At 33.2% G+C, this 143,901-nt stretch overlaps 2 protein-coding genes and 2 long non-coding RNA genes across 5 annotated transcripts; 2 read left to right on the forward strand and 2 right to left on the reverse strand.

Moving 5' to 3' along the window:
• Nucleotides 1–4,492: 4,492 nt before the first annotated feature.
• LOC123705216 (alpha-1,3-mannosyl-glycoprotein 4-beta-N-acetylglucosaminyltransferase A-like) lies at nt 4,493–95,403 on the reverse strand. Of its 2 annotated transcripts, XM_045653912.1 has the most exons (12): nt 95,168–95,403; nt 48,752–48,886; nt 20,704–20,816; nt 20,089–20,188; nt 18,696–18,907; nt 16,243–16,355; nt 13,007–13,235; nt 8,862–9,074; nt 8,462–8,569; nt 7,491–7,687; nt 6,900–7,116; nt 4,493–5,452 (listed from the first exon to the last, which is right to left on the reverse strand). In XM_045653912.1, exons 2-12 carry the CDS (start codon nt 48,879–48,881, stop codon nt 5,414–5,416), a joined length of 1,671 nt encoding a protein of 556 aa, XP_045509868.1. In that variant the 5' UTR covers nt 48,882–48,886; nt 95,168–95,403; the 3' UTR covers nt 4,493–5,413. The 2 variants fall into 2 exon arrangements, with proteins under 2 accessions (XP_045509868.1, XP_045509869.1); XM_045653913.1 differs by lacking the exons at nt 48,752–48,886; nt 95,168–95,403 and adding an exon at nt 25,130–25,159.
• LOC123705217 lies at nt 6,193–19,072 on the forward strand. Its single transcript, XR_006753274.1, has 3 exons — nt 6,193–6,421; nt 14,573–14,575; nt 19,062–19,072. It is a non-coding gene; the product is annotated as an uncharacterized LOC123705217 (long non-coding RNA).
• On the forward strand, nt 50,071–50,420 carry LOC123705218. Its single transcript, XR_006753275.1, has 2 exons — nt 50,071–50,160; nt 50,274–50,420. It is a non-coding gene; the product is annotated as an uncharacterized LOC123705218 (long non-coding RNA).
• Nucleotides 95,404–102,191: 6,788 nt separating the features above from the next.
• LOC123705129 (golgin subfamily A member 6-like protein 6) lies at nt 102,192–104,954 on the reverse strand. Its single transcript, XM_045653765.1, has 2 exons — nt 104,840–104,954; nt 102,192–104,145 (listed from the first exon to the last, which is right to left on the reverse strand). Exons 1-2 carry the CDS (start codon nt 104,858–104,860, stop codon nt 103,249–103,251), a joined length of 918 nt encoding a protein of 305 aa, XP_045509721.1. The 5' UTR covers nt 104,861–104,954; the 3' UTR covers nt 102,192–103,248.
• Between the last annotated feature and the right edge of the window lie 38,947 nt (nt 104,955–143,901).

A 143,901-nucleotide genomic window follows, 5' to 3' on the forward strand; every position in this document is an offset into this window, starting at 1 on the left:
AGCTGATTTTATTATGGAATCGCAAGGTGGCCAATGGCCATAGGAACTCAGTAATAAGTATATTGACTCAACTTTATCGAGTTTGGGCTCGTTTCATTCGTGTTGAAAATTACACTAAAAAGTATTAATTAACAGGAAGTAAAGTACTAATTAGTATTAATAACTGCGTTAAAAACAACCGACTTAAAAACGGAAAAGTAAAAAATAAAATAGGATTTGATATTATTAATTACTTCATATTATTTAAATGTGCTATTTATTAAATAGGTTTGAAGTCGGTGCCAAACACTAAAGCACTTAGTATTAAGGGGCTGACAACACCAAATTGAAGTTATTAGAGCAGTTTTTTAAGAAAAGATATTTATTCTAGCCCATTAAACAAAATATATGTTAATATTCATCATATTTCGATGACCGTGGACGGACTCGATACATAATTGGACGAAATCGGATTGATAGAAAATAATTGCAAAGATCGGTCTTCAAATCATCATTAAACGATTCTATGTCTTTATTTTTTTGACGTACGGGTCTGCAATTTAAAACACGAAATCAACATGTTCATACCTGAAACTCTAACGAGTCATATTTCGCATATGACCCACACTTTTCCTTAAATCACATATTTTCCTATTATTTTCTTCTGCGACCTGACCCCCTGGCCAAGTAACAGTGATATTGCGCTCTCGTTTGCGCACACTGTCCAATTGTATGGGAGTAAAAGAGAGCGCAATCACTGTTAAATTTGGTCTTAACAGCCCCTTATGCCTTAGAAATCAATAAAATATTTGTTTACTCAGAAAAAGTAATATGTAGGCAATGAAACACATATTTTTTTACATTTTTTTATTACATAATTGAACATCAAGAATAGACATTTAGTTACACGGTTAAATATAGCTTACTTACTAAGAGATAGAACAGTAAAGTATCGCAAATCATATTAAAATAGGATTGCAATACGCGATATAGCTATCGTAACCTAATTACTATGGTAATTTTGAATTTTGAGATTTATGGCAAAAAATTTCCAGTAAGAATTTTGAGAATCAATTATGTTCAAAAATTGGTCTTTGTGAAGTTCTTTTTGAGTTATGATCTAATTTAACTCCTCATTTAAAGTGTCTCGTTCGTAGTGACTATAAATAATATTTGATACATAAAGTACGATATCCACATTGCGTTAACTATAAAAAATAAAAAAGGGTTTGTTCATAATCCAGTTGAAACATTATGGCATGTCTAACCTAAAACTATACAAGTATAATAAATTAAATTGCTTACAAAATAAATAATAATTTAATTAGATACTAACGATCAAATCGCATTTACGATAAATATTAAAAAACTAGGCTTGGGCTCTTCTTAGTATAATTAACAATACATAATAAAGTCTTCGAAAATTTGTTTGATTTCTATATTAATACAAAAATAACTGTTTAGGATTAACGATAATTGATAACTATCTAAAAGTTTCACCAAATTTGTTTGCAGAATTTTTTTACCAAAAGTTTGTGAAATTTGTAATGCCAAATATGCCTTTAAAAATGTTTAAAAATGGAATTTTGAAATTTTGAATAGAATGACACAAATGTGGCTTGTTATAGGATTATAAATAAGAATCTAAATGCGGACAATATTGTTACCATATAAACTAAATGCATGTATTTTTGTGCGACTATAATTAAATCTTTGGTAAACAATAAGGGTTAAGCCGCACTGGAACAAAACTGCGTGATAATTTTAATAATTTGAGATCAAAAGACGATACAAAAGAAATAGTACGATTCAAGGTATATGGCGTTCTTGCGATTGTCATTCACTTTGCTATGAAATAAGGGACTTTGGTATCTCCGTACGTGTGTTAAGGTTGATTATCGCATAGTGGTTGATGTGGAACATTAAATATGAAAAATGAACTGTATTTCGCTGAAGGTTGAGATTTCAATGCAAGAGGCTGTTCTCAGTCCTTAATGACAACGCAGCGCACATGAATCGTACTAGAATTAAAATTTATTACAACAGATTTAAATTAAACGCTTAAAAGTAAAGTACGTGTTAAGAAGAAGCGCTTTGAATCCACGTCGAAAAGATACGCTGTTATCGTATAACCATCTCTCTCGTACATGCGGAAAGTCAAAAAGGTAGAATGTGACAGGTTAGTATTTATCAACGTGGACCATAGAAAAGTATACACACAGGAAATTCCTATACTAATCCTTAATCCTAATTTATGCAAGCAATAGAAAAAAAATGCACCCCCCCATTTGTAGCTCTTAAGGCTTACAGCGTTATAATTATAAATTTAATTTGGCACAATGTTGAATTGACTATTTTAATTCCAATTTAGTAAAGAAATATACCGGGCGAATAAAATGCAAAAAAACTATCATACTGCAAATTCAAAAAACCAAAACAGCGTTGGTGAAAATTGCAATTAGCAATTCCCTTCCGTTGTCATTTTGTAAGTCCATAAACGTTATAAAAGCCTTAAAAATATATTAAAATAGCTTGTATACTCTGAAAATATCAACGCATATAATTTTGAGATGGTTTCTAAAAGAGACCATCTTTTTTACAAAGACAAAGGTGTTTTGGCCTCTTATTTTAAGTGACAAGTTGTAATGCAAAAATTCTGATGTGAAAGTTGTCTTTCCACGTTTAATACATCCCTAGATCTTAAAGGGTCAGTTTGGAAACTTCTGCAAACCAGACTATTTGAGGTAATAGCCTATCCCTATAAATAGGAATAGACCAACCCCAAAACTATTACCCCGAACCTATATAGATATTAAAATGCATAGAGAAATGCACTGAATTTTCACGAGTACACAAAAAAATGAGCAAGCGACGCGAAGCCTAACCTATGTCTATTAAAAACATCAGTCACATTTAGTTAAGTTTCCTAGCTACAGGTTAAATGATTAACTAGTGTATACCAAGTCGTCAAACGCATCCCTGTACACTTAGGTCCTTTCGCTTTTGCGAGAAATTGGCACTTGCGCAGGAGTTTTTAGCCTTTTTTAAGGATTTTTTATAGTGTTATGTTAATTTTATTTTACTTGCAATAGAGAGAAGTCCTTTAGAGAAGTTTATCTGTGAGACATACCCTTTCAAAAGAGAAGTAGAGATATTCCTCATTTAGAGATATTTATTGACTCAAGAGTAGCTTTTAGGATTTGAGGAGTCATGACTTATTGTTTTGCGGTCTATTACTGTTATTGATTCAGTATATGCGCATAGTGCTTATTTCTCTTACCAGTTCTTAGTCCTACAAATCTTTGCCCAGTCAAAAATAATAATTTAACAAATAAAATTAGTAAAAACGTTTTTTGAAATTCCAATAGTTTTACGTAAAAATATAAAAACAAATATCAAAAAAAGATTCAACACAATATAAGATTGTTTTAGATTCCAGAATTTTATGGCTACATATTAAAATAATTTAAATAAAATATAAATTAATACAATATGTATGACACTGGCTAGTCATTTAATAGTTAATTTTGAAATCGATACATCTGAAGTTATTTTGGCTTGGAATATCCAGGCCTAGAATAGTTGCAACAATAAATAGCATTAAATTTAAAGCTCTGAATAATTCATGAACTCTCGAACTTGTGAAGGCAAATCCAAAACGGTTTTGCCAGTTCTGTTACTACTAATTTTGCGTTAGATCAGAAATTTTGAGGTAAATTTTGATGTTGCCAAAAGTCGGCAAAACTGGACTATTTTTGAGAAAATTTTGAATTTTTTGTATTGTTTTTGAGTAGACGGAGGTATCGATTTCAAAAAGACAACTTATTGAGCTAAGATTATAATATGACTATATCTAAACATCGATCACAAGATTTTTTTGTGCGTGCAATTGAATTTCAACCTTAGTGGCGCGGACTTTAGTTCCATTTTTTAATAGCTTTTGACTTCTGAGGGTCACTTCTGGATTTCTCTACTTTATCAAGCACGGCTGAACCGATTTTGATTAAAGGAAGTGTTTTAATCGCGAAACACATCCAGATCTGATGTTCCTGTAACTCCTCTCACGCTGAAACGGCTGGAATGATCTTGATAAATTAGAACGCTTTTTGATTTCAGTGTACAAAAGTGTACTGATATACGGTAAACCGATATCCTGAAATCATTGAAATTTCAACCGTTTCCCACTGTGATTAAAATCCAAAATGCACTATTTTTTTTCCTAACCTAACACCTATTAACCTAGCTTTGGTAGAGAAACGGACTTCTCTTAGCCATGGGACACACATGTGTTTGTCCGATATTAGATTATTTCTCTCTATAACCCATGACCTGTAAGATGTTCACTCGATGGCGAATCAACTTAATAACATTAAATAAATAAGTTAAATATCAACTTAAACATAATTATAACTTAAACCTACGTAAACAATAGCAAAATAGTTAAATTATATACAAAGTAACTTATAAGTACTATCACAAAATGTTAAGTAAATAAAGTTTCATGAAGGTTAAAGATCTTAATTCCATCTGAAAGGATGCTATTTTTCCTTATTTTTCTATAGATTGTGCTAGTATGTTATTACAAATTTCTATAGAAACTCAAAATTGATGGACCTTCATGAAACAAATAAAAAAATAAACAATATTTCCGTGTCGTGGTTGCCGCTTCGCAGGAGTCGTTTTTATCGAAATTCTAGTAACAATATTGATTCTTTGTAAAGAGCTACATTTTTTAATAATTAAAAAAATACGTTTTCAAATAAATTTTAATACGAATTCAAACCAGCTGAAAGATAATGCACGAAATTTTTTCAAATATAATAAATGAGAAAGAAATAAAAAAAATGTAGCACAACTGAAATCTAACAATTTTCGTCAAAAACAAAGAGACAGAATCATGTCTGGCGTTTTTAATAATTTCTTAACAGTTGAACGAGGAAATAGTACCAATTTAACCATTCCTTTACCAACAGCATAACGGATTTCCGCTATTTGCGATACGTCACTCCGACTACTTTCTCGTTCAATGTTAAAATAGGACACTTTAAGGTAATTTTCAAAACCCCAAGCTAAAAATCAACATCCCAAAATTTTGAAAATTTTTGCCAAAAACACAAAAATTACCATCTTAAAATTTGCCAAAGTCTGCTGCCAAAACCGGCATCCAGAACTAAAAACCAACACCCCAAAATTTTGATAAATTTTGACAAAAAAAAAATTACACCCTTAAAATTTTCCAAAGTCTTCTGCCAAAAATCGTAACCAAAAAAAACCCCAATAGAAACCCCAAAAGTCTCCATACTTAAAAATGCCAGACCATTGTTACTAGCTTCTCAGAGATCTAACGTCCGTTCAGAATCTTGTTATTGTTGTATTTGGTGAAGGATCCAAAGGGATGTATCGGGATCCGGGAACTGCGCTCGTGGGCCTGGCGTCATTCCTCCACCATTCGGTCGAACGACTTCAGGTCGATCTGGAATGTTAGGAACTTCGATGTAAAATATGCTACATATATAAAAGGGAACCATTTATAATATAATAAGTTGTTTGGGTAGACTTTTTTTAACATAAGGTTGGGAAAAAAAAAACTTCAATATATGTAAAAATGAATCTATATTTTCCTTGGTCATGGCATCACGCGTATACAAATGGGCCGATTTGGATATAAAAAACGACTATCTAAACTTCATCATAGCACGATTGTGGGCACAACTAGTACATTAATATGTAATTAATATGATAGAATATAGTTTTATGTACAGGTATATTGGTATAGTGGAATATGTGACTAATCGTTGGTCATTGGAAAAAAATAAATTTTTTATGGGATTTATAAATTTAATTTTCTGTATTTAATCCTACAAACTAACTTTCTTCTTTTCTATTTGTTTTTACTGTTATAATATAGGAATGGCTTACTATTTTGGTTCTTAATATTTTTTAAAATTTAATTTAAATGTTTAAATGCATGCTGAAACAACTTTTATGACGATAATGTAAATTAGATTAATCAAATATTTTATTCATGCTCCTAATATAAAATTCATGCAAAAAACTAAAAATATGTAAGGAAGTGTTTTTATAATATTATAATTATAATTGTGTAACAAATAATTACAAGCACGTCCATTTTATCTTAAGGCAGCAGTGTCTCTATCGTGCAAAGAAGATTCAAATCGTATACTTTAACAAAAAAAGCTTAAAAATTAAAAAAAAAAAAATTGGTTGCCTGTAAAGTCGGTATACGGGCGAAAGTTTTACGTGACAACGACTTTTTATGTCTGTCTCTCTCGCTCTTAGGCGGGCTAACCATGCCCGAGTGGAAGGGACGCGTGCCTCTCACTCGCTCTCATTGTGAGCGCATAACGTGAGCGGAGCGTAACGCAGTTTCTTGAAGTGTCACCCGGCAAACCAATTTATAAGACGTTGTCACGTCAATAATGTATGTGTGTGGTGCAGTAAAATAATATGTCAATGTGTTTATAGAAAGTATCAATCTTTTCGCATTGCTATACATTTGCATAGCTATAATAGTAATTTGCCAAGCATTAAACACACAGTAAAAATAGTGATGGTAAAAAGAGATCACCAAACGTTCCTGGAAGGAGGTATCACTTCACATTCTAAAGTGGATAAGTAACTAAAAGAAAAACCAAATTATATCAATTTCTTATTAAACATCAAAAGATCACGGTTGAAAAACCACGGACCCAGTAAAAATAAAAAAATAGTCGAATTAAGAACCTCCTTTTTAGGAACGTCCGTCGGTATCAAAGATGGTAAGCACAAAATAATAATTTATGGTCAGGAGGAAGTAAGCAAGGACAAGGATAAGTCGATTTACATCCCTTAAATTAGCTGCTTTCTCCGACAAATATGCGCTGATGTGATAAATGTAATCATGCCCTAATAATAATTACCTCGCTGAGAATGACCCAATGAGAGCTTGATTTATCGACGCGGAGACGAATAGCTTCAATCGGTCCAATATCCCGCTTTAAAAGACCATCAGCAAGACCAAACTCATCGAACTGGTCTATTGTGATGAAATTCCTGCCATTCTCAGGCAATATTTCCACGACCGTATCCTTGAATTTGTCGTTCATGTGATGGACATTGCCACTTCGGAATGTATATCTAAAAGGTTTAGAAATTTTTAGTTGTCTGTTCGTTGGTCTGATTGAGGTTTTTTGGCCAATTATGTTTTGTTCGAATATACTAATGACCTATAAGATTTAATTCTTTCTAACTGATTTTAAACAATTACTTTTCTTGGGAGTACTATAAGAGACAAATGTTAGAGACATCATCTAAAACTATAAAATTTTTGTACATATGCTAAGAATTCTTTGATCTCTTTTACACTACATTTTCTAAGAGTCTATGATATTTTTTCTACTGTAACTTTTCCAAGCATAATCAGATAAGAGAGATCTTTAATTTTTTGCTCTAAATTTAAGTCTACCATTAATTCTTCTACTCCTACTTTTATACGTAACAAGATTATTAACCTGCCAAGATCGAAGGGTCTATCGAACCAGAATTCGGCTACGTTTCCCTTTTTCGGCGTAATGCCCCAGAAGTAAGTTTCGCCGTAGTAAGCCCTCTCCAAGGAATGATCCGCGTGAGCTTCGATGTCGGTATAGATCCGCTCGAGGGGAGGATTGTTATGCGCATAGTGATTGGGCTGATTACCGTATTTGCCATCCTAGAAGTAATCTTTGTATATGATACCCGTTTTTGTAATTTCAGGGATATGGATAAGTGAACTACATTGACTATTTAGTTTAGTGGAGCTGGATGAGTGGACTACTTGGACTATTTATTTTGGTAGCGCCTCAAATGATGTTAAGACTGTTTCAGACGGCTAAAAGAAATAGTGACCTAAATGTGAGGGGGTTTGTAAAATCTGACTTGATGTTTTTTTCCGAAGACTATTCAAAATGCTGTGTGATGCTAAATTTATATGAAACTGGTTGTAGTATTATAATGTATTTCAACTATTTTTCTTATTTAAATGGTTTTTGGTTATGGCGCAAAAATAAAATATGACAGGAAGAGGGCCTTAAAACGATTATCAAAACGAAATGACCATCGAATGTTACGAACGAGAAGATATCGTGTTACATGCAGATTATAATAGTTTAAACATCAAATTTTTTATCATTAAAGAAATGAATTCCATGTATTCCATCCTTCTCTTTTTCACGGAAGAAGTACAATATACATATATATATATTCCTTTCCTTAATGATTCTTCAAATTGTTTTAAAAGCACATTTAATAATTTGAATGACACTGAAAAACACATAAACATGCATTATTGTTTTTAAAATGAAAACACAGAATCGAAATGAAACTTAAATCTTTTGGACTTATTTAACAAAGAGTTTAAAAATATCTTTATTTAAAATGAAAGACTTTATTTATCTCAATATTTAGCTTATTGACTTTGTAACTGCGCGGTACAAAATAAGGGTACCTTCACCTTCTGGATCTTTCCCTTGAGCGACGAGTACATGCCAATGTGTTCGAAGAGGTTGCTCTTGTACTTAGGGCGGATCTGCATCTTGCTCTTGCCACAAGCAGCCTGGAATTCGGTTTTTAATGTCAATTTAGTTGCATTTTATTTTGCTAGAATCTGGATTTTAAAATAGCGACAAAAAGTACAGGTTGATTCTATCTGAACACTATTAATATTAAAATAAAACTGAGTGCTTTATATAACTGGCCCTTTAGTGAAGAAAGTTTTAGTGAGATTATACCAAATTTAATATTTTCTCAAGAAGATTATCATGACGTCTTGTGATAGAATTAATTCTTTAGTACTTCTAGAAGACGTCACGCTATCCCCCTTTTTGTCAAAACCTTGCTTTGCTTACCGAGGTCTTATCAATGGTGCAGACGCGGTCAGCCAGGTAGCTCTCAAGCAGCCAATCGATGGGCATGTTGTAGTAGAACAGCTGGACGTAGGTGATGAAGTGGATCAGGTCCGAGGACTTGAACAGCTTGCCGATGCCGCCTACATTGCAGAACTCCACGAAAAACCAGTTCGGATTGGCCAGAGAGATGGACGCCGTGTAGTGCTTTATCTCCTGGAAATTGTGTTGTGAACTGGTTGATGTATGGTTTGTATAATGTAGGGTGTATCATTGCTGGGGGTATAAGGCCTGGGGTATAAGGCCTGGGGGTATAAGACCTGGGGGTATAAGGCCTAGCTGTTATCCCCTGTCGCCGAAGGTGAACGGTGGCCTCCGTTGGGTTTTAGTGGGTAAGGCTTCCTGTGAATCCCACAGGCCACATACCCCCTCATACAGCAAAACTGTAGAGAGGGATGCGTAAAAGTATATCCCAACGTTAAAAAAGGGTGTATCATTGTTAAGGGGTAGGAAAGTGCTATATTTTGGGTTTTCTTCTGGAATATATAGGATTGAACACCTTCTGTAGTTTTGAAATATTACTCTTGTTTCGAGCCCTTAGTACCTACTTCAAGACATCAAGTTAAATAAAGCATAGTTATCAATAATTCGAATATCCGTACATTTCATGAAATCAATTATGTAGTCTCGCTTCTAAAACCATTTACCGTGCTAACCACCCACGTTAACGAATTACCGCAAGTCCAATTTAATTTATTCCAATTATATAAACGCCACTTCAGTTCAAAGGTCACTTCACACTTTCACGTAGATTAGCGTAAAGTGGAGGCATAATAAAATAACGCAAACACGTTAGCTAAATGAGTGACGTAAGCAGCATACGTTTATAACCCTTCCCATTTTCTAACGCGTAACCATAAATGACCTTTATTCCTTAGAAAAAAGGATACAATTGCAAAGGATTATGCATGACTTGTTACTTCTTGGTATCGGTAAGAACTGTCTTGAGAGTCCTTACAAAATATTTGATTCCGTTATTAAATCTTATATCTGTTTCCTATATCTTGTCTCTTATACAGCTATTAGTAAAGCCATATTTACTGGTAAAGGTCCGTCGGATATAAAACTATTTTCATTTTATTTATTTTTAATGAAATGTTGATACTCAGAATTTTTACAATTTCGCGAATTGAAAATATGCGTGAGTAAAGCAAAGAAAAAAAAACCATCAGCGGTGGTTGATTGCAATATTTTTTTGTTTGTGTTTAATTATTTTGGGATATTCATAGCAATTAACAGTTCCATCGATTGATAATGCATTTCTCGTTTCGTTTTTATTTGCGTATCTCTTCCTATGTGATACATTTTGGAAATATTGATAATTTTACGAATGTCTGAATTGAAATGGTGCCGTATTATGACCTCTTATTCCCAGTCAGTTAACGCCGCGAATTAACTGACTGGTAAATACATATTATAATACCATAATTATCTATGGCTGGTTATTGCGATCATAATATGAATTTGCCAGTCAATCGCAGTTCAATTCAAGGCGTAATCTGTCTGGAAATAAGAGGTCATAATACGGCCCCTGGTCGGGTTTGTAAAATGACTGTATGTAGTTATAGTTATCCCTCAGTTAATGTTCCAGACAGTTTGTGGATATGCGGTGATATACAAACTGACATTTTTGTTAGAATCACGTTCTTGTAAAGTTAGTAAATAATCACGAGTGCATTGTTCAATGTTATTGTATTTAGATTTTCCTATATTGTTATTTCCGTTATTAGGTTTGTTATCAAATTAATGTGATTTTATTTTAGAAGCCGTCTAATGCTCTTTCATTTGCTTTACCCTTTAATATTGCAATGACATGATTTTAAAAGATCAACTATGGAGTTTTTTGACGGTTCTTCTCCATAGATACTGCTTTCCGAATCGGTGGTAAATGTTAAAATTATGTTATGACGATTCTAAAGTGCTTCTAGAAGAAGTCTAACAGCTTTCTATAAAAAGCCAAGATTGTTAAATCTGCACATTATTAATTATTAAGAGCTGATTTTCAAATCTCGGTTAAATCTTATCCGTCCAATAAAGTATTATTATACACAATAATATATAGATGTCACCAAAAAACTGTCAAAAGGAAGGCAAGTAACACAATTTTAAAATGATCGTTTAGTACGATATTCGATGAATAAGTTTTAACCAAGGATTGAAAAATCGGCCCTAAGAGTTTTAAACCTAACCTACCTCAACATTTAGAAATTCTTCATATTTGGAAAATGAATACATTTCAACTCATATACACTGTAATCACTTTGATGGTACATATTACCAAAACTATAGTTAACAGCGCTGAAAGCTGCGTAAATATTAAATGTGTGGCGTTTAATATGAAATTCGTAATGGGTTTTAAAAAGCTTTTCATCATAATATCAATTTGTTCAGCTGATATTACTGGTCCATGTCATATGAGGCTATTCGATGCTGGCTATCAGTAATCAAATTAAGCCCACCGCTGATGGTCCGTTATATAGGTATTTCGATATTGATTTATTTGGAAAATGTTTATATATTTTTTGATAATTATAAAGCTGAAGAGTTTGTTTGTTTGAACGCGCTGATATCGGGAACTACTGGTCCGATTTGAAAAATTCTTTCGGTGTTAGATAGCCCATTTATCGAGGAAGGTTATATCATCACGCTACGACCCACAGGAATGGAGCCACGGGGGTGAAACCGCGCGGAGCAGCTAGTTTTTAATAAAGTTAAATGAACCCTTCTCCTTTCGTATTTAATTTTTCTCTGTAGGTACGTCTGGTTTTCTGGAAAAAATCGCTACATAGCGATAAGACTGCCGATTGTTTAAATGATGAATATTCTTTAGTTAAGTTTTATTCTAAAATTGTAAGAGTAATCCATACTAATTACTAATATTAATATTATAAATGCGAAAGTAACTCTGTCTGTCTGTCTGTTACTCAATCACGCCTAAACTACTGAACCAATTTTCATGAAATTTGTCATGGAGATATTTTGATACCCGAGAAAGAACATAGGCTACTTATATTCCGGGAAAATGACGCAATCCCGGAAATCCCACGGGAACGGGAACTATGCGTTTCTTTGACTGCACGGGCGAAGCCGCGGGCGAAAACCTAGTAAAGTATAAATAAGTAATAAATTTTCTCGTAATACTAGTTCATTGAGTGGGTTATGCGTGGGTTTTAATGAAATTCAGAATATTCGGCGCCAAAATCCGGCCGAATGGCATCCATTACAAAAATCCTAATGGGTTCGTGTTACTCTCGCGCTTTTTACGTACTTTCCGTCCGATATCGAATATTCTATTAATGCCCGGCGCGAAATTTAATTAAAACCTCCATAATGGATTTAATTTTGCATTTTATTTCCTTTTCGATCTATCAGAACGGGGTAGTAAGATTAAAATGGATTTTATTTTTGGAAAGAGGATTTTTTCAAATATGACAAAAGATGCATATACATATACTGTAAAGGGAAAAGTTTTTCAGGCAGGATAAAAAACTGTCAAGCGAGAATTTTAAATGCATTTTTCTTTGACATGTTAATTGTGTAATTATGTATATTCAATGTACGTTACTATTACTTAACATTTAAAAGATAACATTCATCTATGATTGTTATAAAATTATTTAAGGAAACACGTCTCTAAGCCTTTTACATGCATGATATACAATATACAGTATAAAACGACATTTAATTCAATGAAATATGAATTATATAATATACAAAACGAGAATAAACTGAAATGTCAGGTACACTTTATCACGTAACTTACATACTGAGTTCAATATGAAACATTTCGGTGGGAACGAATAGGTTTGGATTATCCATATTTTATTGAACTGGACATATATGAAAGATTTGCTTTTAGTGAATGTGTGGAACTATTGACCGGTAAGTCACAAAAATGCTCTGTCTAAACAAACGGAAAGACAGGTTTTGAAAATCTACGAAGTTCAGGACCTTGCCTGCTTTAGATGAGATTGTAATGTAAAATAGAGATGAGAGTATAATCCGTAAATTAATAATTATAAGATTAAAGATAACTGGCATCTAAAAATAAAATGATACCTTAATTAAAAATAAAAAAAAAATCTTACCTGCAAATACTTCTTCTTAGCCATCACGTCGTCCTCAATCATCAGATAGTATGTGCCCTTGGTCTGCCCGTAAGCCATCAGATACAAGGCGTCCAGATTCTGCTTGGTGCGCCACTTGACACGCTTAGCGGAGTCCCCCAGGGTCAGAGGCACAGAGTCGAAGTTTGGGTAGTACGTCGGGGAAGGTGATAGCACCTCGATCATACCGCTCTTAACGTGACGGGAGTACCTGTATACGTTATGTTTCTTGTGAATAACAAGAAAAGAGCAGTTCGTAGATGGTAATGGCCAGCTAAGACCGTTCACGTTAGAAACTAAGAACGATACTATATCTATTTTGTCTAAAGATTGGCAGGTAAGGGAGGATGGTAACTATAGCAAGGCGTCCAGGTTCTGCTTAGTGCGCTTCTTGACACGCTTGGCCGAGTCTTCCAGGGTGAGAGGCACATAGTTGAATTTTGGGTAGTACGTCGGGGAAGGTTCCACGTTCGTACCGCTCCTAACGTGATGGGAGTACCTGGGTAATCAATGGAATAATGTGAACACTAAGGAAAGAGTAGGGTCAGTTGGTAGGTGGTAAAACAAGCTATGAGCATCCAAATCCTTGGGCAATTGGGAGATGGTAAAGGCAAGCTATGAGCAACCAAATCATTGGGCAGTTGGTAAATGGCAATGGCCAAATAAGAGTATTCGCATTTATAGTAACTAAGAACGTTCATTTAACTATTTTGTCAAAAGGTTAGGTGTGGACGGTAAAATATACATCATCATCATCATCATCATCATCAGCCCATATACGTTCCCACTGCTGGGACACGGGCCTCCTATGAGGGTACAGGCCATAATCCACCACGCTGGCCAAGTGCGGGTTGGCGGATGACACATGTCGTCGAACTTTTAAATTCTTCGACATGTCGGTTTCCTCACGATGAAAATATACATATTTTTTCAAAAGCTTTCCAAAATAAGTGGGCAATTTTAAGGATGAAACAACTCAGCTTGAGTAAAAAATTTAGAGCAATATCATACATTTCTCAGAGAAGATTTAAATTTAAACATTTACGTAGAACTGCTACAAGGAAAATAAGAAAAATATGATGCGTGTCCACAAACCAAGTTGTAGTTAATGAACATCTCGACGCGTTTTATTTCCAAAACTTGACAGAAAGACATTTTTAATTTCTACAGACTTGTGGAGAAACATTCTACTTATATGAAACATTCTACTTATATGAAATTTATTTTGTTTAATGCCTAATAATTTTAAATTCTAAGAATATAATATCTCATTTGATACAGAAAGCAATCTATCCTTTTGACCAAAATTTATCCCGGCCTTATTCAGTTTTCCGACGAAACATCGCATAATTCCCGGGCACATTTTGTTATAATCAGGACACATGCACAACAAAAATAAGTTAAAAATATCGCGCTATCTAACGAAGGCACTTGGAGCACTACATAAAAATCACGTGAATAGAAACACAAATTATGTTTAAACGCTGCAAAATTTAAATTACGTTGAAATATTTTTCATATTTCTGGTGTTAAAGGAGATAAAATTAGAATGTCTTTGTACGAGCATAACTGCATAATTGGATTATCAGTATTAAAGCCATTTATATTTAGTTTAACGATAATAAGCTTATTATGTTAGTAAATTGCTTAATTGGAGGGCTGAGCTCTGGAATTGGACATTAATAGGGACATATACAGATAATTTATCGTATAATATTGGCTTGTAATGTAACTCATTAGTTTTCAATCATACCATGTAAATACACATATAATTGGTATTAACATAGCCGATTACGTTAGCTATACTATAATAAAGGTAGTTAACATTTAAAATATAAATAACAAGTGATAACTGCGTTAAAAACAACCGACTTCAAACTTGCACTTGCAAAATTTACAAATACCTACAGACAAAAATGCTCATAAAATAAAAACTACTGGGCCTATCCGAATAAAATTTTTATGGGACCAATTCGACACCATTCCGCATCGAACAAAAAAAGAATCACGTAAATCGGTTCAGAAACCTCGGAGTAATCGGTGTACATACATAAAAAAAAAAAAAAATATACCGGCCGAATTGATAACCTCCTCCGTTTTTTTGAAGTCGGTTAAAAACGTAATATAAAATGTAAAAATTGTTTGTTTGTTACGTCACTGATCTTCTAAAGGCGTTGTATAGAAAAACTCATAACGTTTTCTAACTATTTGACTGTAAAGTCGCGAGTGGAATCCACAATTTCAATAATTAACATCAGGCTTATCATTCGTCCTCATCCTCAATTAAGATTTAATGTTTTATAAGTAACCGAATTAATTCACCGAATATTAAATTATCAAAACGTGACTTGTCTACACATTTGACTAGCAAATACTATGGATTCGTTTGATAATATTGGTAATTGAAGTTAAGTAATGATTTTATCTAAATTATACTAAATTAAAATTTTCTAATTACTAAAGTATAAGATCTATATTATAGTATTAACTAGCTCAAAAGTTAATTGATGACAAAAATTAGTGCAATGTGTATCTAGAAAGGATTACGTCTAAATAACGTTTTCTACTGTTTCCTCTACGTGAAGTTTCGTTCCGTTTTCGTATTCGTTCCTTTACGTGAGATCGGACTTTATTCAATACTAGCTCGTGGATAATGTAGCTTTCCAATGGTGAAAGAATTTTTAAAATCGGTCCAGTACTTTATGAGCCTATTATTAGTGTAGATTTTCATAGAAGAAATGTCAATACAAACGCTCATAGAGTATAGTCCATCTTATTAATATTAAAACTATCCACTTGTATGTCTATTGCTAGATTAAACAGAAAATGCAAAACAGATACACTTTGCAATTTAGATGCACTTTGGTACTCGTAGTCTTTGACAAGCTGGATTATCACAAATTACCATCTTAGATTTCAATTATCCAACTAATATAATAAACATTACATATTGAGTATCTGTTGGTATGGTTGATATTTGGAGAAGGATTATAGTCGGAATTAGCATAATATGTAGGATACTCGGTACTACCAAGCCACAGAAACTTCAGGTATTATCAGATATGGATTGGAATAATTCTGTGCTGAAATAACTCCCTTGGAAATGTGATGTTCTACTGCCGGAAAAGTTGCCTTCTAGCCACAAATAGCATACCACAAAACACTGTCACGAGAAAGGACAAACAAACACACAAATATTTACAACAAGAACTACTTACTTCGCCTCGATCTGCTTGGCGAGGTCGATGACGTACATCATGTCCGTTTCACCGATGTAGATGATGATAATCGTATCCTTTCGGTCTTCCTCCGTCAATCCCTCGACGAGGGTCTGCAAAATCCTCATTATTAGACCACGCTAAAATATTCTTAAGCTGTATATAATTAAGGTTCTTTTTTTAATGTATTTTGTACTGTTAAGTAGTCTGGAGATGTTGCAAAACCTAATTATTACTACGGTATAAATAGCCATATGATACATATAATTAAGGTTCTTTTTTTGCTTGTATCTGGTATTGTTAAGTAGTCGGGAGGTGCTACAAAACCTAATTAGTAGCACACGGTATAAAGCGTCTTAAGCTGAATATAATTAAGGTTCTTTTTTGCTTGCATTTTTGCACACCTACACTGTTAAATGATTTGGAAGAGATACCTAGCTGTAAGATTGTACACATTTTTCTTGTGCTTGTGTTTCATTGTCAATTGAAGCAATAAAGTATAAAATGAATAATTATTAAATACAGTCTAAGAAAGTATAATGTAGTGCTTGGCTTTGAAACGGATTATTTTAATACGATTATTAACCACGTCGTACTTCCCCAGAGAGTGGAGTTATAATCAAAGCATAATATTATGAGGTATTTTTCCAATAAAAATACTATTAATACATGTAGAATCTGATTCCCTGCTTACGTAACCTCGATATTTGTTATTATCGTCATAGATATGAAGTCCCGTGTCCCCTAGTGGGGTATTGGGCTTTATGCATATATCCGTTTCACTGATCGATTTTCTTTAGGGATAAGTAGGTGCTACTGTAGGTACTGACCTAAGGTACTGACAGACTAAGACATTTATATTTTCGTCTCTACCAGGAATCGAACTCAGGAAGCTTCCGTTTCCAGATTAACCACTGCACCAAGGAGGTAGATATATTGAACTAGCTTATATTTATATATATGACTATTTCCTTTGAATCACCCGATCAAAAGATGAAAGCTCAGAAATCCCGTTTGAAATTAACGTATTCAAACAGACGGGTTAGGAAGTTCTTGATACATTGCTATTTGATACTTTGGCATGTTAAGAACAAGGTATTTTGTATTTTCTTGTGTTCATTATAGATCTAGAAATTAGAAAATAAGGGTTTTTAAAAGCTACTGTCACCCCATGACCACGTTGTAAATTTTTCGATGAGTCGGGTTTAAATAATATAATGAATACTTAATCGCATTTAAAATCCGTTAAAAAGGCTTTTATTTCTGAGGTTGTTTATGTCTTGGTCTAGAAAATGTACTCACATGAAACAAAGTTTTAACTAATGAGTATATGATTATTTTCTAATCCGAAACCTCGTCATAAATAAACTAACCAACTACATGTCTTCTATATAAATTTATTCCACTCTCAAAAGGAGTATTTAAATATTCATAATCTAAATTAATTTTCCTACAGTTTGAAGAGTTTAAAAATTCCGCTTCTAACTACATTCCCATTCGATAGATCTGCAGGAACACAAAGAAATTCTATGCTACGGAAGTTAATGAGACATTTTCAATCATCCTCTCCGAGCTATTCAGAACTTCTATGCTCGAATATTATTTGATATCCTCATAATTACAGTTCCACGTAGAGAATTTCATAAATTGCACCTTGTTTTGAAGTTTCAATTTAATTTACCAAATATATTTATGTTTTTGGAAACACACCATTTCGTGTAATTTTAGAAGCTTGACTGTGTTCGAGTTTACATCATTTGTAAGGTCTAGTTTAAATTAAATTAATTTTGGAACAGACTAAGGTGTGATTATAAAAAAAATAATTAATATCATAAATTTCTTCAAAGTCCGAAATATTAAATGTGGCGAACTTCCCAAAGCCGAATATTTATATTTATTCATCTTATCTAAACTATTTTAGCTTCTTATTGGGAATTTCAATCTACTACAGAGCTGTCTTCTTCATTAACTTTTCAAAGGGCGGTTTAATTTTAATATAAAATACACATAAAAAATTAGCTCGCTTCAAAGAAAACTTAACGACTTATTTTTAGACAAAACCAAAGGTATCAAAGGAGATTACTGGTCGGAACCTAACCTTAGGGCACCTAAGAAAGGATTATACGTCTAAAGGAGGGAACGCAAAGCTAAAATAAGAAGATTATTAGTATAAAGTTTAGGTTTAAGATTACATGGTAAAGAAATAACCGACTAACTGACACCCGCTATACCCGCTACCCGTGTTAAATTGGATTTTTTTGTAGAAATTCTAATGCAATAAAGAAAATGCTTATTCTTTCAAAAGTCCCGTTAAAGTGTGTTTCAGTTTAAACAGAAATATAAGTACCTACATAAATTTAAAATTTGTTCTAAATAAGACAGTAATCCTACAGGCTACTTGACGTTTATAAGATAGCTATTGCAAAAACGAAAACCAAAACAGTAGTACAAACCTTCAGAGTGTCCATGATATAGGCCTCCATATCACGCCGCACAGTTGGTATGCCGATCACGAAGCGCGCCAACGGCCGATCTCCCGCCCGCATATGGAACGCGGGCTTCAAGCTGTTAGGGTCCTTCATCAGATGCGGCAGCAGCTGGTATACGAACGCCGTCTTCATGAGCGCCAACTCCTGCGTGTTGACACCCCTAGCCGCCAAGGAGTCTGCGGGCAAGAGAGCGAGTGAGTTCCCGAACCTTGTAGAAAGTTCGAGAATGTTCTAGAAGCGTTGTGTTAATGTGAGCGCGCGTTTGTCGCGTTCTTGAACGACCGATTGCGTTTTTAAGCTTTTTATATAGACAATGATATTATCATACAGTTTTGTTATAAGTATGTGATTTTTTAATAAACCGAAACCTTTTTATCACATTACAAACATATCAATTTTATTGTTAACATACATTTTTTACAAAAATCTTTATACAGTTTTAATTCGCTGTGCACGAAGTTTTTGATGAAACGTAGAGCGTGACTTTCGCTATTAAATCCAAAGTAGGCAATGCAGGAGTACCCACGGTATTAAATTAGTATGTATTCATATTGTAAGACCGAGAGCGATTCATACAACGAACATTATGTATCACTTTCGGTCTCACAACGCAAATACATTAGAAGTTGAAGATCTAAACTTAAGTACCACTCCGATAGAAAGTTCTTACTATTATAAGCTTCTATAGCGACTAGAAATAATGTTAGTTATTATTTTCAAATTTGCATAAAACAGGAATTGAGTAGTTCAAATTAAATTTATCATCAAGAGCTATTTGTTCCATGTTTTTATGTAAATTCGAAGATACGTAAATCTGTAATCACATACCGTTGTTTGTAAATGTTTACACAACCCCCATAATTGCTTATAAATAATGAATATAATAAAAATATACATTCGACACAACACATTCGCATCGTAGAAATCGCTGTGCTTTTTCAAGTTAATTAAAACATTTTAGTAATAAATAAATAGGTATATTTGCTGTATGTTTGTAAGCAGTCAAAGCGTTTATCTAATGTGCACAGTCCGTAAATGTGTTATGCGAAGCACTATTAGCATGTCTACTTATCTGTTAGTACGACCGTAACCTTAGCTGGTACTGTATGGAAGCTAGCTAGTACAGTTACCTAATGTAACCTAAAACTTGTATGGTATTACATGATTCGAATTTATTTCTACATGTTTAAGTTAGATTTCGTTAAACGTTAATGCATTGTCCAAACGCCGCTAAGAGTCTATAAAACCCAACAAAAAGAAAAAAAAAAGAAAAGTAATTCTATTAAAATCTAGCGTAGGTTATTGAAGCTGATGTGGTTACATGATACTTCTGGGCGGATATTGCCTTTACTCATACCGGTCAAGTTCTTTAGACGGGCAGACACTTCCGGGGCCAAAGTGGCACTTTTCGGGTCATTCAAAGCTGTTTGAGAATTATTGGACGTGACGGCCTTGTGCTGAAAACATAAAACATGTTAGAACGTCGTTGCGCCTCGTGTGTTTTAGAAAAACAGATAAAAAATTAAAATAATATAAATCATAAGACTACTTTTTACAACTGAAAGTATAAAATTATTAAAATAATCACAAAAAAGAAATATAAAAAAATAATAAAGTGTTTTCTTTTGAAACACAAGGCGAGTGAGCTTTATCGAAACTTTTTGAAATAATGTTATCAAAATATTATACTTGTATTTTCTATTACGAAACCAATTATAGTTATGGAAGATTGTAATTAAAATCGATGCCAGTTAAATATTGCCCGACCAAAATTGTAATTAATTTCTAAATTACTATTTAATAACTCATTGTTTGTTTACTGATATTCAAATAGATATCAAATTATTACAAACACGCAAATATCTAGTTCATACTAACGAAATAGCAAAACGGTAGTAGCCCCAAAACCTCAAAGACATCACAAAGCTCAAACGTCTCAGACCAAGTTCCATGAACTAAATTCTGTATTCACCTGGAGCGTCATAATATCCTCCTGTCGGGCCCTATACAAAGATTCCAAGAATTTAAGGTGCGCCTGCATTTCCGCTATTTGAGATTCCATCTGATATTCACGAGGAAGCCGGGCTGCAATCAAGTCATTCTTTAGTCTAGATGTAACTACAAGGGGATACCCTTCGTAGAACCGTAGTAGAAGATATATATAAGGGCTGTAAGGAAGTATTAAGGTACAAGTCCGAGACGGGCCGCAGACCGCAAACTGCAACAGCAAACTGCAAGCGACAACACTTGTTTCTATGAAAATCTATGAATCGCTGCGCGTCGCGTCTGCAGGCAGCAGTGTCGCCGCGCAGAATCAATTTCATAGATGTTCATAGAAACAAGTGGTGTCGCTTGCAGTTTGCTGTTGCAGTTTGCGGTCTGCGGCCCGTCTCGGACTTGTACCTTTAGTCAAAAGGAAGAAGATAGTGTTGTCACACCATAGGTTGGATATAGATATTTATTTTAAAATAATACATGGTATACAGGGTTCAATAAAATAGATTGTTACATAGAATTAACATTTTTAATCAATATAATACTAAGTTTTCTATATAAAATAGCTTATATAATATAATATTTTTCCGTAATAATAATAAGTTCAGTTACAATAAACAATAATTGTTTAAATACATATAGTTTTTATAAGAACTATGCCATTATTCACCTATTAAATAATTTTGAATTCACAGAAACACTTCAATTTATTTAATGTGATACGTCATGCAAGTTTTTATATGGTTATGCATTTTTAAATAGTGGGTTAAGTACTGGGTCACCTAGATAAAGAATATGAGGGAAGATGATATAATGAACCTCATAATAATTAGTTCTGAAAAACATTAGAAATGCTCTATAAAATGCAACGCAATGCCATCGTAGTTTAAATATCACAGAGTTTAAGATTCAAATTTATTTTTATATAAAATTTTATCTAACCCTCAATGTATAATATATATATATATATATATATATTATAAATATTGATAGATTATATTTTAATTATATAATTACACTCAAATATATCAGAGATATAACCCTGAAGGATCACAAACAGCACACTGCGCTTATTTCATTAGGCGTGCTAGAATAGTTGCAGTAGATATGGATGCTTTGAGCAGTTACATTTCAAAGCATTCTCTTGTGAAAGCATCAAGGTGCTGTTCAAAAACATGCCTCTGGCATGGAGGGTGCAATTGCATTAGCCGAATCGGAACTTTGCTCCTGACTCTACTAGCAAATTGATCTCTGGCGATTGACGTAAAAGCAATTAAAAAACGGTTTAAATCGAACCGTATTTCGGGCTATCGGATAGTTGAAATTAGTGAGCCGTTGCCGTGAAAATAGGGTAAAAGGGTAAAAAGTTTTGATGAATGAGGTGCTATGGTATGTATGATTAAATATAATGTGTTGAATTTGCAATACATGTTGTTTTGATGTTCTATGTTTTAATTAATCATGATATTTTGCTATGTACGACGAATCAATACTATAATATACCTATTATAAGGTGGTATATTAAGTAATAGTAACATAATATAGTATTTTGAAAGTGGTTCCAATATTATTGATCGATGACAAAATTTCACGAAGAACATAGCTTTGTTTAAAAAGTAAAAGGGATTTCATTTCAGTACTGTACAGGAGTATTATTTAAGATTCGTTATAACAAGTGAAAACGCAAAGCTACCCAAATATTTTCTGTTTCGTCCACATATAGTATGGTAGTGTTACTAATCAACAAAATAGAGAAAAACACACTGTCTGTTTGACAGATGTCATACTAATGAATGACACTTTGAAAACTGACATAGAAAAGTACTCAAAAACTCCGATTTTTGTAACAGTACATTCAGACCTTGATTCAGACAAGTTTGAAAACCTCATGGCATGTTTCTTTTTTGTTCCATTGTTAGCGAAATTATCAACTTTAAAGTTCTTGAATGAAATTATGCTCCTATAACTTTAAATGTCTCAAAGCCGCTTAAAGTTTAAGGTATTCTTTATAATTGTAATAAATTATTTCAGACTGTTAACATTAAATTAGTGAGGTTATTTAACGTTACTTAACAGATTCCCTCGTTAGTTAAATACTAATAAGAAGTAAATTAATTAACGTTCTTTGGGATAGAAGTTTTCTTCGTTATTATTGAAGTTACGAGTTTATTAAAGGAATTTGATAGCGCATATAAAATTAACCGACTGTTTAATTATGCTATTTTCAAAGACGTTTTTTGAATATACCAGATAGTTATTTAAATGTAAAGAAAATAATTATAATAGATCACAATATATTCACACATTAATTCTAACGATAAATTAGGTAATACGAAAAAGTACACGTATAATCAAACCCACAACAACACAGGATTTAAATGGATCCAAAGCTCGATTTTAAACGGTTTAATTTAAATTATTTCATATAAAAACCACGTTATACTTGGCGTTCAGCCATAGCCGCCTTTTCAGATAAGCAGTGGATAAGACACTGCAGTGTTGACAGTATCGGCCGCTAAAATTGATACCTTGTCTTTATTTTTTTGCATTATAGGCAATAATTTGAATTTTCGCACTTAATAAATTGTTATTAGGTAGAAAGTACATTTTTGATTTTATCTTTTGAAATTAGATTGCGACGTGTTTGTTTTAATATTAAGATAAAATAATTGGTAGATTATAATTTGTTTAGGTCGAAAGTGTGTACTTGTGGAATACTAGACTGGAAGTCATTATTTTATATTATGAGAAGTTTTAAACACGCACTATTTTTTTCACTTTCATCGGAAATATTATCGATTTTTAATCTATTTAACATTTTTAAAACCGTATAGGTACATAAAACTATACAAAACGTTTTACGTTGAATATAATAACTACCGACTACGTTGTGTAGTTAGATTTAAATATCACTTATTTGTTGTAGTTGAAACATAATCTTTATTAACATCATTAGTTCTATTACCCATAATTCAAACTTATTATGTTAGTATTATTTACTTACTTATTGTGCTATAGAAAATGGGAGACATTTAAGAAAATTATAGCTTGTTAAAGCTAACCAACTCTGACTTTAACAAAATAAAATATCAGGGCTGTGCCAATGGTATTTTAATCTAAACTTATATGATAAAGCTGAAGAGTTTGTTTGTTTGTATGTTTGTTTGTTTGAACGCGCTAATCTCGGGAACTACTGGTCCGATTTGAAAAATTCTTTCGCTGTTATATAGCCCATTTATCGAGGAAGGTTATAGGCTATGTGTCATCAAGCTACGACCAACAGGGGTGGAGCCACGGGGGTGAAACCGCGCGGAGCAGCTAGTAATATTATAAAATGTATGACAACAATGATATGATACAGTTTCGTACATTATTATTTTTACATAAATAACACACTTTCATACATATTACTCATTGGTGGTTGTGTTTTATTTAAATAATCATTGAAACATGAACGGAAAAGCAATGGCAAGTTATGAATATGCATATTATGTTTATAATTTAAAGCAACGAAATGAATAATGGCGCAAAATAATTATTGCAATATGAAAAAGCCATTCAATGCAATGTTGGTAAACCAGCGCAAAGAAAACCTTAACTACAAAATGAAAATTGATAAGCCTTATTTTTACTTCAAGCTTTTTAGTATCTTTTTAGAATATTTAATTTTACAGTGTTGACAGCCCTACGCAAGGGGCAACAGAGCCCAGAGGTTAGCAAATTCACGCAATTGAATCAATGCGATGCAATACCGTTTTGCTATGCATTTGATTGCAAACCGCCACAAAATCCATGTAACCATGCGATTAAAATAACACACAATGCACACAATTCAGTCTTTGTCAGATAGAACGCGAATTAAGGCTTCGACAAATAGAATGCGTTCTTTGCGTGCCTCAATACGCCAGTCAGACACCGCGATGTATTGTTATACACGCTATTGACTTCGACAGATATAATTCCTACTTAGCACGCGTTAAGTTTGGTTTATCAGTGACGCTTTACGAGTTTGCCGCCTCATAGTTGTCGAATTACCGTCAGCGCAAACCATCCGCGTGGTTTTGGGAACAATGAAACGATCCAAAGAGACGCAAAGCTCGTGACCCGCGACGCGTACCAAGTGTGCCAGCGAAGGCGTCACTATAAAATCACCATAAAGAGCGCGTCGCTTTCTTTGGCGATATGTCACCGTAGTACAACATTTGGCGTCGTAGGGTCATAGCGCACCATCAGGTTAGCGCTCTGAAGCGCGCTAAGAACGCGTTCTATGTGACAGAGATTAACTCACAATGCACGCCACACAATAATTCAACATGCTTTTTAAATTCTTGTAACGCATATAAGTACAGCTTACACATCGTGCATTTGTGTAGGTTTAGAGTTAAAGATTGTTCAATGCTTACCAAATCTCCTAGGTAAGGCTTGCCTGCGCACGCGAGGGCTCGCTATAAAAAAAGATGATGATGAATAAATGATTGTGATGTGACAGGTGATGACAGGATATTTTACTATGTACACTAAGGTTTATGATGAATCTTTACTCGGTGACGATACGATGAAAAAGGATAACGAAAAACATATGAACTGTTTTATTTGGATATAAAACGTGCAAGGTTTTTTGTGGGCAGTTACATATTAGAAACATTGTATTTCTGCCATCTGCATCGGTGTATTATACACAATCTTTGTTTAAAATAATAAACCGTAAATTGGTTTTTTAAATATTTTTTTGTTTAGGATATCAGATATTAATTATAAAAAACCACACCGAATTACACACAAAAAAAAATTCGGCTTTAAATTTACATTTTAATCGCATATAATAATAATCGCAATAGTGGTAAAAACGGTAAATTTATTAAATCTTATTTCCATTTTGTGTATTATATCAATATTTACAAAATGTGTGGTCACAATCGACACGCTATTATCCGTCACACACATACATACTTGTACATATGTATATAGTGACGTAGAACACGGTATCTCCAATTTGACCCTACAAACAAACTTTCCCATGCATTATATCTACTATATGAAAATACATTAGTCTTAATATTTATTCAATAATGAAAGTGCAAGGATGATGTAATGAACTATCTAACGCATGAAGGAAATGATGGATGAATTAATGAATAATCTACTATTAGATACATAGTATTTCTGTCATATAACGCCCATAGCAGCCATGTTTGATGAGGGCTAACCAACTGCACGCAATATCAAGTATACATATGTATTTACGCAAAAAATACTATTATTCGCAAAATAGAAACAAGATTCTTGTAGAAAACTAAAAAAGTTACATTTTTCTTTACATCGTTTTCCCCGATAGGGCCTTCTTAAAGAAACCTTTTTGTCAGGTATTGAAGACAACTCTTTTCAGTTGATGCTTCTCAGCTGATTTTTTTTTTAACATAAGAGATTATGTAGTTGAGCGACGAGGAAAGCGACAAGCGATTATTTAAACGGAATTGTAAAGCTAGCTTTTCATGATAATTGCAATGTACATGAGTTCTGTTTAAGAATTCCCATAAATTGCTAATTTCAAAATATAATGACGAACTGGTAACGAAATATAAAAAGTTATGATACCGAATAATGACATGACGTGTCGAACATGTTGCTAATTTTTTTGTTTACATTAATAGTTTTTCTTTCTATATAAATGGGTGATGTATCAAAGAAATTATTTGTAATACCTATGTTTAAAATCTATCAATCAAATTAATAATCTCTGTATAATAAATGTAATATTTATTGCAGTTAAAATCTTCTCTTGTTCACATCCTTAAGAAGAACTAATGCACTTAACTCACGCTAAAACTCATAGTGAAATAGTTTGAAATCGTATAAGTCAAATGCGATTCAATTTGACATGCATTCAATACAAATAGACAAAGATAAAGTTGTCAAAGACTTAACTACTAAAGTTTTCCGCTCCGCTACCGCGTGCGGCGTGCGGTGTGACCTCCCCCTAACCTCAAACACTAACTACACTCGAATACGTGACGTTGATTAAATTGTTATTCCGGACAAAACAGACTGCCATCTCATGTGACAATTTTGTTCCAGAAATTCAGCCATGCGGGTTTCAATTTTCCAGAAATCATTCATGTATTGTAGTTTTAAATTTAATTATTACAGTGGAAATCGGGGTAAGGGTGTGATTGACGTTAAAATTACAAGAGTTGATTAATTTTTCGCGTTATAGGCAGCTAGTACACCGACGCATTCGCGAGCGGCAGCGAAACAACGAAAAATCTGTCAGTAGTATGGCAGGTTTTCGCATATGATATGTCTCACTCTAGCACACAGATAGATGAAATAGTTGCGTCCTTGTCAGTATTGTTTCGCAAGAAACTGCGAAATGGCCATTAACAGCGTTAGTACACCGACGCATTCGCGAGCGGCAGCGAAACAACGAAAATTCTGTCAGTAGTATGGCAGGTTTTTGCATATGATATGTCTCACTCTAGCACATAGATAGATGAAACAGTTGCGTCCTTGTCAGTATTGTTTCGCAAGGAACTGCGAAATGGCCATTACACAGACGCATTGCGAAAAAGTTGCGAAAACATTGCTGTTTACTAACGTTCCGCAGATATTTCGCTACGCAGTAGTTTCGCAGAGATTCGCTGCCGCACGCGAATGCGTCGGAGTACTAACGGCGTTAGTTGATTTTCATCTGGTGTTAAATTTTAATGCAAATTGTATAACTATTGTGCAAATAACCGTTCGCTTAGTACGTACGTACTATCGTTATGATAGGCGTAGTAATTTGAAAATTAGACGAACAGGAAGATATACTTGTGTATATCCACAATGAATTATAAATAAATCTTCAAGAGGTCGGATGATAGGATTATAGTAAGAATTCGTTTAACATAAATTTTCAGAACGTTAAAACCCTTTTTAATATATCCATCATTTGACTTCCATCTGTTCCATTGTGTTACAATGTTAATCACAAAGGAAACCAAAGTGAGCGTAGCGAAATTGGTGTCCGTACATTAACAATCTTTTGGTCGTTGACCGTAAAAAGCGGACCGTGTAAAATAATGAAAAGGTGCACTTTCGGAAATGGCACCACAATTTTAACAAATTACTGTAAGTAGCTTTTTTTGAATGCGTATATGCAAATCTAGAGGGAATATGACTCTGGGTTACCTCCGAGTAACTAAACTCCACTGCATTTATTTATTTATACTTCACTGAACTTAACAAAGTACAAGCTTCCTAGTGGCGTTCCTTGCAAGCAACCGAAGGCCTAAGGTATAGTGTAAGTCATTTTCCGCCCCATCTTCACCCGTGTGGACAAAGGAAAGTGCGGCTTTTCCGTCAAACTTCCTAAATAGCCTGCTAACTATCGCCAGACTTGAAAATACATACAATGTTAGGGTATAACTTTTAAATATTGTTTCGTCGAGCCACTTTCAGCAGGTCACGGGTATTGTAGCAAAATTTTACCGCGAACAAATTGCTCCTAGTGAACCCAACGCAGCGTACAATTAAATTATAATTATCGTTTAAACTGCTCCGATAATATTGGTGTTGTAACAATAATTAATTTACGACGCGATTAATTCAATCAATTGGCACTTTCATCGATTCTTTTGATGTTGGTACAGTTGTTTAAAATGTGTTAGTTTGTTGTTAAAGTGACTAGGTCAAGACATCCGTGGCTGTAGAGATTCAGTTGATATTGATAATATTGCAAAAGTGAAGAAATCATTAATGTGTTTGACGCCATCTTTTTTAGTTAAGAATAAATTTATGAGATAAATTATCGTTTTCGTTTCGTTCTTTTCCTTCGTTTTTTATCAGGCGAAGCGATGGTCAAATGTTTGCCTAACTAACAAAGAAAACAAATGCATTGAAGCAAGCAAACAAACGTCAGCTTCATCCATACTAATATTATAAATGCGAAAGTAACTCTGTCTGTCTGTCTGTTACTCAATCACGCACGCCTAAACTACAGAACCAATTTTCATGAAATCTGGTAAGGAGATATTTTGATACCCGAGAAAGGACATAGGCTACTTTTTATCCCGGCAAAATGACTCAAACCCGGAAATCTGAGCGGGCGAAGCCGCGGACGGAAACCTAGTAATATATATAAAAACATCGATAACTAAGCCATAACTCGACTAACTCGATATTATAAACTATGTATGATTCACCTGCACCGCCGAGAACATGCTTGTACGTAATTGCTCTAAAACCGATTAATATCGAGTTAGTACTTACCTTGCCTCCATTTGCGAACTTATCAAATATAGATGGCAAGCTTGTTAGTTCAAACCGCTTTGATTTCTGTTGAATTGTCTATATTTGGTGTCATGAAAACTAGATTAGGAGAAGAACAACTCTAAATGTACCTATGAATAGACAATGAGAATTTAATGAATAGATAAAATTCAATAATGTGATGGGATTCGAACCTGCAACTATCACCATGACTTAATTTTAGGAATTTTTTTATTTTTTATTTCCAATGAAAATTCCAATTTATTTCCATTTCATTGCTATAAAATTTTACTTTGAATGGACACTACTAAAATATTATATGGACTTATCAAAAAGGAACACTCAACTATTTTTATAAAGCGGAGCGTAGTTTTCAGCATATTTGCCGTTAGCGGCTTATAGCTGAAAATCTATCCAGAATTTATTCGTACAGAAAGTGGGTACTAATCGTTGCATCTGCCGAGTAAGGGCATAAGCCTTATTGGAGTCTGGATTAACACTTCGTGTCTAATGGTTTGTGTTGATCGGTTTTGTATGTGTTTGGGAGATTGTATTTTTTTTGTAATGCATTTTGATAAGAGTAACGAGTATAGAATTAACAGTAATGTATGTTTTATTTCATGTAGCTTTATATGAAATTGATTGCATTTTTTTATTAATAAATAAATTTCCTTTTACAAGGGCGGAAGAATAATGAAATTCTAAAGTCAGCCAACTAATACGGTGGAAGAAGGTAGACACTAATATTACAGAGAAAAATGATTTAATACCTCCTATTTTGTAGACGATAGAACTAAAAATTTATTCAAGTACTGTAATTTATCTTTCAATAATAAAAAACGAAATTGTTCTATAGTAGCATATATGCTTTATTTATTACTAGCTGTGCCCCACGGATTCACCCGCTAAGTATACAAAGGGACAGATAAAGCGACTTTGTTTTATATACTACTAGTGGTCCGCCCCGGCTTCGCCCGTGTTACATATTTCGCAATAAAAGGTAGCCTATGTCCTTTCTCGGGTATCAAAATATCTCCATACCAAATTTCATGCAAATTGGTTCAGTAGATTAGGCGTGATTGAGTAACAGACACAGACCGAGTTACTTTCGCATTTATAATATTAGTATGGATGTAGTGAAGTATAGATACCAACCAGATACGGGTGGAGCGGCTAGTATATTCATAAACTACATGCCAATAACATCGAATCTGACAGGCATGTGTGCAGAGGCATCAGATTCCGATATTGTCTATACTCTATAGAATCAATGCATTCAATCAACAAGCACCTACATAAGGATTTGCGTAATCTATTTACGTGGATTTCAACTGTTTGAACGTTGAAACGAGAATATTTGCAACAGATTTTGGTTAGGTAAAATGCTTTGCTTCATGAATCTATACTTAGTATCATAAAGCTGAAGGGCTTGTTTGTTTGTTTGTTTGTTTGAACGCGCTAATCTCAGGAACTACTTATCTAATTTGAAAAATTCTTTCGATGTTAGACGCTAAAGACCAACATGATCGGAGCATTTATAAATACCACGCAATTTTTGCTGTTGGTTACATAGAGATAATAATATGTAGGTACTACGTATGGTTGGTTATGAATAATGTTGAGTTGATGAATTAAATTTTTTTTTATCTAATCATTATCAATAAAAGTTATAGATGAGTAAATGCTTAAAACCCATAGTTATGTGTAAGTGGGAATTGTTATGTTACTATGAGCCACGTAGAGTAAAATACAGCAATAGAAAAAGATAAACTTCCGTAAAGTTTTCATGAATCTTATTTAAATATGTGAACTACACTCTCTGGTATAATACTGAAAGAAAGAAAGAAAGAAAGAAAGAAAGAAAATAAATTTATTTCTACCGATGCACATTAGTAAAAATAAAATAAGTAAAATTAACTTATAACTAGTTACAATGGCACAAAATGGATAATATCTACTCAGTAGTTTGAGAATCTAAGGACAAGAAAAGTTATTATAATGAACATTGTATAGTATAGACATTGATGTTATCTGTATGTTATGTTGGCGACAGTCTGCCCCATAGAGAGTTTCTGTGATCTGTGGTCTGCCCGCATCAAGGTGTGCGCAATTTATGCTCTAACATATCCTTATACAGGGTTAGTTTTCAATGACCAGCAAAATTTTCAGAAATGGTTCAGAATCGAAAACTTTTTAGATCTAATGAAAAAAAAAACTTTTTTTTTTAATTAGATTTCTTTCTTCTCCGCCACTAAAAAGCGGACATTACAAAAGCACAATTCAGTTCAACAACCTAGATAGTAGATAGGTAGAAGTTAGCACACACATAAATTTGGCGATGCGCGCACGCACACAAGTGCATTGATTCTGGCGGTGTTTACGATTTAGGAAATTTTTAAGACATTTTCAAATGAATGCTATTATTTTTATTTTATTTTATTCGACAATAATGTTTCAAATGTACCTTAAATATCTAGATCTTAATTTTAAATTTTGGCTGGTCATTGAAAACTAACCCTGTATGTTAGAGCACAAATCCAAGACTACGTAGTTTGACATCAATCAAGGAATTGAAAACCCTCTATAATATAATCAACAAAGCGCTGCAGCGCTGTTTGACCTCAATAGCAATTGAAGCAGTTCCCGACGTCAGTGGTTGACACATGCTGTCACGCGCATAAAGGAACTTTACAGCGTTCACGCTCTGAAGTGACCCAGGTGATTTTTTTGCCACTGTGACGTCACAAAGCTTTGTGCGACTGATTTTTCTTGAAGCTAGTCCACGTTACCGAAACTCAATTAAATCGGGTTAACATGAAATATCGACACCCCGTCATCGACTAATTCATTTTGTGGGCGACGTAATATTCGCGTGAAAATTCGGTTCCTATGTAAACATGTTTTGGTTGTTAATGAACACCTTTACCGTGTTTTCGGGGTAACGTTGGGCATAATTATCGTCCACACTCCACACTAATTGGGACTTTGAGATTCATCGGAAAATTGTTTTTGCTTCAAATCAATTATAAACAAAATTAATACCGAAAATAGAAGGCTAAATATAAACTACGCAAAAAAGTAAGGATCCTCTTTTGTATTTCATTTATATATCTTTAAAAATGACTTATTTTAACGAATTAAACTCGAAGTCCCTGTTCATTATTAACTAATGATGTTGATTCCAATACAACATAGACCAATTCCATCTCCGGAGAATACGAAAATACTTTAAGCACATTTCCAATACTTCAGATAGATAAATTGGAACGTCCCGTCCCAAAAAGAAATAGTCTCAAGAATTCCCGTTTATTGTACTGTAACTAAATGCAACTTGCAAGTACGTAGACGGAACCCATTATGAAGGTAAACCTATACCTTGGCCTTGGGATGACGTGATCTTTTGTGTCGTTGTCTCGTCGTTGCGAAGTAGAAAATAATAGCCAATCTTTACAATTTAATGCAAAATATCGAACCAACTTCGATGTAGGTACAATATCTGTTAAAGATACTCAGAAAACGACATAACTTTCCTACACTATTCGCCCCTATACACAATAATACACACACATTTAACATGGACACATTAAACTTCCAAAGAAATTCGATCCTTTCCATGTGTAGTCTAAACAATTAATTAACGAACAGCATAAATTAACAGTGAATAAAACAAACGTTCCAGGAACCGATAGAAAGCAAAGGATTTAATTACTCGGCTTAAATTTTAGTTATCGGATACAGCCATGTCAAGTGTAATAAGTACAATGAGAAACTGGAAAAGCGGGCATTTCAACGCGCGTTTTGTTCACGCAAGGGTTTTTTCAAAGCTATTCTCACCATTCGTTTTTGTTTTTGCAATCAATACACAAAGGCAATTTTAATTAGCTCGGCTATCAGGAGCATGCAGTGATTTTATATATTTAAATTGTATTTCGTTTCAATTTAATCATGTTGCCGATGTTTCCAGGTATCCACCAAACACCCCCAAGCTATATTTAAAATAACATTTGCAATTACTGTTTAAAATGTACATATTTATTTATGTATAAAATTAATTATAATTTAATTAAAAGTACATTTTCCGTACTATATGTATAATAACGTGTCAAGCGAGCGCGTTTGAAAAACGCATTTCTAAGAATGTGTAATTAGTAATAGCAGAAAGAACTAGAACAACTAAATGAAAACGTTTCAGTAGAAAAACTATTATTATAAATGCCTTCATCCTACTATAACCTTTATGTAGGAGTAAGTTATAAGCAGAAAGAACTCTCTCAAATCTTACTCAACATTTGTTACTATACTGTCTTTCTCAACGTAAGTATACTACCAAAATCAAAACACATCAATCATACCCAAGATACATAACATGCCTCTAATACAAAGCAATTGTCAAGTCGTTCAGCTAACCGATAAATAACGCTACAAGTCGCAGAAGCAATCACCCAATCAAGTAACCTGTTACTAGAACAGGGCTATAAGGATAATCCATACTAATATTATAAATGCGAAAGTAACTCAGTCTGTCTGTCTGTTACTCAATCACGCCTTAACTACTGAACCAATTTGCATGAAATTTAGTAAAGATATATTTTGATACTCGAGAAAAGACATAGGCTACTTTTTACACCGGGAAATAGGATAGGTTTTAACCCGGAAATCCCACGGGAACGGGAACTATGCGGATTACTATGAGGGTTTTTCAGAGCGGGCGAAGCTGTCATGGGTGGATACTATTGTGAAAGTATCTATGTAAGATTCTACTGGTACGATAGGGCAGGATGAAATCTATACGAGTGATATGAAGATTCCAACTTCTTTATTGAAGTGAAACTTGTTTATCGGGGTTGGAAAAAAATTTAGTGTAACATTTTTTCGTTACGCGTGACATGTTTCCGTTACGCGCCATCTTTTTCTTGTCCCTACCACGCGTGATTCGACGTACTTCTGTAAAGTTGTATATAGTAAATTATTTTTTGAAAAATAAGGTCATAAAGAAGTTTCACTTCTTACGTGCGTACACTAGTACACGCACACATTTTTTTAATAATAGAGAAATACTGGTTATAAAGGGGTAACGTTTATAATTGTTTTTATGAATCGGGAAGTGCTGGACTACGAACTTGCCTGACTCAAGAGTCAAGATAGAAAGGCCTAGAAAAAAAAGAAAGATCGCGCTTTCCGAGAAGGTACCTTTACTTGATTGTACGGTTTTTTTTTCGCAAGTTCTGATCTGATAGTGAAAGTCTTTCACTAACAGAAAGTAACACTTTTCAGAAGTGAGATAGGCATTTTTTTTTTTACTTTGGGTCAACATGGACAAAACCAGGTTAGCGGCTAGTACCTATATGATAATGAGGCTAGATTTATGCGTCACTTATCCATCAAATTTTAGCTTCTAACTACAACCTTTTTGTCTATGCAAACTTTCACAAGTATTTTGAGTCAATTTCCACCACCGATTCCGACTCCGAGAGCAAGTAAAAGGCAAGAAAATCGATAATTACTCTTTTAAATTCAATTACAATTTAGCATAATTTAAATTCATTGGCTACCTAACTATCCCGATGATGAACTCGTTATGAAGTAAATTCTTAGTATCATTAATCATAAATGAAAATCAGTTTCCTAAAATAGATTTGAAATCACTTGAACGTATCCGGTATCTCAAATCATTGTATGAATGTGAATACGTCTAAAAATACATGATTTTTAAAGTTCAATATCCAGTCTAAAATGTGAAAAGCTTAGACAGTTCTCAAGCGAAATAACTTGAAATTTTAATCCAATATTGTACAATACAAGCTTCCGACGTTACAGGATTTATCGAATACATTTATAGCTTCCTGGAGCGAATCATAAATGTTTGAGAGGGTTTTGTGAAAGATAACTGCAACTCAAAGAGGATCCCCGAGTCTGTCCACAAGAAAGGTATATTGTTAGGAAGTTGTTTGATAATGACGGACTCATTTCCTTTGCGTATTGGATGAATAATATTTCCGTATGTAACGTAGAATGAGGAAGGATTTGAAGATAACTTGTGAAAGTATTTATGAATAAAATTGTTACTTTACTTGATTTAAAACAAAGTAACAGAGATAGTTATACTAGATAGTTGATACGAGTTATAGTCGTGCATACTCTTAAAACTGTCACAGCAAACAAAAGTTTGGTTCGCTCTAATTTTAAACAAGGACTTTGAAAACTCTCTCAACATTTAGGTATACCATTAAAAAGCCTTTATTAGCAGATAAGCGAAACTTAGTGCAAAGCAATTTAATTCAACGCCATGTCAAAGAAAAAAAGCATCAGAAAGCGTACGTAAAGTTAATAAAAGTATGTGAAATAGTTCATTCTGTTTACATTTTCCGCCTTTTACACGTACAAGTTTATCTCAAAGCGACGACATAATATGATAGTTGGAGCTGAGCGAATATTAAACTTTTTAAATTTAACTTACGGCGTGTTTCGTAAACGGTGTTAGTGACTTGAGTTTTGAGTTCCGAGTGTTGAATTAACGCAGTTTAACACGATTTGTACTGAAGTTTGCGTTTTATTCACATAGCTTTTAGAGTCGATAATAATTCTTTAAAGGTTTTAAATTTTATTTCATTTTTATTTTATTTATTTGGAGAACACACAGGTACAATTACAAACATAATAATATAGCATTATTGTAACATTCGGTTATAATCTAAATTGCACCCTCAACGTCTCACTGTGTACGTATTAAATACATAAATTAACAAAACAAATCAGAACCTACAGCAAACAGTTCAACTCCTGCTATTAATTAAATAAACAACTCCTTTAAATCCATACTAAGTAATATAAAGCTGAAGAGTTTGTTTGTTTGTTTGAACGCGCTAATCTCGAGAACTACTGGTCCGATTTGAAAAATTATTTCGGTGTTAGATAGCTTATTTATCGAGGGAGGCTATAGGCTAAATATCATCACGCTACGACCAACAGGAGAGGAGCCACGGGGGTAAAACCGCGCGGAGCAGCTCTTTATTCTTAAAACTAATTTGAGAGCATGAAAACATCAATTAGGTACAAAATAAGCTTTTTTTATTTATCAATAATATTGTATCGAAAAGCATACGTAAAGTCGATTGTCTATTCTAAAATCAGTACAAAGTAAACTGGGATATAAACAACTTTCAAGACGATCAAATTATTACAATACTACAGAATTACAGATCTTTATCATGGTAAGGACCATAACATTCGGAAAATATATACTTTATCAATCCAATTCCCATGACGTAAACAGCAATACCAATTTACTATACAGTTCTAATATCCGCTATTCGGAATACCTGAATACCTGCGAGCTTGAATCTCGATTTCCTCTAAAGTCGGTTCATGTCTAACTACGATTAAAAGTTATTGAATCAAATCCGAGATCTTATACTAACATTTCGGAAATACGATAACTTCAAGGAATCATATTATCATGTATGCATGATGAGTTAATGGGTTTATTTTATTAAATTATTATATATTCAAAGGAAACTGTTAATTTGCACGTAATTTTGTTAACTTATTTGTCGGATGATGTATTTTTAATTTAATTATCGTATATCTTATCACTAAATATTATATAACAAAGGCGCTTTCTTTATCCCTTTTAAAACTACGCAACGGATTTTGATGCGGTTTTTTTAATAGATAGAGTTATTCAAGAGGAAGGTTTTAGAATATAATTTATTTGGATTTAAACAAAGCGGGCGAAGCCGCGGGCGGTAAGCTAGTATATTCCCGAAACCCGTTTTCCTTGGTCACGGCATCACGAGTGAACGGGTGGACCGATTTCGATAATTATTTTTGTATTATATTCCTTGAAGTACCTACGAGGATGGTTCTTATGTAAAGATAACGTTAATATGTACCACGGGCGAAGCCGGGGCGGACCGCTATCTTAATAAAATCGATTAACAGCGTCTCCTAGTGAAGTGTTGAACTAACGAGTAGGTAGTTCTTATCTATAAGCACCATAAACCAAAAATGTGTATAATATTAATATGTACTGAGTATGAATTATAATTATAGTAAAAGACTACAGACTACACACTTCAATGTGTATTTTTTATACGATGTAAGTACTGTTTGATTATAACTGTAATTTAATACCATATCAGTTTGTATGTGCCATTAAATAAACGTTTTTCGTTCTTTCTTTCTTTCTTAAAAAAAATCTCTAATATTAAAATGCAGCTCTATCAAGAGCTAACTATACAAAGTATAAATAATAAATATCATTTATTAAAAACACCTACTTTTCAGTTCAGCTTTATTTACAAGATACGTACATACATAGGTTCGTAAGTAGTCCTAAATAGGTTCAAGAACTATTACCGATACTCTAAGTACGCTAATGTACCGAACGAAACCAGTAACAACAATGAATTGTTAATAAACATGAGCGGAAAGCTTTTACTACGTTATATTACTTAGTATCAAGTCCGACAAGCTCGGAATAAACCTCTTTGCAAGTTGTCTGCGGGCGAGATGGCACGTTAGTTAGTAGAGTGTTTGAACGCACTAATCTCGGGAACTACTGGTCCGATTTGAAAAATTATTTCGGTGTTAGATAGCCCATTTATCGAGGAAGGTTATAGGCTATATATCATCACGCTACGACCAACAGGAGTGGAGCCACGGGGGAGAAACCGCGCGGAGCAGCTAGTAAATGATACATTTTTAGATTTTTGGACATGTAATAGAAATTATTAACATGGCTATTATCTCTTTATTTCTTGAATGTTTAGATGTATTAGAAATAATAAATACTTATCAATAACACGATTAAAAAAACAACAATAAATATAAGTGGCACGTAGCATTAGCACACGTTTTAGGCTAAGACCATATAAGAACTTGCTTGTGTAGACAGTGGGTTACAATGCATTAGAATCTAAAGGAGTCGATTCAATACAAATATATAGGTGAAAAAGAGTTTAACAGTACATTATGGATTACTAGCTTTCCACCCGCGGCATCGCCCGCGCAGTCAAAGAAAATCCCGCATAGTTCCCGTTCCCGTGGGATTTCTCGGATAAAACCTATCCTATATCCTTTCTCGGGTATCAAAATATCTCTATACCAAAATTTCATGCAAATTGGTTCAGTAGTTAAGGCGTGTTTGAGTAACAGACAGACAGACAGAGTTACTTTCGCATTTATAATATTTAATAGTGTGGATTACACTGTAATAACTGATTACGGAAACTTCAAATAAACGAAAATTGTAATAGATATTGTAGTACACTTACGCCGTTAGTACACCGACGCATTCGAGAGCGGCAGCGAAACAACGAAAAATCTGTCAGTAGTATGGCAGGTTTTCGCATATGATATGTCTCACTCTAGCACATAGATGAAATAGTTGCGTCCTTGTCAGTATTGTTTCGCAAGGAACTGCGAAATGGCCATTATACAGACGCATTGCGAAAAAGTTGCGAAAACATTGCTGTTTACTAACGTTCCGCAGATATTTCGCTACGCAGTAGTTTCGCAGAGATTCGCTGCCGCACGCGAATACGTCGGTGTACTAATGGCGTTAACGTTGAGGTTATTGATTTTGAAATCATCGCAAAATTATTCGTGTATCGAATTAACGATATTTCGAGTTAATTATTATCTACCCGAATTTGATACTAATGAAATTTGCAGTAGCAATAGACATTGCAACTTCATTACGAAGCTATTTGTTCCTGTTATGAGATATTAATTTTGCAACCGGTCTGTAATAATGATTTATCGAATTTTCTTTGCATATCAACGTTTTGAGCTTAGCGTCTCTATATGTACAAATGAATTCATAGTTAATATTAATAAAATAAGTTAATAAACAAAACAATGTGTATATTGTAGGTTATGAGACTATGCCTCCTTTTTAACACGCTTCTATTAGATTCTTCTGTTTTCTTTTAACCCGTTAACACAGTGTTCAGGCCACCTCTGGATTATACTCCAGAGACATTTTTTTCTTTAATTATTTTTGTACAAATACTTTAAAAATACAACTCTTCTATGTTTGTATGAAAACGACTGCTTTTTGACTCAATTTTGACCCACTTGAAATGGACAGATTTAATTCAAACTTTACACTTATCAAGGATCAGTGACAATACAATAATTTATTTTAACCAAAAAATATTATTTAGTAGAAAAACCTATGAAAAAATATGTAAATTAACGGTAATGTAATGAACAATAGAATATCAAACGGACACGCAAATGGTTTAATTTATATTAAGAACTTTATTTTAAACTAGCTTCCGCCCGCGACTCCGTCCGCGCGGAAAAATTAAGATTAATTTTTTTTCTACGTATTTTTCCGGGATAAAAAGTATCCTATTTTATGCCCAGGATAATAAGGTATAATTATACCAAGTTTCATCGAAATCGAACCGTTAGTTTTCACGTGATGCCTTCACATACAGACAGACAGACAGACAGACAGACGGACAGACAGACAGACAGACAAAAAAATTTTTAATCAAATATTTGGGTTTGGTATCGATCCAGGAACACCCCCTGCTATTTATTTTTTCAATATTTTCAATGTACAGAATTGACCCTTCTACAGATTTATTATATGTATAGATAATATGTATCTTCGTCCACAATTACTCAAAAAGTGCTGAATTGATACATACACACTCGTATTATTATACTGTTATAAATGAATTCCCAACTGGCAACCCGAACCGAGTGGGTGTTTATAAAAATGAGTTGAACAGCGGATTTGACACACTTTCCGTTAGGCTCTCGGACGTAACGGTCGTTTTGTTTGTGCTTAGTTGTGTTAATAATTATTTTGAGTCGATTATTATTTTATTGTTGAAAGTAGACATATAAAGTCATTTTGTAAGGAATAAGACCTTTCTAGGTTGAATTTAAAATCGTTAAGATCAGAATTGGGATTGCCATGTGTTTTAGACCGTTTGCCATCTAAATTTAGTGCTTATTAGTTGTTGTTCAGTTCAGTTGTTCAGTGTTGAAAGAACATTATCTCAACCGTAGCGTAATAACGTCCGTTGCGTCCTGTGAGCGGGTGTCATTATGTACCTTGGGGTTATTGATTAGTCATGGTCAGGTTAGGCCGAGTCGGGGAAGCAAAGTTGTTAAGAAAATAACTAGTTGCTATGATGATAACAGGTCTTACGGGACAGTTCTCAACATGCTACGTGTTGAAGGAGGCAACAAGGGTTCCCAGTGGTTCGATGTGCTGTGCGCTGGCAATGGCACGTGCGCTGCACATCCACTGCACCGCTGCAGTTGCTGACAACGGGCTTCCGGGCTGCTTGCAACCAATCTACGGCGCCGGGATGCCTGCGCGAACGAGAATCGACGGTAGCCACTCACCGCTGCTGTCGAAGACTTTGTGTTTGTGGTGCTATTGTTTATAGACCACTTAGAGAACATACGAGGGTATGGGTCTCTCCGTTTTGAAAGCTTGTGGTGCTATTGTTTATAGACCACTTAGAGAACATACGAGGGTATGGGTCTCTCCGTTTTGAAAGCTTGTGGTGCTATTGTTTATAGACTACTAGAGAACATACGAAGGTATGGGTCTCTTCGTTTTGAAAGTTTGTGGTGCTATTGTTTATAGACCACTAGAGAACATACGAAGGTATGGGTCTCTCTGTTTTGAAAGTTTGTGGTGCTATTGTTTATAGACCACTAGAGAACATACGAAGGTATGGGTCTCTCTGTTTTAAAAGTTTGTGGTGCTATTGTTTATAGACCACTAGAGGACATACATAGGTATGGGTCTCTGTTTTGAAAGATTGTGGTGCTATTGTTTATAGACCACTAGAGAACGTACAAAAGGTATGGGTCTCTCTGTTTTAAATTTTTGTGGTGCTAATGTGTTTAGGCTACTTAGAGAACATGCAAAATGTATGGGTCTCTGTTTTTTTACAGGTTGTCGCTTATGAGAGCACTTGAAGCCACTGTCGTTACGACGGTGTATTACATTTTGAGTTTTATCTATATTCGTGTTAAGTCTGAAGGTATCTAATTCTGTAATAAGTATTTGCTTTTTAATACACCTTGTTTATGGCCGCTTGAGTGCACGCTTGCGTCCATGGCACTGGTAATGGTAAAATAGAGATGAACGTCATTTTTCGTTCCCCTGCATAAGATATACGCTTCAGGCTATAACGCGAAACTAGGTTGATCGCTAAAAATTTTCCTTTGTTTCTGAGACAGCGCTAAGACAATGATGATGATGGATGGATCTGATGCTAGTGGTGGAAGTCATGCTGCGGTCGAGGACGCCGCACTGTCAGGAACGGCCGTGTTATAAATTAATTCCCAACTGGCAACCCAAACCGAGTGGGTGTTTATAAAAATGAGTTGAACAGCGGATTTGACACACTTTCCGTTAGGCTCTCGGACGTAACGGTCGTTTTGTTTGTGCTTAGTTGTGTTAATAATTATTTTGAGTCGATTATTATTTTATTGTTGAAAGTAGACATATAAAGTCATTTTGTAAGGAATAAGACCTTTCTAGGTTGAATTTAAAATCGTTAAGAATACTTATTACAAATATTAAAACATAGGCTTCGTATATATCTCACTTCAATAAAGCTAGGTTCATAATGTTCCGTGACTTACAGCGATTCAATTATACACATTTTTACGTTCAAAGAGAGCGCGATAGCTATTAGTATTACAAAGCATTCTTTCCTATCTGTTTTCTGCACAAAATTCAATATCATTTGTCCATTTATGTCCTGAAAATAATACGAAAACAATTTGCAGTTGCCTTGTTTATATCGTGAAAAGGAATATTAAAAGAGAAGTAATTTATGTTTGTTGATTACGGCATTTTTTAAATATGAGTGCCTGATTTTCATGTTTCTTACAAATGTATGAAATAATGTCCCTTTATACTGCACTATTATAGCGTACTCATATGAATAAATATATTTCAGTTTTTAAATCAGCATTAGCATGAATATAACCGCGATTTCTTCCCAAGTTGAACAAGCGGCCCATTAGTATCACGCTTTCGTGATGTGACGTGATATTTTCAACGGACTACCTATGAGTTTACTAGTATGAGGAAAACAGCGCATTTTATAGTATTTTGTAGTGTTTAATTTTACGCGAGTATTCTACATTTAGTAAATGAAGATTTTTAACGGATTTTAAACACGATTTATTTTTTATATTGACCATCAAGATATATAACATCTTAGTCTCTCCGTGACCACACTCGCTGCAGAGTGTGCGAATCGTCGAGAAAATAATCTTCTTCTAATATATAAAAATCAATGCCACTTTTCGTTGTAATTCCATAACTCGAGAACGGCTGAACCGATTTCGATAATTCTTTTTTTATTATATTCCTTGAAGTACGAGGATGGTTCTTATGTAGAGAAAACGTTAATATGTACCACGGGCGAAGCCGGGGCGGACCGCTAGTATAATTAAAAAGTTTAAAATCCGTTAAAAAGATTTAATTTCTAGGCGCATATTATTGTTACCTTCCTATGATTTACAAACAAACAAACAATAATTAACAACAAAAAAATAATTTTATTTTCCAAAATATTATGTTATACGTATATTTAGGTATAAGTCATTGAGATCCCTTGCTCCCACACTAGGATTCCCTATGTCGTGGGAACAAGTTTCATCCAGTGGTAAGTTTATAATGATCCTATAACGAGATGGGATATTCAATATTAAAAGTTCTCTTTATACTATGCTTGAAGGATCTAAACTCTTTGTAGACTTTCATATTCTAGAGTGTTCTCTTCACGTACCTATCACGATATTATGACTGTGTCCTTGTATTTTTATTACAACCGAGGGATGTAGGGCAGGTTAAACTTCGATTATAGGATGATCCTGTTACTTACTGGAAATTAAATGAAAATTAACAACTATTCGCATCTATGTATGTGTTACAGTAAAAACCCTGAACCAGTCAATATCCTTATTGACGATTATTAAGGTTATTGACTTGGGCGTCGGGGTAAGGGGAAGATTTTTGTTTATGAATTAACGCCTATAGATTTTAGTGTTCAAAGAAGTATTACAAGCATTAAATTGCCATCTAAATGAATGTGTTGTTGTTGTTTAAATAAAATGTATAAAAGGTATAAAATGAAGCGGTAGGTTTAAAATAACCTATTTATCAGTCTCTATAATTAATTAGTCTGCGTCCATGATACCTTATTATTGCGGGACCGATAAATTTCATATTTTTAGAATTTATTTTTTAATTAACACGATGCGATGCAATTTATTACCTAATGAAGCTTTTGAACGGGAAATGAAAGGTTGAAAATTGATAACTTTTTCCAATATAGATGTTTTTTTATAAAAGTTTAATGTTTTACTCTTATCATTGCATTGAATAAATAATAATAGTAACAGGCGATCCCATAAAATAATTCAACGAGTTCCTATATCGATAACATTTAAAACTAGTAAACGTTGGGAAAATTACAAAAGAAACCAGGCTTTTTAAAATACACACGGCAAATAAGTACATGAATGTTTACGTAAATTCAACACTAGCAATTAGCTGAGCATTTAAAAAGAAAAACAAAAGGTACAATACAAGAAAGGAAACGTGATCTATCTTTGAAAACTAATGAAATCTTGAGAGAACTAAATGTTGAGATTGCTCATTTTCACCTCATTACGCTCAACTATTTTCCTTTTAAATTCGAAACTACGCAAACTGAGAATTTTATTGGCTTTAGTTCTTTAATTAAAAAGTGCTTTGTGTTAAATATCCACAAGCGCAAGGATATCTGATGAAATAGCTTATTGAAGAAGTACAGATGATGCATTTCAGTTATTTTTATACGTCTTAAACAACATAGGGAATTAAAGCTTGGCATCCTTTTGTGAATGGCGTAGATTAATTTTACATTTGATTTACCTATTCATTGTTTTTTAATAGGATTATCATGTTTCTTAGCTTGCACTTGACGCAGATTTTATTTATTGTTGTATAGAGGTAAAAGTGATATGAGCCCTTTGTACTAAAAATGGAATGTCGCCTTTCTGCACCAATTGACTAAGACTTTTTAATTAGTCTCATTAAAGAATGGAACTGGACCTTGTTCACATTACACCTATTATAGTATTCATTAGTGACTGCCTATAAATTCGGATTTGTATAACATGTACTTGTAATTCCTAACTTCATAATGCGTAAACCATAGTCAACGCTTTTTACAAAATATGTCATATTTGCGCTAAGATTTGCGCTATTTTGTCCTTCACATACGAACTGCTTTTGACGCTTTGATGTTCCAAGTGTACAATGTACATTTAGAGTTGCGGTTTAGGGCTTACAATCTATTTTGTGACATTTAACCTCACATAGTCGTGCTGCGTGAGGTCCTTTATTTAAGCCTGAAAAAGGTGCTCTCTTAGAACTTGAAGTGGTGCTTTAAGAAAACGGTACAGAGAAACAATGTGAAATGCAACATCCTTTTACCCGAAATGGGGGCGTTGAACTTTGCTAAATGTCAGGTAAATTATATTACGAAACATTACGATTTATACTTTTTTAAAATTAAATGACAAATATCAAAAAGGTTGTGAAAAGAAAACGCCTTACCTACTAAAAACAATTCTAATATGTTGGAAGTATTAAATGCATTTTCATTATTCTAACATAACTAATAATGCCTAGATTTATTTAAATTTAAAGAGCATTTTCATACCTGCTTCGTAGAAATATTAAAAGCTAGCTGAAAGCTGAGATAAATCTTTGGTTTTATAATAAATCCTTTGTGCTAGGAAATGTTGTTCTGAACCACTAATGCATTAATTTTACACCCCTGTTTATTTAAATCCGCTTATCTTCTTATACACACATTAATTATGATGTAATTAAAGGGTTTGAATCTAACTTTATTTACACAATCTATAAAAAAATAAAGAGCCAAAAGGTGTATGTGAAAAGTTATATTATGCAGAAGTTAACAATTTCAATAAGGATTTTAGAATAGTAATAGAATTAGTTTTCGTTACGGCGCTTTAATATTAACTACCATTCATCATCATCATCATCATCATCAGCCCATATACGTTCCCACTGCTGGGACACGGGCCTCCTATGAGGGTACAGGCCATAATCCACCACGCTGGCCAAGTGCGGGTTGGCGGATGACACATGTCGTCGAACTTTTTTTTTTTTTTTTTTAATTCTTCGACATGTCGGTTTCCTGGTGATGTTACAACATGCGCAGATAAATTGAAAAATCAATTTATTTCCTGCGCGCTCGCCTGGTCTCGAACCACGGACTTATCGATTCGAAGTCCGAGGTCTCACCACTGAGCCACCACTGCTCATTACCACTAACTACACTAACTAACTACCATTAGCTACTTTTATAGAGAAAGATTAAAGGTAAGTAAAGATTACTCCTAAAATAAAACAACAGTTTTTTCCAAATACCTTAACCATGACGCGATTTTTAAATAAATCAACTTATTAATAAACGTTTATTATAACGATATAAATCCTACCATATCCAAAAATATTATCTCATTCAAAACCAATTAAGGAACATAAATTTCACCGTAAATGTCTGTCAGTATAGTTAATAATAAGAATTATAAATATAGTAAAATCAAGATTTCATAAAGCAGTATTATATCCAGTGAGAATAACTGCGTTAAAAACAACCGACTTCAAACTTGCACTTGCAAAATTTACAAATACCTACAGACAAAAATGCTCATAAAATTAAAACTACTGGGCCTATCCGAATAACTTTTATGGGACCAATTCGACACCATCCCGCATCGAACAAAAACAGAATCACGTAAATCGGTTCAGAAACGTCGGAGTAATCGGTGTGCATACATAAAAAAAAAATACATACCGGCCGAAATGATAACCTCCTCCTTTTTTTGAAGTCGGTTAAAAAAGGACAGCGCTACATAGATCGTCTAGCGTCATCACTTTCCCACACTGGAAGTAATAATACTATAAGACGGCATGGTAACCGCTCTAGAGGCTATTTAGATATCAAGTGGCTGTCATATTTGACAGTTTAAATGACACGACTTAGGTACGTTGTTTCTAACAGTGAGTTAACAGTCAGCGAGTTTATTAAATATTTGCAACGAAAACTCACATACAAAAGAGGAGTTAAAGACGGTGAGGTAAAAGGAAAACATTTTGAATGTTAACAAAAGAGAAAATTATATTCGTTAATACTATGCCTACTCATGGTCTGAAATTTTCACGTTAATATTAAGTTTATAATTAATCAATTATACAGAAGAAACGTTTTTAAATGACTGAATGAAGGATGTTTAATTTAAAGGAACATTCTAGCAAAACCGCAAATAGACAGAATGATTAAAGCAGATAAAATCTTGATAACTAATACACTTAAAAATAACGCAAATAACATCCAGCACTATATGTATAATTACGACGAGATAATTTGAAGTGTGAAAATGGAAAGTGGTACCTTCTGGTCCTTATAGATATAGTGAGCCTTTTTTTAGGAGGCACCCGCCATAACAGGGTGTTCGCGCCACCTCTGGATTATAGTCCAGAGACATTTTTTTTTTCAATTTTTACATATTTAAAAATACTGGTTATAGGTATAGTGAGCCTTACGTTGCATCGGTTATTAAAAACTAGCTGCTCCGCGCAGTTTCACCCCCGTGGCTCCGCTCCTGTTGGTCGTAGCGTGATGATATATAGCCTATAGCCTTCCTCGATAAATGAGCTATCTAACACCGAAAGAATTTTTCAAATCGGACCAGTAGTTCCCGAGATTAGCGCGTTCAAACAAACAAACTCTTCAGCTTTATAATATTAGTATAGATTAAAACGTATTCGTCCTTTCAAGGAGGCTCGCTGTCCAGAAGTGGGAATATATATGGGCTAATTATCATGACTCATATGCAAAAGTAGTAAAGTAGTTCTTAACTTTGGAAGAGTCTAAATGCTCAATGAAGAGTTCCACACATGAAATTCTTGTAAAAACTTTCAGTCAGTTTTGTCTATTTTTTTTTGGTTTATGTCTTTATCCACATCCGAAATTAGCAATAATATTTCAAATAGTCCGTACTGTTTACAATTAAAACTATCATCATCATCAGCCTATAGACGTTCCTACTGCTAGGGCACGAGCTTCCTGTAAGGGTACAGGCCATAATGCACCACGCTGGCCAAGTGCGGGTTGGCGGATGTCACATGTCGTCGAACTTTTGATTCTTCGATATCAGTTCCCTCACGATGTTTAACTTCACCGTCTGAGCAGAGGTGATAACATGCTCAGTTAAATTGAAAAATCAATCTATTTTATGATTTATCGATTTAATCCTTTATCGGTTATATGTCAAGGGACATCACCAGTGAGCCACCACTGCATTAATATATAACCAAAACTATACCTACATATAGAAGATTACGAAAAAGTAAAAAAATCGCGTTTGCTTACTTCATTACAGTAGGTACCCTAAAAATCGTAAACAATCCATATTGGAGAGCTCGGATGCCAAAGGCACACAAACTTTTTACGACGTTGCTAAAAAACTGCAACCATCCAAACTAGCGTGATGGACATTTCTGAAAACACAAGGCAGGATCAATTGAGTGAATATCTAGCGAAATCCTTTAATGGCATTGAATCGATGGCTGATATTTCTCGTGGTATTCGCCGAACTCTGTTTTTCCTATTTTTATATTACTAAAAGTTTTCTTTTACATTTGTCCAAAAAATCGCAAAAATGAATACCTATGCGCGTTCTTTAAATTTAAAGGGTTCCATTGTATCTTTGAGTGGTTAAAAATTAAACACTAAAATTAATTATGGAAGCAATATTCAAACGATATTCTGACTTTCTAAATCTGTTAATAAAAGCCCAATATCATTCACTGAAATTCGCTGCAAACTGCCGACACCCTCACTTCTGTCACTATAGCCTGTCCTGTACTAGCTCTACAATACACATTGTGGTAAAATAATTATGTTCAGACACTGAGTATCGTTTGGTTTTGGATCGAATATTCGCATAGATTCTGGACCCGAAATTAATTGACGCACGTGTCAGTGTCTATACATTGCGGAATCCTGGAACATTTGTCTATACCCAATATCCAGCCTCACGTTCCAGACAACCATAGTATAATCAACTAAACTCTTGGTTAATTTTGCACGTTAAGGCTTGGTAGCAACGCCAACTTTATATTCCAGGCCTAAACAATGGCACAAAGGATAAATTGACAAAATGTTGAAAGCGAAAGTAGTTTTGACTAAAAATTTGTATAGCATTCTTTCAATTTCATATTGTTGAAATTGAAGAAAATGAGAAGTGTCTCTAATTATCTAGACCTTATTTGAAATTTTCTGTAAAATATTATAAATCTTCATCCGTAATTATAGCAGATATGCTAAACGGAGTTTATCAGGAAGCTGTGGAACTTACCTGAAGAAGCTAATCTGTATCCAAAAATATAGGGTGACATTAGCTAAATACCAAAATAAAAATGAAGTCTGTATCTCAATTATTCACTTCAGAATACTAAGAATTTTCTTGCCCGTCTAAAATTTGAAAAAAATTATAACTTCTTGACTACCAAAAATTACTTGGCTATCACCAAGTGCTCTACCACACTGGGGGCACCGTTTGACTGACCTTTCTGAGACACCCTGTATATATTTTGATACCGATTAGCTTTGAAGACATTTCAGCCGCTCTGCACCAGGATATTTGAAACCTATATGATGACCATCACTTCTACAATAGTATATACTCACAGTAGCCGGAGCTAATGATGCCGACCGTGCACAGCGACCCCGCAAAGAGCAGCAGCAGACACGCCACCGCTCGCTTGCGGAGCGAGTGCGCACAGCCGCGCATCGCCCGTCCACCTCTCCCCGTCCACATCGTAACTGGAACAAGAGATTTGGTTAATTTTTTGTGAATCATCATCATTAACCAGGAATGTTCCCAGGACTGGGTTAGTCCGACAAAGATTACCCTATACGAGGCCCGTGTCTTCTATGAGGGTATTATCTAAGGGTAGATAAAATTAATAATTTGAATAAAATCTAGGAAAAGAGAGAAAGGACAGGTATTATTGCACCGGAAGGAAGTTAGCGCGGAAAGTTTTTTTTTTATTATTATTAATATCTCAAAAAATTGCTCCTTAAATGCTCCATCAGAATCTGTAATTGCTCCACTTCTATAATTATTAGTTTATTTATAATTAATTTTTTAAAAAATCCAAATACTGAAAACTTGATTTCCCTATAGAATGAAAAATATTCACTTTTCATAAAAAATTTTTTTCCAAAAAAATTGCTCCCGATTTGCTCTATCAATTACAAAAAAAATTATTTAATTTTGATAATTTTTACAATAATTAACTGAAAAACTATGTTTGCGTAGTAAACTACTGCGCTGTGACGTCATCAATTATTGTCGTTGCGACGCATAAGGGCCATATTTACATGTATCAGCACTGCAGCGATATGTATAGACCTTAATGTTTATTTTTTCTTATTTATATTATTCACTAGATTTCCGCCCGCGGCTTCGCCCTCGTTTTCATAGGAAAACCCGCATAGTTCCCGTTCCCGTGGGATTACCGGGATAAAACCTATCCTATATGTTAATCCAAGTTACGGTCTATATGTGTGCTAAATTTCATTGTAATCGGTTCAGTAGTATTTGCGTGAATGAGTAACAAACACACACACATCCTCACAAACTTTCGCATTTATTATATTACTAGCGGTCCGCCCCGGCTTCGCCCGTGGTACATATTTCGCAATAAAAGGTAGCCTATGTTCTTTCTCAGGGTCTAAAGATTGTCTGTGCCAAATTTCATCAAAATCGGTATAGTAGTTTATGCGTGAAAACCATACATACATACATACAAACCTTTCCTCTTTATAATATTAGTATAGAAGTATAGATTAGTAGGATGGTATTACTTAAAAGGTTATTAATTATTATCATGTAATTATTTGGTTCTGATCACAGATCACAGAAACTAAAGGGTTCTGATGATAAGAATAATAAGAAATAATTATAATTTTTGTTTTATTAAGTCTTCAAGTTAGGATTGCAGGTTCGAATGATAATAATTTTTGTATACCATCGTATATATTACATATAACATAATATGGAGACATTTCATCATGTCCACAACAATATCAAGGTTAGTAATCAATTATCATCAAAGTATTAAATCGGTAATAAGTAAGTATTTTTATAATTGAATTTGAATTTCTGTTTACTATAAGAAAAATTAATAGGCACTTTTTATTTTAGGGTGTGAAGGGATTCAGTCAAGGAGTTTTAAATTATTGAAGAGTGGTAATTATTTAGAAGTAGGGTTCGCGAAAAAATTGAGCCCTACTTTTATATAATCACCTGAAAATTTTTCACTAGAGTATAAATAATAAAATATGTGCTAATTATAAAGAATTTTATTTTTGACAAAAGGTTTTACATACAAGACATAACTGCGTTAAAAACAACCGACTTCAAATTTGCACTTGCAACATTTACAAATACAGACAAAAATGCTCATAAAATAAAATATTGGGCCTATCCTAATAAAATTTTTATGGGACCAATTCGACACCATCCCGCATCGAACAAAAAAAGAATCACGTAAATGATTTATTAAATAATTCACAAAACACGAAGATTGAATTTGATATTTTTGGCTTTATAAATATAAATTTATAAATATAAAGAATATAAACATTCGATCACGAAATTATGCGGGTTCGAGTCCCGCCTCGTGATCGAATTTTTTCTATTCTTTATAAATTTATAAAACACGAAGATTTTAAAAATGTAACCAATGAACACAATCAATATTAGATTAATTGTAATGGTGTATAAAAAGTATTATGTCCTATGGAATTCTACTATGGGGCAGGGCAGCAGATATAGAAACTATATTTACCTGGTGCATTCAATAAGTACCTAGCCTCATCGCCAGAGGGTGCTATTGTTTCAAAATAGGTTTACCACAGTGTAGCTCATTCTTTTTTAATTATTTTTTTAAATTTTCATTCCAATCCCTTCATTTGTTTTAATTTGACAACCTATGGAAGCGAACGTGTCGATCGGTTTTACAAAAATGGAAAAAGAGCAATATCGTTCGGTGATTCGATTCCTATTTTTGGACGGGAAAGAGCGTATCGAAATCAAAGACCGATTTGTTGCTGTGTACGGTGACTCTTCTCCATCGATAGCCACCGTCAAGAATTGGTTCAACGAGTTTGCACGTGGCCGTACGTCGCTTTTTCATGAACCACGTCCAGCTGCACCAAAAACAGCTGCTACGGAGGAAAACATTAAAAAAATCCATGATCTCGTATTGACAGATCGCTAATTGAAAGTTCGGTAGCTAGCTGAGACTGTAGGCATTTCAGAAGGAACAGTCAATCATATTCTTCACGAGGAACTCGGCATGAGAAAGCTGTCGGCGCGATGGGTGCCGCATTTACTCACACCGGAAAACAAGCGCAACCGTGAGTCCACGTCGGAGACGTGTTTGGCGCTGTTTAAGCGGAATCCAGGGGAGTTTTTGCGTCGTTTTGTGACGGTCGATGAAACCTGGATTTACTGGTACACACCAGAGACCAAGGAGTAATCAAAACAATGGATCCAGACCGGGGAACGTGCTCTAAAGAAGGCGAAAACTGTAAAATCGGCCGGAAAAGTTATGGCCACCGTTTTCTGGGATTCACAAAGAGTTGTTTACATCGATTACCTCGAGAAGGGTAAACCAATTACAGGGCTTTACTATGCCGATTTATTGGACCGATTCGACGCCGAATTAAAGAAAAAGCGACCCCATCTGGCTAATAAAAAGGTGCTGTTTCACCACGACAACGCACCGGTTCACACGTCTGCCGTTGCCAAGGCCAAATTGGTCGAATTACGCTACGAATTGCTGCCTCATCCACCGTATTCTCCAGATTTGGCCCCTGGTGACTTCTTTCTGTTTCCTCATCTGAAAAAATCCCTCGCCGGGAATAGATATGGATCAAATGAAGAGGTTATCGCTGCCACGGAGGCCTATTTTGCAGAGTTTGAGAAAACCTATTTTTCGGACGGGTTAAAAAAGTTGGAACATCGCTGGGCTAAGTGTATCGAACTAAAAGGAGACTATGTTGAAAAATAAATTGCCACTTTTCCAAAATTTTCGTATACTTTTTGTAGGCTAAGTATTTATTGAATCGCCCTCGTATCTTACAGAAAAGAGCCATTCGCTCTATATATAATTTACGTGCTCGGGACTCGCTAAGAGATCTCTTTAAGAATACTGGTATCCTAGTACTGTACCATCACAGTATATATTTAATAATATTTTGCATGTGCACAAAAACGCCGACTTACACACAAGAGTAGGAGATAAACACTGTTATGGCACAAGGAACAGAAATAAAATTGAAATGCCATTTTACCGGTTAGCCAAAGTTAAAAATTCATTTATGGGTCTAGGTCCCTAAACTCGTACGTTTATTAGTATTATTAAAACTTCAAGTAATTATCAATTAATTTGTGTTTCAGTCGTTTGTTTCATCTTTCGGTGTCAAGTTGCTATCGTTTGCGTTAGCGGGAACTACCTATGCGGGTTTTCCTTTGAAAACGCGGGCGAAGCCGCGGGCGGAAATCTAGTGAATAATATAAATAAGAAAACATAAACATTAAGGTCTATACATATCGCTGCAGTGCTGATACATGTAAATATGGCCCTTATGCGTCGCAACGACATAATTGATGACGTCACAGCGCAGTAGTTTACTATGCAAACATAGTTTTTCAGTTAATTATTGTAAAAATTATCAAAATTAAATAATTTTTTTTGTAATTGATAGAGCAAATCGGGAGCAATTTTTTTGGAAAAATTTTTTTTATGAAAAGTGAATATTTTTCATTCTATAGGGAAATCAAGTTTTCAGTATTTGGATTTTTTAAAAAATTAATTATAAATAAACTAATAATTATAGAAGTGGAGCAATTACTGATTCTGATGGAGCATTTAAGGAGCAATTTTTTTGCAAAAAATTTTTTTATGAAAAGTGAATATTTTTCATTCTATAGTGAAATCAAGTTTTCAGTATTTGGATTTTTTTTTAATTTATTATAAATAAACTAATAATTATAGAAGTGGAGCAATTACTGATTCTGATGGAGCATTTAAGGAGCAATTTTTTTGCAAAAAAATTTTTTATGAAAAGTGAATATTTTTCATTCTATAGGGAAATCAAGTTTTCAGTATTTGGATTTTTTAAAAAATTAATTATAAATAAACTAATAATTATAGAAGTGGAGCAATTACTGATTCTGATGGAGCATTTAAGGAGCAATTTTTTTGCAAAAAAATTTTTTATGAAAAGTGAATATTTTTCATTCTATAGGGAAATCAAGTTTTCAGTATTTGGATTTTTTTTTTTAATTTATTATAAATAAACTAATAATTATAGAAGTGGAGCAATTACTGATTCTGATGGAGCATTTAAGGAGCAATTTTTTGAGATATTAATAATTAAAAAAAAAAAACTTTCCGCGCTAACTTCCTTCCGGTTATTATTGCCGTATATGAATTGAATGTAGGAAATAATAATAAAATAGTTGTCTTTTGTCAGAAAATTGAAGTTGGCTAACGGAAAATTCAGCGACTCTAAAATACCAATAAACCTGTTGTTCTATCTATGCTTTGAAATGAGATCCATTCTTCGCGTATTTCAAATTCAATTGAACAAAGCTTAATTAAACGTTGGACCACGTATGTTATCACACAATGCAAAATCTAGAGTTCCACGAACAAAACAGAAAAATCGAATTAAATTAGTTGAAAGGGAACAAGTAATGAATAAACAAATATTTTATCAATGAGACATAGGTCTATAAAGGTTTCTATTTGGTAGCTTTATAAAGGTTGAAGTATAGTATTCATTAAATTATTCCAGGTCCATTAATTGATTTACTAGCTCACACCATGCTGTTTACTATAAAACGATCAGTAATTACACGCGTTTGTGTCATAAATTTATCCAACCGAATAAAGTGAACCGACCGTACGACCAATACTAATAATGCCATAGATCAAACAAACACGGTACGCAAACGGTAATTCATTACGGTCAAAGCGAATTATCCGATTGCTATATTTTGTGACGACATAAACGCTCCGAAACTAATAAATGCTACTGCTAGTTATAACCAACGCAAATATGCCTTAGCAAATTATACAGGCCGCTAGCAAACTATTGAGTTGAAACGGACATCTCTTTGCTTTTGGGCTGAACTATGCCGGTTTCTATTTGGTAGCTTTATAAAGGTTTGATTTTCCTTTACACGCTATGTTTTACGCAGGTGCGTTAGATAATAGAAATATTCTTCACGCATAAACTATAAAGGCTGATTTAGACGTGCCTAACGCATGTTTTAACTTGCTTGTAACGTAGTCGTTCACAATATCCACAATTTTTTTTATATAAACTTATAGAAATGGTTGGTAGAATGTAGAAAGAGTAGATTGTCTCATGGTAACGTGAAAGGGAAATAAATTAATTATAAGACCTAGAAATTAAAGTTAGTAACTAGGTAGACGAAAATATAAATTTTCTTTTTTATTAACTATAACTTTGAAGATAAAAGTATGTTTAATTACCCTACACTTTCATATTTTATGATATAAAAATATCATCTAAGCAAAAAATACTTTTAAAGTGTTCAACCATGAATTTTCAAAAACAATGAATGAGTTACATACGGCGATGCCTTGCTCTAAATCGCAACATTGAAGCACTCGCGAAGTTAAAGCGCCCTAACTTTACACTCTTGCTTAATGCCTTTCCTAATTTCTTTTCATGTATTTTTTAGTATTTAATAACCAGAGCTTAAGTCACACACTTCCAACTATATGAACTACAATATCTAGTAAAGATTCACTCGTTTTATAGCGTTCTGTGGGTTCGAACAAACATAGAAGTTATAATTAAACAGAAATTAGATAATTATGTATACTGTAGATATTAGATTTCGTATAATAACAAGGTTTTGTTAAAAATAAACTGATTACGCTTACACGTGGCGAAATATACAATAGATTGGAATAATATTTTTCGATACACGGTAATTTAAAGGATTTTCTAACTGATATTTTATCATAATCGGTACTTCGGCATTATTATACGGTTACAAATAAAATTATATAGAATTATTTGTTTATTTACCAACGTGCTCTATCATTACATATCGACAACACAAACAGATTTATCGATCTATCATAGAAAAATATAAGTTAAAGAAAAAAAACATATAGTTAGTACCTACTTTAACTGTTAAATTCAATGAAATTACCCATTAATTCTATTTTTTTGATTTTCAAAAATACATACTTTTTAAAAGTTGAGTTTTAATTATTCCCGAATCTTGATTAAACAGAGACGAACTTAAATATTCCGATACCGAAATAATCAAAAATTTTATTTTATGGTATGATTGACATACATCCAAGAAACATTATTTAAACGAATCTAAAAATAAATCGAATATAACTTTTATCCCAATAATATACCCACAAAATACTGTAACTAAAAAGTACTGAGACAAATTTACCGGATGGGAAACTCAATCGCGTTTTTAATTTTTCATTATTGGAGCTTTCAGTGGCCAATACCAAAAAATGTAAAATTGAACGAGAGTGCTACGCTAATTAGCACTTCCGTTACAGGTTTTAATATCGACCTCACAAAGGCTATTGGGGAATAGATTTTTAACACTTTTTATGAATATGCCACGTATTGCTGTCAAATATAGGTTTTTTCATGTGACTTTTCGCGTATGAGTTTATTATTGATACTGATGTTCTAGACAAGAATCAAGATTCGATAATATTAACATATTAGTAATGTTTAGTTATTGTTATATTTTAAATAAGAAAATCTATTTATTCAAACAAAACGCCACAGAGAGGGCTTAACGCGTCTAAATCTCCGAATTAATAAAATTAATCCCTAAAGCTCATATTTTGTACTTGAAACATGTAGTTCTGCATAAAGGTTGCGTAATAAAACGTTACATACGTAGTAATTTTCTTAACCACTGTGTAATGTACCTACTTATTATAAATGCCTAGCTGTCCGCTCGCGTTGTCTTCATAGTAAAGGAAATTCCCATGGGAATGAGATGTAAACTTGTGTTGATGTAACGGTGCATTTACATCAAACGAGCGAATGCTCATTCTAACCTCACTATATCAAATTATTTTAGTGTAAACAGGCGTAGGGCATTTCATCGTTTTTCTTAGTGCGTTTGAATACTGAACAACACTGAATACGAGTTTGAATACGTTTACACTAAAAGATCACGAAATAATGCTCTTGCTCTATCTAGTTCATTTCATGTAAATACACCGTAAGATTGTCACTGCGGTAAAAAGTGGCCTATTAATGATAGTGTAAGCCTCCTAACAATCTATGAACACAAAAATTATTTCATAAAATCGCTCTTGCAACGTGCAAAATGACAATCAAATTCGACTTCGCAATTTCATCATAAAATACGATGTAAAAAAGCTTTCTTTAAAGATGTGATAGTTCGAAAATTGTGTATAAGATACACATAAATTTAAAAACTTAATCAAGACAAAAAAATATCAGTGTTATCTTGTAATATTGAACAAACACTTTTATGTAATACTATATTGTTATAAAATAGAATTAATAAATGTTTTTTAAGCTATTGCATAGCTTCTATCGAGAAATTCCGTAACGAAAAAACCTCACGCTCCCCACTCCGACGGGCGGAGGTGTGGCTTGAAGGCATAGCGCATGCAATAGCTTTACCGCGGCAGTCCCCGAGTGCCACACGTCGTTTTTTTTTCGATTATAATAAATTAGGTATCTACATACTAAGTTAAAAAAATATACAACAACCACCCTTATTCCATACTAATTCGACAAGGTCAAAACGAGCAATAAGTGAAAAAAAGTGATAATAAAATTATTTTCTGTATTACATCTTATGATAGGTACTTACCTACAGAATAGCTAATAATAATATGTAACAGCGAATATCCTAACAATCGTTCCTAGTTTGAAGAGAGTTAGCAAAAAACTAACATTTATTTCATAAGATAAGAATGATCAGACTCTTCGCAAAAAGTTGCAATAACCAATTAAAACATTCGAATGCAAAAATATTTTCCATTAGATCTCTAATTGTTAGTCGACTTACTATATTATTATCTGTTAATTATCTTAATGAAAAGTAAAAAACATACCCCGTATCCAAACGTACCATCCAAACTCAGCGGTACAGTCTAACAACAAATTAATTTGACAAATCATCAGTCCCATTAAACATCACATAGATATCGAACTTATTTTACTTCAGATCATAATCAATGTTCGTTCCTCTCACAGCTTATTTCCGCGGAATAAACGAATCCGCCCCTGGCTTCAACGAATATTACTACATCGACTGAACGAACAAATTTACAGAGGCGAAAGGTAACGCCCAACTATGACGTCACGTGTTTATTCCAAGCCTATCAGAAATACCAAATTTTTAAACGTTAAAAATCAAGGGGTTACCTTGTCTTAGCAGTATTACTTCCAGTGTGGGACAGGGATGGCGCTAGACGACATAATATAGCGCTGTCTTTTTTCCACACACGAACTAATACTGCTAAAATCTTGGTATGGGACTGAAGTACTTGATATTGAAATATTAAATTTTAAACGTTACTCATAGAAATGTGGTATAACATGTTGTGTTGAGAAACAAAACAGATGTTACATAAATATCTGACGTCTTTAGTAATGAAAATAAAATGGAAAAACAATAGAACATACATATGCGTTAAATAACGTTCTTTATTAAACAAATTGGATGAAAAATTCCTCATAATAATTATTTGAGCATATTACTTTTATTATTTATTAAAAGAACTATGAACTCATTAATATAGAACGGACCTAGACCTATTTTTTGCTGAATGCTAAAAATAAATGAAGCTATCTTCCTTTGAATAGGTTTTAAGTGGTAGGTACCTGAAATTTATATGAATTTTTATATATCTCTTTCAAATGCAATGAATAAATACCTTTCATTGTAGTTTATAGTAACGCTACGAAAGAAATGGATTTAAACGATACCCTAATATTAATTTAATTTATTCAAATATCAACTGTATTCTTAGCACAGTACTTACTATTAACACATTTGCCTTGCTTACAAAAGGTTATACAAGTAGTGCACTTTATCAAAATAAGATATAGTATTTTTTATTGAAAATTCGCATCGCTTCATGATAAAAACTTACATATTATTAGAATACAATGTCGCATAGATCAATTAATATTGACCATTGAAATACATGATACACTATTGGCATTGATTTATATATATTTTATTATATAAAACAAAGTCGCTTCCCGCGGGCCGCGCCTGTCTCTATGTATTTGTGCTTATATCTTTAAAACTACACAACGCATATAGATGCAATTTTTTAAATAGATAGAGTGATTCAAGATGAAGGTTTTAGTATATAATTTATTAGGTTTTATACAAAGAGGGCGAAGCCGCTAAGTGTGCTTAATTTCATTGTAATCGTTTCAGTAGTATTTGCATGAAAGAGTAACAAACACACACACACATCCTCACAAACTTTCGCATTTATAAAATTAGAAGGTTTATTAATATCCCTCTTTTTGAAATTTCAATTGCTTTAGAATATTATAAAACAATCAACGACGTTCACGTTTTTGGTAATTATTCATAAATTATACAACATTATACAAAGGGACCGATGTTTTTCTCATAAATAATATCGATTCTAGTGATTGTGGGTTACGTAATTTGACTTGTTTTAAGATAGTAGTAGTATTAGTATTTAGATAATTTAAGTTTCAGTGATATTTATATTTTTGCACGCCTCATAAGCGAAGCGTTGAGGTGGGTACTACTGTCACTTCGCGCAAAACATCTGATTTTTCAAACTTAAAATGTCTTTATGTATCATACATTGCACTTGTAAGATAATACATACACACACATATTAAGAAAAAACACTATTTTTAACATTCATGATATTTTTGATGTCATTTTTGTTATTTAAACTAGTTAAAAAACAGTTTAAAAAAGTTCTGTCTTGGACGTCCGTGTGTCTGTATGTGCGGAGGATTTTCTTGTTAACACGATAGCGACCGAAATACTTTACTAATCGAGTCTTTTTGCACGCCTCATAAGCGAAGCGTTGAGGTGGGTACTACTGTCACTTCGCGCAAAACATCTGATTTTTCAAACTTAAAATGTCTTTATGTATCATACATTGCACTTGTAAGATAATACATACACACACATATTAAGAAAAAACACTATTTTTAACGTTCATGATATTTTTGATGTCATTTTTGTTATTTAAACTAGTTAAAAAACAGTTTAAAAAAGTTCTGTCTTGGACGTCCGTGTGTCTGTATGTGCGGATCCTTTTTCTTGTTAACACGATAGCGACCGAAATACTTTACTAATCGAGTCTTTTTTTTTCTCTTACGCTTGAGTATGCTCAGGAATAGAACCCTTTCATTTTTCAGGGTCTGATTCGATGTGGTTTAATTGTTATTAAATAAACAAAAAAAATATCGACTTTTTTTTTTTTTTTATAGTGTACTCAAAATTCACCATTATAAACTCGATTCTTTATACTATAAGCCAAGGTTTAAAAAAATAAGTTAGAAAAATTTTAGACGGCCTCGCCCGACACCAGCTACCGTTGTATCTCCGCCGTATTGTCCACTCATATCTCTGCGGGCGCAAAATTGCCTTCCCAAGGCAAAATGGTTGGGGTAGCCACGGCGTTGCATGCGGTGTTCCACAGGGCTCCGTACTGGGGCCTCTTCTGTGGAACATCGGGTACAACCACGTGCTGCAAGGAGGGCTGCCGCAAGGAGTTAGCGTCATCTGCTACGCCGATGACACCCTAGTGGTGTCCACGGGTCGGGACTTCAGGGAGGCACGACTTCGAGCTACAGCAGGAGTGGCACAAGTGGTCGGTCGAATTAAAAGCCTCGGGCTAAAAGTAGCCCTCGATAAATCCGAGGCTATATGCTTCCACGGCCACCGGAGAGCTCCACCACCCGGGGAAGAGATCGTGGTGAGCGGGGTGCCCATCCGGATCGGGCCCAGACTGAAGTATCTCGGTTTGGTGCTCGATCCGCGATGGACATTCCAGGGCCACTTTTCGGCACTGGCCACCAAGCTCAACACCACGGCAGCGGCACTTTGCCGCATTATGCCAAATATTGGAGGGCCGAGCTGGGGGTGTCGCCGACTGTTCGCTGGTGTGGTAAGATCACAAGCGCTGTATGGGTGTCCGATATGGGCGGACAAGCTGTTGACACGTAACACAATCGTGCTGAGGCGGTCCCAACGAGTAGTAGCCATAAGAGTTGCTAGGGCGTATCGCACCGTCTCTTATGATGCGGTTTGTGTCATTGCCGGGACTGCTCCATGGCATCTTGAAGCCGCTGCCCTGGCACAAGTTTATTGGCGAAGAACCGAGGCAAGAGAGAGGGACGAAAACCTGCCCTCTGAAACGCTCCAAGGATGGAAACAGGAAGCTCGCGACGCGGTGTTTCGCCGATGGCGTCGAGAACTAGACTCGACTTGCGTGGGGGCCTGGACTTTGAACGCAATCAGCCCGATGCTCAAGGAATGGGTGGATAGGCGGTGGGGATCGGTCAGCTATCGGCTTGTGCAGGTTCTGTCTGGGCACGGTTGCTTCGGCAGTTACCTGCACAGGATCGGTCGTGAGCCGGCTCCCGCCTGCCATCATTGTAGCAGCCCTCAAGATACGGCTTTGCACACGCTTGCGGAATGCCCAGCATGGACAGATGAACGTAGGTCTCTCGAGAGCCTTCTAGGGACAGACACCCAGCTGACCCTGCGGGCTCTTGTAGAGGCTATGGTCACTGGCGACACTGACCGTGCATGGAAGACCGTCGTCACCTTCTGTGCAACGGTTATGAAAAGAAAGGAGGACGCAGAGAGAGCCCGAGAGAACGACCCAGCGGCGGATCCTCTGCGTCGGCGCAGACCCGGCAGGCGTAGGCGTCTTTATGACCAGCGCCAGCCATAAGACCTTAGAGAAAAAGCGCGGGGGGAGGTTTTCCGTAGGTACGCGCATACTATAGTTATGCTCGCGGCAAGGAAACCGGATCCCCTCGCGACGTAAGGTGGATAGGTCCGGAAATGGAACGACGATATTATTTAATATCGTCGCCCATTGCCACTCCCGGGCCTCGAAGGGCCGCCAAGAAGCGGCAGTCGCCACAGACGGCGGGGGTATAAGGCCTGGCTGTTAACCCCCGCCGATCAAGGCGATAGACGGCTACCGTTGGGTTTTAGTGGGTATGGCTTCGTGCGAGTCCCACATACCCCCTTGGACAGTAAAACTGGCGAGGGGGATGCGTAAAGGCATTTCCCAACGTTAAAAAAAAAAAAAAAAAAAAGGAATAGAACCCTTTCATTTTTCAGGGTCTGATTCGTTGTGGTTCAATTGTTATTAAATAAACAAAAAAAAATATCGACTGTTCTCCATAATTTTAGTATATCTATATATATTCTTTATTTTTTTTTTAATATTTATAGTGTACTCAAAATTCACCATTATAAACTCGATTCTTTATACTATAAGCCAAGGTTTAAAAAAATAAGTTGGTAGTCAGTCCCTTAAACCTGCGCAGTTTCACATCTAGGTGGGGCCACAAGAAAAATAGCTCAATTAGTACGGTACCGCTTTCTTTACTTTTCCAAGTGTTTTATTTTATTTCTTTTTTATATTTATAGTGTATAAATAATCAATTTTATTGTAAAGGATGCGATTATGAGGCGTGCACTTTTGGATTTTCCAAACTATTTTGGTTTTTATGGCATTCAAATCTAATATATAAAAATCAATGCCACTTTTCGTTGTAATTCCATAACTCGAGAACGGCTGAACCGATTTCGATAATTCTTTTTTTATTATATTCCTTGAAGTACGAGGATGGTTCTTATGCAGAGAAAACGTAAACATGTACCACGGGCGAAGCCGGGGCGGACCGCTAGTGCTTTATAAATATAAATTTATAAAGAATAGAAAAAATTCGATCACGAGGCGGGACTCGAACCCGCATCCTTCGCGCCATTCCGGGGCGGATGCCTAACCAACTCAGCCACTCGTGACCCGCCTCGTGATCGAATTTTTTCTATTCTTTATAAATTTATATTCAGTGGTATTGTTAACATGCAGCTCAAGAAATTGAAAAAAGAAAGTATTATCAAATACTGAAATATATAAATACCTTAAATTATGTTGCTCGAAAACTGGATCACAAAAAAAATGGTAAAGTCAATATAAGTTAAAACAAAAATAAAATATAAACGTTAACACTCCTAACTCTTTCGCTTGGTAAAGTTTGGGAACGTCAGTTTACCATGAAATCAGAATACAAATGGCATTGTGAAAAATCTGTAAAATAATTGTTGGGAGGGTCTACCCACCGTCTTCTGTAAGATGGTGGGAAGACCAAAAGACCCCTTTCCTCACCCCGTAATGAGATCCTCTATGGTATTTTTCAAAGAGATCAGAACACAATGCGATGTAATACTGTTGATCGGTCAATTATCGTCAGCTTATAAAAGATATGTCGTTTTTGTGTAAACAATTTATTTTGCACAATAAAACCTGCCTACATACATACTACCTACGGCTACATGCCTACGAAAATTTTCTATTGAATATAAAATGAAGCACCTATTTTAATCGTTGTAAAATAAAAAGAGATGTTTCAAATAAGTATTTCCAAAAAAGAAATGTGTGCATGTACTGGTGAAACACACGTAAGAAGAGAAACTTTTTAATGACCTTATTTTTCAAAAAATAATTTACAACGCGTAGTAGGAAGAAGAAAAAGATGGCGCGTAACGAAAAACATAATGTTACACTAAATTTTTTTCCAACCCCGATAAAGAAGTTTCACTTCAATTATTGTTTTTACTTTTGGAGTCTGTTATTATGGAAAAGTTACATCAACGCTTCTAGATGAAATCACAGTTTCAAATAGTGACAAAAACGCAATAACACAATCTTACATTAGTCACTACGAAATAAATTATTAATGTCATTATAAATTTCTAATCACACACTAGCCTACATCAACGAAATTGATTTTGAAAGTCCATTTAAAACTGCATACGATAATTAAAAATGCATGTGAATACTTCGATTTAATTACATAGAATATCTTAGTAGAATATCTACAGCTGCCTGTACGATTAGTGTTTCATAAGTTATATCAGTTTACACGCGCTTAGTAACTAAGTTTAGCAGTTGGCCTAATAGTGCTTAATGCTTGTTGATATTTTATTCGACACGTGTCGTTATTAATAATCTAAACTGTATTTGTGATTGCTTCAATGTTGTATTTAGGGTTGACTAGCTTTGCACCCGCGGCATCACCCGCGCAGTCAAAGAAAAACCCGCATAGTTCCCGTTCCCGTAGGATTTCCGGAATAAAACCTATCCTATGTCCCGTGGTAAAAAGTAGCCTATGTCCTTTCTCGTGTATCAAAATATCTCTAATTATACCAAATTTCTTGCAAATCGGTTCAGTAGTTAAGGCGTGATTGAGTAACAGGCAGACAGAGGTACATTCGCATTTATAATATTATAAGTATATAAGTATAATAAGTATAGATTACTTAAATCAACCACATATACAAAATTTCTTAAAACGTACAGAAGTTTTTATGAGTACATCCTTTCAGATAACAAAACAATACAAATACTTTTTACCGTCGTTAATTTATACACTCATAGAAAATAATATACCATATATCAAGTTAATGTAAACAGACCACAGAAGGCCTATTACAGTCCCATAAGTAATTAGCGAATCAATCGTAAATCGTTTACAAGAACGTGCCTCAGCCAAGGGATTGTTTTCATTAAAGTATTACTGTTAAAGAGTCAATTACTGCGTATTTATCGCCGTATTACCGCAGACATTGTATTATCGCAGTTGTTAATACGCAAATAATTGTGTTTATTGTATTATTAACTAGCTGTGCCTTACAGTTTTACCCGCATTGGTCCACTCCTGTTGGTCTATTATCTACACTAATATTATAGAGCTGAAGAGTTTGTTTGTTTGAACGCGCTAATCTCAAGAACTACTGGTCCGATTTGAAAAAATCTTTCGGTGTTGGATAACCCGTTTATCGAGGAAGGCAATAAACTACATATCATCACGCTAAGACAAAAGAAGCGGAGCCACGCGGGTGAAACCGCGGAGCGCAGCTAGTACCTATTACTATTAGTATAAATTTTGTAATTAGAATTAATATTCCTTACTGGTATCCATAATAGCTATAACTTAATATTAAAAATGCTAAAGTATATTTTATTTGTCTTTCTTTCAAGTCGCAATGGAGCCATTTTATGATGTTCCTGTCTGGAGTTACTTTGGCTACTGAATTATATAATTAGGCTACCGCAGCAAAACATCTTATTCCCATGGAAATTTCCATTGATTACGGGAGAATCCGTGGGCGGAAAGCTAGTAGGTAATACATATCATGTATCGGCAAATCGACGTCATCATGCGTGACAATGCTCTTAAATTATACCACAGTATTACAATATACTCACGTTAGTAAAGTTGGAGTATACAATCATGTATGAAGTATTGAACATTGTGTGGGTCAGGTACAAACATGCCACATTTGAACCCTTAGGACAGCCTGTATTTTGAACTATAGCATAAAATTAACTTAAATAATGATTTAGGTAATTAAGCTATTATTTATACAAAAAACAATTAAACTTTTATCATCTATAGGTACCAGTTTTACCCAGCTCCATATTTGAGGGAAACGCGACGCGGTGAAAATCGTGCAATGCAATTCGGAGTGACGAAATTGATATCAATATCACATATATATAGTTATATAGGTAGAAATAGATATTCAAAGATTTCTAGCTCCAATCTTGCGGGATTTCGATTTCCTAACGAAACGATGGATTCTATTTAGATAGTGAAGGTAAAGGCGCTTATTTCAGAAGATACATAATGCATCCATCTTTGTTAAACCATGTGTTACTTTATACCTTGAGATTAGCGTGTTCCAGCAAACAAAAAAACTGTTCAGTTTTATAATATTAGTGTAGAAGTAGATTGTAAATTGTTGAAATAAGCATTTGCATTAACAAACATTCAATCCTATCCTTCACAAATAGGTACCTATTCCTTGCTTTGGGTGTTCAAATTTATTTCACAAACAGGTATTTCTTACAAAACATTTCAAATGAAATTATTCTCAATAACAACTTGTAAAGAAATTAATTAGCAATAAGAAAAAAGGTTGGACCGCGAGATTGTTCAACAAACTTGTAATTATAGCTTGGAGTTGTCTGGTACTGTTTTACTTTTCCAGATACTTTAAAGGTTTCAAACTTTTGCTTTACTCGCATAAACTCATACCGCAATGATTTTCTTATAAAGGCCTATTCAAACTACAGAGGTATCCGCTATCGCCGTAGGTAGAGGAATTCCGATGGACACACGATTAAATCCCTTACACAGTATATTATAAACACTCTAATCGCGTACACGGTAGCAAACTGCCAATTGGTACGCGATTACGGATATCGCTGTAGTTTGAACAGGCCTAGAATGTAAAAGATATATGATCCCTAGGATTATATCGCTTTTAACGGCACATCGTATCGTATATAATTATATTTCTTGTTCTTATAACGGACATGTTTACTGTTTTTATGATTACTCGTAATTCTATAGTGTGAGATGGTCATAGTAACTAGGCCAATTCATATCGATTAGTGTTATTATAAGTAAGCTATCTACTTTATAAAGCGAAGGTAGGTTGGTTTACCTGACTTTAAATATAGGTATATAAAGTTAAGTTTGATAATAACAGGGCTATATAGAGTAAGTTAATCTCCCTATGAACTACAAATGAGCAAATACGAAATGAATTAACTATTTTTATATGTATTAAACCATCCAAATAATATATAACCAAATTCATGTAACTATTGTTACCTATCTGGATTAAGACTATAATTAACTGTCTATGAAGTTTAAATAAAATACTATTATACAGATTAAGAATCTACGTAACGGAAAGGTAATCTCGTCAGTAATAAAATTTTTGATATACGACAAATCTAATCTGCATATAGGCACAACATAAAGCCTGTAAAAATAGAAAAAAAGTGATTTTAGAGTGAAATCAAATATGTGATATTGATATTTGCAATGCCTTCGGGCGATTTCACCTGGCGGCACTTTTTTCATCCGATTTCAAAAAAGGAGGAGTTTCTCAATTCGACTGATATATTTTTTGGGTTGTGGACTCATAACTTTCTAGGACCAATGTTGATGATCCTTTTTTAAGCTGTTGCCTCTTATATGGTCGCATTAAAAGTCTAGTTCTAAAATTTCAAGTCTGTTTAGTTTTCTGTTTAAAAAATTATTTGTTATCAACCACATATTAAATCAATAGATTATAATCGTATAATATTATTTAATCTATCAAGATTATAAGTTAGTTACGTTCGTATTAAGAATACGCTTCTAACATATAGTTATCTATAAGTTAAATATAAACCAAGTTTTAACGAAACCAAGTTTTAAAGAATAAGTTTTAACCAATGATTGAAAAATCAGCCCTTAATCTATTAAATATTTGAGTGAGTTATAATAAGTACTTAGGATCATATAATCCATTTACGACTGACCAGTGATCGATACCGATACAATACAGTTTTATTTTCCTCCTTCTATTTATAGCATTGTACAATTTGCAATCGATTATTATGTATTTGTACTGATTTATTGAGAGCTCTTCCTAAGTAGGTCAAAAAACTAAATAATTGTTTAAAACAAATTGAATACGACATAAATTTCGATGAATTCATATTTTATTCACAATACAAATAGTGTTTATTAGATTAATTTTTTATACTCTGAAATATTTACGCGTAGGCTTTGTTTCGTTCATTTTAGACCGATAAAATTAAGCCGAAAATGGGCCATTAGCGGAAATAATTCGCGTAGTTTTGAATCCTTGAGGTCTTTCGATATGATCATCTGGATATGTCAAAGAATAACTGTAGCGATTGTCAAAACCACACGATTTAGGCCGGTTGCAGAGCTTGACCGACCATCAGTGCGTACGTCAGTCGGCTTCTCATATGTATGGAAATTCATAAAACCGTTCATAGCTAGACCGACCATACGCATGCGTAGTGTCATACGTTTATTTTTGCTAATTTTGCTAATTTTCTCGGACTATTTGAAGTTCGAACCGCCGAGCGCCGAATGTAACTACAACCGAAACTTTAATTATTTATTGATTACCTACATAATTCTAAACCATTGCAAATGAATCAAACCTAATTATTATTTATTTAAATATATTCTCGGCTTTATAGCCTTGTAGCGATTTCTTCCAGACAACTAGAATTATCTTTAATAAAAATTACATGATAACGAAGATAATTGAAAAAAAAGTTTTCCATATACTTAATGTTTACTTCAAATCTCTTGTTTTACTACAACGGTATAAAAAAGTTTTCTAAGCTACGTTGGAAGGTTAAAATTGCATATCGAAGTGTGCTCTTTTGTGGTTTCTCTGATGGAATGGATCGATAGATACGAAAACTTTTACACTCGTAGTATTGGGCCAATATTGGTTTAGTCGACGGATTCTATGTATGAAGGTGTGGGAAATTGGACGTCTGTATTGAGTTTTTTAAAGTTACAATAGAGAGAAGGTTGGTTGAAGCGAGAAGCGAACACCAAAGATAGATTATAAAAGATAAATCTCACGCACGCACACGGGAAACGTTAACCCAATTTTACTTCTTAATTCTAACCAATATTCGACTGTGAAAATATCAAAAATATTGTCACGTACGTAATAAATATGGTGAACTGTACAAACGCAAATGCCAACTATTAAAAGGTCAAACTTTACGAGAAATAAAACAAGTCCAATGAAAACAAAGATTGCCCGCAAAAACAAAAACAATGAAACGTCACCTATGCATACTGCACAGTGATGATAATAGACCTAAATGATATTCAAAATTGGGACATGCATGAGTGCAAATAGAGTTCAAATTGAATTACTCTTTTTAGTTTTACGAATCCGCGATCTTCACGCAGTATTCGAATCCACTATGAATAAATCACGCTTGCATTCGTATGGTGGTTAGTAAATATGATTCAAACCCTTTCAATGGTTTTAGTTCAACTATGTCCTTCGTGAAAAAGTAGTGAGAATTTTTGAAGTGAAACTTCTTTATCGGGGTTGGACAAAAATTTAGTGTAACATTTTTGCGTTACGCTGTAGGCGTGTCATTTTTGCGTTACGCCGTAGGCGTGACATTTTTGCGTTACGCGCCAACTTTTTCTTATCCCTAAGTTTCACTTCTTACGTGTGTACTCTAGTACACGCACACATTTTTTTTTACTGTCTTTCGTGAGAGAATTCTGAAATAAAATTAAATAATCACTCTAGAGTGATGTAAAACGTTAATATTTAGCACCGTCGTATAAAAACATCATTAGTTATATATAATAAATTATGTTGATTATTATTAAGAACATATATAAGTGGATATATTATATTATCTTTCAATAAAGTAGTGATTACTATACCTAATTACCTATAAATTAAAATAAATATAATATGAATTTTCATAAGTTCATTTATCGAACGACTCTAAACTACAATTCAATAATTTAAAATCAAATAAGATATAAGTACCTTATTTTGTACTCTATTTTTTCCACTGCAGCATATACACAAACAACATTTTATCATTTACAAGCTGATCCGACAGACGTTGTTGGTGTTGTTCTGTCTAACTGTCAAATGCATACAGTTTAAATGGCCGTTCAGGTTTATTTATTTAACTAGCGGTCCGCCCCGGCTTCGCCCGTGGTACATATTTCGCAATAAGAAGTAGCCTATGTCCTTTCTCGGGTATCAAAATATCTCCATACCAAATTTCATGCAATTTGGTTCAGTAGTTTAGGCGTGATTGAAGACAGACAGACAGACAGAGTTACTTTCGCATTTATAATATTAGTATGGATTAATTTATATTATGTTTAAAAGAATGTAATTAGTTACAAAAATATATATATACTTACGTGAGATTACAAACCATACTAACAACAGAAAAAATTGTACTTAAAGGCTGTTTTATTTTACGACTGTAATGAACAAAATAAACTCTATTTTATGAAACATTGCAATGAGTTATCAACAACGTTGCAAGACGTCAAAGCTCCGACATTACCAATTCTAACCTGTTGCTCAAAACATTGCCGCACCAATAACTATCAAAAGAAACAGTGTCTGTACAAAACTGTTAATGTATACCAAACAAAACAATATTCGCTAACCGCGTTTCCATTCTAATAGAAAACTGATAACCGTATTGAATAAGAAATGACAAATTCAACTTTAAGTATCTCTTCCACTTGATATAAGCTATTGAAGTCGGATAAAAGATTCTTTGAAAGAAAACTTTATAAAATATAAGACGCAATGCTCGAGTTCTAACAGATTCATTTAATATGTGAGGACTAATAAGAAGTTTATGTTGACTTTCTTTGTGTAACTTCAATAACATCATAGTTCAGTTTCTAAGCCGGAATTCCTTGTCATTGCTTTTATACCGACAGACCAGAAAAGCATTAGAATTCTAGAAGTACTCCCTTCTACTACATAGTATTAAACAAAGTCGCTTTCTCTGTCCCTATGTCCCTTTATATCTTTATAACTTCGCAACGGATTTTGATGCGGTTTTTTTAATAGATAGAGTGATTAAATAGGAAGGTTTTAGTTTATAATTTATTAGGTCTTAGACAATGTGGGCGGAATCATGGGTGGTAAGCTAGTATGTATAATATAACAAAGTTGCATCCCACTGTCGCGGTCTTATGCTTAGATCTTTAAAACTACCTACGTATAGGATTTTGGTGTTTTCATTTTTAATAGATTGAGTGATTCAAGAGGAAAGTATTAGTGTATAATGTTTTGTTTATAAGTTGTAGACAACGCAAAAAACAAGATTGTTCGGAAAATTAGTCCGAAAAATAATTTAACAAGTCACCTAAAGTTTTATATATGTTATGTCCTGTGATCTATAGTTATAAGTTAGTTACAAACATTGATACGAATATCTTGGCTTGTCAACTGCAGGAACTATCGTAATTAGTTTCAAGTAACCCGCAAACTTATTTCAAACTTTTGAATTAAACGTCATAAATGCTATTGGCTTTACGCTGTTGGAATATTCGAAAATTATCAACGCATCGTTTCTATGCTTCAGTTTGAAGTAGAATCCTATCTACTTCATGAAGTACATGAATGTTTTCAACGAGAAAGTTTATGGGATCACTGTACCTACAGATGCAAGTGTAATGGGATAAGTTTAGCGCCATGTTACGATATTATATTATGTGTTAATAATTCCAACGAAATAATTTCTAAATTAATAGTATTTTTCAAGTGACATAAGACATAGGTACAAAGAAAATCGATATTCCCATTCTCAATTGGATCGGATTATACGTTAACTCTTTCACGTCAAAAATGATTGAGCAAATGTGTATAAAATTTTATCAGAGATAGACTAATTAGTGTCTGCATTACTACATAGACTACTTATTACCCAGAGAATAAAGTTTCATAATTATCTACGAATATATACATAAGTTAACTACATAGTATAAAACAAAGTCGCTTTCTCTGTCCCTATGTCCGTTTGTATGTTTAAATCTTTAAAACAACGCAACGGATTTTGATGCGGTTTTTTTAATAGGAGTGATTCAAGAGGAAGGTTTTAGTATATAATTTATTAGGTTTTAGACAAAGCGGGCGAAGCCGCGGGCGGTAAGCTAGTAAGTTAATAATCCTTTACGTAGAAACCATAATACAATGATAGGATCCTCAATTTAGGTATTAGGTTTCTAAATCTAACTATATAAGTAGTGTAGAATAATAGACGTTCAGAATTGTGTTCAGAATATTCCTCTTTCCCTAACTATTAGAATAATTGAAAATAAATGCTGTTAAAATACGTTTACGTTGTTCTGATATTATACTTATTATCATGTTATTGCTTCCTTGAGTTTCCATTATTTATTATTGTATTATTGTTACCATAAGTTTATATTCATCTATTTTATTTAAATTTCAAAAGATTTGAACAACAACTGCCAAATTGTGTTAATCTTATATATAAAAATGAATCGCAAAATGTGTTGGTAAGCGCATAACTCGAGAACGGCTGAACCGATTTCGATAATTCTTTTTTTATGTGATATAATCGTGTAAATCGTAGTGCGTTCGCGTAATTGTGAAAATTGAATTGTGTGTACATTTAAATAATTAAACTAATCAACTTTCTTTTTTAATATTTGCACACCCAATAAATGGGTAGAATGTATTAGCCACATAATATTGTAATGAAAACATCTATAATTTGTAACTACATTCTTGCAAATAAATATAATTTGAATTTGAATTTGAATTTGAATTTATTTATTTCTTGAAGTACGAGGATGGATCTTATGTGGAGAAAACGTAAACAATAAACATGTACCACGGGCGAAGCCGGGGCGGACCGCTAGTTCTCGATAAAAGTTATGTGAAGCCAGTCAAGTAATTGATTGGAGAAAATTATGATTCATGAGAATTTATTATGTAGATAGGTATTAAGAGTAAAAAAATAGTTTTTGAATTCAGTCAAATATGCTCCAGTTAAATCGTAGCAAAAAGGAAAACTCTTTCTTCTTCACAATATTATCATGAGTATATAATATGTATCTCCCTAATAGATTATAAATTATAATGTCATAACTCTATGTAATGTTCATCTTTATACACTGAGGCATCGTTCAATATAACCGTTAAACTATTGAGAGTTCAGATCGAGCGCATAGTTTAGCCGAGTTTAAACAAGGTAGTTAGAGCAGTTATGGTATCTTCGAACGAGCTTGATGTTTTAAGTTTTCTTATCCATCTCATAATAATTTAAAGTAGGTAAGTATTTAAAAAAATGTTATAAAAATAGAAGCGTTTTAGGGCCCTTAGTAACGGCAAAAGGCAATGTAATGGCCTTAAAACGGCAATATGGACTGTTATCTTGAGCTATAATTGGAAATATTGAAGTTTTTTCGCACTGATATTTCTCATATGTATTATAGAACGTATGTGTGATGGGAGGACTGTTTCCAAAACACGATTGGAAAAATTTTGCTCCTTAAAAAAACTCCTGAAGTTACTTCTCAAATATCATATAAATGCTCATTACAACCGTATTTTACGATAATAATTTGTATAAAATCGCAATTACATAGATATTTATTATTTACCTTCTCGATTTCGTGACTGTTTTAGATTTAGAAAATACTAAATATTTTCATTCACTTTTTGATATAAAAAATGTGAATGGTGCTTACGATTTTTAGTTTCGAGCACGTTGATCCCATACTAAACGCGGACCCCCTCATCCCCACTTATATGTTACCCATTATTCGAGCGTTCAGTAGTATTTTAGTAATGTCTGTAACTTTTAAATATTCAAGATAATTTTTAACGTAATTCTTTATTGAGTAGTTAAGCGGTATCATTACACAATATAATTAATTTTGTATAATACTTTTCTATCGAAGTAATTGCCTATTTAGAAAAGTTAACAATTTTGTATACAAAAGTGTATTAATTCGCCTTCGCTTCGCTTCGCTTCGCTTCAGTAACAATAAATATTCTTTTTCATATAATATATGCTTGGATTATGATTTTTTATACTGTGCTCGAACGCTGATGTGAATTTAGCAAGTCAGAAATAAATTCTGTTATTCTTGATATGTAGGTACATGTCGGACATATATATTTATTTGCTTCATTTCGCTTTCGCTTCGCTTCAGTTTCAGTGAGCAACAAATCATTCCCCGATTGCCTTACTTCGTATGCAAATGCAGCAAGTCAAACAGTATCGTCAACTCATAAATATAGTAAACTAGCCTTTTTTATACGTTTTATATACGTATAGATTGATATCGCCTTCGCTTCGCTTCAGTTAAAAATTAACATATCGCTGCTTTTTATTTTAATATCTCATACAATTTTAGACAAGTATCAATATGAAATGACATTAATATTTTATACAATCCCGCTTAAAAAAATCACACAAAAAATATTAGGCACATAACGTTTATTTATTAAACGTTTTCTCTTTACGGGCAAGTAGACCAGACAACCAGAGCGAGACCGTATTTAATAGTGAAGATTCCTAGCTATTAGCAGTTATATTGGTATTAATTTTACAATTAATCAATTATGCTATTATCTAGTTTCCTTCAATTACGCTTAATATACTGAGGAATTATTATTATATCCGTTACCTCAATTAAATAAATAAATAAATAAAATAAAATTTATAAGCAACTTCAAATATAACATTACAATATTGCTCTGCCTTCTGAACTAGGTAAATACGGTCTGTAGGTATCTCAGAAGGCAGTATATAGTAATGGAAGAGTATCGATCTACTAATATGGAAGATACTTTATTAATTCTATAAAATCTTTCAATATATTCCAATTTATGAAAAAATTAAGAAAAAGATACTAAAATATTATATAATCTCAAGTAAATTATACAACTAGCCGCGAAAGTTCATCACGACCGCGACGTCAACTTTACCCAAATCCTTTTTTTTTTAAAGGACCCGTCGTGAGTGGTGAGTCGTCGTGAGTCGTGGTGTTCGCGCCCCCTCTGGATTATAGTGCTGAGACATTTTTTGCTTTCAAATCTCTTTGTCGATCAGTAATTTATATGACATAAGAAAAAGGCCTTTTCTGATTTTCAAATAATGTCGCTATAGTAGAAAATGCTGCGCAAGAGCTATAAATTAAATTCATCGAGTAACTTTTACAAAAAAAAAAAATATTTTTTCGATCGAACATATTTATTTCTCAACAAAAAAGATGAACAAATGGAATAGAAATCCGTAATCTAGGTACATAAAATTAGAACAAAGGCATTTTTTTATTGAAAAAAAATGTCGCTAAAAAAATTTACATATTTTTTTTTCGTGATTTAAAGCGGAAAATGCTGCACAAGAGCAAATAAACTTTAAGGAAATTCAGAACCAAAAATATATTATATTTTATAAATTATATTCTTTTTTTCTGATTATATCATCAACTAACTTTACAAAAAATATTTTGTCGGTCGGAAATATTTATTTCTTAACAACAAAAACAAGAAAACTGCTGAACTAACACAAATGGAATATTTTATCAATGCGTAATCATATAACATAAAGAACAAAGGCATTTTTATTTCCCAAAAACTATTGCTAGTAAAAGACAGGTACAAAGTATAGTACTAGTTTAAAAGACCAAAAAATTACAAAAAAAAAAATTAACGACCTATTAAAAAATGTGTCGCAAAATATGTCGCTTATTCCGCTCATATATCAATTTAGTTATTTAATTTGTAAAGACAAAGAAAACTTTCGTAATTTTCATGGAAAGAAAATAATTTTTTCCTTCTAACTTTGCAAAATTTCCTTTACTCGCTTCCCGAATAAAATGAAGCCTATATGTGTTATGACTTATGCCAGACTCTGAACTAATTTAATCTCTATTTAATTTTTCAGACGTAGATAGATAATTGAGTAGGTTACATATATCTTTTGAATCAAATGTCGCATTTTTCATATTAGAAAATAGGAGTTTAGTATTTTCTTACATTTAATTTTACGCAAGTATTACCAACATATTTAGAAATGAAAGACATTTATTGGACCTTAAATTATATTTACACAAATGATTCCAAATATCACAAAAACTTATCATCTGGAAGGAAAAATGTCTCCCATCATGTTTCGGACAAAAAAGTCCGAACCTTATAAAAAATTAATTTTATTTTAAAAGTACGAGTTTGTCTTTCAAACAGTTCCGTTTACTCATTGAACTTCTCTAGAACTTGCAACAATCAAGCTCGTTAAAATATGAATGCAGTTTACACATTTATCGTGAAACAGAACAGAAACTAAAATAAAAACTTTTACCCGCGCGACCACCGCCTTGGAAATTTTGTGCAGCAGCGCGGCGGTGCAGACAAACAAACGTGTGAAAATTTTCCCGAAGTTATTTTATTCTGTTGGATTTTCATACATTTTCGCTTCGAATCATTTACTTATAATTTTTTGTAAAAAAAATATAGCGGTTTTTTCTTCTATAATTTAAATTTTATTAATATAAATTGTGTACCTAAAAAGATAACGGCGTAAGAATTTACGTAAAAAAATACAGGCGCATGTAAAGTTCGCAATTAAAAATTTCAATTGCTTTAAATTTTCATAGGAACTGAACTATATATTTTTTATTTATGTAGGTACAAAATATCGCGAAACAATTAAATAGGAACGTATTAATTTATTCAAACACATGTTAGTAGTTACGAGAAAAAAAGAAATCCTCATTCGCCGACGGAAAATTAAAAATTCAATTTTTTACTGCCGACGCGACGCATTCAACAAGTTGCTGTTTAAATTTTATCGCGATTGCTGTTTAAATTAACGCCGCATTATATTAGTATTATAAAGGCAAATAGATTTAATTTATTTTATTTATTCCCCAGTTGCACCCTTAACTTACCTAAGGCCGTAGGCCCACACAACACCAGTTAGAGCCCGCGCCGCAAAGTAGCGACGGTGCACTTAACTGCAATCGCGAAGGTCCGACTTTCGGAGCCGTCCCCAGAAGACTACACCTAGGCTAGTGCTTTTAAAACTAAAAACGGTTCACATAAGCGCATGCGTATTTAGTGCAACGATGATAAATAACCAAAAGCATCCCTATGCACTCGCCGATACGGTCCTAGCGTTGCTCCAGAAGTGGCTCTATGCACCGACCAATGGCATTAAACCTCCGCTATATAGTAATATTAACATCATATATAGTTGAATAAGGACCTCCCTTTCCTGGAAATAGTTAATACGACGCAATATTTGATTAATATACGTCCATCAGAGCAGAATGTGAAATGAAATCGCTGAATTATTTTCTTATAGTTTACAGTATCGATACGTTTGTTGTTTGTTTGTTGGGTTGACATTTTATTGCATGTGCGAACCAATATCGTTGTTATTACTGGCTGCAGTCACCCCTATGGCCGGGAGGCGCGAGTGACCGAAGGCAGTATAATTTGGGGACGCCAAAATTGGCCCGTAATGAAGTTACGACTCGTAATTTTTGCATATACGCAAACCTCTAAGTCTTTTCTCAGCTTTGAAATATCGTTGTGGATAGTTAATAAGAAAAGTAAAATATTAAAAAATATACATTTTATAATATTTTTTTTAATCTAAAAAATACCTCTAAAAATCTACCTAATTACATTAATACCCATTACTTACAAGATTAGTGTTTCTAGAGAACGCATTAAAATGCTTCATTCAAAAATTCACCATATATATATCACCAATTTGAAATGTTATCTATTTATGGATAAAGCCATAAGACATTCTTGATTAAAAGTTGCATTAAAAGCACTCAAAAGCGTAGCGAAGTCGATTGATGTGAACTATAACACCTACAGTATACTATAGTACCCACTAATTTAAATTATGATATTATTTTATAATAGGAGTTTGACTTTATCAAAGTAGACAACTGTAATTATCTATATCTGTAGTAATTTAATAGATAACTAGTAAGATAATGTAAGGCCTGAGGCCTTAAAATCATAAATTCATAGAAGGTAATATTTATTTCATTTTCTTTGAATTTGGTTGTTGATTATCACTACAATATGTAAAAAATAAGGTACAATTATTCAAGCTATTTAATTCCGAGTTTCTAAAAGATCTCTTACATACTTTAAACATTAACTAGCAAACTGGGCGAACTCCGTTTCGCCACCAGAGACACCTTTTCTTTGCTATAAACCTCACGGAGCCCGAGACCTTTCCATTTTCCAACGAATGCAAAACCTTGGAAATCGGTTCGTGCATTCTTGAGTTATAGCGTCAGGAAGGAAAACCCGACTTATTTTTATATAGTAGATTAAACTAGCTGCTTCGCCCGCTTTGTCTAAAACCTAATAAGTTATACTAAAATCTTCCTCTATCTATTAAAAAAACCGCATCAAAATCCGTTGCGTAGTTTTAAAGATTTAAGCATACAAAGACACATAGGGACAGAGACAGCGACTTTGTTTTATACTATGTAGTGAGGTTTGATCTCCATCAAGACGGACAGTACGAGAAGCTACAGGTACATAGAAATAAGACTTTTCATCCGTATTCCGTTTAAAGCACGATTTATGAAGAGAATAATAAAAAAATCAAACAAGTATTATTCAATAAGTTACGCATCACTGATTTTAATAACTACTACAGAAATATAAGTACTCCTATGACGATATTAGATATCTAATAATAGATCACAGTTCACTGCACTCAATATCGTTTTTAAAAAGCCTAGAAGCACAGATTGTATACCTAATAATAAAAGTAAATTATATCAGGAATATATTGGAATATGTCGTATATCATTTTTATATTGAATACGTTCTTGTTCTATCAATATCTTTATGTATCTATCATAAATATATATAAAAAGTCGTGTTCCTTATAACACTTATAAGTCTTATAACTGAAGATTCGTTGAACGGATTTGAATGATATTTGGTTCGTTGGTTTCGTCTCCACTAGAATTAGGATAATGAATGATAAAATAAAGAACAAAAAAAGTTACGACAAGGCCGAACAGCTAGTAAACCTATAAAAAATGGTGTTAGTTATGTCCTGGCGATATCGTAGATTTGCTCACTTCATGATATGCTCGATAATTTCATGAAACAGTCGCGGAATTACTGATCCGATTACGAAAAAAATGTTGCACAGAAAGCTACACTCAGGACATAGGTTTTTGTTGTTATATCAATCAACATAGATTTATATGTCCTAAGCAAGACTATAATCTATCTTTATATCAAGTTCCTTTCATGCTGATTCGATTTATGCGTGAATCTATACTATACTAATATTATAAAGCTGAAGAGTTTGTTTGTTTGAACGCGCTAATCTCGGGAACTACTGGTCAGATTTGAAAAATTCATTCATCACGCTACGACCAACAGGAGAGGAACCACGGGGGTGAAACCGCGCGTAGCAGCTAGTAAGTTATAAAGTTACATCCATACATACTTACAAACTATCGCGTTTATAATTTAGTAGAATTGATAAAAGAAAAATATAATTTATATAGATATTATATGTAATTCAATAGGAAGGGAGATCTTCGTGACGTTGCTTAAAATGCGTTTATTTATCCTCCTTTATACAATAAAAACTTCTCTACCAAGTTAGGTCAAAATAAACTGTTTACTATTCTTATGTAAAGGCAGTAAATCCATGTAAATTGTTATTTTATCAATGATAATATTTGTGTTATATCCTGTAGACACAGTGCAAATAAAGTTACCCCTTCTGTTGATATAGCTTTATGATATCGACTCAAATATACAGGGTGTCCCACTATTAGTATACTAAGCGCGAGGGGACTTGTAGTTTTGCATAGGTACACCGTACACTGATCACGACAGCAAAATTACGTCAAAAATTTTTGCTACATTTTTCCTGAAAATCACCTATAGAGTTATGTGGGTGTACACATAGAGTTTTAAGAATTCATCTTTTTGAAAAAAGTATGCGTCTGGAATTTTATAAGTATTTTTTACATACTCTGCGTATGCAAGACTATAAACTACTTTGAGCTTAGTATATATACCAACAGTGAGACACCTGTTGCTAAACTATACTGATTTCAAAATTACTTTTGTCAGTTTTACTATTACTATAATCATCATCATCATCAAAACTGCTTATTTATGTTTACACGTCCACTAACAGTAAACAGACTAAAACTGTTCTAAAACCGACCTAAGTGCTAATTACTCCATGCACGGGATTACCTTATTGAAGTAATACGCTAAGTACTCCACAGATCCGATTGCCAAGCTCATTGTTCTATACTAGCAATGTTATTTGTGCATTACCATAACCCTCAAGGCGTTATAAAGCGTCTTTGACAATTCCACGTCCGTAATTTCGATACAGATTGTTCTGGAATGATATCGAACGTTCCAGAGCAATGGTATGTGTAAAAAGATGTAGAGGTTATCAACATTCGATCTTCAAAAACGGCATATTTACGCACATACGATAAGACGTTAAAGTAAGATGGTTTAATTCAAATATCGAAGCGAAAAAGAGACAATTGATGTAGAATCTGGCTAATTAGCCACTGTGCCACTCGCAAAACGCTAATAAACTATATACACCTTCTAACTTATAATATAATTCTACTAGAATATATTGCATAGCAACCAACGTTGTTTGGAAACTCTCATACTGTTTTTTGTAATTTGTCCGAGCTATTGAGAGGCATGAATACAAAACATGGCGGGCGATATGCGTGAAATGTCATTTTGACAGCACAGAGTATAAAATTCAAAGGTATGTAAATCAAGTCGGATGCATAGCCGTGTCGAAAGGTAATTGTGTTTTTCAATCACCCCCTGTATAGATCCGACATGGCGTACGTGCCCTTTTGAAACTATAGGATCCCTAAAACAATTTATCATATTCAGTATTTGTTGATACGATATTGCTTGTTTTTTTATGATAGATTGGGGTACCTGTTGGCACCACAGCAAATTAATAGCAACACTGGTGGTATTGCATTTGGTTTTGCGGTCTTCTTAGGACGTCTACGCTCTTTTCATAAATTTCCAATTCCAGAATTGTTACATAATTAACCATGGGTTCACTGTTAGTGCTAAAGCTTCCATACGTGTTAAATAAAATAGAGTTAGAGAATAATTGTGTAAGATTGAAGACAGCAATACGGTACCTATATTAATTTCGAAATAAATATTGTAAAGTATTGATTGATGGATGGATGTTTGCTACTTTTTCACACAAAAGCAGCTGCTCCGTCCGGATAAAATTTGGTACAGAGATAAATAATAATCTGGATTCTTCTTGGACTTTGATTGAATTAGTAAGTTGTTAATTTTTAGGTCTACCAAATGAGTTAAAATGTTGGATAAAATAGCAGAACATAATATCCCAATATAAGCATTTGGATAAATATTATAACAAAATTGAACATTTTAACATTTTAACAATTATCTGTTAAAGCGTATAGGCTACTACAGTGCTATCACGCGAACAAAACCGCGGTCTATAATATCTACTAAGACCATAAATTGAATACCGCAGAAATTGCTTATATCTCTCATATAGAAAATATGTGGAGCGTAGTTAATTTGAGGGTAGTTCTTTTATATCATCTTGAGTGAAAATACTTCAAATTCATTTCATTGAGGAGCAGGGTTGGCATACGGGTTGTCCTTTGAAGGAATATTTTATATAAAGCTTTCATAAATTGTACAATTTTTAAGATTTTTCACTTCTAATTTTATTTTTACGTTCGTAACTAATATACCTATATATATATGTAAAATATATAAATCTCGTGTCACAATGTTTGTCCTCAATGAACTCCTAGACCACTTAACCGACTATAGTTAATAAAATTCGCACACCATGTGCAGTTCGATCCAACTTGAGAGATAGGATAGTTTAAATCTCAAATCGTTTTAGAGAAAGCAGGCGAAGCCGCGGGCGGTAAGCTAGTAAGTCTATAGATAGCTAAATGTAATCGGATAATAGCTGTCGATCCTCGTATGGATCGCAACCCTTCCATTACATGTAGGTTACTGTGACAATATATTTTGACGATTCAATATCTTCTCTTAAAGAAGTCACATTAATTTAATAGCAATTTTTGAGTTAAACTTTACTCCCAAAAAAACGAAGACTTAACTGTCAGTCTAATAAATAATTATAACCTTACTAGATTTCCGCCCGCGGCTTCGCCCGCGTTTGCAAAGAAAAACCCGCATAGTTCCCGTTCCCGTGGGATTTCCGGGATAAAAACTATCCTATGTGTTAATCCAAGTTATCCTCTATATGTGTGCTAAATTTCATTGTAATCGGTTCAGTAGTTTTTACGTGAAAGAGTAACAAACATCCATACATCCATACAAACTTTCGCCTTTATAATATATATTAGAATATTAGAATAGATATGGATTCAACCCTACCATTACATATGTAGGTTAGCGTGATGAATTTTGACGATTCAATATCTTTTTAAAGAAGTCGGATTGATGAAACGTCTGTTTGAGTTAGAGTTTAAAGGGCAGCAGGGTCCCATTAACCATAACGTCTTTACTCCTAATAAAGGGAAGACATTATTTGATGACTCTATTTATAGCTAAATGCAATCGTATAATAGCCGTCGATCCTCGTATGGATTGCAACCCTTCCATTACATGTAGGTTACTGTGACGCCACCCCACTGTTGGTGACGTAAGTACTTTTAACTTTATTATCATTTTCACTTATTCTGCGATAGTGACAACGTTTTGCTGTGTTTGCTTTGTTTTGAAGGTTTGTCTTGATTAATTTTACTTGTGTTTCTGTATGTTTGAAATGTATGTATCTATAGGAACTTATCCAAGGATTAGAGGTGTTATTGCAAACATATAAGTTGATTTGGTATAAAGGTAAATGTAATGTTATTTTAATGAATCTTAATCTCTAAATTATAACTTATTTTTATAATAGCTTAAATTTGACGGTTAAACATAAGTTTGAGATCAATTGAATATGTACTTAATATTAACTATAGATTAAGTATTCAATTAGCTTAGAGGCGGAATCAATAATAGGCCATTTTAATATTTAAATTAAAAAAATTTCAAATCGGACAAGTAGTTCCTGAGATTAGCGCGTTCAAACAAACAAACAAACTCTTCAGCTTTATAATATTCGTATACTGTATAGATAAATAACTTTTCAACCGCGGCTTCGCTTGTATCCTCTGTAGGAATATCTCTCATATAACAAAAACTACTTCGTATAAGTTTTTCCCTACACTCATCTATATTTGAAAGAATCGTTACGGCTAAGCATCTAGAAACTGCAAGGTTATCCACATTCAAACATTCTTTTAATTACATGAGTTAAACTTGACAAAGAATGATTAATAATGATAATGAACTACTCTTTAGGTTCAGGTCGAACTACTGACCATACATAATTACGTATTCTGGACGTAATATGGATGACATCCTTCCGTCGTACTTTACTAAATAATATCCGTTACTTTTGACGGAATGTGGGAACGGTTGATATGCAATCAGGTTATAAGTGTAATTGTATGTAATAAGTGGAATAATCGCGAAAAGCTAGGAATTTAATATCGACTCATTAGAAATTTATTTAAAACTCTTGTTTTAATTATATTTAGAGTAGAATTTTATATCCGGGATGTCCAGAGAGAAGTAATAACACTATAGTTTACTTGCTTATAATAATTGTAATTTATGTACTAACATAAATTACAATTAATAATTACTAAATTATAGAATTTTTTTTGCTTTAAATTATTGTAAATTATACTAGGAATACTACAAATGTTTGGCTATAAAGCGTGTAGCATGCAAAATTTTATAGTTCAGGAATCAGGATACATCGCCCATTTTTGCAAGTGACTACTATCAAGCTGATTTTCCGTTTGTAGCTTTATTTTGATGAGACACCGAATAATTTCGTGTACGAAACTCTCGATTGTGGTAGCTAACAGAGATAACAAGGATAAAAATTTTTGATTTGATAGTTCTCAAATATTTATTACGCAATTTGTAGGACAATATGTCTGTTGAATTATATAAACATTAACTAAGTGAAAACAAAAAAATCAGCTTGTTAGTAATCATTTATGATGACCTCGTTATCGATACACTTTGGAAAGGGGGACTCCTTGAACTAACCATAGATTTTGTAGGACAAATATTTTTTCGAATAATTTAGGTAATTATCTTGAGATTGAACCAAAAAAAAAAATTCAGTTAGTAATAAATATTTGAGAACCATCAAATCAAAAATTTTTATCCTTGTTATCTCTGTTAGCTACCACAATCGAGAGTTTCGTACACGAAATTATTGGGCGTCTCATCAAAATAAAGCTACAAACGGAAAATCAGCTTGATAGTAGTCACTTGCAAAAATGGGCGATGTATCCTGAACTATTATGTTCGTGCGTAGGAAATTCTCAAGAGTACTATAATTTTACTATTATTTTAAATAGGCTCTGTTAATTGAAACACATTTGTACTAGTATACCTACTACACATGATACATACCTATGTTTAAATCTAAAAATATATTTTACGTTTATAGAATTAAATTAATTAAATAAATATTTCAGGACATTTTTCACACACGGCACGATCCCATACTAAGCTTTTCGCTTGTGTTATGGCTGATAAACATACAAAAATAATTTTAAATAAATACTTAAATAGATAATTAACTCACAGACACAGATTAAACATTGATGTTCATCACACAAATATTTGGAATCAAACCCATGACCTCTGAATTGGAAGGCAGGGTCAATGCCAACAAAGCCAACCAGTCTCTCATATATTAGTAATAATTATTTATTATTTTTACATAAGATATTTATTAATGCTATCGCCATAGGTTATCTTTCAGTATACTGTTTTAACAATGATAATGATATACGTGAGTCTTAACGTATAAACTAGAATTGGTTAAACAAAATTTTAAGGCCTTCTTTTAAGTTAAGTCCTTCCGAATAGAAATCAAAATTGCCTTGGAAACTTGGTATAATACATGGGACATTCAACAACAATAAGATTCATAATATTTAATAATTTAATCACAAGGTATGTTTATTGTATTGCAAACCACTTTTCTCAAGATGTTAGTTCTTTACATTTTTATTCTTTCAATTTTCCAAATATTATGTCAGCTCACGCCTCACACCAGTAACGTAGTACCGAAATCTTGGAACGATGCCATTTCTCCTCACTCGATATCTCATCCCTCTATTTCAATAACCTTGATGCATATTGTTTCTAAATAAAATGACGTTGAGCTTATTTTAAAAATACTATATATGATTTTAGCTTATCCATAAAAAAAATTATAGTGGCCATTTTTTGTACTAAAAATAGACAACTCTACAAATTAGATCTTTTAGTTATGCAACTATTTTAAACAGTGCCTTTCCAAATATATTACCATTACATCTTGTACTATCCTAGCCGCGTATTGTGTTACCTAACCCGATCAAATTTACACCAATTCTATATCTTTATCTGCACTTAATCTGGACGCATTATAAAGTTTGGTTTACAATTTGGTAGTAAATAACGGCCAGCCAACTGCAAACATGAACCGGTCCTCGGTCAATTACAGTTCAGGTGACTAGTGTGAGACGTTACACGCCAGTTGAGGTTCCCACCAGCTCTGCAGCAGCGGAACGTTGCGTTGGCTCAAATGCGGTCAAGTGCAGCACTTACACACGTACACTTTGCGACTTGGTAGTGTGAGACAAAAATAAAGTTGGAACCTGAGGCTCGTGGTACTGTAAGACAAGATATCAAGTAGCTAAGTACCTGGATAGTAGCGTATATGCTAATCCAGGCTTAAATGTATGTAATTTCATACAGTGAGAAAAAGTATGATCTAGAGGTTGGAACCCGTAGCGTCACTCGCGTGTTGCTCGGGTAAGTAGTAGGTACCTATTTGTGTTAGGTACATACTATAATCTATATCTGTATTTTCATAGAGATCCAATTAGATATTATCGCGTGAAAAAGTCAAAAGATGTTATTGCCTAAACATTCTTATTTTTCAAAACTAAATTTTAAGCGAGAAGAAAATATCGTGCCCTCGCATAAAAGGCCTTTAATTTACCTTCTTTTTAACTTGAAATAAAAACTACTCTACCAATCAGACTGTGTATTCCAAACTTGATCAATATTGGTATTTGGTAACACAATTTCCCGCGGAAAAACATGTCTTCCTTTAAATGCATTGATACAATTCCGGTCAATTTGTCTGTTACGTTTTCACAGTGAACAGCTAAACCAATTAGGATTGTTTTTAGGGTTCCGTACCGAAACGGGAACGGGACCCTATTACTGAGACTTCGTTGTCTGTCTCCAGGCTGTATCTCATAAGCCGTGATAGTTAGAAAGCTGAAATTTTCACAAATGATGTGTATCCGTTGCCGCTATAAAAGCAAATACTAAAAATTTAAATATATACATTAAGGGGGGTCCGCCGTCCGCATAGTACGGAGCCCTTCGTGCGCGAGTCCGACTCGCAATTGGCCAGTTTTTTGTACTTTTTCGTGCGTATTAAAAGTATTGAAACACTACCGGGGTAGATGTTGACAGGATGTTATTACGATGTCTTTGTTGAACGAAAAATCCGGAAGTCCTTCCGCCGGACTCTCCCTAATGCAATAGTAATTGATATCCGAAACACATTTGTGCTTTAGGAGTGTAATCATGATTAAATGTAGTATAATAACACAATGGAAAATCACATTAATTAAAGAGAAATAGTGAACAACTTTGAGAGAAAAGTCATAAAGAACTAGGTATCCGCCCGCGGCTTTGTCGCGCAGTCAAAGAAAAACCCGCAAAGTTCCCGTTCCCGTGGGTTGCGTCATTTTCCCGGGATAAAAAGTAGCCTATGTCCTTTCTCGGGTATCAAATTATCTCCATACCAAATTTCATGAAAATTGGTTCAGTAGTTTAGGCGTGATTGAGTAACAGACAGACAGACAGAGTTACTTTCGCATTTATAATATTAGTATGGATAAATATCAATGATGTTATTAATTAATTACAATAGGTATTTTTATAATAATGTTATTTATTTCATTAACTTGTTACATGAATTATAGTTACTGATATTAAAATGAAATTTCTTAGCCTTGTATTATAATACTAGCTGTTGCCCGCGACTTCGTTCGCGATTAGGCCGTTTTTCGTCATTCGTTGTTTAAAAAAAATACGTGACACTTTATTTTAAAATTTTCTTAATTATTGTCTCTTATAAAATTTAACTACATTAAAATTGAACACTCTGATAAGAAAATCTTAAAATCTGAAGAAAACATGAATGTGGTTTAAATTCTACATTACTTAGTATCAAATAATAATCTAAATTAAATGTAGATTAACAGTTTGAGCACACCATTATAGAATATGTACCTAAGTATTAAATTACGTTAGTTTACATAGTAACTTTACTAAAAACACGATGACTATCTTTCGCGCTCGATACCACAAACTAAGCATGTTTGTGGTACGTGGCCCGCGTCACTTGACCCCCATCTGGATCCATGATGATGATTCCATCCTGAAGATGATTCTGAAGATGATTCTGAAGATGATTCAGAAGATGATTCTGAAGATGATCCAGGATGATTCCATCCTGAAGATGATTTCTTTTGCCTGGAAGAAATCACCGTCGCCTAACAAATATAATGTGTTTTCTTATAAAACCGTTACATAATTTATTTTATCTACTTAAATAATGAAAATGATATATTTATAAAATATAAAACATATTATTTAAAATGATTAAAAATAAATAAATGAAGCAACTACGATTCAAAGAAAACATCTTTTTCAGTGTGAAAATGCTCTAAGCAATCCTGGATGATGAACTGTATATCATGTACCTACTCTGATCCCAGTACGGTCGGTACGTCGATAGCCATAACGATAAATATTATAATCAGATAACCGCAAAGTCAAAATAAAAACATTACTTGTAAAGTTGTGAGTGCAAAATTTACGTTTCATTTGGCAATAACATTTTTTTCGGTACTAAAACGTAGTAGTTTGATATGTGGTTGGCTGCCCCTCCTCTCCTTCCTGAAAAATATCCTCCAAAATTTCCCGAGATACTTCCAATGATTGAACCATTGGACGTTGGACATTAACTTCAGTCAAAAATTGACGAAGCGGATGATTACTAATTTCCACTTAATCCTCGCTGCTACTGTCTTTATCATCAAATCATCAATTTTCAAGTGGTGTAGTAAAAATATCAGCAGAAATCGTCTTCCAAAGGCGATATAATTTTATAAGCATTGAATAAAAAAATCAAAAGTTAACTGTAAATCTATAAAAAAAAGCTACTTACAAATAAAATTTTATCAAAAACTTCTGTTCCCAATGCACCTCAAAATAATAAAAGAATCATTCATTTAATTTCATTTCATTTCAATAAATACCTGTAAGTAACAACTTACCTTTTGTGGGAACGCATGATGGTGAAAATTCACAAAACACGAAGAATAAATATCACTACATAGTATAAAAAAAGTCGCTTTCTGTGTCCCTATGTCCCTATGTCCCTTTATATGCTTAAATCTTTAAAACTTCGCAACAGATTTTGATGCGGTTTTTTTAATAGATAGACTGATTCAAGAGGAAAGTTTTAGTACATAATTTATTAGGTTTTAGACAAAGCGGACGAAGCCGCGGGCGGTAAGCTAGTAAATTTATAAAACACGAAGATTTTAAAAATTGTAACTAATGAACACAACAATATATTATTATACTCTTTGGAACACAATCATTAGATTAACTGTAGATAATGGTGTCTATTTTTACTTAAAATAATAAACATCTAAGTAGGTACCCTCACTTTAAAAAAAAAATGTAGTTTATTATTTACACGAAATATATCTTATAGGGAACGGAAGATATGGGTTAAAGAGTTAAATAAATAAATAACATAATTATATTTAAATTATTAATTTTTAACATTGTGTTCAGTAGTGTTAACATGTAAATTGATTTGATTTTTACGAAATCTCATAGATGGCGCTGTTACAAAATTAACATTATACAACTTACATTCTTTAAGGTATGTTTCTCTTCCCAAGTTACTTAAATGGCATAATTTTTATAGTGTCAATCTAGATATTGTCAAACAACATTTATATATGCGTCATTTGATTATTAATTTCCAATAGTTAACGTGTAAATTGATTTGATTTTTATAACATTTAATAGATGGCGCTGTTTCTAATTTGTCTTTATACTACTAAATTCATTAAACTGTTTCTCTGCCCAAATTACGTAAATGACATAGTTTTTATTTTGTAAAGCTAGATAATAGCATGGCTTACTCGAAACCAACATTTAAACATGAGTCTTTAGATTGTACGCTGTCGTAATACACGGAATACGTAAGAAAAATAAAGGTTCACAGCTCCTCCCCCGTAGATGATAGCTTGATAATATGTAGCCTATAGCCTCACCCGACCTGTTAGTAATATTCATGCAAAATTTGAAGTCAATCTATGCAGTACTTTTCGAGATTAGCTCGGACAAACATACAGACAAACAGACAAACAGACAAAAATTCTAAAAACTATGTTTTTGGCTTCTATATCGATTATAGATCACGGCCCAGGTATTCTTTTAAAAAAATATTCAATGTACAGTTTTGACTTTCCTACGATTTTATTATATGTATAGATTGATGATAATTAGTTTGTCGAGTACATGACCGCTAAATATAGAGAGCCTTGAAACATAAAGGCATTCGTAATATTGCTATTTAGCACATGTGAGTACGACAGATGCTTACAATAATATATTATATTGCCTACTTTAATAGGAATTCTTGGATATTGACCACTTTTTAAAATAATTACACATCTTTAAGATATGGACATACAACAAGGACTGAAACGGGACTGAACTGGACCTTAAATAATAATTGGATCCCTTATTTTTCTAGTAATCTAAGGCTAAGAAATCACGGAGCGATTTTATATCGCGCGCTCTCGATTTAAAAGTCCGCAGATTGTGAAGAACACAGATTTATCACTTAATGACGCGTTTTACACCCTCAGCGCGCGCGGTTGTTTGTGGGTCTCGTGGTAGGTACCGTCGGGCTACTTCTAGAATGAAGAATCGCGCCTCCGGTTGCTGCCGCGCGCTTTCGAGCGCTGGCAGGCAACCGAAGTAGCAGGGTGATAGTTTAATTTAACGTTTATAAGTTTTAGGACCTTGTAAAAATAAATCAAAACTACGTTTACATAAATATCCAATAAAAATAACTAGAACACCCTGGTCAGAGTATAAAATATTTCAAACGACATAACAGTAACGTGCGTAATACGCCTCTCTCAATAACACAGCACTCGACAAATCTGCATTTTTGCATTTTGCATTTTACTTGAGATAACGACATAATATTATGTACAGTTGTACGAGGAAAAAGCACCTTTATATAGGTATGTAAAATAAAACGAAGTACGTGTCGATATTTGCATCTATCAAAATTATACACTTATAGCTACGGAGAAATATTTAAGTTGCTAACATCGAGTAAAACCGCTTAAGACTTGGCTCAATGAACAAGTCTGATGCCGGGATTTCGGAAATTGTAGCAAATGTAAGCAGAGTTCAAAGTCCATAAGTGCACTATCCAAACGCAGAACTATACAAATATATATACATATGCACTTTATAACCACTTACATAATCTGATAGGATAGAATTTCTTACGCATCTGGAGAGACTAGGTTCAGCATCTCTACCTATATTCTCGGGAATTCTCATCACATCAGCCCCCGTACCATGATGTGTTAAAGAAGTACTATTTCCAGTGAGAAAAAATTACAGTACCTACTATATAGGTTTTCTTGCGTCATCACGATTTCTATGGTCATCACTTTCCCCCGGTGAAATAATATATCATAATGAAAATATGTAATAGTTATATCTTATAGCAGTATATTAGTATGTTAGTTTCCTGTATGTTATGGTATGTTAGTTTCCTGATTCAAAATTATATATATTTATATATATTTAATAATATTTTGCATGTTCACAAAAACGCCGACTTACACACAAGAGTAGGAGATAGACACGATTATGGCACAAGGAACAGGAATAGAATTGAAATGCCATTTTTCCGATTAGCTAAAGTTAAAAATTCATTTATGGGTCAAGGTATACGCTTATACAATAGAATTCCTCTCAATATTAAAGAGTTTAGTAGTTCTAAATTTAAAACTTATATAAAAAATGTACTAGTTCAGAGAGCGTACTACAGTATTCAGGAATATATGGACGATAAAGACCCATGGAGGGTTGTCGCGTAAAAACCACAGGACAGTTCTTTGCATATTATGATATATTATGTATAAGTTAGATATAAGTTACATATTATGTAATATTGACATGATTTTAAAAGAGCAACTATGGAGTTTCTTGCCGATTCTTCTCCATAGATACTGCTTTCCGAATCGGTGGTAAATGTTAAAAATACTTATGTAATGACGATTCGAAAGTGCTACTAAATAGTAGTCTAATTGAATAAATGAATGTTTGAGTTTGAGTTTTGAGTTTGAAATTTACCCTTCTCTAAACCATATTTGATCTATTCTATGTGTACACCTTTATTTCCTTCATCAACCCATAAACATACATAATTATACTCCAAACGAAGGTCAGCCAGCGGAAGGCCTAGTCAGCGGACAATCTAACCTAATTTACCATCATATATTTTACCACTATCGACTTCAAATCTTCAATAAGCACGAAATATCATATGCTATCTGTATTCTGTACACAAAAACGAAAACTAACGTACCTCACTAATAACAAAGCCAGAATAGACGTAGCAATTTAAGTTCGTAATTAGACCTGTTGAACTCCAGTAACAAAATACACTGTAAATCAAACAAGCTAGAAATTTTACTAACATTTTCCATTTGGCATTCCTCGTATATTTTTCTCATAACTCCAAATATTTGACACTGCGGTTGCTCTTAATTTCGATGTGCAAACAGATATTTATAGTCTGTTAATTATAGAAGTTGGTATCCACCTGCCAATGTACACACTACACAGGTTTAAAGGCAAAACAAGTTAGTCAGGTGTATACTTTTCTCCCGTTTAACACGTAAAATTATTTACTACGAGTATATAATTACGCTTTATACGTTAAAACTAGGTTTTCGCCCGCAGCTTCGCCCGCGTTTGTAATACGGTTCAGTAGTATTTTGCGTAAATGAGTAACAAACATACCCATACACATCCATCCTCAAAAACTCCAAAAATAATTGGTATTAATATGAATTTAAAATGGTTGTCGCCAAAACGAAGCGAGCGAAGCCGCGAGAGCAAAGCTACTTAATAAAACTCAGTGTTACAACTTACGTTCATGTATTCAATAAGACAGTAATAATTATTATACATATTTATGTAAAGGTACGTGACATTATTCATTATTCTTCAATTACGAATTAGCGTTGCATAATTGTACGTGTCCCCTGGTGGGGCAGAAGATGCATACATCTCTTTCACTGATCGATTTTCTTTTGGGACAAGTAGGTGATCAGCCTATCCTGCCAGACCGAGACATTTTTTTTCGGGAATCGAACCGAGGACCAGTCGTTTCTACGCTCACGCGTCAACCACTGTACCATTAAGGAGGCTAAACGGTCTGGCGGTCAATGTTCACCTTCCAAAAGATCAAAACATACTGATTATTCCCTCAATCTACCAACATGATTGTACCTTAGCTGTCAGGTGGAAAATCTATACATCTAGGTATGATTACCTACTATCACACAATACTATATAATTTGTGGATAGTATTAGGTTATTATATTATCTGTGATATAGTACCTACTCTTTCTTTTCAATGTATGCAATGGCCGTATCTAATTGGTGTATTTGATTATGACGCGACGCACACATATAATAGACTTGTAATATATTATTAGCATACATAGGCATGGTATATATGCGTATATGCGTATTGATTTGCCTTGGTACCTTTGAATAGTTTTGGATATAATCCGTATCCATTATGTAGAGATAACTCTACATAGTATAATGCATAGGTCTTAAAACTATAGAACGTATTTTTATGCGTTTTTTTAATCGAGTGCTTCAAGAGGAATTTTTATATGTAGCATCAATGCATCATGCGAATTTGACGCGGCTCGCTAGATATATATTAACATTGTACTTACTTAGTATATTACAAACGCGAAAATGTGTTTTTTCGTTTATTTGTTATTCCTTCACGTCGCAACGTAGCTATAGTCTATATTGTGGTATGATCTTTGTCTGTATATGTTTATTTATGTTTTACGAGAAATAGAGATCAATGTGAAGCTCTCTCAAAGTCTATGAACAGATGTAAAAACTTTACAATATTTATTTCTACATGATATCAAGCGAAACTTTGTTGTAGTAAGTAGCGAGTGTTATAATAATATTATAATATGCCTATGATGTTACATAATATGTACATATTTTGTAAAGTGTAACTATCTATGGAGTTTCATGCCGGTTCTTCTCCGTAGATACTGCTTTCCGAATCGGTAGTAAGTGCTAAAAATATGTAATGACTTTTCAAAAGTGTTTCTAAAAGAAGTCTAATTGAATAAATAAATGTTTGAGTTTGAGTTTGAAACCGCTGAATCAATTTCAATGAAACAAGCTATGAATCTAGCGCAAAATACGATGTCAAATATGAAGCTCTTCTTTTTAAACTGTATTCAAATTTAATATTAAGCATTATTATTTGCGAAAAAGTTACATACAAAAGCCAGATATGTAGGTAGCTAGTTTTTTAACATTACATCATAAGAGAGTAAACTAACGTACGTATCTACCGCGTTCAAGAAATATTGAACTTCGATATGAATTAGAAATTACTGAAATATTGCTGCAGAACGTATTGCAAGAGTCAATATAAATGTATGAGTTGTTATTGGATATACCTACCTTTCTTTTTATTGTGTTGTTATTTATTAATTATTAAACAAATACCTACATTAAAATGAAGGAACTTCAATGACTAATTGCTATTTTATTCATTTCTTAAGTAAAATCCTACCTAGATGAAAATCCAAATTTTGGATTTCTTATTAAAAGTTCTCAAATTAGTTAGATGCACGTTCAGTCGTACACCGTACCCTTGCTGCCTATGCCTATATTTACCTAAAACTTACTCTTAGGCTCCAATTTGTAATCCGGTAAATCGTTTAGTTTTTAAAACAAGCAGAACTCGATTTATACATAATTCTCGCAGATTTCTCGAAGGCAAATTGGTGCTTGCATTAATTTCGTAGGTACCTATATTCTATTCTATTCCGTACATACTACTTCACAAATTATAATTATTATTTACCTTGCCCTAGGCATCTACCTACTACGAGAATATTTACTACATACTAGCTGCTCAGGCCGGTTTCACCCGCGTGGCTCCGCTCCTGTTGGTCGTAGCGTAATATATAGCCTATAATAATATATAGCCTTCCTGGATAAATGAGTTATCTAACACAGAAAGAATTTTTCAAATCGGACCAGTAGTTCCCGAGATTAGCGCGTTCAAACAAACAAACTCTTCAGCTTTATAATAAAAGTATAGATTTAGGTGTCCCTGAACCTACCTAACCTTTAAATCAAAATTAGGAAAGGAAATAAATAAATTATGTAAGTAAGTATTTCAGTATTCTCTCTTTATTTCAATAACAATAAACGCGGAGTTTGAAACGCAGTAAACCAGCAATCTATACTACCTACCTAATATAAATATTATAAAGCTGAAGAGTTTGTTAGTTTGTTTGACGCGCTAATCTCGGGAACTACTGGTCCTTGGGGGAGGCCTATGTCCTGCAGTGGACGTCCTAGAAGGCTGGAACTGGTCCGATTTGAAAAATTCTTTCGGTGTTAGATAGCCCATTTATCGAGGAAGGTTATAGGCTATATATTATCACGCTACGACCAACAGGGGTGGAGCCACGGGGGTGAAACCGCGCGGAGCAGCTAGTCTATACTAATAATATAAAGCTGAAGAGATTGTTTGTTTGTTTGAACGTGCTAATCTCGGGAACTACTGGTCCGATTTGAAAAATTATTTCGGTGTTAGATAGCCCATTTATCGAGGAAGGTTATAGGCTATATATTATCACGCTACGATAATATATAGCCTATAACCTTCCTCGGGGTGGAGCCACGGGGGTTAAACCGCGCGGAGCAGCTAGTAATGGATAAAAATAGATTTATACCTACTTACAAATTCCTAAATAAATACACTAGTTCATCTTATGAGTACATAGGTAATATATTATTATTATTATATGCTTTTTCAACAGCATGTAGTTCAGTTAAATAAGTAACGTAGGTACCTAGGGTACCTACCTAGGTATTTGCTATAGACTCAAACTCAAACATTCATTCATTCAATTAGACTACTATTTAGTAGCACTTTCGAATCGTCATTATATAATTATTTCTATGGAGAAGAACCGGCAAGAAACTCAATAGTTGCTCTTTTAAAATCATGTCGATATTATTACATAATATGTAACTTATATCTAAATCATAATATATCATAATTTAATTGTTTACCTAAAGTCTTTTAAAGTGAAACTTTTATTACATCGTCTCAAACTTTTTGGTCTGTGTAGCGCATGTCGCGTGACGCAAAATACGTACGATAATTATCGTACAAATACGATAATTTTTAGTTAAATGTCTATACTTAGTGTGAAAAATTTTCACTTTTACCGTGGTTTCATAAAACCACACAACATTTTTTAAACTATGGTAAGTAATAAAATTATCCCGCGTCATTTCGCCAACTTCCGAGTTCCGCACTAGGTCAAGATAAACTGACATTGAAAATGTTTACACATGTTTGCGAGATTCGATCGAGATACGCTTACATGAATTATTATAATGAAAAACATCAATGTTGGCACCATAAACATCTTTTTTTATTATTTTAAAGTGTGACGCTTAGAGTGTGACGATTTAAAATTACAAATACAGATTTTATTTTGAAAATCGAATCCTTTTAAAGAAAAATATATTATTTATTTATTACAACAAGTTTTTATTCATGTTTACTAAAATTATGTTTTTTAAATAGAGTCTTGTCATTTCATGAATTGCAGTATACGCCGCCTTCATGCTTTTGGAATAACATTTTTGTATGAAAACACTCATATTTCTACGCCAAATTTAAACAGAATATTCTTTGATTATGTGTAAACATATATATCGGTAAATAATGATACATTTCATTCACAAACATCAATAATAATTAAATTACAACTCACCTGAATCCGTTCACAAATCACATTTCGTTAAAAACAACAACATTGCACATATATTTTCTAATTATTATTCTATTTATAACTATTATGTGCTCCTTTACGGACTGTAATTTACATCACTGAAAAGAATAATATTAAATTAATGAATTATTTTCGATCGTATTAATTGAATAAACACTCTTTTGCACATCAAAATATTAACGCTAGGTATAGCGAATAGCGATGCCGCTGGCGCTAGTCCCTGCCTCTTTGACCACAGAGTACAGACGGCAGACCAAGTGTCACGGACTATAGACAAAAATTACCTTTGCCGCAATGGATACAAGTCAATTGGTAACAAGTTCACACCTCGACCTACTTTTATTTTAAAATTTGACGTTTGAGTTTTGTACCTTTAATTTTCAGTTAGTACCTACATAAGTTAAAATTCAAAATCAAAATACTTAGTAATTCTTTGCCTAGGTGTAAATAATTGTTTGTGATAGCACTGTTGTAGCTTAGCACTGTGGTAATATTTATAGGTACCTAGGTAAATTTTTGGGGAAGAATAGAATTTAAGTAATAACTTGTGTTCCATTTAAAAATACATATAAGTTTACATTAATTTATTGAACAAGATATTATAATAATTAATGTTATGATGAGCAGTACAAGACTCGACGGATACAAATAACAAAGTATGTGAGTTTTTATATTTCTTATTGGTTTAGTTTTTTTTTTTCTATTTACAATAATATTATACATATTAGTTATTTCACCTCTAACTCAAAATTAGAATTTTTGATAAAATATAAAAAAACGATTCAAGAACATTCAGCTGTTCAAAGACAATAAATTCAGTAACAGCTGTTCTAATACATATTTCAAAGATGGAATTTGGAATTACAAGGTTCAAATTTAAAGCAAGTAAGTAGGTAGGTAATAAAAATGCATTTGTTTCTCTTTTCTTTTAAAATAGGTAAGAATTTTACTTGTTTGTTAAATTAGTCTTACGACAGAATTGTCAAAATATTACAAGAATATATCTTGAATATGTATAGAATTTATGATGTACAGAGGTCAGCGCTTATTATGCATTAAATTTCGATATGAGACATAAAAAATATCTTTGGCATTATATAGATAATATAATATTATTCACCTCTTGCTCAAAAAATAGAAACTGGATCATTCTAATCTATACTGATAATATGAAGCCAAAGAGTTTGTTTTTTTGAACGTTTCTCAGGAACTGCTGGACCATTTTCAACATTGTTTCACCAAAGAGTATGTATTTGATCTGTGAGTGTTATAGGCTTTATATGAACCAAGGGTGAAGTCAGGGTGGACTGGTGACCTGTGCTGGTAGCTAACGGAGTAGATTATAAATATTGCTAGACAAATATATGGATTGAAACTTCAGTCTTAATATGTACCATAAATGATTTGTAGAGAATAATATTAATATTTGAATAGGTGTATTTATTGCTTCAATATATTAAAAGCACATATTTTTTAACATTCCCAATGTAATAAACAACAATATTTATTGAAATAAATACTTACCTCCTACCGGTGTAAAAATATAAATTTTTAAAATAGATACAATCTTTTCCATATTCTATCATAATATAATAAGGTTTATCTTCAATAAGTATGTATTTATTTTTATAATTATTATCACAGTTTTATTATTTTATTTTAACCTGTATCGAGTACATTGTACAGCCATCACCAGCGCCATCTATTGTGCATTATACCAAAATGTTTTATAAAAGTATAAAACAGATGACGCTGTAATAAAACAATAACGGGTACATTATTAAGTTCTTGACTTTATTAATAATACAAGAAATCAATTTATTGACATCCAACTGTCAACAGATGGCGCGACTTACTTAAAGTTTTTCCGATACAACATGGTTATTTTGACTCAATTTATTTTGATTTCAATTTTGTCGGTAAAGTATTTTTGTCGTTATCCTAATACCTATATGTTTATTTTATTAAAGGAGAAAGTAAAAGTGGATCATTTTTGAATCTATACTTATTTGTATTATTTGTGCAATATCGTAACACACAATTAACGCGATAAGCCCGCCAATAGTTTAATTTAGTGTTTGTTTTATTTATTCTATTTTTAAATTCAATAAAGTACATACCTATTAAGAAATAAATAAACATATTATGACCAGCAGATACACTAATACAGCTTGACCAAAATAAGCTCAACATACTCACTAGGGAACATAAAATAAAAGACAATTCAGTACGAAACCATTTATTAAACGTTTGCTTTATGCACTTGGCATTCGTTAATTATTGTTCTTTACAAAAACGACTCAGTAACGCTTTCCTTACAACAAAAACTAGGTAGGTAGGTAAGTATAGCATTTGGGTCTCTGTAAATGTATCCGAGACAGCGATGTTGATTCGTTTGAACTAAATGTTTGTTTTAAAATTTGTTTATTTGCGTAGGTATAAGAACAAACACAAATAATGAAATTTAAAATATAGTAAGTATATCAAACATAATTCTTTTATTATAACCATTTATTTGTCTGTTATTGATATCACAAAACATTAATTATCACAACACAACGTCATCTTACCAACCTGTTTTATTAAATTTTCGCAACAAAATCGCTATGATTTCTCACTGTTACATCTAGGAGACCCACGTTCACAAAACCCACAGATAAAAAACATGATTAATAATATAAATAAATGTATCTGTCAAAATTTAAATACTAGCCCATTTAACACTACGTAATTGACACGACTTTAAAATAACACATCCATCAAGCTGTTATGTCTTCAGTAATTATTTCAAATGTTAACGTCTGATTTAAAGAATGCACCAATTTCTCTGATTCCGATATTTTAAGTGAAATAAAAGCTACTAAAATCGAGACCAAGTTGGCTAGGAAGTAGAAATAAAACAGACCACGAAAGAAGGAAGAAACTTCGTAACGAAAAAACCTCACGCTCCCCACTGCGACGGGCGGAGGGTGGCTTGAAGGCATAGCTTTACCGCGGCAGTTCCCGAGTGCCACACGTCGTTTTTTTTATTTACTTACCTGTATCAAAATAAGAATCAATTTGCTGATTTAAAAAAAAATATATTTTAACCTTATCAGCGAATAACGTAATCTACATAGCATAAAACAAAGTCGCTTTCTCTGTCCCTATGTCCCTTTGTATGTTTAAACTTTAAATCTTTAAAACTACGCAACGGATTTTGATACGTTTTTTTAATAGATAGAGTGATTCAATAGAAAGGTTTTACTAAATAATTTATTAGGTTTTAGACAAAGCGGGCGAAGCCGCGGGCGGTAAGCTAGTAGCCTTTAGCCTTTTTACCTTCCTCGATAAATGGGCTATCTAACACTGAAATAATTTTTCAAATCGGACCAGTAGTTCCCGAGAATAGCGCGTTCAAACAAACAAACAAACTCTTCAGCTTTATAATAATAGTACCTATAGATACAAGCCTCAAACAATATAGAGGTGTGTTTGGTTTTTAAAATTCGCACGTCGGACCATTGTGTTACCATCGTTTTGCACTAAACTATTCCTTTGAATTGAAACCGCGCTTTCCGGTTTACATATTATCTTCCTACAATTGACTAGTAGACAATACAATGCAGTTTCATCCTTTGCAAGTAAATATATATTAAGTATTTTTCTTATAAAGTTAACTAAGACGAAGGGATAATATTAAGTATTTATTATTCTTCGCCTTCGGCTTTGCCCGCGTAGTCAAAGAAATCTCGCATAGTTCCCGGTCCCGACGGATTTCCGGGATAAAAAGTAGCCTATGTGTTATTCTGGGTCTTTAGTTACTTATTACATTTAATTGTAATCGGTTCAGTAGTATTTGCGTGAAAGGGTAACATACATACATACATACACATACATCCGTCCTCACAAACTTTCGCATTTATATTATTAGTAGTTAGTACGTATTTCTAATTAAATTTGGCTATAGCTGAAAAGTCACCCTCCATATTATCTGCAAGTAATCACAGATTATACAAAAACTATTTGTAAACTAACATTTTATGGCCCAAAACCTTAGCCCAAAACGTAATCATATAGCGCTTGCTTAATTTTTCGTTGGGGTCAAGACAATTGTTTTTACAATGTTTACGATTATAAATTCGGATACCTATATACAGCGTTTGATATTTAAAAATATTTGTAAATATTAAATGTATTTCTTTACCCCATTTTTATAAAAGAGATAGGCTAAATAAACGACACGGATAAACCAATAATCGAGAAATACTAAACTTAGATTACCTAATTATTATTGGTCTTTATTTGTAGGATATTTTTGCACATTTCGAGTATACTAAAACTACATAAAGATCACCGGTTCATCTAATTTAACCGAATTTATATCTCAGATTGTATTTGGTTGGAATATAAAGTAGGTATTATTATTAAATCCCACCCCTTCATTAAAAAAATCGTTATAATTGTTTATGGCGTTATGAAAGCTAATAGCAAATAAAATTTAAATCTGTTTTCTTCGTATACCTAATATAAGCGCATTCGCCCCACGCCTATTTAATTGTAAGGTGATCAACATATTGCTAGAAAATTGAGATATTTTCCATTCATTATATATTTTACAAAAGCGTAAATATTTCCTACAGGTGGGATGTTTTGTATAAATAAGCTCATTTTAACGAGCGTTATAAAACGCGTAAACAACATAATCGGCTTGTTATCAAGAAAGTTCTTCAGAAAATTATATTTATTTTGCAATAATATTGTTCCCAATAAAAAGGGATTATTTTGTTTACACAATTAGTAGGACGTGGGTTGGTAATTCTATTGGAAAAATACAACGAACTTTTTCCAGAGAGCATTTGTATAAGTGGGAGTAATAAAGGAAAATTTTCTCCTTGGCTTACCTTCCCACTGACTAATATATTATTGAAATTTTACTTCATTATTTAGTTCATAATACACGAGCGCAAGAGCGCTGGATGAGTTTCTAAATCCCTATGGAAACTCAACCCCTAACATTTTAGATTGAGCTAGGCTTATACGAAACTCTATCAGTTTGAAGCTGGATAGATAAAAACAAAGGATTATTATAGTTTACGCGAAGCAGAAAGCTTAAAACTAGAAAAACATCGAATATTCTAGAACTTAAAATAATCCGCGGTGCAGAGGAAGCAATTCACGCCAAAACTTAGTTCAAGCAAGATTATTTCCACCTTGACCGGTGTTAATAATAAAAATCCGTCTATCAAATTACTGCGTTAACTATCTATTGTTCTTAGTTATCTGATTTGTACGAAATTGTGTTTGCTTTTTCATTTCGGTGATTAAATTCCTTGTAATGGAATAATGTAGAGATGAAGGATGCACTTAGTTTCGTTCATTAATTACAGTTTTAAATATGAGGAAATTATGTTTTGTAGGAATAATATAATTATGTTATTGTAGAATAAATTACTGAGCGTATTTGGTATTATATTAATAGCAAACCATTTTATAATTTGTATTTCTTTCTGTGTTTAATTTCCAACATATTGTGTACCTTTCCATTGCACCATAATAGAGGTATAATAGTATTAATAGTAGGTAGGTACTGCTCATTGTCAGACATTGCATTAACTAAGTAGTATTATAATACTTATTTTTTATGTTTAAATAAATGTAAATTAGATAAAAATACATTCGTACCGTTATCTTCCTTCAAAAATCGACCTTCAATTTATGTACCCTTACACAATCCTACGTTACGCCTCTTACTTAAAGCTTACTCCGTGGGCATAATGGATTTAACAAAATCGGCAATACTACTTCACTTAAAAAGTACAATAAAATGTTGCAAAATTCCCATTGATTCTAGATAAAAAATTAAACTTTTTGCTATTGCTAACGCTACACAATTTAATGAAAAATCAGACTAATATACCTTCCTAAACATAGAAAGTTGTCAAATAAAAAAAAATATTGTATTATTAAGCTTCTTGTAGGTAGATAATACATGCCTCATTAAAGCATATACGTATCAAAGGTTTCCATCAAACCTTTGCAAAATACACATTGAGAATTCTTTTACGAAATCTATAGAAATCATCTGTAAAAGATTGACTCGATATTATAATAATGGTGTAAAATTTCACGAGGAGATGCTAACAAGATTACAAAGCATGGGAATTGTGCATTTGAATATATATTGTTATTTAATTAGAGATTTTTAGTTCAGGAAGTGAAAGTGGATATATGAGATGTTTATAATAATGAGGATCACGAAGTCTAGATGTTTTATCGGGTATGGTACAGACGTGACACTAGGTCTTATGCAACATAAACCTGCTTAGATGCCATCGGAATTTGTATGAATTTTCTAAGTGATAAAACATGTATACTGTAATCAGTAATGTGACCATTCAATTACGTTTTATGTTACCTTTAAAGATAAGAGAAGGAATCAGCTTTTGGGTCAAAACTACGGGTCTAACAATTTTTTTTAAAGTCCCACGTCAATATTTATGTAAGTTGAGGTTAAACTTTTTTGTAGCTCGTGTTATTAAATTATGAATTCTATGCATTCAAATATATCAATCTATAAGTCATGCAATTCGCTACGATGCTGCGAATTTATATTGCTAATATGTATAGACAAGGGTTGAGTACAAAAGAGGATTAGTTTTTCATTTCATTTCAATCTTCTAAATTTAATAGGAAAAGTTCTGCATATTCAATGTAGTTTGTAGGTATATAGATTTTGATGGTGCGCTTCCTAGATACGTGACCTAATTCGTGCCGCTGCAGCTGCAAGCACGGCTCTCATAGATTTACAAACTACCAACAAATATAGGCACTACGCATAGCATTTCGCAATTGACAGCTTTCAAATATTTATAAAGAGCGCGTTCATTTTTCCATGCTTTAATCAATTAACATTCCAAGCCTCTTTGAATGTTACTTGTAAGTAATCATCGTAGGTGGAGGACCGTACAGAAACAAATTGCGTTATATAAACAAACGTGACTAAACAGTAAATGAAATACAGGGCTATTTAAACTTCGTATATTGTATAAAATCTCAAAAAGTACGTAAATGTTAATAATTATTGTACTCAACAGCACGACAACGTCGACAAGTAAGGTATTATAGATAGACACACGTACATTTTTTGGTAAACTTATCAATATGATAAAAAAATAAAAATCTTTGATAAAAGATAAAATTTGACAAACGTAAAATGTTGAAATTTTAGGTGGTATCTCAAATATAAAGTATCGAATACAAATGGATATGCAAGAGACAATACATATGACTTCTTCGTTTTTTATCTAATATATAATTGGTTCAATTTGATAAATTTCGTATTAGAATTTAGTAAATATTAATTTAGCCTCCATAAAAAGAAATGTTAATTAAAGACATGATAAGGAAGTCACAATCAAATTTACATTCGCGTAAATTGAATTGTGGCTACAAAATCTTCTATTAGTGACTAAAAATATATATACAGCTTACAACGTGTTACGTCCTTAAATAAACGGATCGACTCAATGCCGAATATCCAAAAAATTACAATCATTAGCTATTGTATCGAATTCAGAAATAAATGACTTTGGTTATCATTTCTCTAGGCGCACGCAAAGCTAAATACATCGCATTCGCAATAAAATTCGCTATTTATAACTATAACAATAGGGAGATGGATACCGCTATTTGTTCATACGTAAGAATGTATGACCACAAACCTTAGAAGTGTAAACATAGAGCGAAAACGTTTCGAAGTCAGGAACAAATCCATTCACCTTTGCGTGCACTAAAGGTGGATGTACATTGTACACGTAACTGCAAGCTTTACAACCTTGTTAATATGCGTATTCGAAATCCTGTAATTATATTGTTCGGTTTCAGTGTATTATAGTTGTTACGCTGCAACAAAGTGTGCAACCACCTTACTAGAGTTTTTGGTATACAAATAATTACCGGTGGCATTGGGCATTGAAAACTATACAATTTAAACAAAACCTCGGTAATGGTAACATTAGTTAACAAATGACTATGTTTGGCGTATCTCTATATGTACAAAATAGCTTGGTTCCTACCTAACATTAGTCCCATCCGTGGTGTTCGTGATGGTGGTCGTGATGTACAGGAACCCAGACCTTTTGCCATACTGGTTTCCATACCTTTTTCCACGCCGGCACTTCGATTGTTTTCCAGACTGGTACTTGAACCTCCTTGGACTTTTCTACCCAGATTTTCTTCTGTACAGGAACCCAGACTTCCTTCTTGATAGTCTTCCAAACTTGAACCTTCTCTTCAACCCATTCCTGTTTCTTCTCTGTTACCCAAGCTTGTTTCTTCTCCGTTCTCCAGATTTGTTTCCATTCTTCTTTCCATTCCAATTTCTTTTCGGTGACCCACTCTTGCTTGTGCACGGTTTTCCATACTTTCTTCCACACTGGTTTCCAGATGAGTTTCTTCCTCCATAGATCGTGACTGGTGTATTCCCAACCGTGGTCGTCCTTACCTAAATATTTTTCTCCGGGAACGCCTTCCTTAACCCATTCGGGAACGAAGTTTTGTTTCCACTCGGGTACTTGTACAGCTTTCGTGACGGGCACCTGGATTTCCTTCCACACTGGTTTCCAGACTTTCTTCCAGTCGGGAACTTGGACTTCCTTCCAAATGGGCACTTGTACTTCCTTCCAGATCGGTTTCTGGACTACTTTCCACGCGGGGACTTGTTCCTCCTTCCATTGTTGAACTTGTTCGGTTTTCCAGGCGGGTACTTTCTCTTTTTTCCATTCAGTTTTCCAGACGAGTTTTTTCTCAGTTTTCCAGACTTGTTTCCAATCCTCCTTCCACACCAGTTTCTTCTCCCAGACTCCCTCGGGCTCGGAGTGCCAGCCGGTCGGTGATCGTTTTTCTCGGGATACATCAGCTAATTCTGTGTCCTTAACGGGTAGGGCGATGGTCGCTGCAATAGCAAGCGCCACCCATAACTGAAAACAAAATTGAATAATTAAACTTACATTCATCAAAGTTCTTACGCGGTTATGATATAACTGATTTACATAAAATATTCTTGTTTTATTTATTACTTTTGCAAATTTTTATAATTATAGTGAGATACGCATAGCGAATGATTTAAATTGTATGTAGAGAGGGAAATTATTTTTACTAATTATGTAGCTATATATATTACGATGAATATGCATTGTATGTATATATATTAGATCTCTAAAATACAGTTTAATAAATTATCCGTAAGATACCAGCGTATTTTAAACAATAGGTACGAATTTATTTTTTCGCTTTAATTATATGCAAATGATATAATTAATGACGTTCTCTGTTAAAATTTAAATTTTTATGTTAAACTTCCTGTTTTTTTGTAAAAGTTTTGTTTATTGAATTTTAATGTCTGTAATAAATTTGTTTAACACTCGTCTAAATTTTGCTTCTTTTTCAGCAGTAAATATAAAAATACTTTAAACCAATTGAACTTCTTCTATACTTCAAAAGTTTTCAAATTACTTTACAAATTCACTTCAAAAAAATTTAACAAAACATGATCTTAATCCGATTCAAACCTAAAAAAATCGAACCGCAATTTAGTACCGAGAGCACACACGCAAAACACATTTCGAATCACAAGACCCTAAGTAACGATCACTTCACAATCACATCACCCACCATAAGAGCCAGCGTCCTCATTTCGACGAGACCTCAGCAACACTGCCTCTAGCCTCTGAACCTCACGGCATATATCGTGGAGCCCCTCTCCGACTCCTGCGCTAGGATGGTGTCGGTTTTCCCAATCACGGCAAGAGATGTGCAGTTCAAAGGTTCATGCATCGATGTTTGAATACGTTGCACAAAATGCACTTACCTATGAGGAATTAATCGTTTATTAATGTTATAGTATGCGTATGTTTCATTTGTCAAATGTAGTTAAGTAGGATTTGAGTGTAATTCGTTGTGAAAGACTCGTTAGTATGTGCGGTATTCGATAGGCTTTTTAATATGTAAATTGCACGCATGGTAAAATAGCAGATATCGTATCTATCGATGAATCTTTAAGGATCGGCTAACAAGCAATTTTTATTACGCAGATTATAAATTAATTTGTATTTTCGAAATACTCTAGCGAAAACATACTTCATAAATAATACGCCCCCTTGATTGAACGTTTTGCACGTAAGCTTTAATACCGGAAGGTTGTGGGTTCATTCAAAAAAGACGAGAAAAGGATGTCTACCTACTCGAAAACCAATTAAGGTGTCATAAGTCTATTTGTAAAAACTTCTTTGCGATTTACCTCTTTATACTTCAGAAATAGAACGGTAAAAAACACGTGTACGGAATAAGAAAAGCGTTGCAACCCTTTTAAACACCTCAGAAATAGAACAGTAAAAAACACGTGTAGCGAATAATAAAACGTTGCAACCCATTTCCATAAAATAGCTTCAAAAATGAATCATACATTCGTCAAGGTTTTAATTTACTTGTTCACAACTAATTAACTACTTACAATTAAATTTAAAACAAACAATTTAGGTACTGAAAGCCCTTCCACCTGGAAATTTAATCGCGTATAAATGGTTTTGTGGCAAACATTTTCTGAACTGCAATGTTGGAATAGAAAATTTTCACGCTAAAAGCATTTGGTTAGTCAATATTATATTAATAAGAATACTGAGTAATTGTTGTTTTATTAAAGTTATCTGTAAGTATATATGTATATCTTAATATATATAAATCTCGTGTCACAATGTTTGTCCTCAATGGACTCCTAAACCACTTAAACGATTATAATAAAATTCGCACACCATGTGCAGTTCGATCCAACTTGAGAGATAGGATAGTTTAAACATGTAGGTACCACGGGCGAAGCCGGGGCGGACCACTAGTTATATATATATAAATGAAACCCGTTTCGCGTTGCCACGGCATCACGTGTGAAGGGCTGAACCGATTTCGATAATTCTTTTTTTATTATATTTCTTGAAGTACCTACGAGGATGGTTCTAATGTAGTGAAAACGTAAATACCACGGGCGAAGCCGGGGCGGACCGCTAGTATAATATAATATTACCTAGTCGGATATTAAGTATTTCTCTCATAATCAAAGCAAACATAGACTGTACATAATAATATGACATATTAGTAGGATATTATTTCTAGCTCATAATAAAATTCAAGTATTTTCTTAAAGATTAAGAGTCTCGCCCTCAAAACTATAAAAATATATTTGAAATGCACCAAAACTATTATACGAATCTTGTAAATAACATTTCGCATTCAAGCATACTCAAGGATTCCAAAGATAACCAATACTTTTTAATTTAAATTTTCTTTAAGGACGTGTGATTCTGATCTCAATATACCTATTAGGTCTATAAAAAATTCGTTTTTACGACTTGTAACTCAAGATGGGCTGAAAAGATTTTTTTTATATTTATTATTATTATTTGATATTTGGTCAGTTGGATTTGCCTTCTGAGATTAGGATAGTAATTGATAAAAATTCTAAAACGACAAAAAATTACGACACAAAATTACGACTAATGAGTAATGATATCATCGTCGTATCCTAGGAAGAGAGATTTTAGAGAAATTTTAGAGAATTCACTTCTTAGAGTGGGAGTATATTCACAGTACCTACTTGTATACGCAATTATTATTACACAGCCTGATATTCATAAAATATGTTAAATGAGTGTTATTATATTAATTTAACTGCTTTCTTATATATTTTTATCTGTTTTTTTTTTTTAACTATGATATTGATATGAAGATATTTGCGTAGCTATAAGGAGTAGAGAGACTACTAATCGACTGAAGTGAATTGAATGGAAAAACATAATATTTAAAAAATATAAAGCAAATAAATATAACTAGATAATTGTTATATTACATTTATATCTCAATTTATATTAATTTTACTTTGCAATCATTGCACAAAATGAATTAAAAACTCGATATTACACTTAAACTTCAATTTCTCTTGTAAATATAGTTTCTAACCATAATCAAATCTCATGATTTTATAATCGCTATCCAATATATAATTTCTAAGTATCGATGTCAATGTTTTGTTTATTAACGTATGTACAGCTGATGTAATGTGCGGTTTGCGGCAGCAATGCGGTCCGCATACGACATGACGACGCGGTTGGCGCAGTGGTAAAGTAACTGCCTACTGAGCCGACGGTCCCGGGTTCGATCCCCGGTCAGGGCAAATATTTGTGTGATGAACTCAATTATTTGTTCTTGGGTCTGGGTGTTATTATCTATATATATGTATTTATTAAATATTATATTTATCGTCGCCTAGTACCCACAACACAAGCCTTAATTGAGCTTACTGTGGGACTAGGTCGATTTGTGTAATTATGTCCTATAATATTTATTATTTATTTATTTATTTATATATAACGCTAATGCTAGGTCCTGAGAAGAAGCAACGAATGAACGTACCTAATCTAGACCATTTTTCACACTTATACCACAAAATACTTAATAGTAGATCTTACATTCAAAAAGTACGTGATGTTTTCTTTCATAATTAAAAAGGTTTTTAAGTAAAATTGCACCTATATACGCTAATAGAGATTAGATTTATTTATTTTCAAGCGTAGAGTGAACAGGCACCTTCTAGGTAAGTGCGTACCATTTTGTTTTTAGACCACATCTCAGCGAGATTGTGGTCAAGCGCTTCCCTACTCACAATTAACAAAAAAACAATATGTAGGTATGTTACAGATTTTCTTGCCTCGTTAAAAAACTTAAATTTTTAAAGCAATGCTAACGTTGTAATCGAGAGTCACAAATTTAAAACAAAAACAACTCCTCGAGTCAAGCATAGTCATAGGTTATTTTTTTCAAAATCATCCCTAAAACGTTGGATTATGCCCGTGGGGTATTTGATTTGGCCAGCGCTTTTAATGAAGTTACTAGCCGATCTGACAGAAGGTGTCCTGTTTTTTTCGCGGAACTCTCGTGATCAAGCGAAATTGGGATTCATTTTTATACCTGTGTACCGAGAGAGTAAAGTTCTCAATAGCAAGTTATAAGTGTAAGTTGTAACATGTACATCTTAATACGATGTGGGTACGTCTTTTCCGTTGAATAATTAATTTTAGAGCACGTTTTTTTCAGTCACATAATTAATGTAGGTTATTATAGTAGACAGGCTCTTTAGTAAATATTTACTACCGAAAGGAAGTAAGCACGCCTTAACTTCATTGTATAATGCTCTTTCTATATAGTATGTGTAAATAATACATGGTATAAAAATAAATGTCAATTACTAGGTGATGACTTAACTAATAAAAAGTAATCTTTAATATTTCCATGATGTTTTTATTAATAAATGGAACAAGATCAAGCTAGTATCATCGCAATATAATATACAATAAGTACACAATACACTTTAAACTACGGAGCAGTAATAATAAATAAGTTAGGGTAGGTCCGGCCACACACCTTGGTCTCCATTACGCACGGCCTGCAATATAGCAGAGGTTTCATGTCTCACCGGTTATGTATAATATGAATTTAACAATAAAAGATTAATTATTGTTTAAAGAAAATGTCACTTCGTTGCATTGTCTTTCTTAATAATAACATGTGAAGTAATCACCTTTGACACGAGACTTTTTGTTGGAGAGGTCATGGTTAATATTTTTGGCTTGTTAAAGATGCATTTAAAAATATAATTTATTTTTCTAAAATATGATTCAAGAAAAAATATTTTTTTAGTCAGTCAGCAAGGTCGCGATTTGCACATGTGTACAACGACCCAACATACTTAAGCTTTCCTAGAACTATAGTTTCTGCAAACTTTTAACTCTTTAACAATATGTTTGTTTGCACATGGGTGCAATATAGAGGTATTTGTCATTTAGAACCTAAGCTCAATTCAATTGACAATGAAAAACATTAAGAATTATCTACCTGTAAGTATGTTTATTCCCTTACGACATCTTTTTCGCTGATCGACCTCCTTCAGGTACCAACAAATCTATACTAATATTATAAAGCTGAAGATGTTGTTTGTTTTTTGAACGCGCTAATCTCAGGAACTACTTTTCGGATTTGAAAAATTATTTCGGCGTTAGATAGCCCATTTATCGAGGAAATCTAAAGGCTTTATATCATCACGGTAAGACCAATAGGATCGGAGCAATGCGGGTAAAACCGCGGGGCAGACCCAGTTGATTATAAGCGTTTTTTACGGTCTAGTAGATATTTTTAAACACTTCTGATATCGAACGTAGGACTCTGATTCCTTGGAAGAATAACACCATTATATTCTAGCACATCATTCATTTTCATTTAAAATCTTGCAATTATCATAAAATTTTAAAAGAAATTTCTAATAAATTTTGCCTATCCACTGCAATAACAACTTTAGCTGGTCCGCCATAACAAAATCCGAAATTTCCAACCGAAAAACCTATCTCGTAAATAAATAGAATTAGGGTGGTGAGCGTTTTGGCTGGCCAACGAAAATTGTTGCACCCTAAAAAGTACGGTAAATCGATTAAAAGCAATTTCCAATTTTTATCGCACCTAGGAAAATCAAGAAGCTAGAAAATTCATTTTCCTGCGATGTTTTCCTCTTATATTTTTGAAAAGTTTGAAAGCGAGCCACGGGTATCAAGGTAGTAGAATATATTCATATTTAAGGTGCATTTTATTTAAATGGTTGTTATTGTTCATCATAATTGAATATTTATTTACTGAAGGGGTGGCTTTATGCTTTGATATTTGGTACTTTTATCAAACTTGATAATGTAATAATAGAGTTGGTACATTTACAGACTTCGTTTCATGTTTTGAACAACGTCAAAGGTGATGGCATAAGGTTCACTTTACGTTATTCAATAAGCGCCTTGTCTACGATGAAATAATTAATAAGATTATTCCATTTATAACTTTTTGAAATCTTTTTTACATATCATATAATAATTGTTATGAGACTCAGTCTCGAATGAATTGTGTAGTCACATTGATTCAGTTGATACTATGAATATTGAATATGTACGAGTACCTACATAATATTAATCTGTGGTTATTACGAGCTAAATGGTTAGCCTTATAAACTAATGAGTAGGTATTATGTAGGTAAGACTGATAATATTTCAATTTTTTTTCTACAAACGTAAGTACAGTTGCGAGTCCGCGTTTACTCAATCCATACTATCTAATATTATAAATGCGAAAGTAACTTTGTCTGTATGTCTGTTACTCAATCACGCCTTAACTACTGAACCAATTTGCTTGAAATTTGGTATAGAGATATTTTGATACCCGAGAAAGGATAGATTTTATCCTGGAAATCCCACGGGGACGGGAACTATGCGGGTTTTTCTTTGACTGCGCGGGCGAAGCTGCGGGTGCAAAGCTAGTTCTATATAAATCTTTATGCCGTCGTCAAAGGACTTACAATGACAGTGCAGTTTTCAGTAACCTCTATTTAAAATGTGAATAACCCTCATCTGAAATTAACGCTGCGCCAAAACCACATACAAATTAGCACTTTTGGACCAAGAATCAAAAACACTAAGGGACAAGTTTCACGACTTCTTAAAGAAAATTGCAATAGCGAATTGCATATTATAGCCGGTTGATTTATATTAAAAAAAATACTTATAAATTACGTACCTTATTGGGTCGGTATTGAATTTATTAGTATTGACTTTATGACTGGGGAAGCACGTACCATCTTAGAGACCACATCTTAGCTAACATCAGGCGAGATTGTGGTCAAACGCTTCCCTATCGTCAATAAAAAAAATCTTCATTGGTAGGTTACTTGAAACATATGAAAATACAGGTAATAGAACACATTTTTAAAATGGTTGTAGGTATATTATGTAATTCGATGGATAAGTTTTATCTTTTAACCAAGGATAGATAAATCTTCGGCCAATTATAACGGCCGGTTACAATATTAGAAATTCATCCAAAATCGAAAGTTCGTTGTACATTGCAAGAAGCGAATAAAGTTTATATGTATGTCATCTTTAATCCACAGATTCGGATTAGGGTTCGATATTGAAACCCAGCATTAGTCATTTTAACGTACGGATAAGCTAAACTTATCATAGAGTTGTGAAACAGACAATTATTCATTCCATGCCGTCTTCAAATGCAGTGAACTCATCGATACAATCATACTAGTATAGATACTCTACAGTAAAAGAAAGCCTACTATTTCTTGTCCTTTGCTCATTCTAGGAATTAGGTGCGTTACGAAACTAATTAATTATTTATTATTGCCTTCGAGGAATACCAATAAACGTGAGCTTGCAAATTACTTACGATCCTTTTTTTAATTGATTGTCGATCAAAGAATGTTAAGTGACGTAACGTCTAGCATGAATGATTACCTATTCTGTTAATTGTATTGTTAAAAGTTGATAGGTGTATGAGAATAGAGAATGCCTGCTAGTTTTCCGACCGCGGCTTCGCTCGCATTTTCAAAGAAAAACCCGCGTAGTTCCCGTTCCCGTGGGATTTTCGGGATAAAACCTATCCTATGTGTTAATCCAAGTTACCCTCTAAATTTGTGTTAAATTTATTTGTAGTATTTGATTTATATTATTTGCGTGAAAGATTAACAAACATACATACTCATATAGATACATCAATCTCAAAACTTTCGCATTTATAATATTAAGTAGGACGCAGGTATTATTGTGGTTCGCAGCAATTAAGGGTGAACGGTTCGTGTTTTTCCACTTGTAAACCTACATTCTTTAACAACCAATTATTATCGGATAATGTGTGAAAATAACATCAAATACATATTTAAGTAGAGAATAATGATATAAAATATCGCACAACATAATAATTGGTTCGTTATTGAGATGCTTTCCACCCAACCCCCGTATTTATTCATAAAAGATTAAACCTACGCGCAATTATATTTCAAGCAAACAGCTTAAGGAATTTTCTATATAGGTATTCTTCGAAATTAATAGTTCGAATTTTTTTTTTCATTTCATATGCCTACCCAGAGCATTAGAAATAATATTTATCTACACAGTAACAATTTTACATAGGTATTCATTACGTGTTTAGCCGAAAACAATGCCTCCCTTAAAAGTTATACTTACACAGACTCCCAAAAGACCGTTTGAAAAACAATGTCGAAGCCTAACATCCTTTGCGTCTCCGGTATTACGTTCAACAAAACATACCAAGGCAACACAATTACTCACTCTTTACCAATAGATTCATATACAAGGACTGTATTTGAATAAATTTCGAACAATTACACATATAGGTCAAGTTTATAAAGTAAATAGCGCCTTGAATACCTATAGAGTATGTTTACATTCGTAGACAGAAGAGTTTCGCAACGCCACACCGACTTGACAGAAACCGATGGACTCTGGTTGAATAGTAATGCTTTTATCGTTACGTGCAGTAATGCTAGTGCTATTTGACTACTGAACTTAGTAATTCGGAAAACCAATAGGTTTTGTACGACCTTTGATTGAGGTTATCTGTTTATGGACAAGTGCGGTTGCACTTCATACGTACCTACCGCATAGGTATCGTATATTCCTCAGTAATTTTATCCAGATGAAACTTACCTCATGTTGTACCAAATCACGCACAATATACAAAATTTAGTTTGCTTATAGGTAATGTCCTTTTGAGCACGAGTCAGTCACCAGTTAAATAAACTGGTATAGTTACTATTATAACCCTTAACTAGTGTCGTGGGTCCAATGGACCCAGGTTGAGTTTTTAAAGTCTCGTTTACTCCACGGCACTTACCGCAGAACCTCCCACTGCTCAGTACCTTCCTGTAGTACGCCGGAGAGTATCCTGTGAGACAGACGTGTTCGGCTCGGTACCCCTTAGGTAAGTACTGACCTTTACAGGGGTCCACTGGACCCACGACTATAGATACGTAACTTTTTTATTTTCGTTATTAAATTTATTATTGTATTTTTTTTTAGTTTTTCGCTATGTCGAATCCCAGAAGTGTACATGTTGATAACGAAGAGATGTTAGAACAATGGTTAAATGAAGAATTGTTAAGAAATGATGAAGACTCCGATGAAAACTCAACACCTACCCGTATTGCAGAAACTAGATCAGATAATGAGTTTTCCGATGATGATGTAGATTTTGTTGTCGAGAGAGAAGATGACGCGAGCTCTTAAATATCTAATTGTGAAAGTTCTGATCATTTGTGCACTAAATGCAGGGAGCCCATATGCATAACTTGAGCAAATATAATTTGTAAATCTTGCACGTAATTAGGGATTGCTATTTTTTTTTATATAAGAGTTTTTAGTTTGTTTTTGTTTTTTCTAGGAAGCAACATACTTTTTTTAGTTAGATAAAAAAAAAATGATTAAAAAAAAATAAAAATTTTGTTGAGATTTACAATTTTTGTAAGACGCCTTTTTGTTGTGTAAGAAAACAACGACTGATTTTATAAGTGAAATTATGTTAAGTAAATAAAAGTTCTAATTGTTGATTTTTATAATATGTATTCTTTATAAACTAAAATATCATATTTTATTTAAATTTACTTAAAAAAATGCATAAATAAGTAATTATGACCATTTCAAAATACATGGGTCTAATGGACCCACGACTATACATACGTAACAATGGTTCACGACTCTAGTTAAGGGATAAATATTTATATTTTTACCTAGCTGTGCCCCCGACTTCGTCTGCGTGGAATAGTGTCTGCATTGTAGTTACTACTTAACACATAATTATTGAGGAAACTCGTACTACCATAAACAATTAAATTATAAGCACTTACAGATTATTTTACAATTAAGAAATACCTAAAATAAAATATAAAAAAACAAAAGAACTGTTAATCAAATTGATTACTAAACTGAGCTAAAAACATTTACATGATAATAGTTCAGGTAAAGAAGTAGTGTAATTTAGATAATTGTTTATTATCGTCATTAATTATAATTGATCTATAAAATATATACTCCATCCTGATTTATGCAGGCTTCCCCTACGCAGCGAAATTACTCGATTCAATCTCCGTCATGCAGAATCACTTGGCAACTCACCTAGGTACTTTGAGAAAAATAATGCTAAAAACAATTTAACAAGACCTATAACTTGATAATTAGTTTTATAACACACAAATGCTTTATGAGAAATTTACAAAGAATAGAAAAAAACGAATACCGTTGTTCGAATCCCGCCTCGTAATCCAATTTTTCAAGTCCTACAACTTTCACATAATCGAAACATCTACAAAACATTGAATATATCGATCATAAACATCATAGTCATCTGTTAAACGACTTGTTATTCACATGACATTACCGGTATATAATTTGCGAGATATCGAATCATTAACTTTCATATTTTAAACGTGATATCGATATACCTATTGTCTTGTTTCTAATAATAACTTCAACATTTATATTTTAGTATGAAGAATAAAGACACTATTTTAATATCCTTTTCGTTGCTTGAAACATTTTATAAAGCAGTTTTTAATTTGCCATTATATTACAACACGGTTATCGACCTTTTTACTGAAAAATATTTCATAATGGACTCTGTTTTCTAGGAATATGGGTAATATAGTTTGCAATTTTTAAAGGAAGCATATTTTTCACGTGCAAAGTCTAATTACTTAAACACTCTCCTCATGTGAGATTGAAAAATATTGTATGAAATGTCCGACAATATTAACAAGTAACATAATATTATATTTTCTTATTTTTCATGTATAAGAAAGACAATATTATATATTCAGGTTAACGATCGAACAACTACAACATTGGGGCCTTCAAGAAAAGAGCTTATTTGTCTGTTACTAGTGTTAATGGGCGGTGGTGACCACTTAACATCAGGTGGTCCACCATTACCATTGCTCTAGCACGAAATAAATATTGTTGATGCCTACCTCAAACCTTCTCTCAAACGAATCTGTTCTAAGATTCCTTATTCTCACTAATCAACAAAATTTTCACTTACCTACACGAGAACTTACATAATTTAACATGCAAAACAAACGACCCAGGGTAGTTAAAAAATAATCTCCTCAATAGGCTATGTCACAATCCCACGTTTAAGCAGTTTTGTGCCAATTGTTTGTGCAATCACATGCATATTCATGCCAATTATATCGTCTAGACTAACATTATAATTGTCCATACGAAACGATTGGAAGATGTCCGTGACGCTATCTGCCAGATTATCTAATTAAGTCACAGATACGTAATGCATGAAAGCTTTTATGCATGTTTATTGATGTTATTCAATGACTTTGGTCGTGTTTAATCATTTCCTCGGTTATTTGAATAGCGGCATTGTGTGAACAGTGAACACACAATGCAAGTACTTTACAGTGTATACTACACTTTATTATACATATTACTTTCAATTATAATGCTTCTATGTTAGTATAATTTGTACAATACGGCGGTCTTAATAATAAGAAATGTTTTCTTAGAAAAGAAAATGTGTAATGTAAGAACTTAACGAGGCAGCGAGAAACATTAATTATATGATCATTATCGCTAAATATTCCATGAAGTCCATAGAAATTCGACAAAGTAGATATAAATTATATTTAGTATTATATTATAGTTATTATATATAGTAGGTACTTATAGTTATAGAGCAGGAATTTTAAACACCTACATGTTAATGAAGAAATCTTCGTGTCACAATGTTTTAGATAAGGATAATGACATATGCCACAGAAAATTTATTAAGCAACCATTGTTTTTTATTACGAGTTGTAGGTGTGAAAAATATAATAAATTGACTTTCAAATAAGATTTATTAAACAGCCACAAATAAGAAACAAAAAAATACTAGCTTAAACAGCAATACTTTTACGAAACAGCAATAAAGATATAAAAATGAAACAACATTGCATCCATTACGAATATGATCGATGAATGATGTTAATTTTGTAAGATATAGATGCCTCTCAAAAACACGCGGTTTCGGAGATAGGAATATTAAAAAGCGTTGCAAAACAATTAAAATGTATAGATACGTAATAATTGTTATTCTATACTCAACGACAGTTAAGTGACGCAATTTTCACCTCACACAATATAACCGACGTCGCTAGAGCAATGGCTCCATTTGCAATGCTATTGTTTTTCCATTTATTTGCGACGGTTTTTTCTCTGCTTTCTTGTTTTCAGTCCTCCCCCTCCCTCCTCCCTACCTCATAGGTATAATGTGTTGTCGTAATTAGTTGTTTTTTACTGCTAGCTCTGTTTACGTTTTGATATCGGTGTTTTTTACTCTGTGTACTCGTGTTGTTTACGACGAATTCAATATATTTGTCGGTCGGAAATATTATTTTTATAGTTCACTGCACGATTTTTCTATTCATTAGAAATTGTGAGAAAACATGCTCGTTAGGGATAAATTGCAAACACAGAATTGCAAACAATAAAAGGAAATGATTCCTTGAAAACGTCTAATTGATTTTTATAATAACACTTGCAAATTCGTTGCTAGGATACTAAGAATAAGAAAATAATCTGAAAAAATAAAATGTGTTCTCAATTAAATAGTCGTTATATTCATTATCTCCTATAACCTATTGAAGTTATAACTTCAAACGATACAATAAAATAAACTATAAATGTTCAGTCAATTCGTTACTCATAGAATCACACAATATTTATCAATACACACATGCACACCTCATCTACCCACACCAATAAACAAACAAACAACTTATAAACTTTACATTATGAATCAATTAAACACTCGTCAATCGAACGTATATATACGTATCTACGTGTATACGTCGAACTAGCACCATCCCGCTAAGTGGCTTTGTTAGTATAGTGAATGTATTATTTACGTTCATGTATTATTTCATTATTTGTACACGGCAGCAAACAGGTGAGCAAAGACGGTAAATAAGGTACTTAGGTGGATTGCAATGCGCCGGAAAATTACGGTGTTTTAATAGGGTTGTCTTTTTTGAAGTCTTTCATCCTTGATACGTAATTGGAATTGATAGATATTACAACTAGAATTATTATATTAGTTACTAGCTTAACGCCCGCGGCTTCGCCCGCTTTGTCTTAAACCTAATAAATTATATACCAAAACCTTCCTCTTGAATCACTCCATCTATAAAAAAACCGAATCAAAATCCGTTGCGTAGTTTTAAAGATTTAAGCATACAAAGGGACATAGGGACAGAAAAAGCGACTTTGTTTTAAACTATGTAGTGAAGAGTATAGTAATATCCCATTTTTATAACAAATAAAAAATATTTTGAAACAGTAGGTCATATTTTGCATTGGTTCTGTCCATGTTCTGATTTTCCCATTTATTTAGTTTGGCAAATAAGTTATATATTTTGTATGTGCTGTTTTTGTGAGTCATATTAGGTAATTGTTATACCTTTAAAGTTTTACTATCCGGCCAAAACTTTAAGCTAATGTTGCATTCCCAACAATTTGTAGTGAAAATAAATTAAATACACGCGTTTTTTTACACATAATAAGCAAACATTTATTGATTTTATTGCCAACATTATATCACGGTTTCTTACTTTTGGAAAGGAATTAGAAATTTTACTATTTTCGCATTATCACTTTTTGGCGATAATTATTTAAGTGGTAAACATACGCAAGTCGCAACTCATGTTTACACGCAGTTTTTATCTATATACATTTGCATTAAAAAGTGTCTGTTTGTATTAAACATACGTTGAAATAAAATAGTGTTATAGACACTAGAGCTTATATTTACGTATTATAAGTATATATATATTAAGTATAAGAAATTTCATTTTGGTTTCAGTTTGTCTGTAAAATAAAAAAATAAACATTTTAGCACTTAAGTGAATTTATATATTTACAATCAGCCTATAAGGTTATTCAAGAGTGTTAAATATTATATCAAACTCAAACTCAAACTCATTTATATCAGTGTTAAAACTTTAGTATTAGGGAGATTGGGTTTTTTTTCTAAACCCGACATCTACAATAAAGCAAAATATATACTACTTAATAATATTGTTCCCAAATTGGCATGTAATGTACAAAGTCGATAACTAGCTTTAAAATAATTTTGCAGAAAATATGAAACCCTTGAGACAGGACTTGTTCCTTTACAATGAGGTCTCATTAAATCCACATTCGATGGTAGAAAAATCTGCATTAAGCTCGGAATAAATAAACAAGCATTTTCTCTAATAAAACGAAATAATGATGATTCTTTATACTTCGATGCGAACTTCATACAACTTTTTTTACATACTAAGTAGGTACTGTAACCTTTACCTGTACATAATATTATATAGTTATATTAGTAGCTGCTCCGCGTGGTTTCACCCTCGTGGCTCCACTCCTGTTGGTCGTAGCGTGATGATATAATTTATAGCCTATAGCCTTCCTCGATAAATGAGCTATCTAACAGCGAAAGAATTTTTCAAATCGGACCAGTAGTTCCCGAGATTAGCGTGTTCAAACAAACAAACAAACTCTTCAGCTTTATAATATTAGTATAGATGGTATAGATTGTGGTATAGATACATATATGTCTGTACAAAACCGAATACTTTTGACGGACAGATTTACTTCAAACTTGGTACACTAATCAAGGATCGGTGACACTACAATCATTTCATGTCTTTATCTTTGTAAACGTGACTTTGAGTTGTTCTTATTTTTTATCTTGTAGTCCAATTATCATACTATGAAACATATATTACAATAAACTAGCATACACAGTGAAAAGGCGTGTATAAATTATGTGAAAGGTATTATTATGAGGAGCAGAAACAAAAGGTATTCAGGCTGAACAAGTGTGCCGGGGTAAATTAATTTCCTCGCGCCATTCTATATAATTCAATGGACGCTGCAAAATAAAAATGAACCATTTTATTCTCTGTGATGGCTATAATACAATTCGTTTGTACGTCTGAATGTTTTCTAATAAATCCTGATTTGGCAGAATCTTTGAAATTGATAGAGAGTTATCTACGTTTATTAATCGTAATATGACGAATATTCAAGTTAATGATAATTACATACGCGTAGATTAGACATTATTGGATGTCACAGAAAATTTTAAGCAGTGTATAAGGTCAAAGGTGCACTTATGATTAAGATTGAAGTGTTTGACAGAAACTTCAAAAATAATTGAGTTATCTCAAGTGCACATTTTTTTCCTATTATAAAGACTTAAACGAGCTACTACTTATTTGTCAGTCTATTTGTCCAAACGCAGGAACGATTTATTGGGACTTTCATACCTACAAAAAGGGAAATATGTGGCTGATAGTTTATCTAGCGTGATGGAAATTGCGGTTAATAAATAATTTTACTAGAATATCATATTAAGCTATGATTACCAATATTACATAACTCGCTCGAACTCGACTCATATCTATTGCCCAAATATTACTATTAGTATATATATAGATAAAGTATTATATTATCTGTTGTATTACGAAGGGCTATAATAGCATCTTTGATTACATTTTTTATCTGTCTCATCCCATTAAAAATGGAAAATGTCAATCATTTTCATATTTGGGTATATGACATAATGCGGAGTTCTTGATGACCAGTGAAATTACAATTGAAGTGCTATTTTAAGTGCGTACTATTGCGTCACACTAAGTCGGTATACACACGGAAGTAAAGTTTACGAGTTCGCTTATATCTACTTATAACAGAATTATCAGCCAATTTAATAGGGAACGAAATAGGGCCGAAAGCGTTAAGTTCTTATTCAGGGTGGTATAACCATGACGTCTTATAGCAGTATTATTTCCTGTGTGGCAAAATGATGGCGCTAGACGAGCTACATAGCGCTAACATTTTTCTACACTAGATGTAAAACTGTATTGTAGGTTCTTACCTATAGACTGGTACTCTAGATCTAAATTAAAATTAGATGACACAGGACGCATCACTTTCTTTAAAATTAAAAAGTTATTGTAAGAAATGAGAAGGATAGAACAACATAAAATAACGTTGAATAAAAAAGCTCTCATATAATGCACACATTTACATTAAACTACAATATATAATATAATATATAAGAGTACAGACGTACACTAGAAAAACATTCCTTGTACTTGCAGCGTAGGCGGGTAACAATACTTGACATCGTAGGTATACTTGAAAAATCAAGCTGTATTCAATGAAATAGAAAACAAACTATGTTTTGTCAACTGAAGCAAAATTTATACAAATATAATATTTTGAATTACTTTTGAGCCTGTTATGTCAGAACTAATTTTGGTGCGTCCTCACATTTTTACTAATGTCCTTATTATCTCTTTTATAATATACACTAGTTATAGCACTATATACAAATACACTAGCTGAGCTTCGCGGTTTCACCCACGTGGTTCCGCTCCTGTTGGTCTTAACGTGATGATATTATATTGCCTATCTAACGCCGAAAGAATTTTACAAATCGGACCTGTAGTTCCTGAGATTAGTGCGTTCAATCAAACGAACTAACTCTTCAGCTTTTAATATTAGTATAGAATATGGGTAATAACATTGTTTAGCGTGTAGGTATTTATACCTTTATTAACTACTAGCTTTCCACCCGCGGCATCGCCCGCGCTGTCAAAGAAAAACTCGCATAGTTCCCGTTCCCGTGGGATTTCCGGGATAAAACCTATCCTATGTCCTTTCTCGGCTATCAAAATATCTCTATACAAAATTTCATGCAAATTGGTTCAGTATTTAAGGCGTGATTGAGTAACAGACAGACAGACAGACAGAGTTACTTTCGCATTTATAATATTAGTATGGATTGAGTAAGAGTATATTATGTAGGTACACTTTATAATAGATAATCTCCTGCAAGACTGTGCCTAGTTCAATGTCCTCTGACATAATATAGTATCTTTTCACAAATAAATAGCTTGTTTTTATTATAAACAGTTGATATTACCAAACCAGTAGTGATGCCTGTAACATAAACATTTTATTACCATTACACAATTTTATTGTTTGAATATTTAATACTTTACCCAATTATTAAGAGAATATCAAACGTTGTTTAATTAATTATCGTTATGTATGCAGAAATCAAACCGGTATATTATTTTCATTTCTCATAAATGTTGCATCTCATTATACACTTTGTATGCAACTCCTACAGTATAAATAGATAAAATGTATACAACTGAGGTGTGTCCGCGAATGGCCTAGTTTGCTATAAATAGGTAAAGTTGAACCGGTATCAAATAAAAAATATGCATATGTAATGACAGAAGACTAAAATAAAACATATTTATTTCTACTATCCATACTAATATTATAAATGCGAAAGTAACTCTGTCTGTCTGTCTGTTACTCAATCACGCCTAAACTACTGAAGCAATTTGCATGAAATTTGGTATGGAGATATTTTGATACCCGAGAAAGGACATAGGCTACTTTTTATTGCGAAATATGTACCACGGGCGAAGCCGGGGCGGACCGCTAGTACAAAATAATAGAAATAGTTTTTCGCGATGATAATTATATTGGTGTCGAATGCACTCATAGTAGACCAACGAATTGAAGAGAAGTCTCCCAAAACTATCTATTAAAAATAAGTGGTTTATTTACCAAATAAATATATCTATTTAACAATAATTATTTGTTTTTAATAACTCAATATTTTTATTTATTCAATCTTGAATATGACTTTGTAAAATACGACAGTAATAAGATCTTTTGTATAACCTATTCAAACGATTGTAAACCTTAAACAGGTCCTATCTTACCTTATTCGAATAAGATTCAAACTGAAGTTAGTTCCTTCTCTAAGTACTCTTCATAAAGAAAATCCATTGAAAGAGATTTACATTGTATGCATCTGCCCGATACTTCACAACATGACATAGTATTGAATAACAGCCAAAATAGAATACTGTTATGAATTACATAAGTGAATGCCCCGATTAAAATAAGTGACTTTGTAGATACACTGCAACTGTAGTATATCCAGCTAGAGACTACATTTTTATAAGATAGCTGCCATTGCAAACATTGTTCTGCCTTATTCCTGTCATTTTGGGGGAATGAAAAATACATATTGTCTGATTCTCAGATCTTGACCGTGCACTCAAACGGCTAGCATACGTTAGTTTTTGCTCTGTGAAGAATTACTATTTCTTAAAGTTATTTACGTTTAAATTGCAACAAGTACCTTCATAACTTGACAATAAACCAGTGCTGCAGTGAATTACATCAAAAATATCAATAAACAGTGTGTATTTTAAGCGAACTAATATCATTCCGTTCAAAAGTTATATTACAATCGATGTACTGACGTCTGCATGACTTGTGATTTCTACGCGTAGTGCGTGCAATTTGCACGGTTCCGCTCCACGCATAAGCATCAGAACTGCTTGCCTGCCGCGTTGAAGCATAGTCCCCGCCCATTGCGTCAAAGAATAAGCGACGGAACGTAAGTTACTTAGTGCCTTGCCCTTGTGTGCCGCTGTGAGAATCTTTATATTATAGGGAAAAATCGGAAATATAAGTTAAAGTTTTTGGATTACACTTTTTAAATATATACTATGGCTACTGTATCCGCATTATGGGGATGTTGCACAAATGACGATGATACTGGTGGAAACCAAAAGTGCATTATATGTTCATCGTGTGGAAAGTCATTTCATTATGCCTGCTTATCTATGAAGGTTTCCCCCTACAAATCTAAGGAGGAAAAATCCTGGAACTGCCCTATATGCCTAAGCAAGAACCCAAAAACTTTGAAGAAGGATTCGACTCCTATCCGTAATGTAACCTTGAATAGAGGCAATAAAAGGCAAGCCTCAGGATCCCCACCACCAACTTCTCCGATATCTAATAATGAAGATTTACGTTTAATGATACAGAATATTATAAAAACGGAATTTAGCGAGATGTTAGGTCAATTTAATGTTAGTATTGTCTCCACTATCAATAAAGAACTAATACCAGTCCGTGAGGAAATGAAGGAGCTCGTAAGATCGATGCAGTTTATGAATGCAAGATTTGATGAAATTGAGAAATTACAGCAATCGGCCACTGAAATAACAAAAAAATTAGAAAAAGAAAATACCGAACTTAGAAATTCAATTGATGATTTACTTTTACGAATTAATAACCTGGAGCAACATTCTCGTTCGAATAATCTGGAAATACAATGCATGCCTGAAAAAAGAAATGAGAATCTATACAACATCGTTACTCAACTAGGCAACGTTGTTAATTGCAACATCGGAGAAAAAGATATTTTGCATTGTACTCGCGTTGCTAAGTCCAATAAATCGAATTCTCGCCCACGGTCTATAGTGGTTCAGTTAACGTCAACAAAGATGCGCGATCAGCTGCTTGCCTCGATTCTGAAGTATAACCAAAACAACCCTCACGATAAACTAAACTCTACTCATCTGGGCTGTGAGACACAGAGGTCTCCTGTTTACATAATGGAACACCTTTCGCCAGCCAACAAGGCTCTTCATGCAGCGACCAGAATTAAAGCTAAAGAAATGGGTTACAAATACGTCTGGGTTAGAAATGGTAAAATATTTGTACGTAAAACTGATGGTGCTGAATATATATTGATCAAGAATAGTGTTAGTCTTAGCAAATTAATTTAGCTGAACCTAGATCGTAAGTTTTTCTTTTATTATAACCATGATTGAGACTTAACCTCTACAAAATTCAATAATTTAAAAATCTATTACCAAAATTGCAGGGGCCTTAGAACTAAAACCAACACTTTTTACAATAATATTTCCTGTACCGATTATGATATAATAATCCTAACCGAAACCTGGCTAAATAGCAATATACTTAGTTCTGAACTGGTTGATGATAGGTACGTGATCTATAGGCGGGATAGGGAGACGTCAGGTTTTCACCCAAATAAAGATGGCGGTGGAGTCTTAATTGCTGTTCTAAGGAAATTTAACTCCTACCGTATCGATAGATGGGAAAGTAGATGTGAGGATCTCTGGGTGACTGTTGATGTGCCTTCTAATCACGTCTCAAATCAAGTTATCTTCTGTGCAGTGTACCATCCTCCACCTGTTTCTCTGTCCTCCATCGAACATTTTATTGAGCACTGCAATATAGTCATTGAGTCGACAAAAATGCCAATATGCATAATAGGAGATTTCAATCTAGGTAAAATAAACTGGACCTCTAGATCCCTTAATATATCTCTTCCTAATGTGTGCAAAACATTTCTGGAATTTGTTGATATTAGTAAACTGTCCCAATTCAACTGTGTAAAAAATATTTCTGGTCGAACTTTGGATCTTGTCCTTTCTTCCTTATCTTCATGCTCAGTAAGTGAACCCTTATTCACTTTGACATCCATTGACGTACTTCACCCTCCGCTTGACATTACACTTATATTTTTAAAGGAACTAAATCTACCTTACAACAAACACAACTTGAAACGTAATTTCTACAAAGCAAATTATAAGAAAATTATAGAGTACCTGAATAGTCTTAATTGGAGTGAAGTTCTTGGTGGGTCTAATGATGTTGATAGCATGGTTCAAATTCTATATGATTTGCTAAATGAGATCATAGCTAAGCATGTTCCAACCAGTAAAACCTCATCGACTCGTTATCCACCATGGTTTAATAAAGGAATGATACGTTCATTAAAAGAAAAGAATAAGTTGAGATTGCGTTATAAGATGTACAAAAATCCAATGGATGAAATTGAATTCAAATTAATAACAAAGAGATGTCAATTACTAGCAAAGGACTTATACAAAAAATATATGGACTCATTAGAATCTAATCTATCGAAGAATCCAAAGCTCTTATGGTCTTATATCAAGTTAAAGCGCGGTGGAACCAGTTCCTATCCCCTGACTATGAGCGATAGCGAGACTTCTTCATCAGATGCTACAACAATATGTAATCTTTTTGCTTCGTATTTTTTAACATCATACACAACTGCTCATGACAGTGTCTCTCGTGTTCCTTATCATCTAGATGCAATTGAAACTAATAGCCAATGCTTAATAATACCGTCACTTGATAGGGACTGCATTCTTAAAAAGTTACAGTCGCTGAATGTCGAAAAAGGTGCTGGTCCTGATGGGATTCCGCCTATTTTTATATCTACTTGTGCGACAGCCCTCGTTGACCCCCTGGTAATAATTTTTAATAAGTCGCTGAAGTCTGGAACTTTCCCAATTCAATGGAAGAAAGCTAAAGTCGTCCCCGTACATAAGTCCGAGAAGAAGGATATAGTCTCAAATTATAGGCCTATTTCAATTATCTCAACATTTGCGAAAGTCTTCGAGTCTTTAATTTGTCCTTACATCCAACAACATCTCAAGCTCTATGTAAGTGATCACCAGCATGGTTTCATTCCATCAAGATCAACAACCACAAACTTGGTGACGTTTACAGAGTCTCTTATCCGAAATATTGACGCAAATAAACAATTTGACGTCATCTATACAGATTTTAGCAAAGCCTTTGATAGAATCTCTCATCCTATACTAGTCTATAAACTTTCTGCATATGGCATCACAGGGTCACTATTAAATTGGATCCAGTCTTATGTTACGAACCGCGAGTTCTTTGTCGTCATGAATGGGTACAGATCCAATAGTCACCACATTTCATCGGGTGCTCCCCAGGGTTCGCACTTAGCACCCGTCCTTTTCAACATCTATATCAACGACCTGCCCCGATGTTTTCAATTTTCTGAATGTTTTATGTATGCCGATGACTTAAAATTTGCCAGAGCTATTGATGAACCGAATGACATTGCGCTACTTCAGGACGATTTAAATAGGCTTACTCAATGGTGTTATCAAAACAAAATGCAACTAAATCCAAAAAAATGCTACCATGTAAGTTTTTCCCGTAAAAATTTAACCTTTCGATCGCAGTATCTAATTGGTAATGAACTAATTCAAAATGTTGACACAATCCGAGATTTGGGAGTAATTTTTGATAAGAAAGTAACCTTTGTACCTCATATTGATCATGTCATTAAGAAGTCATCCCGAATGTTAGGCTTCCTAATCCGAAACACTAAGGACTTTATCCGAGAGCGTACAAAAATTATGCTATACAATAGCTTAGTACGAAGTATTATGGAATACTGTAGTATCGTTTGGAGGCCGCACTTTGCCACTCACATGTTGAGATTGGAAAGGGTCCAGAAACGTTTTTTATGGCACTTAGCTTTTTTTAAAGGGAAAGCTAAGCAGCTGTCCTCTTATAAGGAGCGTCTCGGCTTTTTCGGAATGATCTCTCTATCGACCCGCTATAATGTCAGCGATGTGTTGTTTCTCTTTAAAATTCTTAGAAATAAAATTAACTGTCCAGGCATATTGCATCTGATAAATTTTCGCGTTCCATCCAAGTACCCACGTAAATGTATTACTCCGTTGTGTCCGCCACTACGAAGAACGGTTCTAGGGGCAAATTCCCCTATCGGCAGATTAACTAAATCTCTAAACGAATACAGTGATCTAATAGATATAAATGCAGACAGTGTGGTTAAGTTTTATAATGCTTCTCTCAAATATTTCAAGGAAAAATAATTGTACCAAATAATGTATTTATTTAATTGTAGCTTTTTTATTGTTATTGTTATTTTAATTTTTTTTCTTTAATTTTAATATTGTAATGTAATTAATTGAATGACGTTTTTATCTTAATATTAATATGAATGTTTAAATTATTTATAAATGGATATTTTTTCTTATGTTTGTTCACTATATTTTTGTGTAGATATTATAAAAAAAAATTGAATTTTTGTGTTGGTTTTTTTTAAGCTTTTTAATATTATATTTGAAAATTGTAAATTAAATGCCGATTTTATCTTAACTTGAATATTTACATTGTTTAAATAGATATTTTGTCTGTCGAACTTTATTTTTATGTAGATATTATATTATATTATTAATATTATAAAAAATGAATTTTTATGTTGGTTTTTAAATTTTTATGTACTTTAATTTAATATTTTAAAATTGTAATTTTTGTATGCCGATTTTATTTTAATATGACTTACATTAGTTTTTAAATAGATATTCTGTTGATAATTTGTTAAACGTTATCTTGTGTATTTATCAGTTTTTTTTTTTTTTTTTAATGTTCATAAGTCATAACCGTTTTCAAAAGCATGTAGTGTTAGCCTGTAAGTAATTGTTACACTTGATAAGTTAAATTGTATTTTTCCTTTCATGCCATATATAGTGTAAACAATTGTTGGCTATCCTTGGTAAATAAATAAATAATAATAATCTTGCCGATATGCACACAAAATGTCATGAGTGTCGATCAAGCTGTTTCGGAACAGTATGGTAGCTAACATTGTGACAAGGACTGTTCCTTGTCACAATGGTATATATATTCATTCACACAGTAGAGTTTAGTTGGTAGTCCACTATCTGACACACTCAATACACTGCAATTATAGTAGACTATCGATCGACTAATCGGCCCATCCGGCATCCCCCGAGGTGTAAATGCATTTTTCATTTAAAAAATAAAAACTAAAAAGAGCACACGCTCTCAGCACACACATGCCGAGCACTCGTGCAGTCTGGATCGAAACTTCTTTAGCAAGATTCAAAGATGAAAAAACACCAAAATCGTCGCCATACTCCTTGACGAGACAGTATTGCCCTCACGTGACCTTGAAATATCACTCTCAACGCGCCAAGAAGTTACATTTCAAAAAAGCCACCCTTGAAATGTGCCCACTCACATACCGCGAAATCAATCTAAAGAGCGTACACTTATAGCGATTTCGATGCAAATATGCTTGCGAAAACTGTAGTGTGGCCGAGGCTTAACCTCTTTGTTTACACTCGTAATGCTCTTCACACATTTCCGTGAGATAATGACTGACACTCGTCTTTACTCGTATAATGGCCGGTTGCGATTTCCCCATTCTTGTTAACATTATACCGGTATCAAAACTAGTTTATTTTTCTTGTGGCATGCATTAGATGGAGTAGACGCGAATTGCATTGTATATCTAAAAAGGTATTTTTGTAACCTAGTTTGTAATATTTGTGACCTATTGTTGTGTATCGATAATAGGTATATAATTATATGTATAGTACCTATAATTCCACGACTATGATATAAAGATAAGTAAATAAGGCGATACATATTTCAATAGTGTACATTGTACAATCGGAACATTTTGTGCTTTTGTCCTTTGACAACTTGGATTCCAAAAGTTCTGTTTTAGAATTATTTATTTACATAGTTGACCGCCTCCTTAGTACAGTGGTTGACGCGAAGCGTAGCACCGAGGGGTCCTGGGTTCGATTCCCGGTGGATACGAAGAAAAAAAAGGTCTCGGTCTGGCAGGACACAGAAGGCTGATCACCAACTTGTACCTATTAAAAAGAAAATCGATCAGTGATACAGATGTATAATGCATCTGCTCCTTACCCCACTAAGGGGAAACGGGACTTCACTATTTACATAGTGCTGTGAGTACGATATTGAAATACAATGACATTAAAATATGTATAATAAGTTTTATTTATTCCACTTATTTCGATATGGAAGGAATATTCATAATGTTATCAATACAATAGGTATATTATCTTTGCATAAATATTATTTAATATATAGGTTGTACAGATTCCGATCAGATTCTCGCTCGCATCGAAATAACGCATTAATAACAATTAAGAATTTCCTCAACAATATATTAATAATATTCTCATAAGAGATATTTATTTTATGTCTTATCTCTATCAAGCGATCTTCCAGTTCCAACCCACGACCAAAAAATGTTAATGAAAGAAATAATTATAATTTTGTATGCAATGTGCAATTAAATTTTATGAAAATTCATACCTTTGTGTTGAATATTTATTATAACGGAAGTACGTAATAATTTATTTTTATTTACTTATGTACATACAAAAAACAAATTATGAGAATAATTTTGCATTATAATTTTGTTGGTCAGTAGGCTTCTTCCAAATTAATAATTGTTCAAATTTCTCTATTAATGTGTTTGTTATATTATAAACATTTTATATTTCATCTTCTCTATGAGGTATTTTATATACTAACTAGCTTTCCGCCCGAGGCTTCGCCCTATTTGTGCTTTAAACTATCCTATCTCTCAAGTTGGATCGAACTGCACATGGTGTGCGAATTTTATTATAATCGGTTAAGTGGTTTAGGAGTCCATTGAGGACAAACATTGTGACACGAGATTTATATATATTAAGATTTATTAATTACAAAATATAGGTTGCATATTTTGCGAGGAGGCTAGTGAGTGAGTGAGTGAGTGAGTGAGATAGCTTTTTACTATACATATTGACACTAAATTAGATAGGAATTCTATTTTCCACGCGGGCGAAGCCACGTTCCACATCACTACTTAGTATAAAACAAAGTCGCTTTCTCTGTCCCTGTGTATGCTTAAATCTTTAAAACTACGCAACGGATTTTGATGCGGTTTTTTTTTAATAGAGCGATTCAAGAGGAAGGTTTTAGTATATAATTTATTACGTATTAGACAAAGCGGGCGAAGCCGTGGGCGGAAAGCTAGTCTAGTACAGTTATAAAAGAGAGGAGCAACAGGCTTGCAAAACTTATGCAATATGTTTAAAGTCGATTTGAAAACAATACCTACATTTAGCCTACATCGCTTTATAGCTGTATCTTCAATACATTTCGCGAGCATAAATGGACGAATTATTCAGATCAGATAAATATATGCAAACTGTAACACGCGGAAAGTGAAATTGATAAAGTGTTGTCTAATAAGACTTTATTCCTCCTTTGATGAAATTAGTATTTATCGTAGAAAGATCGTTATCAGTTTCTGAATTGAATTGAAGTAAATACGTGCAGTACTTTTTGGGATTAGCCCGGACATACATACAAATAAACAGACAAAAATTATACTATTGTAGATAAAGCCTCAAGTAGTCTTTTAAAAAAAATATTCAATGTACAGTTTCGACTTTCCTACGATTTTATTATATGTATGGATAAGCGTGATTGGTTTTAATTTCATAATTATTGCATCTGTGTCTATTCTAAGAAAGTTATAAGAAAAGATTATGCATGAGTAGGTATTATAAAAACTATATAATTTGTAGAAATTTCTCATTACGACCTCCGACTCTCAGCGCGTGACTCGATCGACCAATCTTCAATCTCTCTCATTCTCATTCTCATCTCTCATTACACTCTAAAGAGTTAAAAAGATGCCAATAAAACTTTCAACTGTCTATCATTTGCGGTTTCACGGCTTAACTGATTTAATTCGGCACGGGATAATTGAAGCAATAATCGAAAATAATTTTTAGTAAAATTGTGAATGGATGTTTGTATAATATATAAACCATGACGAGGCAACGCTTCACGCGTTCGAGACGTAACAAAAATAGGATTCAATAAGATATTTTATAACATATTCTCTGGTATTACATATTGTTGATAGATCGGTTAAGTCTAGCTAAAGGCTATATCTGAAAGGAATGCGGAAAGCATCGAGTAAAGAGAAGGTAAATAAAGCCTGCTGAAGCGCTTTTGACCCCACAAGGAATATACTAGACAAATATTTCGTAAACATGATGAAACATAAAATCATAAAGTTTTTTTTATTAACTATGAAATAAATATACTATAAATTTCAATTAGCAATCAAACGTTTTCTGCCAATGTCAATTTATCGGAGAATGAACTTCGAATCGAAGGTTAAATAAACAGTTTTCTTCTTGCAATTATATATTAATTACTAGCTTTCCGCCCGCGGCTTCGCCCGCGTTTTCAGAGAAAACCCGTTCCCTTTTCCGTGGGATTTCCGTCCTATCTCTCAAGTTGGATCGAACTGCATATGGTGTGCGAATTTTATTATAATCGGTTAAGTGGTATAGGAGTCCAAGATTTATATATATATATTAATTATATACACACAGCGCCTTTGAGCACGTGTAGGTACGAATTACGATAAGGTTAGAAGAAATTACGTTGGACAGTTATGAGTAAAAATGTATTTTTCTCTTTTTGTTATTAAATTGTCTGGATATTAGATCCTGCAATTTTAGTAATAAATATCCAGATACCTACAGTCAAAATCTAACATAGAGAAACAGTCGATTTAATTTTAAAGAAACTTAATTGTCAGTTCAGAAAGCATGTCATTACACAATATACATTTACCATAATAGATTTTCTATTCATTTCTTAAACATCTAATGAAATATCAACGTACTATTATTAATTGTACAGTATATTATTATCAAGCTTTTAAAAATATACCCGTCAAGCAGTCTACCATTAAAATAACAAATGAAGAGTGAATGCCATAGACATGGCGAATTTTGAAGCTTAAAGTTACAAAGGTCAACCAGCTATACGGAGCATATATTTCCAACACCATAAACTTTTTTGACGTAAGCAGAGGTCTAACATGAAAGGTTTTTCGAAATACCGACCTTTGCACTTGCAAATCTATTAAGACATTGATCATATATTTATACCATAACATCATTATGACGTAACTGCTATGTTATTATTTCCAAGTAACGCAATGCGTTTAAGTGATCTTTAAAAGTTTAGTGCGTGTTATATAATATTGTTTTTCTCTTTGCCAGATAGAACGCGTTATTAGTGCGCGTCATATCGCTACCCTCACGCCGCGCTATGACGCGCGCCGCGACGTACTACGCGCTATTAACTGTCAGATAGAGCGCTTAGCGCGCGTCAGAGCATTATCGCTCTGTTTCGAGGCTTGTTAACATATAGTACAATACAAATCGGTATCATGGCGCGGCAGGTAACAGCTTTGTAACGCGCTTTTAACGCTTTCTATCTGACAAAGCCATTTGGTTTCTAAAATGATGCGTACACATAACCGTATAAAGTTAATGGCTAAATTTTTATAATTATTATCGCAAGGTTGGTTACGAAGTTTTAATACGTGTTGAATCGCTTTCTTTTGTAAATTATATGCAAACTGTTATAGCAATTACTGCAATTACATAAGTTTGATTGGGTGTTTTTCCACCTTTGTTTATTTATATGGAAAACTTGTGAATACGTTTTTTAACTTATTTTAATAGATATGTAAATTGTGCTTGCAAAAACAACATTGTGTTATTTTATATGACGGGAATATTCCGTAAAATTTGTGTGAATTCTTTTTATTTTAATGTAAATCAATAAAAATACATGTGATAAAATTATAGTTTATTATTTTAATTGCTTATTTAATACCTATGTAATTTATTCAATCGGTTAAATAAAGGTCTGTGTAAATGATCTCTCAAACATACCGCAGTATAACTTTTTTTATTCCAATTTCCAAGACAATCATAAAACAGGGCTATAAAGCAATAACAATAATGAGATTTTCAATTACATTACATAACACCTTAATAGTGTAATTATTTCAATTAGCATGATACTCGAAACTCAAAATCATTACGCAACTTATGAACTGCCGAGTTACATATCACCTTTATACATTATTTTTTATTTTTCCTCCTTCAAAACACTTATTAAAGAATAAGATCGTACCTTTTCCGATATCTGCAAGCACTTAACAATATTTATGCATCAAACAATAATTTATTCAATTATATTTCTTCTAGAAGCACTTTTGAATCGTCATTACATATTTTTAACATTTACCACCGATTCGGAAAGCAGTATATCTATGGAGAAGAACCGGCAAGTACACAGTTTATCATGTCCATCAATAATAATATCTTTATATCATTACTAGACTTCCGCCCGCGGCTTCGACCGCGTTTTCAAAAGGAAAACCCGCATAGTTCCCGTTCCCGTGGGATTTCCGGGATAAATCTTATTCTTTGTGCTAATCCAAGTAACCCTCTATATGTGTGCTAAATTTCATTGTAATTGGTTCAGTACAATTTGCGTGAAAGAGTAACAAACACACACACACACATCCTCACAAACTTTCGCATTTATAATATTAGTAGGATAGGATGGTTGTCATGGCAACAAAACTGAGGAATAAAATTAGCTCAACAAGAAGACAAATCATGAAGCATAACTACTTACATCAACATATTATCAGCCTGCTATCGTATTATGCTTATTAACTACGATTCCAACTCGAGCATCTTTTCTCGCATCAGCAAAGAAAGCATTTCATTAGATTTAATTACTTGTATTCAGTGAAGGAGTGTACTTTACAAGGGCCCTGTATAAAAAGAGGCCCCATAAGGTTTTCATAGATATCTGAAATATATGTTTTGACCTTTTTTAGTCGCCAGTTTTTTTTTAAAGTTGTTTTTGTGATACACACGCGAAGATCCCTCCTTAGCCCCGTGTGAACAATATTGCATGTTCGGCGGTAGCTACGCAATAATATTATACGTAAAAAGTTGTAGAAAAGTTACAACATTCCATCTTCAAAAACAGCCCCTGTAGTCTGTACAAATTAGTCGGTAATTACCGATAACTTATTTATAGACCCGTCTTCAGCAATGAAAATGATGTCGCTTAATACCTCTCCCCAATTTGATGGAAGCATACAATGGATACATATTTGTTTATAATTTTTATTCTTCACAAAACTTTCCTTTATGCGTCAAAATATTTATATAATAATAGCCTTGTAGCAATGCATTTTTATCTAAATTAATAACATCATTATTTCAATTCCGTAGATATATGAAAAATAAATAAAATATAGATTTCATGGATTTGGAAAATCATTTCTTTGCAACACATTCGAATATTGTCAAAACAAATTATTATTTGACATTGTCAATCGTTATGATACTGACGTTTGATCTCGACAAGATCTCGAAGGCCCTTCTCCCATTACGCTACCGGTATCCTACACGTCCGCGACTAGTATAGGTGGTCGTTTTTGCGTCGCGTGTCGCGCGTATCTCTTCGGAAGAAAGATAAAAAATTCTTATCATCATGTTGTAGTTCTCGTGCGACTATAAAAACTCTACAATTTACTTATGTTTCTTTCAATATATGGATGAATCCAGTACATCCTACTTTTACATCGTCACTGGAATCGCTCGACATAGCGTCCGTCTACAAAAACGAGGCACAATAATGATGAATTTAGTCATTTTTCAGTCGCTTAATATGCGAGCATCGGGCAGCGAGCAAATATCTAACTAGTATTCTACTCGAGTATCGTATTCTAGAAGTATCGAAATGGGAGAAGGGCCTTACGGTTTGTGTGGGTTTGTAGATACGGTTGATAATATCGGAAACATTATATATTATTATAATTTTATAATAAATAGAAGATGTTAAGAAGCCTCTTATATTATATTAAATAAATATTAAAATAGTGTACTGCTGTCTGCATTTATTCAGCCTAAATTATTGCATTCATATTCGATTAATTTCTTTTTGAACTTGTAGGATAATAAATCTAAGATAATAAAATTATACAGATGAATACAAATAAAACAAAACGATCCAATTACGAAATAAATTTATTAGAAAATTTTAATTTAACAGTTTATAATAGCGTAGTTGAAAATTTGGCTCAAAACCATCATCCCTCACCAACATAATAATTCTAGTAACTTGTTCATCTGTAAAATATAAAATTTATAGATAAATATTTATATTTAACACATAAATAATATTAACCGTGAACCGCTAAATCAATTGCATTGCATCCTTTGCTTATTAACTGTAATAAAATATACAATGATGCACATAATATATTATAATAATACAAGCTAAAAATACAAGTGATACAAATTATCCGTTCCGTCCTTAGTTTTAGTTCCGTCAGTTTCTATGATGTCTTAAAGATTTCTCAAAAGGATTCGAATTGAGAGCTTTTGGAGCCCTATCTTGTAGAGCTTTTGGAGTCTTTTGATTAGAATTTTATTGCACTTCACAAATAACAAAATATTACTAAACTAAAACTAATAGCTTTGTAGGTGCTGTGCTGACGCACACAGCTACACTAAAGCTTTAACTATACATATAAAAACATAACGCAGATTGATATTTTCTTAGGATATTTGTTATCCAATAGATTTATAGGACTTTTAAGAACATAATTAAAAATTATCCTCTTGAAAACACACAATTTATATTTATTTTGATAGAAATATTATTTTCATGATTGATGATTGATGTCAAATGTCAAAAAAGTAAATAAAGAGGTTGCCATACATGGAATTTTGGATTCCATGAATATGTAATTAATAGAACATTAATTAATAAATTAATTTAATTATTAAACGATTGATATAAAAAATATCGAATTCGATTAAAATTAAATTAACTGCCATGTTTTTTTGTGCATAAAATTTGCTTTTTTTATATGCAATTGCAATTGTAATAATGCGAAAATTAATATAACTAATTTTAATTTACTATCTATTCCCTAAAACTAAGCTAAATTTCTTGGAAAAAGAACACTAAATTTTTTTAGGTCTATACTATAGTTACTGATTGGTTACTGATAATCGTTAGTTACCGACCGATTTCGGTCGATATCGATGTCGATTAGTGTCGAGACTACGCCTACAGCACTCTAACACAAAATCAGACGTCAAAGTGATAACTTGATAAGACATGACACAAAATAAAATGTGGCTAATTATCCAATTAGTGTACACCTTTTTAATGATAGTAGCTACGCCCCTGTTCGTACACACATCGTTCTAACGCGTCAGAAAGCGTCGGAGCGTAAAGCGAAGTATCGTGTAATTGTTGCAACTGATCTTGGGCTAAATCGCAACAAATTAATGCTAGGCTTCAGTCAGCGTTAAACGTCTAACAAGCGAAGCGATTTGTTAGCCTGCTGGATAAGATATTTTATACTTCAAAGGTTTTGTTTATCGAAATAATTCTGTTCGATTTTGAATTTGGAATTTATTATTATTTTTTAGCGAAGAGGTTTTACTGTCCTAATTGGGAGATTACTGGCCGATTAGAATCTTTATTGTTTACGAACCAAGAGAAAAATAAAATGAAAATTAAGGCAGTTCCTTGTTAGAGCAGTTCTACTACCTACTATTTTCAACATGTTTTATATTGAAAAAAAAAATATCGGTATACCGGATGTTTAAATCATGTCCGATATTTAAACCCGGATAAATATCGGACATGATTTAAACATCCTCGGAGATATGTTTTGCAGAATTTAGGCTATATTTAATTATGATTCATTAGCGTTATCTTATAAATGTTCGGTAAACCTCACTATTCTTTGCACTTTCTGTTCTGCACGATTCTTTGATTGATATCGTCAGTGATACAGTCTACAATCGCAGTCAACCTTACCTTGTAGGTTTCACGCATCGTATCTCAAACCCATCAAATACAGAAATACGAATGTTAATAGTTTTAATTCAACTAGTTTGGTAATTTATTGCGCCAACCATCGAGAACTGCCGTCACTTATTTGTATTGAATCAGCCCCGTACTTATTATTACCCAATGTACAAATAACGCTGCGTCATACACAACATGCGTTTTTGACGCGTTAATTACGCATTTCGTAAAAAATCCTTATTTTATAATAATGACATCATTTTGTGAATCTTCGCTATCACGTTTTGTAATGTCGGCTCTAATGATGAAATTTTCTTTATCAGATAGAGAGGTTTAAGAGGCATGGTTAAATAACTAAAGACACAAGACACTCAAAATAGCGGAATAATATTATTATAATTGTTAATAAAACATAGTTTGACGGTTTATGTAACCACTTGAAAAATGTCTGCGTGATAAATCTGTCTTGCACATAACATAATATGTAAAAGCTATAGAAAAACATTGTTTAAAGGCATCGTACGGTCTATGATATATTATTGTATTTACTGAACCGAAATCAAATACAGCACACAAAAAGTCAGTCTTAACTGTAAAAGCCTCAGCATAAAGTGATATAATAGACAGAATTTGCAGTAAACAATAAAATATTTAACAATTATTTTATTTAATGTTAATATATAATAATATATATAATAGAAACATTAGATCTATCTACTCACAAACCTACCACTACGCGTCAAATATTCCTTATTTTGCCCAAAAACTTTGCCACACGAAGAAAATGCCCATAACTGGCCAAGAAATATTGTCACTTATATCCGCTATAAAATTAATATGCTATTAAGGATCTCGTTTCAAGAATGCTTTTGATACACCCGCAATGCCCAAAAGCCGAAATTCCGAGGAACTTGCATGTAATATATACGCCTGATTTCTGCATTAAATATTTGCAAATTAACTCACGTGAAGATTTTAAATGGTACTTCAATTTGTACAATCAGAAGAGAATAATATTAAGTAATACTATTTAGTAAAACTTGATTTCATCCTCCTCGATCATCATTCATCGTCATTTTGAATTTAAATGAAGAATTGTTTTGATTTGCTAATACAGTATCGATCTAAATCCTAGCTTAGGGTTATATAGTTTCTGAATAATAACGGTTTGGTTTCGCCTGAGCGAATTGATAGCAGTTGCACCAAAAATAAAAATATTTTCTTTCCTATAAATCACTTTGATGGACAACAATTCATTTTGAAGCTTTTTCCGTGGCTTATAGGCTAAGTCCTGCACTACCAAAATAGAGATATTTTGATGCTTTATCATACTAACCTGAATCCACGGCTTTGCTTTTATCCGAATCAAAAATAGCCTTTGAACTACCCCACTCTCAAATTCCAATAAAATGGACCTTTGCAACAATATTTGAAACCTTTTTGTAAACTTTGGTCTTGGAAAAAATCATGAAGGGTATCAGAAAGTTTTTCAATTAACAAGTCTGTAAAATTGTATTCAACTTTATAGGATAAGGGAGACCTATAGAAATTTCATTCTCATCAATTATGGCTCTCTTAACACAGGCTATGCCTAGCAACAGAGCCAGAGCCTCATATTCAATATTGTTCAATCAAAGGGTGAAATAAAGATTGTTTTTTCTTATTTTATCATAAATTTCACGAGATGTATGAAATTTAAAATTCTCTCAATAAGATCTACATTTAAAGCCAAATTTCACGCTTCATGTAACGTTTTAATAAATCATATATTTGCAATGTTTATCGGATTATTCTCAGACAGAAGCTATCCAAGCGATAGATAGCTCTTCTAATTAGTTCTGTTTCTTAGAGCTTGTGACGATTCGCACTTTGACGATATTAATCCGATGTTAATTCTAGCGCGGCAATTATTGCAATACTTGATTATCTGTGGAAAACGAGGATGTTTTCCATTTGCAACCCAGTGTTGTATTAGCGGTCTTTAATTTATTGGATTTGAAATATTTATTAAATAACGGAAATGAAGATTGTTGTGAGGTGTCAGTCTGAGTTCACAGACATTATTATGATAATAATTGATAAGAGTTATCAAATATTTTGTGTAGTGGACATCTTGAATATACTTATATCTGATATTATTTTGATAATAAATGATAAGAGTTTTCATTAAATCTGTCTATGTTTTGTGTACATTCAAAAAGTAGGTACACTATTTATATAACATTTATAAGTTTATAACGTCTTGTAACGACATCTTACACTTTCCCATATCAGGTCCGGATACAAAAAATATTCATCGGATTATAAAACTTTCACAACAGAACAATGCGTAATTTTCATAACAACCTCTGATTAGTCCCAAACGGGCCAAGGCTCATCAAACAAGCGGACATGACTGCGAATGCGTGGCCAATAATGAGATGCCACTATGATCTTAAACTAATGTAATGCTTCTTTCATCTAGTAGTTAGTACAGAGATCTCAGGTACGTGTTCTGGGTCTAGGAAAAGATGAATAACAAAAAACGACCTATAATTAGGGGATGAGAAAACTGCACATTAAGATGGTCCTGCGTCTGATCTTTGCCAGGTCGTGTCGGTCTTCTATCCTATGGATCTATGCAAGTTACTTAAGTTTACTTTAGTACATTATTGTGTAGGCTTTCAAATTTAATGTAATATAGTATAGGTCGTTCGGTCCAACATTTTCTCAGAATTTTAAATAAATCCTTATTCTCTGCTCTCTCTTTTCTCGCTCTCCTTTGCAAATTACCATTTTTCATACAATGAGTTATCCCTACCGTCCTCTCGATTTACTTCACTTCAAACTAAGAATTGTAGTACTGTTTATAGCAGCATCTATTCAGCTTTATTCCATTCAACTGAATTAATTACCTAATAGCACATCTATTTGTCCATATGGGTTTGAATACAGAAATGGGATTGCTGGAGCCTGGGATAATGCGATTTGTCATTGGTGATTTTGAATAATAGGTTCAACCAGTGGTCGAAATCCGACCTCATTCTAACAATTCACCATTTCACTAATCGACAGGCTGCTAATGAATTATTGTTAAATTAAAAAACTTGGAACGTACTGCTTTAAAATTCTATATTATTTAAAGGAGGTCGTATCCAGTTTGATCCGGATCACCTGAACTTCTTGCGTGATAGATCTGGCAGCCAATGAATTTTTGTTACTGTGTTAAATAAAGAAACTCCTCATACTCATTCCGACATTCTTCTAATATATGCAAAAATTTAATCAATATTGTAAATAAGTTCAAACATATAATATCAAAGAAAACATAACCACACCTCTTCACTTCTCTTAATTACTTGTTTTTTACTCAATACATAATTGTACAAGGAAATGTGTTGCTAAATATAATTATGTATAAATTTGCAAACTGATGAGGTGAGTGTCTTTAAATGCAAATTACCATAACGTATGGAATGAATATCTATTTGAATTTAAAACTATTCGATCGCTTGATTGCTTGATGAACTGATTGATTGGTTGATTGACGGATTATTCGATTGATTGATTTATTTAATGATTATATTGGTAACAATGCCTTGGTTAGTTAAAAAAAACTATTGTTATTTATTAATGACATAATGGAGAAATGGCCCAAAGATTCCGAAACCAAAAAGTCTACAGGTTTCCAATCTTAAGACTATGTTATATTTTGGATTCCAAAGGTGACAAGGTCAGCCAACTGGGCGTCTATCTATTAATACTATTACCATATTTCAAACACGTATATTTGACATCAAATGTTTGAACAAGCTACCGCGCTAAACAAACCTGCGTGTACGCATCAATATGCGCTCTTTCAATATTTAAGGGTCGGTCAAACAACACATTACAGGTAATGGGTATTAAATAGATATTAAACACATCGTTGGCATTGTACACATACCTCATTAACTTTGTTGTTGGTTGCGAGGAATTGTAACTATGCCGTTTGAATAACTACATGGTACAACTATTGCTTGCTCAACGTAAGGAAGGTAATAGGTATATTAAGTGTTGTAATGAAAGCTTGTGAATATACGTCTACAATATTTCTCTTTACAAGTTCTTTCTATAGCTATTGGCAAGTTTACTCTATTTGATAGAAGACATCTGCAGGTACATTTTAAGTGCCTAGCGCCTACTTAATTACTGGAACCAATATTTGTATAATTTTCTTGCTATGTCCTCATTATTAATTATGGTCGATAAACTTAAAATGAACAAAAATACGACTTATTACTAAAACGATTGTTTTCACAAATTACTAAAACGATTTTTTTTCATAATTCTAATCAGAACAAAAATAAACAATACAATGCTATAAAATTTCGTAACACTAGGAGGGAAATTAGTTGATTTCGCAAAAAATATAATTCGATTGTAAATGAAGCCGGTCACCTAATGAACATCACTATTCACAAAAACGTGCTATAAAATTATAAATACATATCTAAATTTATAGCCTTTGTTTCGATCGTTAAGTTAATACTATTAAAATAAATGTTTGATTATGCTAATTAGCGAAATTCTTTATTAATAAAATGTTTTTTTACATTTATATTGCGTTACTTTTACGGTTGTAAAGGTTAAATTTCTAATATAATTAAGTAAATTACTGTATTTGTCAATTATTAAATATTATATGTTTCTTAACGTAATCTCTAGTTATTAAGTTTTTATTTTTAATCAACTTGTAAATAAATTACTGCTATTTTTTTCTTTCTATCTGCTAATTAACTTGAGTGTGAAAGAGACAAATATTAAAAATAAGAATCGATGTCAAATTACTTTATAGCAAGTGTTTCTAGAACGTAGTAACTTACTTAATCTGTGGTTTAGGTGTACTTAAACTTTAATTAGTAAAAATGGTAGGGTAATTACCTATTGGTATGGCACATTTATCTGGTTTTGATATAAAGTTATTCAAAATAAAATAAAACAAACATTATTAATTTATCTAAAATTCCACGATATCAACACGAAAGCACTTTAATTTAGCTTCTTTCTGGTGCCCAATTATTACGACTTATATTGAAATAAAAATCAATTGTCATGATAAGACATACGCACTTATTTTTAGCGGGTACATCTATATATCCGCAGCTCCTGAGGGAGGAAACGTGGGTTATGACGGATTCCTACCCACTAAAACCCCTCTGTATTCAATCGAAGTCCTTTCAATGACGTGACCGTGGGTATCATTATACTATACCATACACCTGAGAAAACGTTATATTCCATAATTTTGTTCGGTGTTACTTCCTAAAATAATAATATCAACGTCTAAAAATCTATTTAAACACTATATGCAATTATATAACTGCATTTTTATATTGTCGAATGGTCATATTTAGATATATCCGCCATTAAAAGGCAATAAAACTGCAAACTATTTCGAATACATTGGCACATAATAACGGCAATATATCAAAATTTCCATCATGTGACTCGTTCCTTTCTCTTCCAAAATGCTACAAAGCTAGTAAAATGGACGCAATGTTATGTTTAAAGCGAAACACTACAACTGAGGTCAATATTCACTTGTAACTACGTAATAATATAGGCTTTTCTACTCCACTGCTTTTGCGTTATGGCGAAATTGTTTGTGAACTATAACACAATAAATTTTATGTAATTTAATGTTGCGTGAGGATAGACGGAGATAAAGGTAAAAATTTTATACGATTTCAACATTTTTCACCTACATCGAGCTTTGGCCTAATAAACTGGTATTCTTGGAATTTAAGTTCGGCAATGGACATTTTACACGTAGCTATAAAGATTACGAATCACCTTTTAATAATTGACTAATTAACGATACCTACAATAGAAATCGCTTAGGGAATCACATTAGTGATTTATTATCGTAATATTATGCAAAACTTTCTAGTGCTTAAGTATGATAATAAAGATTATTCTAATATAATTTTAAATTCAAATTCGTTCTACAACTTTTTAAACATAAAAAAGGCTACGAACCTCTATAATTATTTGTCGATAATTCGCTTTTCCTTTATATGGTACTCATAACTTAAACTTAAATGTCCACAAAAGCTTTAAAAATTGCATCGTAGGTACTAAAACCCTATTAGTCGCAATAACATCCTACGAATACAAGTAGGTAACACTATTTGCATCATGCAAAACCAAACATCTCCATGTTATGGACGCAAAAACGTGTAAATAAAATTCTTACAATACTCAAAAAACGCTGTACATTGCTCCAAATCATACACATTTGTTAACCACTCAACTAAAAAGTGAAATGTCTGCACCAATGTATAAGTAACGTTATAGCGAAGCGTTGGCGCCAAAATACGTTTCTAGAAAGTTTCAAGGTTATGTTATCAAAATGGACGATCGCGTTGGTTGCCGCTGAATATTAAAAAGACACGCGTCTATTATTATGTTGTTTATAACAATGTCATCAATGAAAGTGATGTAACATGGCGCCACTTTAATGTGGAAGATTATGGTCGGATAACGGCCATAAGAATTCTTTAGATATGCTAAATGTGAAATTTGAATCCTGATTAGCTTATTGCTAATGTGCGTGTGAATTTTGTCTTTTGGGAACTCTATCCAGTGTTGCTTAATCTTGTTTAGCAATAAAATTCAACTGTCTAAATAAGTTGTAAATAATGTGGAAGGAATACATAAAGGAATATTCAGTTCTGAGTGAATAAGTACTATTATTATTTGACACAGATTTTCAAAATTCTTACCAAAAAAACCATATCTCCGAAAGATCATCATCAATTGTAATAAAATTACCATCTATTTCAGAAAACTACTTATTTCGTCCTAAATAAAGAGAAAAGTTAATCCTAATTAAATTCTCCAAGTGAACCAGGAAGAGTGTTATTTTGTGAGTCCGCCAGCGACCGTGGCTTACGTAAATTCACATCTGATGAATTACTTACCGTCTTAGGCTCATTTCACACTGGGATAATGTTCTATGTTAGATATTCTTTTCCATGCGTTTGCTATTCTAGGGAAATTTCTCAGGAGAATACCGGAGCTACCTGATTACATAAATTTACAGAGAAGAAATAATATTTTCAAGATGCACGTTTGCTTATGTTTCCCAGTTCATACTTCCTTCTTTATTTCTACTTGACTGAGTAGATCTAAAATTAAACCCGTGAATATAGTTTATAATAATGTTGTACTTATTAGGTATTTACTTAGAACATACGATAAATTGTATTTAGGCGGTGGTGAAGTATTAATATCGAAAGCAGATACAGAGTAAGCTCTGTCATAAAATAGCATGGCCTAAGACCACATTTTAATTTAGTTCCATAAACTAGATATTAGACACATTATTGGTAACCCATCTTCTATTAGTGTCTAATCTTGGTGTGCACTAACCCTTAGCAGTGTTATGTATTCGTTACACAGATTCCGTGAGAGGTGATAGAATAATTTCATTGTACTTGTTCACATTGTGTTGACGTACAATTGGTTTAATTTTGTACACGTTTGTCC

Source organism: Colias croceus, chromosome Z, assembly GCF_905220415.1.
Source record: "Colias croceus chromosome Z, ilColCroc2.1".
Taxonomy (NCBI): Eukaryota; Metazoa; Arthropoda; class Insecta; order Lepidoptera; family Pieridae; genus Colias; species Colias croceus.

What these genes read in the sequence shown, in the direction of transcription:
- LOC123705216 (XM_045653912.1), bottom strand. Translation starts at nt 48,881, where the DNA reads ATGTGGACGGGGAGAGGTGGACGGGCGATGCGCGGCTGTGCGCACTCG. An exon ending in ATATCATGGACACTCTGAAG is followed by an intron (nt 16,356 to 18,695) that starts GTTTGTACTACT and finishes AGGATTTTGCAG; the next exon opens with ACCCTCGTCGAGGGATTGAC. An exon ending in GAAAGATCCAGAAGGTGAAG is followed by an intron (nt 7,688 to 8,461) that starts GTACCCTTATTT and finishes GATTACTTCTAG; the next exon opens with GATGGCAAATACGGTAATCA.
- LOC123705129 (XM_045653765.1), bottom strand. Translation starts at nt 104,860, where the DNA reads ATGAGGACGCTGGCTCTTATG. An exon ending in TGAGGACGCTGGCTCTTATG is followed by an intron (nt 104,146 to 104,839) that starts GTGGGTGATGTG and finishes TTTTGTTTTCAG; the next exon opens with TTATGGGTGGCGCTTGCTAT.